The 144,179-nt window shown below is 43.8% G+C and overlaps 2 long non-coding RNA genes across 3 annotated transcripts; both read left to right on the plus strand.

Moving 5' to 3' along the window:
* Window positions 1-10,300: 10,300 nt before the first annotated feature.
* LOC120097858 (uncharacterized) lies at window positions 10,301-95,438 on the plus strand. Of its 2 annotated transcripts, XR_015641184.1 has the most exons (4): window positions 10,301-10,628; window positions 14,755-14,885; window positions 90,726-90,905; window positions 94,096-95,438. It is a non-coding gene; the product is annotated as an uncharacterized LOC120097858 (long non-coding RNA). The 2 variants fall into 2 exon arrangements; XR_015641185.1 differs by lacking the exons at window positions 10,301-10,628; window positions 14,755-14,885 and adding an exon at window positions 79,922-80,410.
* LOC148000049 (uncharacterized) lies at window positions 21,544-25,356 on the plus strand. The gene is made up of 2 exons (XR_015641186.1): window positions 21,544-24,156; window positions 24,876-25,356. It is a non-coding gene; the product is annotated as an uncharacterized LOC148000049 (long non-coding RNA).
* Window positions 95,439-144,179: the final 48,741 nt, after the last annotated feature.

Genomic DNA, 144,179 nt, shown 5'->3' on the forward strand with positions numbered 1-144,179 from the left:
GATTCATACGTATGGTAATTCTCCTGCCTTTGCCTCCAGAGTGCCAAGATCGCAGGTATGCACCACCACACCTGGTCCTCTTGGAAGCTTCAAATATTCTCTCTGCTCCTAATTGCTGGTACATTATAATGCTAATTATTTTCTCACCGCATTTTCTTATAGAGAACACAGGAGCCTTTTCATTTCTCTCTACTCCCGAGAAATCATTCTTCACTGGAAAAATAGTCATTTTGCTTATGTCTTATTTTTTTGTCATCACGTTAGAAAAAAGAAACACGTGGGACTAACGGCTGTGTTTCTAATGAAGCTGTGGAAAGTTTGAACGGAACGCACTGTGAGAACCACACTTCCCCTTCGCGCATCAGGAACACAGGCTTTGCCTGAGAGAAGGCAGAGTCTCATTAATATTTAACAGACAAGACTCTCAGTCTCAATATGCATATTTGAGAGATTAAGACTACCAGATAGTCTATACTGGGAAAAGCTGAACGAAGGTTTCGATTTACTACAGAAAAAGGCTTTCAATGGATTTCTGTACTCTGAGGCAATTTGAAGATGATCTTCATGGTGATGGGCTCAAGTTGTCTTGTAAGTATAAAATTATTACATACCGGTTATTTTCCTATCGTTGTGATAAAAAAAACCCACCCAATATGAAATAATTTAAGAGATTTATTTGACTCACAGTTTGAAGGGATACAGTCCTTTATGGAGAGGAAGGAATGGCAGCAGCTGGCTTCATGTGGTAGGAGTGTGTGGCTTAGAATCTTCACCTCCTCACGTCTTGGTGGAGAAAGAGTGGAAAGGAAGTTGGGCTGGCCTGTAAAGTCTTAAGGCCAGCTTCCAGTGACTCACTTCCTCCAAAGAGGCTCTATTTCCAGAAGGTTCAACAACCTTCCAAAACAGCACCTCCGACTGGGAACCAACTATTCAGACACACGAGACTATGGGGAATATAGCACAACCGAAACACCAGCACATTGGTTAACTTAAGAAGTGGAATGTGGCAGATGGCCCAAGTAAGCAAAAAAACATATTTTGTTCTGTCTGCTTCAGAGTTGAAGGGAAACATGTGGCCTGGTGTAAGCAGTGAGGGGTAAGTAGGAGCCACTAAGCAAATTCTAGGTGCTTCTTTGCACATGACTGGAAGGCAAACCCTGTCGTGAGATGGGGCTTCTTGTGAACACAGAACAATCATCTCAAAGCCATAATGCTATTAAAATACTGAGAAGACAGGAATATACTCTTTTGGTGTTATTGTGAATCTCTCTGTATCCAGTCAGCACCTCTGAGAGATACTATGCATGAGAATAGAACATTGTTATTTGTTTATGCCTCAGTGAGCTGGTTTTCTTTCTTTTAACTGTGGACAAAATAGATAGCTGTTGATAAAGAATTACATAGAATAGAATAGAATAGAATAGAATAGCAATAGAAATGATCATTTGGGGTAAAAAAAAAAAAAAAAAAAAAAAAAAAAACCTCAACATATGAATGAGATTCTGTCCTGCTAAGCCTAGTGTTAACGGAAGATGATTTTGCCACACCCAACCTGGCAACATCATAGCCCTCAGTACAGAACGATATAAAGTGTCAGGGAGGAAGTCCCCTGAGGAAGACATGCTGGGAGCTGCTGCTTGCTGTGCCTATCCAACATCTCAAATGGGTAGGACTCCATGCATCTCCAGGAAGAGATCAAGACTGGAAGCATAGTTCTTACCAAACCACCCTCATCTCTCTGTCTTTGCTGCCTCAATACTGGGGTTTGAATCTAGGGGTGTATGAAGACTCAGAAAGTGCCCTACCACTGAGCTGTATCCCCCACCTTCTGAACCATATCGAACAAGAAGTTCCTGGACAGGTGTGGTGAACTCAATGGCTGAACTACATCTGAGGGCCCAGATTCTGCCCTGTCAGGTATGTCTTTGGCTGAGTCCTTACTGTCATAAAGAGTGTTACAGCTAGATACTACTATCAAAATGGGTACCAGAAGAGTTGCTATATATAATAGGTCAGCTTCGTCCTACTTATGAAAATACTGATCTGTGGGTAATAACACATACCTCTAACCCTGGTATGCAGGAAGCTGAGGCCACAAGTTTGAGGCCACCTTGGGCTACCTAATGATGACTAGACTAGCCAGGGCTACATTTGGAGATCCCACAGAAACAAACAAATAAATATTTTTTTTCCCCTAGAGCTTCTCGCCATCCCTAGAGTTCTCCCAAAGTCTCATTCAGTCTGAACTGAGAAACACGTACACCTAAAACAACCACTCTCAAGGAGAAGAAGATGACCATGGTTGTCTGAATACAAATGTCCTCGCTTCTCCAGCTTTGTCTGCAGTCCTGTTAAACAATCTTAGGATGCTCCCCCTAAAGGGTCTCCTTGGCCCTAAAGGGTATTCATGGGAAATTCTCCTCTGCTCAGGACTTTCTCGAGCCCTTTTCCCCCCCGCCCCACTCCTCTGTCACTATGGCCTGCCAACATGATACAACTTGACTAAAGGGGTTATGGCCTGTGTGCTGACGACATTCTTCTTTCCAAGGGGATCCCTGAGCTTCCCAGATCCATCTCTTGGCTTCGGTGTAATGGTAAATGTCCACTGTCGGTGTGGCTAGATTTCCAATGACCTCTGGTGTGTCTAGAGTAAGGATGTTTCTAGGAAGGTGTAACTGAGGAAGGGTGACCTTTCCTGGATGTGGGTGGTATCATCCCATAGGTCCAGGTCCTGGGTAGAATAAAAGGGAGAAAACCAGATGAGAACCAGTATTCTCTGTGTGCCTCCTGACTTAGGATGCTATAAAACTACCTATCTTACGTTCCTTCTGCCAGGCCTGTCCCACTGTCATAGACTGGAGCCCCGAACCATGAGCCAAGACAAACCTTTCCTTTCTTGTGTTGTTTCGTTGAGAGTTTTGTCATAGCCACGAGAACAGTAATCAATACAAATAGGACCGACAGACAAAGGTATGGACTCACAGCCCAAGCTGAGCTTTGAACTGGCTCTTGCCGACTGGTGGGATCTGAATTTCCATGGAGCTGGAATGAATTTGAGCATAGAAAACAAACAAACAAACAAACAAACAAACAAACAAAAGCTCTTCAGTCCATGGACTGGGGGGGGGGTGGAAGGAGAAAGCTCACTCTCACAAGTTGTTCTCTCTCTCTCTCTCTCTCTCTCTCTCTCTCTCTCTGACTCCAATGATAATTTAAAAGCTTCTGCTTAGTCAGGGGTGGGGGTGGAGTGGACTCTGGCAGGCAACACTGCTGAAGCTCTAGATCATCTGCCCAGATCTTTTCTCAGCCAAACCCTCCCACATCGGCCTCTTCAGTCCTAACTACTACCAGCCAATTCAGCTAATGAGTACCAACTGCAGGGAGCCTACCCATCAGCCATGTTGTCCGTGGTGCTCTCTGCAACCTCATCATTGTTTCTGGGAGGCTTGAAAACAAAATGGCCGACTCATACAGAAGCCGAGGCAGCTGCTGCCCTCACCCCAGGCTGATCTTCAAATGGAGACTTAGCTGGGCTTTGGCTTAATTGAAAGCTACTTAGCTTCTTTGACTGTCTTTGAAACAGATGAAGACATCATGGCTCGAGGTGTGTGTTACCACATCATCTGATGGGAGAGTCGGGGGACGGACCCTTATTGTGGTAAAGGGAGAAGCCCAGAGACCTGCCGACCTGGGCATATACCTTGATACGATGGAGTAAGCTTTCCCTCGGTTCCTCGGTTCCCTAGTCTTAGTTTTGTCTCCTGAAAGTTAAGAGTTAATAATTTTATTATAAATAAAGGCCAAGCTCATTGGTTTCTTCTGCCCCCTCCTGTGAAACTGCCCAGGGCACAGACATCCAATGTGATGACATTGTTCTGTTTATTGACTAAGATCTTTTTGTGGGGCCTCACATTATTTGTGGCTGCAGAAAGATGTACAGCCCTTTATATCAAAGCAATAACATCTACAGTTTTTAAAATGATCACCTACATGAGTTAACATATTGGAAGTGGTAGAATGAGGTTCGAGAGACAACTCTGTGTGCCGATTTGTGCCTATGGAGTTCAGAGGACAACCTCCGATATCGATCCTTGGGTGCCACCCACCTTATTTAGACGGAGTCTCTCATTGGCTTAGAGTTTGCCAGTTGGGCTGGGCCCGCTGGCTAGTAAGCTCCAGGACTCCATCCACCTTTGCCTCCCCAGCGAAGGGACTACAAACATGGAACGCCACTCCTGGATTTCTTAACGTAGGTTCTGGGGCTCAGACTCAGGCCCTTGTGCTCTCGCAGCAAACACTTTGCCCACGGAGCCGTCTTCTTATCCCTTGAGAGATGCCTTAACGGTACACTAAGGGAACTTCAGAATGCTCGCATCACCCCCAGCCTTCAAGTGAATGGATTGTTATTAATAATTCACTGGGTTCCATGTTAACTAAACAGCGAGAGTCAGCTGTCCGCGGTCCTTTGGGAAACGGGGCAGATATAAAGGAAGCAACCAGTGAAAACTGATCCGGCAGCTTTCACCATGGCAACATGGTTTTCTGTAGAAAACTCACATCCACCAGTTCAATACTTCAAAGCGTGTCCTTATTGCACGGAGGACATTGTTGTGTTAGTCTACATCCACATGGGCGCCCTAAAAGAAATCTCATAGCCTTCTATTTAACATTCCGATGAAGCACCAGATAATGTCCATTCATTAGGGACCTGGAGAATTTTAGTATGACCTGACCTCCATCCATTTAAGTGGGATGGGGTCATGATGAAGAAAATCAGAGAGGTTATAAGTACATTGTACAGACTGGTTCTGTGTGTCAAGTTGACGCGAGCTGGAGTTATCACAGAGAAAGGAACCTCCCTTGAGAAAATGCCTCCCTGAGATCCAGCTGTAAGGCATTTTCTCAATCAGTGATCAAGGAGGGGAGGACCCAGCCCATTGTGGGTGGTGTCATCCATGGGCTGGTAGTCCTAGGTTCTATAAGAAAGCAAGCTGAGCAAGCCAGGGGAAACAAGCCAGTAAGCAGCACCCCTCCGTGGCCTCTGCATCAGCTCCTGCTTCCTGACCTGCTTGAGTTCCAGTCCTGACTTCAGTTGGTGATAACAGCAATGTGGAAGTGTAAGCTGAATAAACCCTCTCCTCCCCAACTTGCTTTTCCTGGTCATAATGCTTTGTACAGGAATAGAAACCCTGACTTAAGACACACTGGTACTGGGAGTGAGGGTATTCCTGTGACAGCCTGAGCATGTTTTGGGAGGACTGTGGAAGGACTTTGAACTTTGGGCTCAAAGAGCCATTGGGATGTTAAGAGCTCTGGGGGGTGTTCTGTAGGAGCTTGGAAGACCATGTGGAGAACAGCACAATGATGCAGGCCTGGTTTGTGAAATTTCAGAGGGAAGATTAAAGACTCTTATCAGGGCCGCTGCTGTGGTTAACAAGATACAAAACGACTTAAATGAAACCTTTGCATTACTGGGACGATTGATGCTGGTTAGCTGGAGCTAAGAAATTAGCGGTGATTAAGAAGAGACCAGCATCACTAAAGTGAAATCTTCTGGGATTTGTTTCCTGAGAGCATAGAGAAGCTGTCTTCCAGAGGCAGCCACGGTTGTACCTCGTGCTGCAGCCAGACTTGGTAAGAGTCACCCAGGTGGTACTGGTTTTGAAGGCAGGAAGGGGTCATGAAGAGCAGTTGAGGCTGGGCACTGTGAGAGGCGAGGAGAGGCCATGCAGCCTCAGTGGCAGTTGCAGGCCCAGGACTGAAGGGGTCATGAGGCTTAGCACCATGAAAAGAGGCTATGAGAGGCTGTCTGTGAAAGCGCAGTCCAGTTGCAGCAGAAGAGAGAGTTTTGGAGATGCCAGTGCCATGAGATGACCGCCAAGAACAGCAGCAGCAGTGGAGAACAGGCAGCTGGAGCCTAGAAGACAAGGTGTGTGCTACAAAGGGCAGAGCTGGAGAAGTGACCCAAGCCCTTGGAGGAGCCTAGAAGGTCGTGAGTGGATCCCAGACACTGTAAGGTTAGTTTGATTTTGCTTTTGATTGTGACTGTGCCCTGATGTTTTTCCCTCTTGAGTTAAGAAAACATTTTAGTGGAGCCCACAGTTAAGAGACTTTGAACTGTAAGAAGTCTTTGAATTTCAAAAGAGATTGGATATTTTAAAGGGATTGAAAATTTAATATGTAAGAATCTGTAAAGACTGTGGGACTTTGAAAGTTATTTAGAGCTTGGGGATGACTAAGAAAGTAAGGGTTGAGGCTCAACAGTGATGCATTTGTGTGTCAAGTTGACAAGGAGTCAGTTGTACTGGCTGGTTTGTGTGTTAACTTGACACAAACTAGAGTTATCACAGAGAAAGGATCCTCTCTTGAGGAAATGCCTCCATGAGATCCAGTTATAAGACATTTTCTCCATTAGTAAATTGTGGGTGGTGCCATCCCTGGATTCTATAAGAAAGCAGGCTGAGCAAGCCATGTGGAGCAAGCCAGTAAGCAGCATCCCTCCATGACCTCTGCATCAGCTCCTTCCTCCAAGTTCCTACCCTGGGTGAGATCCAGTCCTGACTTCCTTTGGTGATAAACAGCAATGTGGAAGTGTGAGCTGAGTAAGCCCTTTCCTTCATGCAGGAATACAGACCTTGACTAAAAGACGTATACTAACACTTTATGCATTTAGATCTTCAGGGTTCACCCAGCAGAGGTGAGGATCACTGTTATAGTCCATAACTGTTAGAATGGTTTTTTTTATTTTTATTTTTTGAGGCTTAATTTACTTCCCATTGCTCTGATAACCCCATGACCCAAAGCACCTGGTGGACGAAAGCATTTACTTCATCTCATAGGTTGTAGTCCATTGGGATGAGAAGTCAGAACAGGGACTTGGGGGCAGGAACTGAAACAGTGGCCACTGAGGAACACTGCTTCCTAGCTTGCTTCTCCATGCCTGACGCAGCCTGTTTTGTTATACAGTCCAGATCTACCTGCCCATGGGTGGCATCAGGTACTATGGGCCTTCTCATATCAACCATTAATTAAAGAAATATCCCACATATTTACCTGCAGGCCAATCTTATGGAGATATTTTTTCAGTTGAGGCTCTCCCCTTCCAGGTGACCCAGGCTTGTGACAAACCAACAACAACAAAAGCAAAACCCTAACAAACACACCTTATTCTCCCGTTGCTCATTGAGCACAAAATATTGTCTCCATTTTAATGTCATTAGATAGCCCCATGCAAGCTACAAGTAGAAGTGTTATTAGCATTTCATGAGATATTTGCAGCTCAAAGTGACATAAATCACTTAGTAAATATAGAATGAAGGGGTTCATGCATGAGAAAAATGGCGCACATTGAATCCAGTGTGAATGTAGTTTCCAAACCTATATTTATGCGTCATGCTTTTTTTTTCCCTCAAAGAAAAGCTTGCCCAGGTCCATCTTTAAAGACTGTTTTAAACATCCTGTATCTGGATTAGAGGCTTCCTTGTACAGCAACCTGACTGTAAGGCTTTCTTCGCTGCTGGCGGAAGCCTCTGCAGCATGCTAATTTCTTTCGGTAACATTTACTTTGAGCGGGGACTGGGAGGGGGGGGGGTGGCAAGGACTCCGGAGAGAAGCACGTGACAGCACCAAGTGGAGGGGTCTAGCAGTTGCTCAGGTTACATGACTGCCTGGTCTCTATAAATGGAATTAGTAGAGGAAATTGTTTCTGAATGGACTTGGAGAATCATCCGTTCAGAGCCAGGTTCACCGTCAGCTTCCAGTGAAAGCTGTGTGCAAAATGGAGGGCAAGCAGAGTCTGTGTTTCCGCGCCTGCCTCTAATGATCTGAACGTGATGGAGACAGAAAAACGACCTGTAGTTACTTCTTTAAATGCTACAACACGGGGAGCCTATCTGAGTCTTGGCTATTGCCTTTGCAGTTCATGTCCTCATCACTGTTCTCAAGTGATTTCCTACCCAGCCTCGCTCTGAGGTATGCAGAGGGTGTGGTATCTTAGGTAGTGCAAAGCACAAAGTGGTTTTGAAGTCATGGGTCTGAGCTTCCAGTTTTTGGGAGCCATTTGCCAGCTATTTAATCTGAGTCTCAGTAATGTGTTCCCATCTGAAAAACAGCAACCAAGACGTTAACCTTTTAAGGGAGTTGGGGCATGCAAGCAGGATTGTTTATGGAAAGCATCTCGGTGAAGGAATAGCTCTTGATGCTATGATGTCATTAGTTACTTTATTGTTGTGATAAGATTCCCTGAGAGAGGCATCTTAAGGGGGCAAGCTCCCATCTGTGGGAAAGTCCTGGTTGCTGCTGATGACATTGTATCCACAGTCAGAGAGTGGGGAATGCTGGGGCAGCAAACTTTATTCTGAGGTCACAAGCCTATGGAATGGGGCCACCCATTTTTAGGGTGAATCTTCTCATTTCAACTAACCTGATCAAGGAAACCTCTCAGAGGCATGGCCAAGGGCTAGGGATAATCCCTCTGGGATGTGCCTGAGGCTTGTCTCCTAGGTGATCCAAATCCTGTGAGGTCGACAGTCAACGGTCACTCTCATGGGTAGGTGCTCAACAATGCAGGCAGCATACGGTTTGCAATTTATGTCATCCTCAAAATCTTAAGTGCGGGTACCTCAGGGCTTACTCCACCACATCTGAAACTTGTCGCCATCAGCACGGTTGCTGCCACCTACAATGACTGGGAAAGTGTTATGATGACCCAGCTCTCTCCTAGAGCTATCCAGAAGACTGGATTGAAACCATCATAACCCTTGAGAGGGAAGGCATGCTTTTCCTTTATTAACTCTATAATAGACCAGGTAGATCATTTTTTCTTAATTCCTCCTTCATAGGACTTAGCTGGAATTTTTGCAATGCTGTGTGGGAAATATAATTCAGAGAGAAACTAACATAGTCACCCTCAGCCAAGTTTCAGGTGCCTTTCCAGCCCTACAGAAGGGTTCCAAAGTTCTCTAGGTCCCAGGGTCTGGACTTTGATAGCTCAGAGAAAGACCATTTCCCACAATTCCACATTCAGAACTGACGCTGAGTCCTCTTTAACTGTCCCATTCTTCACACTCCCGAAGGTGACTCTTACTAGAATGAACCATCTCCACCCAGAGGAGCATGTGATGGCACAGTGAAGCAATGGCCCTAACTCTCAGAGGATGGGGAGGAGGTCCTCAGCTCACACTTGTCACAGAGTTACATGGTTCTTTCTGGTGCCTCCTCCAACCCCAGTTTCCAGGTCTTCTGAGATGACACAGAAACTTGCTGGGCCACTGGGCTGTCAAGAGGAGGCTGTTGGGTGATGGAAGTTAGGTCTGGGCCCTAAGATTCATTTTCAAGACCCACTAGTGTCTACCTGAGGTGAACAGGGATGGCTAAAGGGGCTGGGAAGAGGAGAGAGAAAAAAGAAGGGGAGTAGAAAGCAGATTTTCTTTCCACCTCTCTTCCTATTTCATTCATTCATATATATATGTATATATATATACACACACACACACACACATACACTCACATGCATGCATATGTGCATGCATATTTAATACTGCATTCAACTGAATATATGCATTAAGTATTATAATAGAGTATGCATTCAATTAATTATAGGTAGGTACACTATATATATATATACATATATATATGCATATATACATATACATATATATATATATATATATATATATAGTGCCCCTAAGTATATAGGTTTCATTCCATTGAAAAACCTTTTGTTGTTATTTATTTTCAACACTATTTTCTTTCTTCTTCCCCCTTTCCCATCCATCTTTCCAACAGACTCAGGGAATGAGACCTGCTGCTCTGTTCCCTCTTCGCCTCTGACTTGTTTCTCTGTTAACTGTTTAAATAGACAAAGTGGTTGGGATATATTTTATATACTTATTTGGTTTTCGAGGCCTTCCAATCACTTTGTGCAATGTTCAGTGACTTTCTACAGAAAGAGATGGCCCCACACTAGTGAGTAAACCCTGAATCTAGGGGGCTGCCAACAAGGTCACCTGACTGTGGACTGCTGAGCAGCCTCCTGTGGACCCATCCAACCTGGCAGGGGAAGGTCAAGGGGGCTCTTTGTACTAGCAGCTAGAAAAACCGGCAAACACTGGCAGGCATCTGTGGGATGGATTCCTCCAGCGTTAATACAACTTCAATTAAGAGGCTGCATTTTTATCACAAAGTCAAGCACCGCTGGGAAGGACTGTTCGTTTGGCAATGAGGAACTGAAGGTTAAGTGCTTGGAACAAATGCATGGCTTCTTTCCAAGGCAGGCTGGGGAAACAGGCCCCGTCAATGTAGTGCTGTTCTAATGTGTGCCCAAAACTACGTGATGGCTGCTGGGAGAATGTTGAGAGCTTTGCTATGGGAGTTAGGAACATTCCAGTTCCTATCCCAGGATGCATTTGCTCCCGAGGTCTCCTTAGCAACGTCAAGGGGAGATTTCAGACGTTTGGTCAGTGTTCTAAGAGAGATGTAATGAGGAAGATAAACAGTTCCTATTGATAGACATAATCAATTCTAGTTCCCAAGCCTGCACCCCATATGGAGTAGTGAGACAGTGTTTGACTCACGAAGACTATTTTGGTTGGAGTTCTACGTATACTCTAGGGCCAGGATGAAGTTAGGTAAGTTCTGGCTCCAAAGTGGAAGAGTCAAAGGCAACATGTCTTTGCAGTTCTTCCTCTTGGTGTGTAAGAGGGCTTCTCCTGACAGTGGTGAACACAAGCTTGTCTTGACTGAATTTGTCCATCCATTGACCAATGGGAATCTTAGAAATTTGAGGCTGAAATGTTTATTTCTCCAGGTGGAGGAGAATTTTGATATTTTACTTATACCTAACATTAAGTGGGTGATAATTATATGGCAACGTGTAAGCCATTTTACATGTTTTATTTGATTAATTTCCCAAAGCCCTATCATTCAAAATAACTCATTTGAAGTATTATAAAAGACTATTTTGAAAAGATATATTGAAAAACTGCACTGCATACTTTATAATACCAACCTAGGCTAATCAGTATTGAGACAGTCTATCAAAACTGCTAGATTAAAAAAAAGAGAAAAATATCCTTTTTACAGATAAAGGATGTGCAATTTATAAAGGGTATACAATTTGTTAAATTTGGCTATTATACTATTGTAAGATTTTTATAATAAATGACTATTTTATTTCAAAGAAAGGAAAATGTGAGGTATTGATTTTATATCCAGCTAAACTAATTTTCAAACAGAACTAGAACCAAATAGTAACCATATGGGAAGTATGGAAATATTGTTCATATGTTTTTCCTTGGGAATCAGCTTCAGAATGATGGTGGGATAACCAGACGGTTAACCTACAAACTGACAAGAATAGTTTGTTAACATTAAGTTTCTTGTTGTGTAATTAAAATTAGAGTTTAAAGAAGATCATTAGAAGGTAATAAAACACACATGACCAGAAAACATAAGGGGGTTATTAGGAGCAAGAAGGGGACTTATGGGTGGAGGACCAGGAGAAGGGTGAGCAGAGGGAGGTGAACAATATGTGTATCTGACAATGCCACAAGGAAATTCATTAGGTTGATGGGTTAATTAAGGAGCTAGAGTGATAGCTGGTTGGTTAAGAATGCATGTTGTTCTTGCAGAGGATGGATTTAGTTCCCAGAATTCACAGTGGACAGCTCACAACTGCTTGCAATTTCAGCTCCAGGGAACCCAGCACCTTCTTCTGGCTTTCTTAGCACCTCCACTCATGTGTACCACCCCCATCCCACCTTCCCACAGATTCACACATACACATAATTAAAAATGAAACAAATCCTTACAAACCTAATTTAAAACAGAAAGAGGGTAATAACCACCACCAAGAGTAAGTGAGATTTAAGAGGGAGAGAGGACGGTGTATGAAGGACGCGGACTCTGAGGACTTGGGCTTTAGACAACTATCAAGACAAGAGTGAGCCTGGGAATATTTAAAAAAATATTTTCAGTAAGTGAAAAATGTTTTCAGTAATTTTAGAGAGGTTTTAAGTAATGTTTTCAGCAAGGTGGTGATAGCTTTATTTAGCCTCCCTTTCTGAGACTGTTATGCATACCGTGTGGTTAGAACAAATAATTATGGTTTACTAGTTTATTCTGTCAACTTCACTGTATTTAAGAAACAGGATTCTTGGTGCGGAAGGAAGAAGATAGTGATACACTGTAGAAAATTTTTGTTTGAAACTTAGTAACCTCAAATTTAAGTCTGTATAAATTTATATATATATATATATATATATATATATATATATATATATGCTCTACCAATTAAAATGTCTTAAAAACAATGCCCAACCTTGTACTCAGTACCAGAACAGCTAGATGATGGTTTTAAAATAGTACTGAATTCCCCACTGAAGCGCAACAAGGTTTCTTGGAAAAAATGACTGATTTTGAGTCTGGAATAGGAGGTACACCAGACATGTCTGGTACATTTTGTCCTACCCACTATCAGATAGTAAGGAGATTTTCAAAGACAGCACTCATGTCTAAAGGATTTAGGAACCAATTTGAAGTGAGTACTTTAGATAAAATATGAAACTATTTAAGCTTCAGTGAAAATATTTTGCAAGGGATCAAGAACTGAGCACTTAAATGGACTCATTTGTAGGAGAAACTATACCACAAACTAACCAAACAGTAAATGGAGAAGGTGATTGTTAACCATGATTACCAGCTTGATGGGCTTTCGAATCACCACAGAGACAAACTTCCTGGTGCAATCGTGAGGCAGTTCCTAGACTAGGGTAGTAGAGATAAGATCTGTCCTGAAGGTGTGGCTATGAGATTTAGACCCAGACTTAACCAAAAGGAAAAATCTAAAAGAGCATAGCTTTCATCTCTCTCTGCTTCCTGATTGTGCATAGCATTCACGGCTCTCTGCTTCCGGATTGTGGACACATTGTAACCAGCTGCATCCTGTTCCTGATTGTAGACACATTGTAACCAGCTGCCTCCTGTATCAGACCCCATTTCTTCTCTGCTAGGATAGACCTTATCTCTTAGAACTGTAACTTAAACCCTTACTTTCTTAAGCTGCTTTTGTCACAGAAGTGGGACAAGTGACCAACACAAAGGATCCCCCTCTTCTAAAAAGAATTCAAAGTATATAAATAAAGGAGTTACAGAGGCTCTAGAGAGATGGCCCAGCAGTTAAGAGCACTCATTCAGAGAACCCCAGTTTCCTTTCCACCATTTACTTCAGACAGCTCCCAACCTGTAACTTCAGCTCCAGGGGATGCAATGTTTTCTTCTGTCCTCCACCTGCACTCCACACATACAAGACACACAAATTGCTTTTTAAAAAAGTCCTAGAACTTAACACTGCCATTTTGAATCTAAGACTTAGTATAATGGCCATTCTGGCTAGTGTTGTGTCAACTTGACACAGCTCTAGAGTCCTCTGAGAGGAGGAATCTCAACTGATAGATAGCCTCCAGAATACCAGCTGTAGGCAGGATTGGTGTTTTCTTAATTAGCAACTGATGTGGGAGGGCCCAGCCTAGTGTGGTAGTCCCAGGTGTTCTAAGAAAGCAGACTGAGCAAGCCATAAGGAGCAAACCAGTAAGCACCACCCCTCCATGGCCTCCTCATCAGCTCCTGCCTTCAGTCTCCTGCCCTGCTTGAGATCCTGTCCTGACTTCCTTCAATGATGATCAGTGATGGGGAAGTGTAAGCCAAATAAACCCTTTCTTCCCCAACTTGCTGTTACTTGTGTTTCATCAAAGCAGTAAGATCCCTAAGACATTGGCCAAGAAGGTTACAGGAAATTTTACAACACTATTTGTCACTATTTGTTGGAATGACACACTGCAATTCACTGGAAGGATACACTATCACTGACAGTTTTATAAGTGAATCTAATCTGAGATCTTACCCACAAAGTCTAGACTGTGGGAAATATGTTACAGGTCAATGGTCAAAAAGCTTAAAGAAAGAAAAGGAGAGGGAAAGGATAGAGCCTAACACGGAGTTTGTGTTATGACATCTAAAGCACTTCCAGTTTTAAGCTGTAAAAACAGCCTTCCGGTTTCAGAGGGAATAGGCACACTTTCTTGTCTGTGTGTAAAGCAGGCAGATGGTGGAGGGGAGGAGTAGAATGATGACCAGAGTGGGGAATTTTCTACTGCTTCTACCCATAGCTTCCTGGTTAATCTCAGGCAGCACACACAGGCAGAGGGAGAAATTCCATTATTCTAGAGGGTAGCTTCTCTTCCTTCCTCCCTCCTCCTCCTCCTCCTCCTCCTCCTCCTCTTCCTCCTTCTTCTCTCTCTCTCTCTCTTCTCTCTCTCTCTCTCTCTCTCTCTTTTCTCTCTCTCTCTCTCTCTCTCTCTCTCTCTCTCTCTCTCTCTCTCTCTCTCTCTCTCGGCACCATGAAACCCTAAGTGTTCTGTGAAAGAACCAGACCCAAAGTGCCACAAGACTAAAGAGGAGAAGTGACTGCTCTGGGACTGCACAGACCATAGTTATTGGTCAGGGGTGGGGGTTGGGGGATGGGGAGTGCAGGGGAAATTCCTGTGGTGGAAGCATGGCCCAGAGAGCATCGAGACTAAGCAGGTCCTGCTATTGGACAGGAGGGCATACATATTAGTCAGGACAAAAATGGCTTCATCCAAGCCATATTGTGCCTGGTTTATCTTAAGCTAATACCAAAGACTCCGGCACATTCCACACACCAGAGTCCAGTTTTAAAGCGCCACATGCCACCCTAATGCTCTTGTCTATTTATAGGGAGCTGGGAAAGCATTCATGGCAAAGGACCAAGGTCACTCTAGGACAGTCATGGAGGTTATGACTCAAGATGGCTGCAATCACGTTCAGCTGAATCTACATACTAAGGAAGAAAAAGGCTTTTTCTTCTGGTAAGGGCACCAGAAATGAAATCGGTATCCTACTGAAGTGCAGAGTGTAACTTAGTATCTGTTTCTTTTCTCTTGCTTCTTCATGGGGGATCAGCTATGACTGATCCTGGAAAAATGAGGGCAAAATCGCGAATTCTTAGCAAGGGATCAAGAACAGAGGACTCTGGGAGATAGACAACATGGAGAACTCCTGAAGAGCCAGGAGTGAGAAGCCACCCCCCCTCCCCGGCCCCTTCCCCCACCCTCCGTATTGAGCATTCACAGACCTTGCTTGACACAGAGAACCTAAAAGTCTTTTCTGTATTAAACAGCTTCCTGTTGCTGTGACAAAATACCCGAGAGAAACAGCTAAAAAGAAACATTTCTTTTGAGTAAAGCCTATAAAGATTTTAGTCCCTAGTCATTTGCTACTATTATTCCTGGAATTATTCATGAAGAAAATCATTATGGCAGTGAGCCTGTGGTTGAGCAAAGTGGTGAATGCATCTGGGGAGGAGGAATGGAGCATGGAGAGGAGAGAGACAGGAGACAGGGCGTGTGAGGCAGAGAGGGAAAGAGTTCTGGTGAGTTTTGAGTTTTGTTTTTTGTCAGGTTGACACCAGCTAGCGTCATCATCCAGGAAGGGGGAACCTCATGTGAGGAACTGCCTCCATCAGATTGGCCTGTAGGCAAGTTGGTAGGGACGTTTTTCTTGACTAGTGATCAATGTGGGAGGGGCTAGGCAATCGGAAGTGACGTCACTTGGGACAGGTGGTCTTGGCTTATATAAAAAGGCTTGCTGAACCAGTGGCGGGAAGCAAGCTAGTAGCAGCGTTCTTTTGCAGTCTTTGCTGCCACTGCTGCCAGGTTCCTGCCCGCCTAGACTTCCCTCTGCGATAGACGTGTTGTGGAGCCGTAAGTGAAGTACCCTCTCCGCTCCTCACCTTGCCTTTGTTTCTAGTGGTTATCGCAGTGAGAGAAGCCCAACTAGGACACTTACTAGGTCATTATTTATGAGGTGATGCACGTAGTTGGCTTCTGCGTTTAAATCATGTAGATGGCAAGTCAGTAAACTTCCATCAACAATTCCCGTGTGGGTGCTGACTGACCTCGTGCTTCAGAGTACACAATACTCTTGCAGAGGACCCACGTTGGCTCCCGGCGCCCACTCCAATGGTTCCTTGCTGCCTCGAATTCTACCTCTAAGGGAGCCGATACCCTCTTTTGGCCTTCACAGACAGCCATCTGCGTCCACATGCACACACCTGTGCACAGTAATACATGTCATTAAAAAAAATATCACACCTGACATTTTTTTGATGTGGTTTTTCTGTAGAATTTCTTAGGTTGAAAATGAAAATCACTAGTCCTAAGGATAGCAGCGGGGGAATTACCTCCTTAGGATCAAAAATTTCATTCTTGAGCTAGCCGTAGGTGTGTCCTGAAGAGTAATGAAGTGGAGGAGAATCACACCCGTGTGACCTGCTCACTGCAGTCTCGACGTTTGATTCAGAAAAATGGATTATTTGATTTGTCGCGCTAGAAAAAAAAAAAGCATTATTCTGATTTTACAACTTACGCCAATGTTCCATTCCGGATTGAAAATTAAGTGTGGAAAAATTATATATGACACATATATCATGTCTGTAATATAATAATATATAGTATAAGGGAATGGTATGGTGTCTTCTAGGCAGGATGCCATCTCTTTAGCCTGAATCAACCCACAGCGCAAAGGACTTTATTGGCAGGAAAGACATCTATTTGCCAAAGCAGATCATAGAACCAGTGGGAAAGCACTTCTCCAACAAGGAGAAGACACCTGTGCAGCTTTGACTTGTGAAGGGCCAGCCTCCACAAGGCTCGGAGGACATGTCACGTGGTATGGAAATGGCCACCAAAGCTACTATCAAATCCTAAAGGACCACAGTACTAAGTGTTAATGCTGAACCTACAGACCTCTGAAAATGCCCATCTACTGCTGCTGGCCATGTAAACTGGCCTCAGCACTTTGTAAAACAGTGTGTACGTAGTTCCATTTAACAGAAGAAAATTCCGGCATTGGTTAGAATGAATGTCAGATTAATAGCTATTTCCCTGGATGATGAAGATGTTGTAGAAGGTTCTAATGCACTGTAACGTTTTGTCCCTGAAGCTGGATGACAGATACTTGAGCATGTTTGAACTCCACACACGTTTTATTCATTCCCTTGTGTGCGTGATTAAGATCACAGTGAGACCCAAACCTCTTACTGGACCAGAGCCAGCAGCATTCCTTTCCTTTAAAAATTATCGTTTGAGAGTGTAATAGTTACATCACTTTCTTCCTTCTCTTTATTACCCCTTTGATCCATCCTATATACCCCTCAACTGCTCTCATTTAAACATGCACACACACACACACATATGTTTTTTATACATGGAAATATAATCTGCTCAATCTATATAAAGTCACTTGTATGTATGTCTTCAGTGTTGACCATTTGGTATTGGGTAACCAATCTGGCATGCTCTTCCCTGAGGAAGACCGTTTCTCCCACTCTCTGTACTCCTTAGTTGCCTCTAGTTCTTTGTCTTGGCTTGAGGCCTCACCACCTTTCCCCTGATCATGTCAGTGTGTCTTTGGGCATTGTCCCTGTTCAGGTCATGTCTTGGCAGCTGTGTCCATGAGATTTCACGGCTGTAGCTTCTCTGACATATTCTAAGAGACACTGTCTAGCCACTTCCTGTTTCTCTGCCTCTCACAGTCTTTCCAGCCTCTCTTCTGCCAGTGATCCCTGAGCCTTTGGTGCAGGAGTGTACTATATGTAGATAGATCTCCTGGGGTAGGGCTTCATAGCTCTGCACCTTGATTGGTTGTGGTTTTCTAGTCTTATTTGCCTCTATTGAAAAGAGACATTTCTTTGACGAGGGATAAAGACCACACTTCTCTGTGAGTGTAAGGACACGTATTTAAAATGTAGTTGGAGACGGTGCTGGCATAGTAAAATGGTGGTTGTAGGCTCTCCTCAAAGATCACGGATTCACTAAGTATGAGTAGTTTGACTAGCTTTCCAGTACTAGACGTGATTAATCTTCTGTTAACTGGGCCCTACACCCACTTAGAGAGGTTTTGGTATTTGTGCCACTTCTGAATCCTTACAGGTACTGTGTCATGCTGGTCATCACTGTGGTCCACAGTTTATCATAGCTAGGTAGGACTGTTTCCTCCTTTGGAAGTTTACGTGACACCTTTGGGTGCCGTGAAAGCAGTCCTCACGGAAGAGGCTTCTGCATCAGATCCAGCTCAGATCCTCTGGGTGCTATCTTCAGCCACAGGGGTTTACTCTCACTTTTGGGGGGCTTGGGGGGAGCATCCAAGAACAATAGCTTATAATGTTTGTGCATTGTCAGCCTAGATGAGAAAATTTTATTTAAACTATGCATGTATATGAATATACAAACCTACATGTATTATAGATGTGTTTTTAGGGACACAGTTAATATGATTCTTGACTTTACTGTGATCATACCCTCCTCTTGCTTTCTATATTTATCTCCTTCCCCAATTCTTAATTAAGACTCTGATTTTTTTCTCCTTTCTCCCTTCAGATCACGTGCACCCCGCTATTCCCCCATTGCTCCTCCCCCAAGCATTTCCGAATGCATCAAGCACTTGCCTATTATTTATTGAACTTATTATGTTCCCTACACACTGGCTTCATGCCCTCCATATGTGCAGGACTTTTTGCTGTGTACGAGAAAAAGACACATAATCGCTTGAGCTTTTAAATGTCTTTGCCTCTTTCTGTTTTGCATTCGTAGTGCTGAGGAATGAATGCTGGGTAAACGCAGTGCCACTGAGCCACCCCAAGCCGGATTCTGTGAACATCTACATTTAGAAAATTCTCATCTATTCATTATGTAGTGGGTAGAGTGTGAAACGAGAAAAATACAAAACTCGTTTTGTCCTTCAAAGAATTAGAATCTTTCTCAGGATCTGAGGACACAGATAGAGGGTCCACGGAGGCCACTAAATAGATCCTCAGAACCTTAATAACAAGGGCAGTGAGTGTGGGCGCTGGGGAGGTGGCTTAGCAGGTAAAATATTTGCCAAGGAAGCAGGAAGACTGGCCTTTGTATCCCCAACACTCAGGCAAATGCTGACTTAAATGTAGCCCCTATGCACAGGAGGCAGAAGCAGGGGTCTCTAGAGCATGTTTGACTTCCACATTCACCCACATACATGCAAGCATGCGTGTGCACATGAAAAAAATGCACACTCACATGCATGTAAAAATGACATGAAAGCAAATAAAATAGGTGTGTAAATGCAGGACTGCCCAGGGAGCACACTCTCAATAAGAAGCCATGCACGGCAAGCGACATAGCAGTGTGCCTCTGTATTCAGTCAGGCACATTTGTGTATAGTGTCATTAGAGTTTTAAGTCCTCTTGTCGCAGAAGAATGCATAAACACTCAGCAAAGTACTTTCCATTGAAATTCAACAGGCACATAGGCAGTGATGGGTTTCACGGTTATATCTACTCTCAACAGGAAAATACATGCACATCTGTACATGGCTTTCCGACGTGGAGGAGACCAGACTCCCCTGTTTTAGTTTTTACATCTCATTATGTTCTACTCTAGCACATCTCCATTCCAGTCTTGCCCTCTCACCTTGGCACGCTGACGTTCTTTTATCCCCTTCCCCTCGTTTTAGAAACAGAACAGCCCAGGATTATCGACTCAACTGTCGTGTTGAGAAGAATCGGTGGCTGGCATCCAGGAATAGGAGAAATAACACTCGTGGTTTCTGCACTCCCTTCTGGGGCTGGCTGTGGAAGCTGAGCGTAGCTATGGAACCAAAGAACTGTGATGTCTAAACTGTAACACTTTAAATCGGGGCTGTTTTAGATGAACAGGAACACATGTCATCTCGGGTCTGACCACACTGAAATTCACTGGCAAGGCCACCCAAGGGTGGTGGCAGGCCCCGAGACTAGGATGAATGAGGAAAGGGGGCCAACGTATGGGCAGTTATCTGGGGAGAGAGACAGGGGTGAGTTACCGTGACCACTGGCAGGGACAGATGCCTTGGAAAGCTCACAGCATCAGCCAGTCTCTTTGGGCCTCAGTGTTAGCCTTGGAAGGGAGTAACATGAGTGTGTGCTGGGACTTACAGCATGCCTGTTTCTTGAGGCATACGTATGTTGGTGTATATGTGTGGCTGACAGAGATACTCTCAACCAACACCCCTTGCTTCCAGCTCATGGGCTACAACTGCACTGTTTTTGTGCTGGCATTGATTTTCATAGTCAATCCATTGCCCACCTCAACGGAGTGGACTTAAAATTGATCATGCCCTCCAGGGTGTTTCCTGGTGACGTCTTCTCAGTTGATAACAGTTGATGAGGTTGCATGCCTGGGTCACAAGGACCCAGGAGAGCACTGGTTAGAAGCTATGCTTGAGGCAGGGGGACAGTCAGAGGAGAGGGAGACCTTGGGAAGGGGCCGAGAGAAGAGACAACGGTCCATGGGAAAGAGAAAGTCTCCAGGAACTCGGGACTTGCACATCTCTTTATCCCATACCGTGTCATGTCACTCTTTCAGCGTGCACACCGATTCTCTGCCATGTGTCATTCCTGTTGCTGGAGACCGCAAGGAACAAGGCAGACAACAAGCACACACAAGCTGAGACGACATCAGAGAAGGAAGCGTCCCTTATAGTTCAGTTGGAGGCTTGGTTAGTATGCATGGAACATTCACTCTGCATTGGGTGTCGCCTTTTCTCCTGTGAGTGTATCCTAGAGCTGTTGACCCCTCACCCAGAAGTGGTACACCATAAGAGAAATCAATACCCCATCTTATAGACATGGAAAAGGCACAAAAAGAGTAGTCAAGCCAATTTCTAAGTCACACCAGTAAGGGTAGGGTCAAGATTTAAACGCAGACCGCATAATTTTCCACCTTGCTCCCAGAGACAAAATATTATGTAGCTTAGTGATTCTCAACCTGTGGGTTCTGGATGACCCTTTCACGGAGGGTGCATATCATATATTGACATTGCTAATCATAACAGCAGCAAAGTTACAGTTAGGAAATAGAAACGAAATAATTTTATGGCCGTGGGGGTCACTACAACACGAGGAGCTACATTTAAGGGTCATAGTTGTAGGAAGGTTGAGAACAACTGTTGTAGCTCAGGATGACCTCGAACCTCTGGTCCGCCTGCTTGTACCTCTGGAGTACTGGGTTACAGCCTTGCACCACTACGCCCTTTGTGCAGTGGTGGTGATTGAACCCAGAGACTCACAGATGCTAGGTGAGTATGTTACTGACTGAAGTGCATGCCCAGTCACCATGCTACGCCTGATTTCATGTTCTGAACCATCATGCCACTGAAATTCACCTGGCTTGAGGACAATGGGTATAAAATGCTGGAGGTTGTTGAATCTGGCTGGGGTTTGAAACCCGTGTTAAATAAGCTACCCCAGTCAGCCCTCCCTAAGGAAGAGGGGGCATCTGGGCCATAAATAATTAGAAATACTCAAGACATGAAGATCTGAAGACAGAGTTCCCCAGGGAAGATCAAAGATCCTGGGGCAGAAAGGAAGCTGATGGTTTGAGTGTAAGTGGAGTGGTTAGGAGTGTTTGATAAAGGGATCCAAACTTAATCATTTTTTATTTATCTCTGTGTGTTCTCATTTCTCCTGTGCATTCAAATGTGTGAAATGAAGAGGTTGTCATGGAGGGCAGAAGACAACCTCAGGCTTAGGTCACCTTCCATCCCGACACGGGTTTCCTTTTCCTTTGTTCCCTCGGGAGATTTTCTCATATCTAACTCCCATACCTCTGAGGAGTGCTGGGATTAGTTTTGTGCCACCGTTTACCTATCTACACGAGTTCTGAGAATTCAAACTCAGATGTGTGTGCTTGTGTGGCAAGGACGTCCTCAGCTGGGAATACAAGCAGGAAACAGAACTCTGGCTTCCTACCTGGCCCTTCTTTATTTATGTGGGGAGAATGACAGGGCCAACTTTACTATGAAATTCAGAGATCACACAGTGGCAACGAACCCGACTGTCATCATTAGCAACATGTCCACAGTTCTCACAGCTCAGCCGGCTTACCTTTCTGTGTTTGGCACACTTGTGTCACTAGTAATGAACACGCCTGTACCACCGGTTAGCACTTAATTGAGCAGGGACCTCAAAACCAACATATCACACTTGTCATTTAGAGATACGGTATTTATCTTACAAGGTGTCAATTATCCTCATTCTGTAGATAAGGGAACCGAAGGTCTCAGAGACTAAATAGTATCCCCAAGATCAACACTTCTAATGAGGGAGAAACCAATTCTAACCCAGTTTTCCTTTCTAGACCACACTCCCCTTACAAGCTGGGGACCCTGCCCACCCAGGCAGGTAGGGTGCAGTGCCTCCTCCTGATGTGAACTTATCTATACAAACACACTGCTCTAATTTCTTGTCCGAGGCCACAATAAACACAGAAACAGAAAGCAATTTAAAGAGGAAAGAGGTCCGTTTGGTTTCTCCATCCAAGGCACAGTCTAATCCTGAAGGAAGTCAGGGCAGGGATTCAAGCTGGAGCTTGAAGCAGAAACCACAGAGGAATGCTGCAAACTGGTCTACTCTGGCTCCTGACCACTAGCTTTCTTTTACAGCCTAGGACCTTGTACTTAGGCACAGTGCTGCCTGAAGTGAGCCAGGCCCTCTGGTATTAATCAATAATTAAGAAAATTCTCCGTAGATATGTCCTCATACCCATCTGATCTGGGCTAGCCCCAGCCGAAAGCCTTTCTGCTCAGATGAGGCTAGGCTGGGTCAAATTGATAATGAAAGCCAGCTAGGATAAAACACTGTGTCAAATCTCTCCTAGAAGTATGAGGTGGAGCGAGGAGAGCAAGCTGGCCGCCAGACAGTGATGAAAAAAGGAGATGTGGAGAACGTTCCTGCCCTCAGGTGTCTGAACCTTGTGGGTAAAAGCACAGCTTCTTAGTGCTCTTAAGCTGTGCAAACTTGGCCTGAGAGAATCCAGAATAAAGCTGATTGCAAACTTGGTGCGTAACCGAGAAAATAAAGACATCATTTCCTGACTGATTTGGACTAAGAAAAGATGTATTTACTTGCAGTTTATTATGCGGAGTGTGACAGGCACACATTTGTGCTTTTTATTGAATGATGACTTACTCCATACAGGAATCGGTGCAATTTGTAATGCAGATTATGTTTTTAAACAGAATTAAAGAAAAAAAAGAGGGTGCAAATACACTGATGGCTGTCACGTGACCGGCCCGGCACTTCTCAGAAAGTGGCTGGAGCGTGGGCGGTGACGACAAATATATACCCTCGATGCACAAATGTGATTTCTAAAGAATAAGATTCTGGGCAGCTTCCAATTCAGTCAGGCGGATTTAGAAGAAGAAATCCACGGCTAAGAAAAGCCAAGGAGCCGAAAATAGCAGGAATTGGAGCGGATCACTCCCATTAACTGCCGAGGCACCTCTAGACACTGCAAGAAGCAGTCTGGCTAAAACCAGGATGCGCCATGCCGGGGTCCATGATGAGGCTCTGCCAGACTCCTGGAGTCATACACTCAGGCATTACTTAGTGCGTTTAATCAGCAGAGGTGGGACGCTGGGAAAGACGGGGGAAGCGCCGCTCTGCGGCGAAGCCAATCAGAGGAGCACCTGGCTCGAGGCTTATTTTCTCAGTAATGAGTTTTGTGACCTCGGTGGCTTCCAGGCACCCAGCCAGATCTCATCCTGTGATTCATTTGTGCAATTCCTTCAGGGGGCAGACTTGGGTTTTCCACTCCAAGTGGATTTGTGAATTTACGGGCGGGTAGGATTCCGTTTTGTGGTTTTGTTGTTGTTGTTATTTTTTCTTTTCTTTTTCTTCTTCTTTTTCTCCTTTTTCTGGATCTTCAACCACCATATTAATTTCCCCTAATATAATGCACGCATAAAACAGGCTTGTTTCTTTTAGAGGAAGGTGCATCGTGCCAGCTGCTCCCCTGCCCTCCTCTAACGGTTTGGACATCAGAGTTAAGTTCGTCCTGAGATACAGCCACGGAGGGGGGTTCATTCATGCTAACTTGACTTCAGCTGCCCGTGAGTCATATTAACAGCAATGTGTGACTAAAGAGGCAGCCATGCAGAGACTGGAAAATAAGTGGAAACTCTTCTTGTTTCAAACATTTATGTGCCCTGGTGGAAGGCAGAGCTGGTCACAGCATGATTTTCAAATCACCTTACAGTTTTTTCATCATTTAAAACTGGACCCTGGTGAGTTGGCTTAACAGAAATCCTACGTATGTCCAGGGTACTATAGAAGCAACAGTTCATCCCAGATTCGACCCACGGGGGGATCTTTACCATCTGCCTGCTACAAGGCAGGTACGGGTCTTAGGAGCAAACAAGTATCATGTCCCTGTCTACTAAAGAAAGTTCAGCTTGCTAGCTGTGTCTGCTTGCCACAGACCTTGGAAGGCCTGGGAACAGTGTTGAGGGGAGGGGCAGATTGGGGTCTACACTGTAAAGCTATGCATGGGTAATTTGTGTCTTAAAGATTCAAGGCAATGGAGAAGGTTAATAGGCTTGTCAAGTGGGCGGGCTCTAGAGTCACCTAGGAAACAGGCATCTGGGCGTGCCTGTGTGGGATTATCTGGGTCAGGTTAACTGAAGCAGAAAGACTCTTAATGTGGACAGTGGTCCAGGACTGTACAAAACAAATGAGAAAGGTAAGCGCAAGTCTCTCTGGTTCCTGATTTTGGTCTAGGGTATATCTAGGGTGTCTGTGTGTGTGTGTGTGTGTGTGTGTGTGTGTGTGTGTGTGTGTGTGTGTGTCTTGATAATTACTTAATACAGGCAGTACCATCCCTTAGCAGGAGATGCTATGTAAGAAACCTAGCTGAGCCATATCTGTGACTCCCCTGTCATGTTGGGCGATATCCCCTGGACCTGTGAGCTGAAATCTGTTCTTCCTCCTTAACTTGTTTCTGCAGGTATTTTATTATGGCAACAAGGAAAATAACCAGCACAGCATTCATCCAGCACTGTGCTCTAGAGCAGACATACAGAAAGACCGTTTATAGGCAGCCATGACGGTTTATCTTCATTGTCGACATGACTGGATTTAGAGTCACCTAGGAGATTGGTGAAGCATACTCCTGAATGTGCCCCGGAGGGTGTTTCCAGAGAGAGTTAACTGAGGCGGGAAGACCCACCCTGAATGTGGGCAGTTCTATCCCTGGGGCTGGTGCCTGGACTGAATGAAAGAAGAAATGGAGGCAGCCAGCAGAGCTGGATTTCTGTCTCTTCTTCCTACCTAGTGACTTGATGTGATGCTCTGTGCGATGAGAACATCACAGCACAATGAACTCAGTATAGCTGTGAGAAATAAACCCTCCTTTAAGCTGTCCCCGTTGGCGGCATTTGATCACAGTGAAGTAAGGACTAAATAAAGGTCATGGATTTACTGGGTTTTTCATGGGTCTCCTTTTCCATTTCCTAACAAAAAAGGCTTCCAAGTAAAAAAATCAGTGCTCAAGGGATGAGAGTGGAGGTATCTCTGATGTACCAATTGTTCCCTAAAAATGTCCTTTGTGGCCTTGGAAATTGGTATTTTGATGTGGTTATGTCCAACTGTCTTAGTGTAGGGTTTTACTGCTGTGAACAGACACCATGACCAAGGCAACTCTTACAAGGACAACATTGAATTGGGGCTGGCTTACAGGTTCAGAGGTTCAGTCCATCATCATCAAGGCAGAAACATGGTAGTAGTATCCAGGCAGGCATGGTGCAGGAGGAGCTGAGAGTTCTACATCTTCATCTGAAAACTGCTAGGAGAAGACTGGCTTCCAGGGTCTTAAAGCCCACGCCCATAGTAACACACCTATTCCAACGAGGCCACATCTCCTAATTGAGCTACTCTCTGGGCCAAGCATATATAAACCATCACAATGTCTCCGGTAAAATGGAACTTCTAGGAGAAATGAGAGGGGATTCAGTAGACTGAGAAAAGAATATCTCAACCCCTAATGGGAATCTCACCAGCTAGTCCACTAAAATTAGAACAAATAGGTGGAAGAAGGTTGAATTTCTCCTGCCCACTGTCCCTCTTCTCTACACTCCTCCCCCACCCCCTCTCTCTCTTTCTCCTCAAGCTAAGGTATTAATCTCCTCCTAGCCTTGGATGACAGAGTCTAGGTCCTTGAGCTTCCAGATTATATACCATATCTTCAGTTCCCTCTGATCTTGGGCCTTGGAACTCACCTATCCTACCAGTATTTCCCAGTTCTCCTTATTACACTCAGCAATTCTGTTATACTTTTATAATTTCATTAGCCAATCGATCATTGTCACAACCTACCTTATCTATCATCTTCCTCTTCACTCGTCCAGTCAGCTCTGCATTATCGTGAGGTTCACACCCTGGTAGGTAGACATGACATCATTATGTCTGCTTTACACATGCTTTCACCAGGGCTACCCGACTGTAGAAATACCCCAGGTTGTGAAACACTGTGAATGGACAGCGAATACAGCAAGTGTTTCCCCCATTTGATGATCATGTGAGAAGGCAAGACAACCGTTGTTCCTTCTCGTATTCTCTGCTCCATTGCCTCTTTGGGGAGAATGGTTTTAGGAGGGGACTTCACTGTGCTCAATACAGAGAAGGACAGGATCTAGAACATGCACCCCAAGTGAACCTGATTGAGACTATAGACAGGAAGGAATGGAGTTGCTCAGGAAGACGTGTGGATCTTCTCTTACCCACATAGTCATGAGACCTGGCACAGAAATCAACTGACCTAGACATGAGCCCTTATAGTCGCAGGATAAAGTGGGGGCGGGGGAAGCAGTACTACCTACAAACTTAAAATGAAGAAAGTGAGTTCTGATCTGGGCAACACACAAATACAGGTAGGAAGAGAGTGAACCCATGTGTGTGCCACATCTGGGGGAGGAAGAGTGATGCTACCATCAAAACTTCTTTCTGATTTTGCAGGATTAAAGGGTTCCTTGATAGACAGAAGCATGGCAATTAAGACTTTGATAACAGACTGGGCTATATGACCGAGTTCTGCCTGAAGGAGTAGGGGAGTTAGGGAGGTGGGGAGAGAGAGAGACTCTGCCTTCAAGGCCCGTCAGCTCCTGCCTGTCTTTGGGGTAACTATTGCCTGAGTAATGCAACCTTTGCATAAAGACTCTGGACGGCAAGACTTGTGCCAAATAATGGCCTTAGATCTGGCTCTGTCCTTGAGGGAAAGGAATGGAGAAGGAAATGCCAGGTACACAGAATATACTTCTTGTGTTATCTGTCAGAAAAATGCACAAATGTAGCCGCCATCTCATTCTAGGGCTAGATTTTCCTCACACTGACATGGAGTGGAATTGGAGAGGGGAGCCCTAAATTAGAAAGTAACTACACCTCAACAAATAAACGTTTACTCCTGGGCGTACACATACCAACGTGTTAAAGGAATGAGGAAGAGAGAAGGATTAAATGAGAATCCAAACTGCTAAATATGAATTATTGAAGGATGTTGATTAATTAAGGAAAGGCATTAGATGATGGCTTTACTCTTTTTCTGGAACCAAACTGAACACATCTAAAATGCAGTGGAAGATGAAGACTTGGAGACAGCGGCAGATATCAGGTTCCAGAGTTTGGATGCCTGGCAATGTTACTGGGTATTTTAGAGTCTAAGATCAAGCTCTGGTAGCTGTAATGAGCCACTCATCCTCAGTCGATTAGACAAGTCCCAGTGAAAGTAGAGAAAGGTTTATACAGTTTGGCCACACTGAGAAGAGGAACAGATAAAGGGTGCAGCAACCCCCTGTCCATTTTCATGTTACTAGAACGAGGTTTAAGGTTTAAAAGAGAGCGAGAAGTACATATATGTAAGCAATCCTGTTCAAGTTGAGTTCCGGGTCATTACTGACTTATTCTCTCAGTCTAGAGATGAGACCTTTCTCTGGCTGGCACTAGGACTTCATTCATCATTCCTTGTCTTCTTCTTCCTCCTCTCTTCCTCCTCCTTTCCTCCTCTTCTCCTCTCTCCGTCCCATGTGTCTGTCTTCTCTCCATCTCTGATTTTCAGTCTCTATGTATTTTTCTGTCTCTGACTTTGTCTGTCTGTCTCCCTCCCCCTTTCTCTTCTCTCTTCTCTCTTCTCTCTTCTCTTCTTCTCTTCTTCTCCTCTCCTCTTCTCTTCTCTTCTCTTCTCTTCTCTTCTCTCTCTCTCTCTCTCTCTCACACACACACACACACACAAACACACACACACACACACACACACACACTGGAAGTTTGGCAGTATCAATTTGAAGATTTACTAAAAGACTACAGTAATCAATACAGTATGATATTGGCAAATGCATTGACAAATAGATCGATGTAACTGAGTATGTATATCCCAGAAAGAGAACCATGGAATGAAAGGTAATGATCTTTGAAAAGGAGCAAAGGTTAAAGATGGGGTTTTAAGGAGTTGGCGCTCAACAGCCAGGTGGTCCCACACAAAATGTGATTTGAGAATCAGTTTTATGTCCTTTATAAACTTTAATGAAAGTGGGCCACAGACCTAAGCATAAGGCACAAAACTACAAAACTAGAAGACGAAATAGGGGGAAATCCAGATAACTTCAGGTTTAGTGATAACATCGACAACATGGAAAGTATAACCCATGGCCCAGTTATTGATAGGCCCCACATCATCATCAGTACTAAAATTCTACTCCAAGATAGACCCCACGAAGAGAATTAAAGGGAAATCGTGGTGGAAGATGAGATATTTTCAAATGATATATTAAGGAGGATTGTTACCCCAGATATAAGAGAACACTTAAAACTCAAGAAAATGAAGAGTCTACTTGAAAAATGAGTGGGCAGGGGGGAGTAACTATATAAAGATGTGTTCCACATCATATGTCACTAGGGAAATAAAATGATAGGGAGACACTACTACCCACACCAATCAGAACGGCCTAACAAATTTCAGAATACTGACAACAACAAATCTTGGCAGGAACATGGAGCAGAAGAGCTCATCTGCAAAGCTGGTGGCAATACCACATGGTACAGGCAACTTTGGAAGGCAGTTTGTTGGTTTCTCACAAAGCTAAAACACATCGTCATCACACAAGGCAGCGATTACGTGGTGTCCTTCACCCAAGAAGAGTTGAAATTTTATGTCCACACAGTAACTTGAATAGAGCTGTACAGCAGATTCACTCACGATTGCCCCAACCTGGATCAAACTGAGGTATTCTTCATTAGTAGAGTGGACAGACTCTGATAGGTCAAGTCTAGGATGTTATTTAGCACTTCAAAGAAATGAGGCATCAAGGGATGAAAAGACTCTGCTGACTTTCAGCTGCACATTCCTATGGGGAAGAAGCTGGTTTGAAAAGGCTGCGAACTGCATTACTCCAATTTCATGGCATTCTGGGAAGGCGAGACTATGAAAACTGTATGATTGTTGACTTACAGGAGTTTACGGAAGGGGACAATGGACAGGGAGATTGGGGAAGACTTTCAGGATAATGTGATAATGTTGGCCGGCAGCTCGACAGGACCTAGCATCTGGGCATGTTTGCAAGACATTTTGCTGATTAGGCTAATGGAGGAGGGAAGACCCTTCTTAGCGACAGAAGTGCCCATTTGGTGGGCTGGCAACCCAGACTGAATTAAGTAGTAATTGAGCTTACCACCTGGGTTCATCTCTCTCTGCTTCCTGCCTGTGGATATAGTGTAACTCACTGCTTCAAGTTCCTGCCTCCAAGACTTCCTCTGCGTGATGGACTGTAATTCCAAACTATGAGCCAAAATGAGCCCTTCTCCCTTCAGTGGTTTTGGCCAAGCGTCTTGTTGCAGCAAGGAGAAAAGGCAGCTGACACTGATGCTGGAAGAGCTTTTGACACAGTTGCAGGGACTCTGCACCAGGCCTTTACACATTTGGGCAGACTCACAGAAAACACAGCATCAAGTAAATTCCCCAAGGATGTAAAGGATGGACTTGTAGAGATAACTTGTATCAATATAGGCTGGTCAGTGTTAACTCTGCTGAGGAAGTTAGCCATAGGAAGGCTATGCATATGTGGGATGGAGGGCCATATGGGAAATCTCCATAACTTCTCAGTGTTGCTCTAAACTAACAACTGCTCTCAAAAAAAAAAAATCTTTTAAAGTATGCCATCCTTATTTTTTTTTTTAAATTCTGTTTCTAAAGCAGGGTTATAAGTGGAAGATCTCCAGGAGGGAAGCTGCTTAATTCATTCATATCCAGCTGCACTACAGCCTGGGGTGGTTCTTACATTAGCTCACAGTCATCTGGGAGAAGCAGAAAACACTTTAAACATAACAACTAACCTGGTTTCCTGCCCTGTGTCACAGTTCAGTTTCAATCCAGAAGGATTTAGCTTTTCTTTTTTTAAGCATGTGTTCCTATATATGTGTGACTACACATAAGAATTCATGTACACTTGTATACGTGTGCATGTAGAAACCAGAGGATAACCTCGAGTGTCACTTGTTGCCCTGCAGCTCAATGAATAAGCAAGACTGGCTGGCCAGTGAGTGCCAGGGCCTTTCTGACTCCACCTTCTCAGTGCTGGTCTTACAAATGGAATCTGGCTCTTTGGCAAGGGGTCTGGGCATCAAGTTCAATTCCTTGTATTTGCACACTGGGCACTTTACCCACTGAGCCATGCCCTGCATTTTAAGCCGACAGCAACATTACTAAGTATATACGTATGATTTATTTGTGTGTGTGTGTTCATGCGTGCACGCATGTACACGCATTTGTGCCTGCCTGTGTTCCTGCATGCATGCATGTATGTGTGCATGTGTGTGTGCATGTGCATGTGTGTGTATGTGTCTATGTGTACCTTTAAAGGGCCAAGAAGAAAGTATTGGATTGCCTGGAGTTGAAGTTACTGGAAATTGTAAGCTACCTGATATGGGTGTTGGGAATAGAACATGGGTCCCTGGGAATAGCAATAATTATTCTTAACCTAGAGACATCTCTCCAGCCCCAAGTACTGTACTATACACTACAGTGCCAGACACACAGAGCCAGGCCTGAAGCTCTCAGCCATACTGAATGTTATTTCCCTGACCCTTTTATTGCATTCCGGCTTATTTAGTGTGAAGAACCACCAGTCACATGACCTAACGTGAGTCTGTGACTATTGGATGGGCCTTGCAGATTTCATAAAAAGTGGCTCATGCATTGTGGCCACCAGCTACAGGCTAAACCCTCGTAAGGCATCGGGGATGGGGTTACCTGAGTGACCCTCACCTTCACCCTTTGTGACACCTTAGCTCTTGCTGTTTTCCCTCGCTTCAGTTCCAACTCAGAGCTGCTCTTTGAAGAAAAGCAAAATCTCTTTACCTGACAGACTTTGGGGGCTCACTTTCTGATGTTGCAGCTTCCTGTCAAGCCTCAAGAAACTTCTGTGGAGCCTCTCCGTTCCCTTTACAAAGCAACTTGGGTTGAACTAATCCTCGTTTTGCCACAGAAAGAAGGAACTAGGGTTGGGTTTGAAGTCTTTCAGAAGAGGGAAATCCAGAGGGAGAGGTCTTGACCAGAGAAGGCAGGGCATCTGAGATGGAAAGAACAGGGTGGCATGAGGGAAAAGGTTTGTGGGAGACCTGAAGGCAGTGTAGTTGTAGGGAGCCCTCAAGACCTGACTTCGTCCCAAGTCTAACTCTTCTCTCAATCTCTCACTTTCTATACCTGCAAAACTGGGATTTTATTAGCATGTCATAGACCATATAGATAAAAGTAGGACAATGCCCCCAATGTGTCTAGCAGTCATTTCAAAGTCTTGAGTTTGTCAATACCATAATCTGGGTGTGGAGTTCTTGGACAACGACTATGGCCAGTGTGACAACAATCCTGGCATTTCCTTTCCTCTCCCTTCTCACCTCCTATTGCCCTAGAATAGAAACTGAGTTAATGACCTGCTGTGGCAGTTGACGATGAGCAGTTGGCCATCGAGCCAGCCTACGAATGTTGCCATTTAAGAGCAAATGGAGATTCTTATAGTTTGAACGTTCATATTTTCAATAATTCTCATCTTGCAGCACTATTTGAAGTCTGTGGAATGTAGGTCCTGACTGGTGGAGATCTATCAATAGGGAAAAGCTTTTGAAGGTCACCCCAATGTAGTTCTATCCTATACTCTCTGCCTTCTGGTCTGCCATGTGAAGAGCCTCCAACCATGTGTCAGTGCTGCTACAAACTCAGTCACGCCTTTCCAACCATGATGGACTGACTCTCTCTGAGATCCTGCTCTGAAACAAGCTTTCCTTTTTTGCATTGTTTCTATTATATAGCCTGCCCATAGCAACACAGAAATAATGATACAAAGGCTAGACATTCTTTATGGATAATGTGTTACCATTGGACTTTGGCCATCCTGATGGGGGTGAAAGGTATCAATTTGACAGGAGAGTCTGCATGGTAGGTACCTCTCAAAGTATTGTAATTGGAGAGGGATTTAGGCTTGGAAACTGGCACCAGAGCCAAGGCCTCCTTTTATATCTTTGGCTCCAGAACTAGCGATGATTAAGCAGAAGTAGAACCTACAAAGTTTCCAGAATTTTCCATGATCTTAGAGAAAATTAATAGTCAACAGTTGCCCCGACCATGAAACACTGGTCTGTCTTTATATCATTGCCTTCAACCCTGTCTGATTATGGATTCGGCCACCTCCCAAGAACTCTATGCCCCCACCAACCCCACCAAAACAAACCATAAGAACACTTCATTTTTTTTTCAAGTAAAAACAAGTGCTGTATGTGGGAAACCTGCTAGGAGTGTGTCATTTTAAAATGGGTTAGACACTCTTGTATCACATTCTACTGTTTACAACTCTCAGGATGATGTATATATTTGTAAGAGGGGTGTGTCTATGTGTGTGTGTGTGTGTGCATGTGTATGCTTATGTGGGTGTGTATATATAGATATGTTTATAATAGTCAAACATATGCTTATAAATATTCATGAGATGATCATGCATAAACGAATACATTAACTTCTTTAGCCCCACTGGGTCTGTTTATAGCATTCCTTTTCTGTCCCAGTTAGCATGCCCTGGGAGGTTCTTCTCACCGTTTTCCCTTAGTGAACTTCCAAAAAGTGAATGGACTGACTGCGACTGATCAGGGTTACAGGAAAACATTCATTTTCCAGGCTTTAACCAACACCAGTGTGTCATCTCACAATTCTAAAGGTTAGACGTGTGAAAAACCCACATAAATTTTGGAATTTCTTTACACTTCTGTGAAAAATAACACTTAAATTTTAGGTAGGAATGACACTGACTCTGTTCAGTGAGTAATATGAAAGTCTCGCACGCGCGCGCGCGCGCGCGCGTGTGTGTGTGTGTGTATGTGTGTGTGTGCAGGAATGTATATCCACTGTTCACAGTTGGAGGTTAGAGTACAACTTTCAGGTATTAGTCCCTTTCAGGTATTAGTCCTTGCTGCTCCACATTGTTTGAGGCAAGGTCTCTTCATTGCTGCACTAATCAGGCTAGCATATCCCAGGGTCTCTGGAGAGCTTCTTGTCTCTGCTCTGAGCTCCCTTGGGTGCACTGAGATTGTCTTTCCCAGCAAGTATTTCTATCCATTTAGCCATCTCCACAGTCCTAGCTTGAACTTTCTAATAATATAAATTCTTTCAATCATTGAATATGGTATGTTTTCCCCCTTGTCTTTCCTTGTAGGTTTTTTTTTTTTTGTTTGTTTGTTTAGTTCTTTTTGGTTTCTAGGTATTTAGGTATTTACCTCCAACATGGCTGATTTCCATGTCAGCTTCTCAGAAGTAGGGGGCCTTGGCTGTGGAATTGTCCTCTTGCTGTGGGAAGGTCATCCCAAATGTGGGTGGTCAGGTAGTGGCCCAGACAATCTAGTAAAAACTTGACGTCAAAGTGAGCAAAAGGAAAAAAAAAGTATAACATGCTTTTTTTAAAAAAAAAAATCAGACTTTTTTTCTTTACAGATGAAAGGAGTGGAATCTGCCCATGGGGCCGTGTGTTCAGACATCACTGGTCACATACACCACGTGATGAATCAAAACACTGCAAACAGGCCCCAAAGGTGGGAACTCTTAACAGCAGAATATGAAGCCCTAAAAGTACTTTTAAAACAGGTTTTGTTTACATTCTAATTTTGTTAACTTGATTAGGCTGAGAGATGTTTAAGAGATCAGTAAAAAATACCACAGGTTCTGTGTACATAGAAGTTTCTAGAAGACTAACTAAGGGTGAGGAGATCCATCTTGAGCCTGAGCAGCAGCATCCAATAAGCTCTTTTAAAATTATTTCACTCGGGTATTTGTCTTTTTTTTTTCTTGTTTTTTTCTCTTTTTTTTTTTCTTTTTCCATCTTTATTAACTTGAGTATTTCTTATTTACATTTCAATTGTTATTCCCCTTCCGGGTTTCCAGGCCAACATCCCCCTAACCCCTCCCCCTCCCCTTCTATAGGGGCTTCCCCTCCCCATCCTCCCCCCATTACCACCCTCCCCCCAACAATCACGTTCACTGGGGGTTCAGTCTTAGCAGGACCAAGGGCTTCCCCTTCTACTGCTGCTCTTACTAGGCTATTCATTGCTACCTATGGGGTCAGAGTCCAGGGTCAGTCCATGTATAGTCTTTGGGTAGTGGCTTAGTCCCTGGAAGCTCTGGTTGCTTGGCATTGTTGTTCATATGGGGTCTCAAGCCCCTTTAAGCTCTTTCAGTCCTTTCTCTGATTCCTTCAATGGGGATCCCGTTCTCAGTTCAGTGGTTTGCTGCTGGCATTCACCTATGTATTTGCTGTATTCTGGCTGTGTCTCTCAGGAGAGATCTATATCCAGCTCCTGTCGGCCTGCACTTCTTTGCTTCATCTATCTTATCTAATTGGGTGGCTGTATATGTATGGGCCACATGTGGGGCAGGCTCTGAATGGGTGTTCCTTCTGCCTCTGTTCTAAACTTTGCCTCCCTATTCCCTGCCAAGGGTATTCTTGTTCCCCTTTTAAAGAAGGAGTGAAGCATTTGCATTTTGGTCATCCTTCTTGAGCTTCATGTGTTCTGTGCATCTAGGGTAATTCAAGCATTTGGGCTAATATGCACTTATCAATGAGTGCATACCATGTGTGTTCTTCTGTGATTGGGCTACCTCATTCAGGATGATATTTTCCAGTTCCATCCATTTGCCTATGAATTTCATAAAGTCATTGTTTTTGGTAGCTGAGAAATATTCCATTGTGTAGATGTACCACATTTTCTGTATCCATTTCTCTGTTGAAGGGCATCTGGGTTCTTTCCAGCTTCTGGCTATTATAAATAAGGCTGCTATGAACATAGTGGAGCATGTGTCTTTGTTATATGTTGGGGCATCTTTTGGGTATATGCCAAAGAGAGGTATAGCTGGGTCCTCAGGTATTTGTCAAAGCAATAAAAAACAGACGAGGACCAATAGGAGAAAAGTAGATCATCATCTTGATGCCTCCTCAGTTTCATAAAGGAATCACCAAGACCAATGTCTTTAGATCATTCATTCCTGGTTAAGTCATCAACAAATACATAGGAAACACTTACGAAGTTCAAGGGCCTAAATTGGGATTTGGGTATAGTTTTGGCCAAGAGCGATGTAGTACTTAGCTTTGTAAACAAAGTCACCACATGTTGCACTGTGCAATGTGTAATAAGAATTTTTTTTTCACCATTGCCCAGTTACAGTCACATCTTAGTTCTGGGACACTCCCTTCCTTACCATCATCTCCTGTTGGAAGCTCAGGCCTTGGCACAAGCCATGTAGGAAACGCTATGGCAAGCGAGTCATTTTTCTGGAAATGGCCCACTGTTTTACACGGCTGGGATGGGTGAGCTCTGAGATGCATGGACCCCAGAGACTTCATCCCAGGACTGCTTCCAGTAAGTGATATGCCTTTCCTGTCACTGTTACATAGCCTAATGATTCCTGGGCACCAGCCCATCCTATTGGGTAAATTTCCTACGGATCAATATAAAGATATACCATCATATAATAATGCTGTTTAAATGAATTAATGACTTTATAGATTTCCTGATTTGATTAAAATAATTTTAGGGAGAATGTCTAAGGAGATACTTTTAGTTGTTTTGGCAGAAAGATATAATAAAGTTAGAATCAAGAATAGAAATGTGCCTCCTCCTTCATTGAACAATAAATAAAGACTGGATAATAAGAAGTACAATGAACCTTCATAAATTGTAGTAAGAAGGAAAATAGACTTGGGACAGATTTGTGATAACAAACAAATAAACAAACAAACAGACAAAACTAAAAATATTCTAAGTCAGGTAAGAGGATGAGGCCACAGGTGTGCACAATGGTAAAACGAGGTCATGTGAAACTGTTGCTTTGAACTCATAATGAGCTGATAGAATGAACTGCTTTGAACTTACTGTGGACATCCTGTAACTACCTTTTGTGTGACATTTATCTACGATGCAATTTTGTAAAGAACTTTGATTTAAGAAGGAATAAAAAGGCTGGGTGAAAAAAGTGAAGTGTACTGCTCCATCTACCAAATGTATATATCTGTATATGTATATACATATATATGTAGGTATATGTGTATGTATATAAGCATAAATGTACACTTGTGAAATTGATGAAACTGTTGGTTAAACCTGGCCAAGAATGTGTGTGTATTCTTGACTTTCTCTTTATCCTTTTTCTTTTTCTCTATCTCATGAAGAGTTAATGAGCCTCTTGCCTGGCCAGCAAGAGTTCCCTGAGCTAAAGAGTAAAGAGCTCCAGTAATTAAGTTTCTTCTCCTAACTCCCTACTGTATCAGCAGGAATGGATTGTCAGAAGCTTCCAGGCCCCAAAGCAGTAAGCGAAAGCAAATGGGCCAGATGTCATCAGTCTCTCCACCTACTCTGCTCCCACCTCAGTACCTGAATGTTGGGACAGGACCCTGACAAGGCCCCATGGTTCTTTGTTGGGAGAAGACATTTTGCATATCATAAACTTTTGACAAGTAGTGGACATGGGAGAGTAACAGGGACTTACCACATATTTCAGGGGAAAAGGAGAAAAGTTGAACTACTACTATAATAAAAGTTTACAAGACTGGTAAGATTTTTTATTTTACCAATTGTATTACATTAATTTAGTGTGTGTGTGTGTGTGTGTGTGTGTGTGTGTGTACAGACACATAAGGTTCCCTAGAAGTCAAAAGAGGACCTAAAATTCTATAAAAGTTCAAATTACAGATGGTTGTGAGTCAGCAGATGGGGTGCTAGGAACTGAGCTCAGGTTCTCTGGATGAGTAGCAATTGCTCTTAGCTGCTGTCCTCTCAAGCCCTAGAACTGGCTTTTGAGGGAGACATTTTGACAGTGTCTACCATCATTGATTCTGTTGACTGTGGTGTTTCTCAGGGATTAGCTTCAGGGGAGGGAAGGTTGCATTTGGCTTGGTTTTCTGTCTTATATTTCCTTGCAAAAAGTCTGTTTAAAGTTTTGGCTAGAAATTATGAAGATCCATTTCATCAAACCAGTAATTTGGAAATCCCCAATGTAAGCCCACATAAAGTGGTTTTCATTCTTTCTCCTCTGGTGCAAAAGGAGAGTGGTCTCCTGTCCCCTCCTCTTTGCAATAGAGAGTCCTGGTTAGTCATGGTACTCCTTCCTTCTTTCAGGTGACATCCCACCATCTGATAAGTGGGTCCAACATGGACGGTCTTCATAAGTCTCTTAAGTATTATCAAAGCACTACGTCGTGACATGTGACTTGTGCCCAAGTGCATACACACACACACACACACACACACACGCACACACACACATACACAGATGAATAAATACACAAAGATCTGTAACAGAGAATACCTTTATGACCTTGAAAATTCCTTAAAACACCAAAACTTTATGAAAAAAACTTAGACATCCTATGGAAATTTTAAGACCACTGTTAAGAAAATGAATCAGAATTGCACAAACTAAGAGAAAGAATTTCCAGCATTCATGTTTGATAAACATGCATATCTATAATAGAGAAGCCACAGACCATGTTATTAGACATGCTGACTCTGTAAATTAATATTTTACTTTGACAAAACTGGGTACCCATGGTTATATGAAGGTACTTCACCCCAGGGCCTCAAAGAGAAATGCCTAAATAAGGGTGGGCTCTCCAACAACCAAAACCAGGAGACTGTGACACTCTCCTGGTTCCATTTCACCACCAAAAATATGGTTAGTGAAATCCTCTCAGAGAAGTTCTGCACACCAGCTTGGAAAGCTGGGTTATTATGCAATATTAGTTCAGCCAAACCTTCTGATTCGGCAGCTATGGAAAACACTGGAGGAGAGGACGTGTACTCCTGAAGATTTCTGATAATCCTGAGTGTGGGTGTATAATCAGGACTCTAGTTATTTTTATTCAACAGAGGATAATTATAGAATGTCTTGGGAATCAGAGTGTTGGGATATGAAAAGGCAATGTTTGTTCAGTTCCCTTTCTAGGGGAGCTGTACTTACTGCTTACAGGGGCTGTGTGTGTGTGTGTGTGTGTGTGTGTGTGTGTGTGTGTGTGTGTACTTGACTTTCTGCCTTTAAGCTTATAGTTCTCTGGGGATGAAAGGAGGTGCTATGATGAAAGCCAAAAGAAGGGCACTTTAAATTCTATAAATGAAGATTTTAGCTAATCAAGCTTTTTGAGCTGGTAGATGAAATTCTAAGATCTCCGTCAGAGCAGGGGAGAGGGCATACTTCTCAGATCGAAGCTAAAAAAAAAAACAAACAAAAAAAGAAACAAACAAACAAAAAACAAAAACAAAAAACCTTCCCCCAGATCATGTTCCGAGAAGGACTTTGTAATCCTTTAAAACTGATTGTTTTCTGTTTTTTAAAATTTAATTTTTAAATGGCATCTATTGTATGTGTGTGTGTGTGTGTGTGTGTGTGTGTGTGTGTGTGTGTGTGTGGCTGGGCCCAGGTGTGTGCACGTGAGTGCAGGTGCCCTAGGAGTCTAGAAGATGGTCTCTGAGCTGGGGTTACATGCAGTTGTGGGCCACCCAACGTAGGTGCTGAGAACCAAATTTGAGTCCTCTGTAAGAGCAATATGCACTCTAACTACTAAGCCATCTCTCCAGCCCCCTTCTTTATTTTTTTTAAAAAATAATTTTATTTACATAAATGTCGGCAACTTCCTACATGATTATAATGTATTTTTATTTCTCCCAGCCTCTCTTCTCCATCCCACTTCCTTCTTAAACCCCTACTTCTTCCCAAGACATCTCCCTCCTACTTCCACCTCTTCTTTTCAGAACACCCCACAGAACTAATTAGGCTTACTTGTAGTGGGTTGTAACGGGTAATGCATGTGGAGTTATTTTACTGGATTGTGAGCAAATTATCATTGGTTACATGCTGAAGAAAAAGAATGACCCCTCCCCAATAGCCATTAATTGGCTTCTCAGCTAGGGATGGAGGCTCATGGGTCCCTTCCCCATCTATGCTTGAATGTACTTAGATCTTGTACTGGTCTTGCGCTGGTAACCCCTGCCGCCGTGAGTTCAGGAATGCAATGGTCATGGCACGTCCAGCTTGTCAATCACTCACTAAAAGAAGGAATTAATTCTATCTAACCTTCCTATTGGCTCACTTGCAGTACATCAGCCCCAGCCATTTTACCACTTGCTTTTGTTTCTCCAAGTACTTGGACGTACACGTATTTTCTATATTTAGAATTCCCTGCACACTGTTTCTTTCTTAGTAGTTCCTAATCGTGAATATTAATCCAATTTTTCTGCTTTGCGTGATAATGAATACGCTTGTGGAGAACATCTCCGCATTAATATTTTATCCGTTTCAGAATATATTTTTAGAATTGTACCCAGACGTGATATTACTGTGTCACTGGATGTAAGCATTTTCAAAGGTCCCAGTATTCCACTAGACAGGCTTTGCAGCCATGCAGAATCACCACCTTCTGAGCACCTCCCCTCCATGCTTCCCCTGACTCCGACAACACTGGGCTCTCCTGGCTAAGAAGTGTGCACCTAAGTAGGTAAAAGCGAGTATCTCCAAGGATTTATCCTTTAGCATTATTTTGGTGAGCCGTTTTCCAACTGGGGATATTTTTATTTTGTGCTAAGTAAGTGCTTGAAAAGGAAAGATTTTTTTCCCACGGTCACCATTGTCCTCTCTCATCATTCTGAAGATTATTTCTTGTTATGTCTTAGCAGTTCTGCACTGTTGCCACACAACAACCAAGGCTGGTTTGCCACTGCATTCAGAAGTCTCCCAGGAGACTTTGATGTGGCTGTTGCAAAGTACTAAAAGGACGGATCAAAGTCTGTATGTAATTGTTTTCACTGGAAATGTATAGACACCTGGCTCAAAATCTTTTAATAGCAAGGCTTGAATGCCCCTAACATTCTAAAGTCATCCGAATTACCTTTGTCTAGGTCCTGATAGCTGAGACCTGGGCTCCACCCCCTCCTCCTCACACCTCATGATGTTGCCTGCGCATAACTCTCTGAAACTTTTGGCATCTGACTATGCCATTCTTGGAACTATCAAGCATCAGTTTACTCCCTGAAATCCTTATTCTTTTGGGTTTTCAGAGTTCATGAGGAATAAATAATCTGGAGTGAGCGGGACACACCGGTTGATACCCAATTAATGGCAGCTGCTTTCATTCCAGGACTGAAAAGCTGTCCTGGTGCAAATGGTCTCTCAGAGATTCCTGAGGGTAGATGCCCAGCAGTCTGGCTTCTTGTCCCCTTGTCCCCTTCAGGCAGATGGCTGCTTCTGGATGACAGATGGGAGCCCTGCAACTGTTGAGCTGATGATTCCTCAGTTGGATGGTTCTAGAATATGTAATTGGCAAAATGGAATTCAAAGTGAGGGAGCAAAAATCAATAGATGAGATAACGGAAGACGTTATTTACATCCTTCAACTAATGAGAAGGCCTTGGGGAGTCTCGTGAAACAATGAACAATCAGTGACAGGGAGTAGTATCTGTCGGGAAAGAGCCATGGGAAGTGTTTATGGGCTGTTTGCTCGTACCTCTCCATAAGGATCTCCACAGAGGAGGTCCCATTTCATATTTGGAGATGAGACACACGCTGCAAAGGACTCCCTGGAAGGTGGTCACTGCCGACATTGCTGCTGAGTTTGTGGGCTGCTGCTTCTGGAAGGGAGACAGACAAGCACATGCTGTGAGAGGCTCATGGACTGTTCTCTGGAAAATATCTGGAAACTGTTGCAGCAGTTCTGCCCAGAGAGAACAAGTTTGTCTGTGGTGATGTCATCAGCCCCTTGGCATTAGACAATTTATATTGATTCTGTATAGGAATCTAGATAAGGGGCTACAGCCCACAGAAGGAAGGCAGAGGTCCAATAATTGCCCTACATCCTCTGACTTCCTGATAATTCTTACAGAAATAGACTGTGTGAAGGGCAAGGAGTGCAGCCCAGCGTGACAGCACACCCACAGCATGTGTGAGGCCCTGAGTTCACTCTCCAAGATTAAAAAGTAATCTCAAAAAGAAATAGAGGGGTTGAGGAGGTGGCTCCGTAGATCAAGTGCCTGTCATGCAAAAGTAAGTTCAGGTCCTTGGCACCCAGCTGTGCATATCTCTAATCCCAGAGCTGGGGGGTAGGGGAGGGAGGGAACAGGACAAACCCAAGGGCTTGCAGGACAGACAGCCTAGCTCTAGGTTTAGTGAGAGATGCTGTATCCAATGGCCACACACACACACATACACACGTACATACACACACACCACACATATATACACACATGCACAATACACACAGCACACACACTATACACTACACATACACACTACACACACACACCACACACACACACACACACACACACACACACACACACACACACACACACACTCTCATCTCTGTACTAGATGACAGCGGAAACTTGTACTGTGCTGATGATCCAGCTCACAAGAGTGTTGATGTGCTCAAGCTCTTTGACTCACATGAGGGCGATTGTATGTTCTTCCTTGTCATCCCAGACCATATCTGATCTTTGTATTGGCTTTGAGATTCTGTGGCTGTCAGGTGTGCAGCTGGTTCATGCCTTGTTAAGTAGGTAGAGCTCTGTGACTATTCAGGAAAAGACATACCAAGGACTGAATTTTGTTCTTTTTGACTTGAAAGAGGTCAGATTTTGGGAGACTTGAACACCTTGAAATATGGTGATGGAACTACTCTGGTAGTGACTTCTTAGAAGGAAGTGATGCTTGGGAATTAGATGGATGATCGAGAAACTATGAGTGCATGATTCTCTCGACCTGGGTTCCGTGTCCAGCATCCGGGGTGCACAGTTCACAGCACCTGTAATTTCAGCTCCTGGAGATCCGACCCTCTCTTCTGGTCAGCGTAGTCATCTTCATGTAACATGTAGATGCACATGTAACAAATAGATACACATAAAATTAAAACTTAAAATACTTTTCTTAAGAGAAGGAAGCAAGTCTTGCTGGCTGCCTTGCTTCCATTAGAGTACAACCCGAGAAAGAGTTCATGGTAAGCACTTTCCCATTTACTATATGACTGGTACTCTTTGCAATTATTCCGAGTCAATTAAATTCGATTTTGGGGGTTGGATTTATTAATGTTATTAGCACACTTGGCTCTAGTAATGATTACAATTTGCCAAGTGAGCAGTGGGGAATTCACTGTTTAACTTAGAACCATATGATCATTTCTCTCCATTTGTTCCTGAGGTCCCAAGGTTCTAGCTTCATTAAATTACTAGAGCATATCTGTTCACTCATGTTTGCTTTCTCAAAGCAATTAAAAACATTATGGTCTCCTTAAAAAAGTAATCTTACCCAGAAATATGGCATATTTAATTTCAACTCCACTAAAAAGTTTCTGCTTAGATAAAATGCTAGTAAGTAGCATGTGTTAAGAAAGTAGATATTAATATTATGTTCTTTGTACCCACTTTCACACTTATTTATTTTTTAGTTGAGTGTGTGTGTGTGTTTGTGTGTGTGTGTTTGTGTGTGTGTGTATGTGTGTGTGTGTGTCTCCATGAGTTCATGTATACTACGTGTGCACAGGAGCCTACAGAGTTCAGAGGAGGGTATTAGACTCTCTGAAACTATAATTACAGACAGTTGTGGGCCAGCATGTGGGTGCTAGGAACAAACTTTGGACTTCTGGATGAGCAAGCAGTCAGTGCTCTTAATGGCTGAGCTATCCCCTAGCACCTTCCTCTAATGGTGGAAATTCCTTAAGAAATAACTGCAATGTAGATGCAGTGCTCAGAATGCAAATGCTATTCAAATAATAAAATTAAGCATTGTTGATATTACTGAATGACTGGAAGGTGGATGGGTAGATTGATCAACGGATGGTGAATGGGAGAAGGGGGGATGAGAAAGGTAGTTGAACAGACGGATAGATGGATGGATGAATAATGGGTGGATAGATGAATGGGATGAATGGATGGGTAGATGGATGGATTGATGTGGATGTCTTAACATTTTGATTATCTTTGCTGAAATTGGTCCAAAGTTCAGGACTATCATTGAAATACATTGAAGAGTACTCAATGACTATGTTTAGTTTATGGAGCTGCCTGGAAAGCTAGGGAAAATAAATATTTCCATCTGTAATATCTATGATGCTCGCACATAATTCATAAAGTTTTCACACACATAAGATCAGAACTTATAGAAAACCCAATAAAACATTTTTTTTCCTCAGGACAGCAGACATAAAACTTTGAGAACCAAAATAGATTGATTTTGATGAATTTGGGATATGCCTGCAGAATATTGACTGGGCAAGACAAACTGTGTATGTGCTCAACTTGACAAACACTCATTGGAAACTTGCCATGTGCCAGGAAGTATACTCAGCGAAAGTGAATATAGACCTTCAAGTTTTATGTCAACTTAACACAAGCCATAGTCATCTGTGAGGAGGGACTCTCAATTGAGAAAATGTTTCCACAAGACTGGGTTGTAGGAATGCTTTTAGAATACTTTCTTAATCAGTAATTGATGGGAAGGACCCAGCCCATTGTGGGTGGTACCATCCCTGGGCTGGTGGTCCTGAGCTCTATAAGAAAACAGGCTGGGCAAGCTGTGAAGGACAAGCCAGTAAGCATCACCTTCCATGGCCCCTACATCAGCTCCTGCCTCCATGTTCCTACCCTGTTTGAGTTCCTGTCCTGACTGCCTTTGATAGCGAGCAATGGTGTGTGGAAGTGTAAGCAAAGCAAACAAGCAAACCAAACCAAACCCAATCAAAAACCCCTTCCTTCCCAAGATGCTTTGGTCATGGTGTTTCATCACAGCAAAAGTAACCCTGAGGGGTTGGGGATTTAGCTCAGTGGTAGAGCGCTTGCCTAACAAGCGCAAGGCCCTGGGTTCGGTCCCCAGCTCCGAAAAAAAAGAAAAGAAAAAAAAAAGTAACCCTGAACTATCAGAAAAAAAAAAAAAAACCAAAAACCCAAGAGATGACTCAGGATGTAAAGGAACTTGCCAAAAAGCCTGATGACCTGAGTTCGTTTCCATGACTTATGTACTATGGCAGATTCCCTTTCCCTGATTTATGAATAAATACAATAAATCTAAAACAAAATTAAAAAGTTAATATATTCATTTCTGCCTTCTCAGTGATCATGTGATCTCATTGAGAAGGTGCCTTATAAACAGATACTCTTAGTAAATTATACTGAGGTGATATACAGTTGCCTTTAGTGTCACGGGAGAGTGCATTATAATGTTCTTGAAGACAGTGACAGTGACAGCCTTATTCATCTTTATTCCTCAGTGCCTAGCTGAGTTCGTGGGATCCTGCAGGAGTTCACAAAATATCATTAAGTTGATAACCCTTGGTATTGAAATGCTATTTTTTTGGAGAAGTTGATGGTTAGAAAATTAGCAACAATGATATTAATGGTAAAACCTAATACTCATTGAAAGTTTATTGTGTGTTGAGAATACTAATTTATGCCATTTCTCAAAAACTCTTTGGGACACATGAGCTAGAGACATAGGCTTGCTATTTTACTGATGATTAAGTAAAGACACAAATTAGTTTTACATTTGGTCACCATGGAAAACTCAAACTCAACAATGGAAGGAGGTATTTAGATACAGGAATATTGAGAGCCAAGAAAGAATGATGAGAAATTAACATATATAGATATCTACTAAAGAACTTTGGCTTCGTGCTATTGGAAGTCACTGTGTATGTTAAGGTAGTGACATCAGTATTCTTACGGTCTTATTTAGGCCATTTCATGTTCTCGGTGGAAGGTGGGTAGAAGCCACGAGGTTGACATAGATGCACTCTGCAGACTGTAGAAGTGATACAATGGCAAGAGGAATAATGATAAAGGGTGTTAAAGAGGAAAGTGGGAACCAGGCTGAGGAACATGAAAGCTATTCTAATACATATGTATATATGTATATATATTTCTATATAAAATAGAGTTATTCTAATATATTAGAATATATTCTAATATATATGTATATATGCAAGATCATTGGGACATTCTGCAGCACAAGAATGAAGTGACTAAACATACAGTTTAGAAATGTCAATCTATTAGGAAAAAAGGAGAATGTTGAGGAGATTGGAGTTTGGGAAGCTATGTTTAGAAGCCCTCATCACATTGAGGCAGGAGATGAAGGCAATTTATGACTGTGTGGCAGGACCCCAGCTTCAGGCAGCTTCCAGACATGTTGACTGAATGATCATCAGTGAAAACAGAGAGAGGTGGGAAGAGAATGGAACAGAAGCCACCGCAGATCCGTGTTTGTCTCCATAGTCCCTGTTGACTGTGTGCATTCCCACTGACCCTGCTGAGGGTACCAATTTGTATGTTAACTTTTGTGGTTGCCCTACTTAGATTGTTGCCAGGGTTTCGTGATTTTTCAAGCATGGAGAGAGCACCTTAGGCAACGGTAATTCCTAGATACTTCGTAATTTTCTAGAATGTTTTTTAGGAAAAAGTAGAAGAACCCTAGTGACCAACCAGTTTCTTTGATCACGTCTCTACTGGTCCTTATGATACTGGACAGACAAGAAGGTAGATATGAGGTAACCAAGAAAACCTCAGCTGCTTCTGGACAGCTTGTGTCTCCTGATAGTCAGATGACTTCTGTGGCTAAACTTCTCGAAGCTACAGTGAAGTGGTCCCATTACATTAGAAACCAAGGCACTGGGGATATTCCCTAATTGCTGTGTATATATATTAGCAAAGGATCTAAATCCCCAAGAGACTGACTTGGTCACAGTAACAATATCACTTAGATTGATGTCTGGGTGCTTCCCTTTGCTCTGCAGCCCCTGTGGGATTTTCCAGAGGACAACTGGAAGAAATATTCTGAAGATATGATCCATCTTAATTTAGGAAGGAAAAAGAGCCAACTCATCCCAGGAATAAGCTTCTCATCTCACACATTCATTACAAATCTTATTAAAAACAGTAGCGTGTGGGATTGGAACATGGCTCTGTTAGTAGAGTCCTTGCCTTGTAAGCACGAGGACTGGAGTTTGACCCCCAGCAACTAAATAAAAACCCAGATGTGTGGTGTTGTGTTGTTATAATCCTATGATGGGCAGGCCAAGGGGGGGGGAAGCTCTGGAGCTTGTGGGCCAGTCATTCCACCATAATCAGCAAGGAGTCACAGGTCCAAGTGAGTGACCATCTCAAAAAAACCAACATGGTGGGTGCTGAAGGTCAGGCAACTAAAGTTGACCTCTGGCCTGTGAATGCATCTTCATATACATTTTTGCCCTCCCCAGCCCCTCATCTGCATATGTACCACACCCACACAAATAAAAATAACCACGCACAAATATATAAAATTAAACAGTGGCACATACCCCCCTATGCTGCCACTCTCTTTGGGGACAGCCCACTCCCATCTCTCACTAGAGTTGCATCTTGACAAACCTCTCCTTAAATTGTGTCTGTACTGGCTGGTTTTGTGTGTCAAATAGTCACAAGCTGGAGTTGTCACAGAAAAAGGAGCCACAGTTGAGGAAATGCCTCCCTGAGATCCAGCTGTAAGGCATTTTCTCAACTGGTGATCAAGGAGGGAGGGCCCAGCCCATTGTGGGTGGAGCCGTCCCTGGGCTGGTGGTCCTGGGTTCTATAAGAGAGCAAGCTGAGCAAGCCAGGGGAAGCAAGCCAGTAAGTAACATCCTTCCATGGCCTCTGCATCAGCTCCTGCCTCCTGACCTGCTTGAGTTCCAGTCCTGACTTCCTTTGGTGATGAACACTGAGTAAACCCTTTCCTCCCCAACTTGCTTCTTGGTCCTGATGTTTATGCAGGAATAGAAACCCTGACTAAGACAATGTCTGACGATATGAGCAAAAAGACCCTGGTAATGCTTTGCCACAGCTCCTCACAGCTCCATGGTATCAGCACTTGCATCCAGCCCCTTGACTAATAAAGTTGGCAACATGAAGTAAAAGCTTCAGGCACGTGCTGGCATACTTCATAATGCTTTGGCTTTTTGAACAAGTATGGCTTTGAAGATGTTGAAATTTGTCATTTTTCCTCTTCTTGGGTCCCTCAGCTACAGTAGGAACATGCTCTGTGCTGGATGACAAAAGATTTAAGCAGTAGATCTGATAGGACTCTGCTCTCCTAGCCAATTGGCTTACTCACTTTCCTCCTTCATCTGCACATTAATAACCCCTTTTGGTGCTTCCTCCCCCACCCACCCCCACCCCTGCAGCTCCTCTTTTGCAACCCTGTGCATTCTCTCAGGTGCTGTTTACAGCCTACTGCTTCTGTGCAGCCTTCCCTGACAGGCGCCACACCCCCTTGTCAGCAGTCTTTGGTTCTCCTGAACTTATAGAGACGCCTCTCCTCCACTTGAATGCCCTGGTTTTCCAGATGAGAAAATAAAAATTGGTAGGTATGGGGATGGCATGACCCTGAAGCTGGGCTCCTTGCGTTTTACCACATGCCCATGTCTCCGGTAGCTGTCTCTCGGCTATCTGGGCAAAGATGGGCACAGGTCAGCAATACCAATGAATAGCACAGAGCGTGTGCAGAAGCAAACCTGTTCTCTACATGTCCGTTGGCTGGCAGTGGGGTTATGCATCAAAGTTCACTGCTCAGTCTGGCATCTGCCTTCAGTCTGTGTTCTGCTTTTGTGATTCTGGTGGGCAGATTTCTTGTCTAAGCAGTTAGGCCAACATCTTCCTCACAGATATTACTGACTCTGGGTAAGCTTCCAAGCACACACACACACACACACACACACACACACACACACACACACCGAGAAGAACATTTTCCTGTTAGTATATTTTCTGGGCCAGTAAAACCAAAGGGTTCACACCTTTCAGCATCTTTCAATGGTGTAGTTATTCATTTTGATTCTAAGCTAAGAGGAATCATCATTGGCTCATTTTAAAGTGGATCGGCACTCCCTGAACAAATGGGAAACAAAGTGTATGCGTTTCTGCTTTTTGCCACAGTGGTAGAAGATTTGAAAAGTGAAACCCTTTGGCCTAAATGCACTTCAGATCTCAGACACAGCTACTGTGCCCAGATAGGTTTGACTGAGCAGCTCCTCCCTTCATTTAAATCTGTGATAAAGGAAGAGCCCACGGGGGACCACGGAGCAGCATGGGCTTGCAATTTTGCATCATTGTACTTACTGTTTTATTGTACACTTGCAATATGAAGTTGGCTAGCAAACGAAATGGACAATGGAGGGAGGGAGGGAGGGCCAAGAGAGCACATAGTTGATATATCTCATGGATACCTTTTGTGCACTTAATGCTAGATGGGATATGAGGCATTGGAAATAAAGATTTCATTTCCACTCTTGAAAGGCTCATGGGGACACAGCTATTCATAACCCAAACAAGAAGTGCCGAAGATCCAAAATTCAGAGTCCCTGGTGCAGACGTACTGACGATGGGCCACTGAGGCCTACAGAAGAGGATTCGTTTGAGCTGAGGTCTAAAAGAAGGAAACTTTGCCCAGGGAATAGAGCAGTGTAAACAGAAGAAAGAACATGAGAAGACAGAGAGATGAGAAACGTAGAGAACGTTCTAGAACCGACAAGTGATTGTAGACAAAAGGATGTTATGGGGTTGTGAGGAAAATAAGGGGACTTATGTAGAAAGATAGGAGAAACTGCAGTGACTTGAGATTTATTTTTTAAGCACATAGAGTTATTGAAAGATACTTAACAATCAAGAAGGCTGTTGCTACCCAGAAAGTACATGTGTGTATTTGCCCCAGAGAGACTCGTATACTCACTAGACTATTGTTAGCAACATCACTGCTTTTGAGAGAGACCACCTGGGTGACATACAGAGACCTTGGATACGTTTAGGAGCCCATTAAGAGTTGGCCATTTCTCCCTATGGGCTCCACAAACTTAGATTTAATCAACTTTGCTTGGAGAATTTACCAGAGTGAGAAGACACTGAAGGTGCACAGACATTTTATGCCCTTATTATTACTCCCTAAGCCATAACTACTTACACAAAAGTGCAATGTATTGGGCAGGCCTAGAAGTCAGAGGTGTGTTAATGTTCCCGGGAAGGGTGTGTAATGGCTAGGGAAATAGTATGCAGTTTTAGGGAAGGAACTGGAGTGTATGTGCATTTTGGTATCTTTGGGAGCTCTGGAAGGAATCCTTCACAGATACCAAGGGATGACTCTAAAGGGCAGTTGGAGGCATGGGAAACAAGTTCAGCTGGCCTGAGGAAGGGAAGGAAAGACTGACGGAACACAGCTGGGAAGGTGGTGCAGGAATCACAGACGACTCTCATATCCAACGAGATGACTGAACTGTTGTGGCAGGAAGATGCTACTAATGGGTAAAGTACTTGCTGTGCAAGCAGAGGACTCTAAGTTCAGATCCCCAGGACCCGCAGAAGCAAGACATAGCGGCTCATGTCTGTAAATCCCAGGGCTTGGGACCAGGTGCCTACCTCCCTCTTTTACTTTATCTTGAGTTTACTGACACCATCCACTTGAGGACCGTGACCTTGGTTCTGCTCCTGAAACACCCAAGAGCCCCTCTTAGAGCCTTCGCATATGCCATTGCTGCTCATCTGCTAGATCTTTCTATTTGTTGTTTCTTTGGCATGATCCTTGCCATGATCTCTGCTTAACAGCCATCACCCTGGAGAGTTTCTTTTCCTCTTCCGCATGCAAAGGAACTTGTTCTCCTTGACGGTGACACAATCCACTTGATTATCATCACAGACATTTTATCATCCAAATTATGTTGTTTGTGTTTCGAGATGCCTTTAGAGTTCTGAACATCTTCCCATGGACTCTCCATGATACCTGGGGTCCTGTCTACTATTGTGCCTCTGGTGTCTAAGACAACCGATAGAACAAGGTTTCTGCCGAAATCCGTGCTTGCTCAAGGATGTAGTATTTGAACTAGAGAGGAGGGAAGGATAAATGAAGGAGGGAGGGAGGAGGGGAGGCAGAAAGAAAGAAAAGTAAGGAGGAAGAGGTGGGAGATGGAGAGGAAGTAATGTAGAACCAGAGCCTTGGCCTCACTCACACCACAGGAACCAGCAAAGTCTTTCAAGGGAACTGAGAACTAGCTGAGTCATGAAGACCGGGAGAGTCCAAGTTCCTCTAAAAAACATTGGCCATTTGAGCTTGGGGGATCAGAGATGAGTCTGAGTAACATCCAAAATACAGAGCCGCCTCCAGAACAGTGAAACGGGCACGCCTGGGTCTTTATGCTGGGATGTGTAGTCCCTGGCTCCTGCTTCAGCAATCCGTTTGAAACTTAAAGTAAACTATTATCATTATTATCATATGTGTTTGAGTGCAGACACTTGTGTGCTGCAGCGTGTGTGTGAAAGGAAATATTTCGGGAGTCCATTTTCCCCCTTTACCCCATTTTGAGGCAGGGCCTCTCTTGTTTCTGCCTCACTGCCTGCTCCAGGTTAGCTGGCCTGGGAGTTCTTGTCACCGTCTCCTGTTGCCCTGTAGGAGTGCTGGGATGACACATGGGTTCACCTCATCCTGCTTCTTTATGTAGGTAGCAGGGACAGAACTCAGGTTGACAGACTTGTACTGCAAGCACTTTGTCCGCTAAGCCCTCTCGCTGGCCCTTCGGTGATCTTTTGAAGAACTGACCCATAAATGAATGAATGAATGAATGAATGAATGAATGAGTGAAAAACCTACCTCAGCAATGCCTTTTTCCCTTCTCTTTCTTATTCTGGATTCTTCTGCTAAATCCCTATCAATCACAAGCATGCAATTAAAAGGGGTAAATTTCAGTCAAGAGGAAAAAACAAGGAATATTCTATCCTTACCTTTTGTCGATGCCTCCAGGATTCTTGTCTCCCCGGGAGAAAGCTTGGCTCTTGAGTGCTTTATGGTCATCTGTTGTTCAGCTGAACCACTGCTGTGTGCTGTTTGTGAAAGACACTGTCAAGGAGGGTGCCAAGTGGCTGTTGTTTCAGGCCACTCACTAGAGTTAAGTTCTCAGTAGAAGAGAGCTGTAGAAGAGAGCTAAGTTCCTGCTCATTGTTGGGTCTTCTGCATTCAAAAGACTTCTCCAGGTTTTAGTAATTGGCTTTTAGGGATTGTATGCGAAACCCCCCCTACTTCTTCCTTCTATTGTCATACCATCCCCTCCTCTATTCTTCAACACTGGATGGCAAATTTATAATCATTTGGCTGTGCACTGGCACATCAGGCAGACTGACGGCTATGACTGAGCATTGCTCTCATGTTTCCTATGCATATTAGTTATTCCTATCAGCATGTTGGTCTCTTGTCACGGTCACGTGACATTGCTATCGCCATTTTCTCTCTGAGGGCATTCACTTTTTTCTTTCTTTGTGCATGTATTAAAAAAACCAAGGGGGGAAAATCTCAGATATGGTTTCCTGGGAGTCATCCACATGGTGCGGATTTGTTTGTTTGCTTTGGTTATTTATTAAATTTGAGGTACCCTCACTAAACTCAAAGTTGACTGCATAGGTTAGGCTGGCTGGCCAGCAAGACCCAGGAACCCATGTCCCCAGGTCTGGTATCACAAGTGTGTGCCACCACACCCAGCTTTCTTTTTGACACTGATTTCTAGGGATCAAACTCAGGTCCTTCTGACTGGGAGGCCAGCACTTTGCTAACTGACCCGTGTCCGAGCCCTGCCTTTTTTAAGCTTTCTGAACTGATGTTGAGCATCTGAAATCATGACAGAGCTGCTTTACTTGGTAATTATCTAAAAGCCAATTAAAATAGCCAATTATTGCCATTAAAAATAATCATCCTTTATTTTTCTTTTTGCAAAACAAAATAATAAGACGTGTCTAATGTAGGTAGCTCTGGTTGGTCTCAAACTTGCTATTTAGATGAAGACGACTTCACACTTCTGATCTTCTTACCTTCAGCTCCTGAGTGCTGAGTGCCCCCTGGTTGCAAGTATGTGTCAGCTTGCCAGGTTCTCTAATGTCTGTCCTTTAGAACTACCTTTGTTTTATGAAGTTTCCAGAAAAGGCATTAGCCCAAAGCTAAATCCCAACTAATTAATACCTACAGAGGCTGACCACTTTGTTCCTAAAGATACCAACGGGGCCGCCTGGGTTTGTGTGGCTACTCCAGGCATGTTCACTTCTCGTCGGTGATCCAGTTTTGCTGAGATTTATAGAGTGTTTTCTTAGTTCAATTGATTTAACTAAGATTATTAATATTCCTAGTCATGTTTTTTCTAATCAGGGAGGCGAGAGTCGTGGGAGGAATGGTAATTACGAAAAGCCAACATCAGCCACAGGTGCCCTTGTGTCTGAAAGAGAGCGTTCTCTTTCAGGTTCCTCTACGCTGTCCCTCCAGCAGCATCACTGCTGTGCCCGCCTAACGTTTCCTAGCCCCCTTCACGTCCTAGCTTTCATCCGTCACCTTCCCAGTTTCCCGTTGTGGCCTCAGCGGTGTGTATCGCCCATGGAGTGTGTTACCTTACATGGGCTCAGAAAGTGTCCTTGCATATTCTGCCCTGTTGCCTGTGTCCTTTGATCTTGCGCTGGGAGGCAGTGAAATGTACTGATGAGTCCTCGCATAATTAACGTTTATCTTCTAAACATCCCCAAATATTTTTTCAAGATCCCAACCATTTTAATAGAAATCTCTCTAAATATATCACACACCTGACTGCTTCCTTCTAAAAACAAAATGTAATTCTCCCAGAGAGACGGCAGTGCGTGGAGGGAGGAAGGAGTATCTGCCTGCCTTTGTTTGTACTTCAGATTTTCTCTGTGACTCCAAAGCGATACCACATGTTAATTAGGCCGATGTTTGTCCTCCGACTCCTTGTCTTCATGAAGCTTACAATTTTATGGGGTAAGAAAATATGTAAATATGTCAGAGACATGATTAGAGATAAACACCAAGGGAGCCAGTGAACTGTGCGGGTCAAGCATAAGTCGCAACCTTATTTGGTCAGACGGGATGCATAAGAGAAAGGTGAAGAATCCAGAACCCCATCTCTGAGGATGAACACAAGTTTATCTTAAGGATCAGAAGGTGTATGCTGTTCTTGGTAAGGTGCAGAACAATCAAAGGCTTAAAACAACGTGGTGTGTCTGCTTGACAGACCTGTAACTCAAATAACAGTGAGTGGGGAAACTGGTGATGAGAACGAGGCTGGTGAAAAATCCTGGATGGTTATCAGTATGGTGAAGGGGCTATTTCACCAAAATCAATTTCTTACTTGTTTTGGTGTGTCCCTCTGTGTGTGTGTGTGTGTGTGTGTGTGTGTCTGTGTGTGTGTATGTGTTTGTGTGTGTGTCTGTGTATGTGTGTGTGTCTGTGTATGTGTTTGTGTATGTGTGTGTTTGTGTGTGTGTCTGTGTATGTGTTTGTGTATGTGTGTGTTTGTGTGTGTATCTGTGTGTGTGTTTGTGTATGTGTGTTTGTGTTTGTGTGTTTGTGTATGTGTGTGTGTGTCTGTGTATGTGTGTGTGTCTGTGTATGTGTTTGTGTATGTGTGTGTTTGTGTGTGTGTCTGTGTGTGGGTTTGTGTATGTGTGTTTGTGTTTGTGTGTTTGTGTGTGTAGGCCAGAGGACAACCTCAACTGTTGCTCTTTAGCGACCATCTGCCTTGTTTTTGTTTTTATAAATATATATATATGTGGTGTTGGGGAGGGCACATATATACTTTAGCACAGCTTGTGAGAGTTAGTTCTCTTCTTTCATCAAGTGAGATCCAAGATCAAACCCCGGTTGACAGGCTTGGCAGCAATCACCTTTACCCACCGAGCCATCTTGGCGGCCCATCATGCTTTTGGAGGCACTAGCTTTGAACTCACCAAGTAAACTGGGCTGTTCTCCCAGCAAGCTCTAGAGGCCTTCTTGTCTCTGCCCCCTTCATGACGCGTGCTTGCCACCGTGCCAGCATTTGAAAGCATGGGTCCAAGGGAGCAAACTCAGTTCTTTGTGCTCCCAAGGCACGTGCTTTACTGGCTGACCCATGTGCCCTGCTCCTCTCCTCTGATTGATTGTAGGAGGACACTAGAGAACCATAAACATGGAGAGAATGTGCTTGGATCTGGGGCTTAGTAAAATGATTATGCTTCTGGAACGTTCTTGAATCCAACAGCCAGAGATCAAACAACCAGTGAGTGTAGAGATTGCCAACTCCTGGGGAGTCGGACGTGAACAGAGTAGATGCTCGCCTTGCTCTGCCTCCATTAGAACTGGAGATGTCATGGAAGTTAAGCCAAATGGTGGGGATACATTGTGAGAGGTTTTGGCACCTATGATGTAGACAGGACTCTCCATGGATATAGAAGGTGGCTCTGAGGAAAATCCCAGGCTCCCTGTGGGGCAATGACTTAGTGATTGGTGCTGACGAGAGCAGTCCAACAATGACTTGAGAGAAAAATGATCTTATCTACTCATGGGAGCCTTTCCTGGCTGACCAATCTCACTCTTCCTTTGGATAATCACTTCCTTTCCATCTTGCCTCAGTATCCCCCTGAAGACCTCTAACGTTCCTTTTATTGTTAAAGGAAGACATGAATTTACTGATTCTTGTCCTCCGTTGTACTCTGAAATCTCATTTGTCACTGCAAGCTTGGGATAGAACACCTGGACACTTGATGCTTCATGAAACTTTAGTTAAATTACCAGCAAAGCGGGAAGGAAGCGAGGGGGTAAACAAGGAGACGAGAAAGAGCCGACTCAGCAGTTTGACTTAGCGCGCCTTGTACAACAGAGCTGATAGTTCATGTTGGAGCTTGTTAAATTAGGAGTCTCTGTGGGATGTGAGTACATGAAGAGAGACTGGGCATTTAGATGTCTGTCTGGGACAGCATGCATGGTGTGTTTCTGATGCAATTTAGACAGAGTGTTCCCAATGTCAGTTAAGTCAAGGAAGAGTAGAACTTCAGAGGAAGAGATGGTATCATAATGTGGTTGAACAAAATAAGGAGCAGAAAGTCTATTGCACATGGAAGCCATCTTGGCAAAGATAGCTTCAGGATAATGGTAGAATCAAAAGCCAGGTACAGACATTGGGAGGTCCACTGAATATAGTATGTTCCTTCCAGAACCTTCTAGAAAGTAATGCACAGGATAGGGTGGCTACTGAAGGTGATAGGGACCATTAGATGAGACAAATGGTATGTCATGGTCCCAGGGAAGAGGGAAAGGTACAAGTGGCTTGTGTATAGGAATATACTCAGTCACCAGGACAGAGGAGAAAGAGTTAGATGTCATAGGTTCTCGTAGAAAATGGGAAGGAGGACTGGGGAGAAGACTCAGTTAAATGAAGCACTTGCTGCATAGGGATAAGGAGCTGAGATCTGATTCCCAGCAACCTCATAAAAGGGCAGGAGCAGTGGTGCCCACGCACAACTCCAGTGCCAGGTGGACAGATGCAAGAGGATCCCTAGAGCTCGATGGCCAGAAATCTAGACTCATGGATGAAGCTGAGGTTCAGTGAGAGGCTATGTCTCAAAATAATCAGTCAGTCAAACAACCAACCAACCAACTACTCAATCAATGAAGTCTTATAAGTGACTTGGAGTTAGGCGAGAGACTATGCCTCAAAACAAACAAACAAGCAAACAAGGTAGAGAGCAATTGGGAATGAGCGTTAACATAACTCTCTGGCCTCTATACACACATGCACATAAACATGCACACAAAGCTCCTCTTCCTCCAACACACACACACACACACACACACACACACACACACACACACAGAGATACATACATACACACCTGCACGAACATACACACAAACACACACATACAAACACACATACACACACATACACACAAACACACACACAGATACACACATACACACATGCACGAACATACACACAAACACACATACACACAAACACACACACATACACACACACACACACACACACACACACACACACACACACACACACACACACACACAGGCAAAAGGAGATATGGAGGAGTTTGATTGAAACCAACACAGAGGGCCTAAGCCTTCTTGATGCAGTGAAGCACCAGGATACACAAAGCCAAGGACCAAGAGGATGAAAGGAGGAGTCTGACCTCACAGAAGGGCAAGAAGAGCTTGTAGCATCGTGCAGTGAATGAAGGGTGGATGGCTGGGAGCACATGGAAGAGGGACACATAGAGTGCCTAAGAGCCGCTGCCCACACATCTCTCCAGCCTGACTAAGGTTTATTCTTTAATTGCCTTAATTCCCTGCCTGATTCCAGCAATTGTTTTGCCTCTTTGATCTCCCTTCACAACCTGCCACAGGAAGCAATTTATAGCCCCTGTTGCTTCGGGTAGACTGGAAGTGCTCCAGCAGAGTGCTCCTGGAAACTGTCCCTGGGACACAGAAGACACTCACATTTCTGCCCCCGTTCACTGCTTCCCTCCCAGGATCCGGCCAAGAAGCATTAAAATACAGCCCTCGTGCACATCAAAATTGTCCAGCAACTCATTTAAAAATATATTTATGGGGCTGAAGAGATGGGTGAGTAGTTAAGAGTACATGCTGTTCTTTCTGGTGACCTGAGTTCAGTTCAAAGCATCCATACTGGGTGGCTCACAACTCCCTCTGGCTCCAGTTCCAGACAATCCAATACCCTTTCCTGGACTCCACAGATACCTGCACTCATGTGTACACAAAGACACACACACACACACACACACACACACACAAACACACGTATTTAAAATTTTAATTGCATTTATTCTTTGAATGTTTCATACATTTACACAACATATTTTAATACTATCCACCACCCCCCTCCCTCCAACTTCTACTGTCTCCTGTCCTGTCTTCCTCCAAGTTTATGTTTTCTTTTTGTTATTAAGAAAACTTCTGAGTCTAATTAGTTCTGCTAATGTGTGAGGGCACCTGTTGGGGCACCAGTGACTTGACAGTGTTCATATCTGCAAAGGAGATTGTCCCCAAAGGAGAGTGGCCTCTGAGTCCATGGGTAGCCACCAAATGGTAGCTTCTCTGCTAATGGTGGTATCTCCAGGGGGCTTGCTCCCATCCATGCTGGAACCTTGACTGGCTTTATCTTGTGTACATTTCTGCCCCCGTTCACTGCTTCCCTCCCAGGATCTGGCCAAGAAGCATTAAAATACAGCCCTCATGCACATCAAAATTGTCCAGCAACTCATTTAAAAACATATGTATGGGGCTGAAGAGATAGATGGGTAGTTAAGAGTACATGCCACAGCTACTGCTAACCCATGTGTGCAATAGTCATATCCTGTCTAGAAGCCAGCTTCTCAGAGCCTCCCTCTTCCTGACCAACTCTTATATTCTTTCTGCCCCCTCTTCTGCAGTGTTGCCTGAGCTTGGGACGGGGGAGGGTTGGTAAAGATGATTTGTCCACAGCTGAGCATTCTTGGGTCCTTACGCTCTGCATTTTGATCAGCTCAAGTCTATGGGTATGGAGCTAAATATACAGAAGGGAGTTTGACAGCATCAGCAAGGGTCCACTCCTGGGCCTATGATCTCCCGAACCATGGTCTACAAGGCATTGAATTTCTCCTGTGGAGCAGGCCTCTTATCCAATCAGAAATTACTTGGATAAGGCTCCTCTGACTTTCCCTGCTACCCTCAATCATGTGTGGGCTACCCTGGGTTGGTTGATGGAGGATAAGGCATCTTGGGAAGCTATGCTTTCAAGGTCTTTGTTCAGATTGTTGGAGATACTCTGCTCCGCACACTCCTTCTCAGTAGTCAGACTCTCTGTCAACAGCCCCAGCTGCGTAATAAAGTTCCACATGATTGGTTAAAACCAACAGATGGTCTCTCTTGGATCCACAAGTCCATGCTTTGTACATCAAGCTCCCAGCAGAGCCATGCTCACCTGAAGCCTCCATGGTAGACCTCTTCTTCCTTGCTTTTGTTTGCTGCTGCTGATCCCCAGTGTTCCTCAGAACCCTTTGGCTTGTGGTTATGTCCTGATTCCCGCTCTGTCTCTCTCTGATCTTTACTTCCTCGCTGTGGGTGTCAGTCTCCTGTCTTTGCCCGGCCTTTATGTAAGATATATACCAGGTACAGAATTTAGGGCCAACGTTCAGGCATCATGAACTCAGTTTAACTAACTACGTGTAAAACAACCTCATTCTGACCTAAGATTACATTCTGGAAGGACATTGGTGTCAGGAAAGGCCTCATTTAAATCAAGCCCTTGTCTTCATTCCCGCCGTCGATGCCCTGAGATCTAGAGATGGTCCTCTGTTCATCAATCTGAGAGTCACCTTACCATCTGTAGTCTTCACCCCGGTGCAGGGCTTGGCTCCCACTCTGGGATCTTGGGCATCCGTTTTCTTCACAAGGGGATGTAGCTATCTCCATCATGAAGGCGAGATGTGTGGCACCTTCCTCCAAGCACAGCTCTTGCCTAGACTCATAGGAGTGGGGCTTATGGGAATCCCTACCTGCCAGTAGTTCCCATCCCAGCCTCTAGATGGAGAAATAGAGACTTCGTAACTATAAATCCTGAAAATAATTGTCTGGAGTCTTTGTAACAAAGGATTAAGAGCTACGGGCAATTATCGACCGTCGAAAGACAGACACTCTGCCTCCTCCAGGGACCTGCCATGGACAGGTTATCCAGTCCCAAATGGTCTTGCGCTCTCGTGCGCTCTCTCTCTCTCTCTCTCTCTCTCTCTCTCTCTCTCTCTCTCTCTCTCTCATACACACACACACTCAACAGACTCAGAATTTACATATACACATGTGTGTGTGTGCACACGTGTAACAGTGACACTTAATAAGAAGAGGTCCCAGGTCTGAGGGAGGATGGGGAAGACATAGGAAGAGTTTGGAGGATGGAGAGGGAGGGCTGGAAACAAAGTGAGTGCAGCACCCAGGCGTGAAATTCTCAAAAGAGAAAACAAACAAAATCCTCCCTGGAAAAAAAGAGGAAGAAAAAGAGAGCTATCCTGCAACCATCGATCCCTAGATTCCTGAATTTCATTAAAACGAAACCTTACAATCATTGCTATGGAGGGGTGGGGGTGGGGTGTGCAGGGCATCTGTGTTTGTTGGTGAAAGTATTTGACTTCTGTGAAGCGGGAGACAGTTTGTAATAATCCCTGTTTTGCTATGCTACCTAGAGCCATTTGCCAGCGCTTTAGCCCTGGGCTGTAATCTTTCCTTTTCCTGATTCTCATTTTTTTTTCTTTTCTTTTTTTTCAGAGCTGGGGACCTAACCCAGGGCCTTGCACTTGCTAGGCAAGCGCTCTACCACTGAGCTAAATCCCCAACCCCCCTGATTCTCATTTTTAGTTTTCAGTGCTCCCCTTGCCTCACTGACTGGAGAGGCAGGTCTTCAAGCTGGTGGTGGCTTGTCCCTTCTCTCCTTTGTTCAGTCACAGGAGGAGGCCCTGTCTGCAGTTTACAAACAAACCCATTTGTCCTTTCACCAGCCTGTGGATTAGACCCTGAATGATCTCCTAAGGCTTGTGTTGAAACCTTAATCCCCAAGCCAGGGCATTATTGGGGGTGGGGCCTACTTAATTTGCAGGCGTTCCCTTGAAGTGTGTGTGTGGGGGGGAGGGGATATTGGGATCCTGGCCCTTTATCCTCTCTCTTTTCCTCTTCCTGTCACCAGGAGGCAAACAATCCTCCTCTCCATGCTTCTACCATAATGCACTGTGTGAGCATGAACTTAAGACCGAAACCAAGAGCCCAAACAAACCTTTCCCTCTTTTAAGTTGATTATCTCAGGTGTTTTGTTACAGCAACAGAAATCTGACTTACAGGATCAGCAGCCCAGTGTTGTGTGTAAGAACTTTGTCACTGAGAACTTTGGAACCCCCGCTCTTGTTTCTTGTTCTCACAAGGAGGGCGTGAGAACAGGTAAGGTAGTCCTACCACCTACCTCTTCAGTAACTTTCTTTTCTTTTTTTCTCTTTCATTCTTTTTTTTCCATCTTTATTAAATTGAGTATTTCTTATGTACATTTCGATTGTTATTCCCTTTCCCAGTTTCCAGGCCAACATCCCCCTAGCCCCTCCCCCTCCCCTTCTCTATGGGTATTCCCCTCCCCATCCTCTCCCCATCCTCCCCCCATCACCGCCCTCCCGCAACAATCACATTCACTGGGGGTTCAGTCTTGGCAGGACCCAGGGCTTCCCCTTCCACTGGTGCTCTTACTAGGATATTCATTGCTACCTATGAGGTCAGAGTCCAGGGTCAGTCCATGTATAGTCTTTGGGTAGTGGCTTAGTCCCTGGAAGCTCTGGTTGCTTGGCATTGTTGTACATATGGGGTCTCGAGCCCCTTCAAGCTCTTCCAGTCCTTTCTCTGATTCCTTCAACGGGGGTCCTATTCTCAGTTCAGTGGTTTGCTGCTGGCATTTGCCTCTGTATTTGCTGTATTCTGGCTGTGTCTCTCAGGAGCGATCTACATCCGGTTCCTGTCGGTCTGCACTTCTTTGCTTCATCCATCTTGTCTAATTGGGTGGCTGTATATGTATGGGCCACATGTGGGGCAGGCTCTGAATGGGTGTTCCTTCAGTCTCTGTTCTAAACTTTGCCTCCCTATTCCCTCCCAAGGGTATTCTTGTTCCCCTTTTAAAGAAGGAGTGAAGCCTTCGCATTAACCTTCTGGAGTGGGTCTCCCTACCCCTCCATCATAACATAAAGCAATTTCCCTCCTTCTGTGGAGAGCACACACTAGAAAACAGGAGGCGGATCCAGAGAACTGAGGTGGACACCAGACATACAAGCAGGACTATTTACGGACCGACAGACCCCAGGAGGGAAGTGTAAACAGATCTGTTTATTCAACAAAGGGATTGTTTTTCCGCATTTCTACTTTATTCGTCAACGCTCAAAGGAGCATTTTTGTCAGTCCTCGTTTTCCTATCCTCCCCCCAATTTGTGTTCTACAATGCCTCTGTTTCTCTAACCATTGATTTCCCTCTCTAATCCGCCCTAGCGCCCTCTCTCCCTCTGCTGGGATATTTATGATCAAGTAGCTCGTATGCTGTTGGCCACGCATCAATTTACCTTTGAACACTTTCTATTTCCTTTGCGGCTCTCTCTTCAATAGCTTTATCCTGCTTCACTTCCCCGGCATTTGCTCCATTCTTCCAAAATTAGCTCCACTAAAATATAATGTCTCTAGTTTCCCCTTCTGCTGTGGCTTCCATCCTCCCTGGTGTAAACACGACTATTAATAGACAATCTCATTGCTGTGGCTAACTACGTCTGTGGCTAGACGCCACGGCTTCCTCTTCGCCTGGCTATGCCCTTGGTCCGAAACCCTGGCAAATACAGACGGTCTTGCTTGCCTTGCGCTAATGGTCAGCACGGAGAGCTGGCCTGTTTGATGGGCATAGCTATTGCATGAGGTTTCACTGCTTGCAGAACGTCCTGGTTTGTTGCACAGCACAGGGCATCCAGCTAACTCCTCCTCCTTTTCCTGGCGCTCTCAGCTCTGCTGAAGCCGCCATGACAAGCGCATCTTGCAGTTAAAACACAAATTCCCTTTGGACCAGTAAAAAAAACGAAGGCACGGAGGAAGTTCACCAGCTGATGTTTATTTGGCCTTTTTTTTTTTTTTTCCAATGTGCTGCGTTTTCTGATGACTACAGCACTCACGTGGACCTCGCACATGCCTCCTTTCAGCCCTTTCAAGATGCTCGCCCTGCAGATGCTTGCCCCGTTCTCCGTCTCCACTGTCCTCAGGATGTTTTGTCCAGCGTTGAATTGAGAGTCTAATTTGATGGACGGGATTGAGAGTGTTTGCTGTCTCTGCTTCCAACCTTCTGGGAGAGTGGAAAAACACTCACCTTCCCCAGCATTCGCTGTGCTACAGCTGCCAAATTACCTAAGAGGATCTAACAGCCCGTCGGCTTCTAAGGTGGCAGCATGCTGCTTATTTATTTATTTTTACAGAAATTATGCATTGTGGCGTCTGTTTCTGTCTAGAGCAAGTTCCTTGTAATAAGAGTGATGATGATTTGCTTTTCCTTAGCCCCTGTTCATTCAAGAACCCTTGAAGTGCTTTAGACTTCCATTGCTTCTGTGGAAACACATAGCCAGCCAGGCAAGGACGGATCCGGTTAGAACATTTGTGTGGCCAGTTCTTGGTAGGCCAAGTCTCAACAGAAAGGAAGGCTGGACTTCTCCTGGCCAGAGCCTTCATCATTTCCCATCGCCCTCCCTCTACACACTTGTTACCTCTGCTAAGCCCCAGCCTTCCTGGCGATCTGTGAGGGGCTGCCTCATCCTCTCCAATCTACTCTCCAACTCTCGATGTTTCCGCTACTTGGCCCAGGCTCTAAGAAAGACCTTGTTGAAATCCTTTGAAGTCCCTGAAGCACTGGGCAGAGGCATCAGAAGCCCTGCTGTTTCCCTGGTCCTATCTTGTCCTCACTGGTATGATTTTGAGTATTTGTAGTTAGACAAGCAGGAAGATAAAGAGAAGAAAGACAACAGCTTCTCCATGGGCCTTTCTTCTCTTACACATCAGTTCTGTAGCCCCACCTTATGCTTATCCCTCAGAATAAGAACACTAAACAGGACAAACTGAGGAATACATTGATTCGTTCCTCCCCATGGGTTTCCACTTGTGTGCAGGGCACACATGTACAGTTGGATCATGGGTAAGATGGAGACACGTTGCCAGCCCTTGTCAAACTCATTTATGTCTAACAGGAAGATGCTGCGGGAGTAACCCATCCTGGACCTTGTAGACAAAAGTACCAAGTGCTATGTAAACAACAGATGCTCTTGGAAGACTTGAGAGATGTTAGGACTGTGTCTAGAGAAAGAAGAAGATCAGATCGTAAAGGAGGCATTGCATCGGCCCAAGGGCAGAGTGAAGTAGAAGTCGTTTAAGAGGGAAAGGATCCAGCAGGGATCAGGTGACATTTCCTGCCAGCAGGTCTCAATCGTGGATGAAAAGTTCTACATTGGTCAAAATGCGAAGGATGACCCCTAAGCAAGAACGGTCATCCATTGGACAGATGGCTGATCTGCACCTTCTGCATTTGAGGCAAGGCTGGCTGGCCACTTGGCTCCATATACCCCCCTACCTCCACGTCCACAGCACTGAGGTTGCAGGCACGCACACCACACCCGGCTTTGTACATAGGGGCTGGGGCTCTGAACTCAGGTTCCTTTGTTTGCACAGCGAGCTCTTTACCAAGCCCCAAGCAAGGCACCATTAATTCAAAGACGTGAGGTTTTTAATTAGAATATTAAAACAAATCCATAAAATCCAAGCGTATTACTTGGCAGCAGAAGAAAGCTTAACTCTGAATAGCTCAGACATTGGCCCTGACCTGATAAATATCTTCTTGCCTCTGTTAGCACAGCTCTCTGAGAAGCCAGACCATCACAGGGAGGTCATTCAACATGGGATCCGAATTAGGTTAGGACTTCCAATGGCGTAGGGTCTGACAGCTAGCTGGTCATCATGTCCCTTGCTTGAAGGGGATGGGGTATCCTTCCCTTGAGTCCTTAGAACATCTTCATCTGAACTCAGTGTTTATATAATTCCTACCTATTTTTTTTTCAATATGCCTTTTCTTTTTATACCAGTCTTTATTTTTTTTTTCACATCCTGTCATAGATATCTCAAATATTTGTGCACACAGATAAAGGACCACTGTCACCATTTGCGATTTCTTTATAGCAATAGCCTCCTTCCAAGTTTAATAGGCGTACAGAGCCTGACACTTTTTGTAGCAGAAGAGCCAATCTCAAGTACCCTTCGGCCTTCATTATACCTTGCATTGTTATTTAGAAGTTAACCAGCCGGAAGCTCACTGCAGAGCAGCCTCCGAACATGGTCATTTTATTTCTCCATCACAAATGCATCCTTTCCCAAAGGTTATGATGAGTAATTTCAGTTTTCATGCAGTAGATGCTAAACGCACAGTGCTTGCTGGGATGAAGCCATTCCGTGCAGGGGTAAAAGGGGGCCAAGCCAAGGAATGATAGCAGTCCTTTCTCTTCCCGCCTTGTTCTCTCTCTTATTTCTTCCCCAGATTTCACTACACTCAACTTTAGGTTCATGTGACAATTCCCACCAATATAGCAAATCAAAGCCGGTCTGAACAGAAAGCAGCATACGGGCAGAAAGACGGATGGGACAATATTCTCCCTCCGTGTCTTCTATGCTTCAGTACGGTTCAGGTTTTCTTCCTGATGCCGTGAAAAAGCAATTTAGGGAAGAAAGGGTTTACTTTGGCTCCCAGAGAGAGAGAGAGAGAGAGAGAGAGAGAGAGAGAGAGAGAGAGAGAGAGATCCATCGGAGTGGAGATGACATGGCAATAGCCAGGGAATCATGATGGCAGGGACAGGAAGAGGACTGATTGTTTTACATCCCAACAGGAAGTAGAGAAAGAAAATACCAGGGGCCAGGCTACAAAACCTCAAAACCCTTCCTTCATGAAGTACTTCCCCCTCCAAGGCTCTGTTTCCCAAATGTTCCATAATGAGGGCCACCAGCTTGGAAACAACTATTGAAACATACAAGCTTACCTGAGTATTTCATAGTCAAACCATGGCGGTCTGTAGCCAATATCCATCTTTCATTACTGTTTCTCATTTTGTCTTTCTTGTGTCCTCTGCTTCCAATAGCGTCTCAGTGTCCTTTTGACTCCTTCTTGACTTACCTCCTCTCAGTTTATCTTCTCTTTTCTTTCTTCCCTATTTAGAGATGAGGGCAGAGAGGCACACGTGTGTGTGTACATGGGTGTGCAGGTGTGCAAATTGAGACAGAATAGACTTGCATGTACCGAGAGCCAGGGAGAAAGCCATCTGCCCATCACCCGGGAAGTAGGTTTCTAGAAGGGGGATAGGATTAGTGGGAACCTCACCTAGAATTCCATCCTTCTCTCTCTGTTATTTCCTTTTTTTCTAGATAGATCTCCCCCCTGTGTCTGGCTCTTTTTCTTTCAGGAAGGAACCCAGGGTAGGATGCCATCAGTGTGTGCCTTTACACCCCTCTTCCACGTATTCCAAGATCTAAGGAGACAGAAGCCAGCTCTGGACTTAGGTCAAATTCCCTAAAGCTCTATATCATCTCGCTTCAGCAAAGCTTTCCCTTGGCTTAACTTCACAAATAGGAAGAACATTAGGACCCAAGTCCTCTTCCATAACTGTAGAAAGGGATAACAGAGAGAAGATTCCACAGTGGCCTTTGAGTGACTGACTCTGGTTTCACGTAATTTTGGTAACAAAATTGTTTTTATTTGAACAAGTAAACAGACAGACACTTGTTAAAGATAGTCAAGCTTCTTAAGGTAAATAATAAGTAAAACAGCCAATCATAGCAACACTTGTGTGCATCATGCTTTGCTTCTGGTTGTATAAAAGATCTCCAAGTAGCCTTTGTGATCAAGGACCCGGACTTCCCATGCCTCTACTCTAGCACATTGTCCAAGTACATTATCGCAGCACCCCGGTGTTCAGACATAAATGCTAAAAGCAGGAAGAAAAGGAAATCTCTAGTTTAAAATAACAACAGGCTGGCAGTTGGAGTGTTGGGGTAAGAGGGACAGGAAGAATCACCTGCTTCTGAGACACCCTTTCCATTGTTGTGCTTGCATTGAGAATGCCCATGCTGACACGGCATTACCATTACCACTCTAACCTTGCTTTTAGCTTCCTCTGTTCTCCAACACAGCTCAGCTCCCCTCGAAGATGTCCTCAGGCTCCCGTTTTCACTGCTTGACAACAGTCCAAAGGTATTGCCTGCAGTCTGAGCCACATCCTCAACAATGTTCAAGCCGGTCTCATGATGTGCGTTAAGCTCACCCTCCTCCCACCTTCCATCACTAAGGGTCTTCTGTACAGCCATGCAGACTAAACGGCCAAGGTGGAAGATACATTTTGTTGTAGCGATCCTGCCCACTTGAAAGGGTGAGATCCAATATCCTGGCAGTGTTGTGCTATGACAAGGTGTGTAAATACAGGGTAAATGCCGGCAAAATGTACCAGCTGGATCTATGTATCACAATAGATTAATAGATGGATAATAGGTAGGTAGATAGTAAATAGTTGATTGATATATATATATGATAGTTGACAGACAAATAGATACAGAGAATAGCTATTCAGACAGGTTAGATAGATGATAGATACATAGATGGATAGATAGATAGAGATACATACATGCATGAACACATACATACATCTATACATACTTATCCAGGAAGATGGTTAGTGTTGTCTTATGTTTAGCTTAGATAGATTTATTTACCATGTCACTGGCCAACTTAATTTAAATATTAGCAAGAAGGTAAAATGTTCTGCCAAAGGGACTATACGACTACTTTTTAACCCACTGCTATTCTTGAGATGAACAGAGACTCCTCGTTTGAATCACAGGGAGACTGCAAATCCACGCTTCTGGAACTGTCAGTGAGGGAGTTTGTAATCTACTTCCTACCAAAAAGATACCTTTTGTGGTCATCCAGTTTTAAGTCCATTTTGCCAAGGCACAGTGGGGCTCCAGTGGGGAAGGATGGCAGGGTATGAAGGCAGGTTGCAGAAGGTCGTGAGCTGACCCGGGTTGCAGAGCCTGTGAACAGCTCAGGATGCCTGAGGCTGGAGATGGCATTTGTCTTAGTTAGGGTTTTACTGCTGTGAACAGACACCATGACCAAGGAATTCTTTTTTTTTCTTTTTTTTTTTTTTTTGGTTCTTTTTTTTTCGGAGCTGGGGACCGAACCCAGGGCCTTGCGCTTCCAAGGAATTCTTATAAGGACAACATTTAATTGGGGCTGGCTTACAGGTTCAGAGGTTCAGTCCATTATCATCAGGGCAGGAATAAGACAGCATCCAGGCAGGCATGGTGCAGGAGAAGCTAAGAGTTCAACATCTCATCTGAAGGCTGCTAGCAGAAAACTGGCTTCCAGGCAGCTAGGATGAGGGTCTTAAAGCCCGTGCCCACAGTGACACACCTACTCCAACAGGGCCACACCCACTCCAACAAGGTCACACCTCATTATACTGCCATTCCCTGGGCCAAGCATGTACAAACCATCACAGCGTGTCCCAGTCAACAGCTCTTTGAATGACCCTAAACTATAGTGCTCCCCTTCCCTGACCTGACCATGAATTAGCTAGACTTGCCAGAATAAATAAATAAGGTTATCCACTATTCTACACCTTCCTTTCCTAAAGTAGAAACAAGTCACCTTTAACTAGATCTTGCTTATTTTTCTTCCATTTTATCATCCATCCATCCTTCCTTCCTTCCTTTCTTTCTTCTCTCTCTTTCTTTCTTCCTTCCTTCCTTCCTTTCTTTCTTTTTTCTGTTGTTGTGGTAGTAGTTATAATATATATATATATATATATAAAATATATGTATACACACACATACACACACACACACACACACACACACACACACACACACACGAGTTGAAAGCCCTTTCTTTCAAGTCCAGATGTCACCAGAGTGTATAAGAAAGAAGGCTGGGTAGGTAAATAACTTAAGAGCAAATCACTTGCTGCACAGGTGTGAGGACACATAAAGTCAGGCATGGTGGTGTGCACTTGAAATCTCAGCCCTGGGGATGGAGAGAGAGGCAGGGAGATCCCTGGAGCTTACTGACCAGCCAGCCTCACCTAGTGTTTGAGCTCCATAACCTCCCCCCAAAACAAACAAAAGCAGGCAGCTCCTGAGAAAGGACACCTAAAGCCTTCATCCATGCACATGTGTGTGAATGCAACACACACACACACACACACACTCGCACATACATGGGCACACACTCATATACATACATGAAAGAGAGAACGAGAAAGAAAGAAAGAAAGATAGACAGACAGACAGATAGATAGATAGACAGATAGATAGATAGATAGATAGCAAAATAAGCAATCTACCTGGTCTCCATCACCCACTCCACTCTGGTTCATAATTCTATTCTCCATTTTCTTGGACATTGGAAAAGAAAGAACAAAGCAAGTCATATTTTTTCGTAGTCATGTCTGTTTAGGCCAAGCATCAGAAGTGTTTTAAGGAGGAGAGATATGTGTTTACACCTTAAGTTGCAGAAAAAGCAATATTACTTCGGTCTTGTTACATCAATTACTCCAGAGCTTTCTGAAGTTGGCACAGAATTCTGCATGCCCTCAGAAAGAGCTGAGGTGGCAGAATCATTATTTAAAACCTATACGATTCACTTTTTTTTCCCCTCCCCGCAAATAAAAAAAACAAACATAATCCCTTCTAAAATCCAGTTTGGACTATTGCAATAGCAAACACATTCCTTTATTATTTCTGGCACTTTCTTCATGTTCAGGACTTCTTGGGCCATTCAGGCAGTCCCAGCCTTCACAATGAAATTTATCCCTGAGATAAAGGAAATAAACAGACCCAGTACCTCAGGCTAACATGATTTTCTGAGTTCTGGAAGGCGGCTGCCTTTTTTCTTTTTTCTTTCTTTTTTCTTTTTTTTTTTTTTTTACCCCCAGCCTGATAAGTTTCCAAGGCGAAATGATTTATCTCTGTCCAGTTTTTCTTGGGATATTCACTGGGCAGAAAGTGGATTAAAGAAGAAGTTGAGAATGGCCTGAAATAGAAAGGGAGTGTGCTGTAGGGGCAAACTGAAAAAGACGGTGGCCTAACCTGATTACTGTATATCTTCCAAAGAGGGCAGAAATCAAATTACACTGGAGAAGAAGAAAGTGAAAAGGGGAGGAAATTGCAATATTTTGGTCGAAGGGAGATTGCATTGTAGGGTTAATAGAATTTAGATGGCAACATCATTTTAAAAACTAGATTGACTCGTGCCCGTAATTCCTGAATACACTCTTTGCCGGCAAATTTGTGTTTGTGCTCCTCTGACATGACACAGGAGGGGGAAAAAATTCGCAAATGATAATTGCCTAGTGCCAGCAACACACAATTCTCTTTCAGAAGAGAACAGGGGCAAGAACTGTTGCCAAGGCGAGCCCCGAGGCTGGGAGGAGCGGAAGCTATCTGAAGCCCCGCCCACCCTTTGTCGGGTCTCTCCCGAGCAGATGCTCAGCACCTGGCGAAGCTTTGTCCCAAGCCGGGCTGGCAGGCAGTGCCCAGCTGGGACCCAGCTCCTCCGCCAAAAATTCCCTATTCACTAAGGCTGGGCGAATACAGTTATTCAGGGTTCTCCGGGGGATGTGTCATTGAGGCTCTCAGTCTCAAGATACAAGACCTATATAGGGATACGAGAGACTTGGAGAATCCAAGCAAGAGAAAGGAGTGTGCACCTTCACTGTGCTTGACTTCGGAACCCCAGAACTGCAGGACTGTCACGATGGGTGGGAAGGAAGGAGTGGAGTTAGGTCTGTCACTGATGAACTGCTCCTATCTGAGGGGCCTCATCACGAGAACAGCAGACAGTGTTTATTGCAAATCAACCAAGCCCTGGGTAAGATACTTCACTCACTTCCCATAATGCCATGGGTCAACTAGTCCAGTGAGGGTGACTACCTATCTCAGAATAGGTATAGAACTAGAGATGGTTATCCATTTGGGACATGAGCTACTGTCTGGTCCAAACACTATGGCCAGTTGGCAGGTGAAGACGTTCAAGCTGAAGACCTGGGTTCAGATGGCAACCTCCCACCTCTGTGACCTATGTAAAGCCATGTGTCTGTCATCCTCATCCTATGGCAAGATGCCTTGTGAGCTAAGGGAATCCTTACACGCTTAGGGCCTGTCTGCCTGACTTACTCAGGATTAGCTACAAACAATTAAGTGAGGTATGCCATGGCAAACTTGTGCACATGCATGGACACAGACACACACACACACACACACACACACAAACACACACACATGCATACACAGACATACACAGAGGTACACATACATGCACACACAGACATACACACAGACATACACACGCACATACACAGACACATGCATACACAGAGATACACACACGTACACACACACACATGCATATACAGACATACACAGAGATACACATACATGCACACACAGACATACATACAGACACACATACACAGATGCACACACACACACATGCATACACAGACATACACAGAGATACACACACATGCACACACACATGCACATACAGACATACATAGAGATACACACACATGCACACACAGACATACACACAGACATACATCACACAGACACAGATACACACACAGACACATACACAGATACACACATAGACACAGACACACACACAGATACACACAGACACAGAGATACACACACATGTACACACACATGCATATACAGACATACACAGAGATACACATACATGCACACACAGACATACACACATACACACATACACAGACACACACACGCACACACACAGACACATGCATACACAGAGATATACACACATGTACACACACAGACACACACATAGACACATGTATACACAGACATATACAGAGATACACACACATGTACACACATCACACAGACACAGATACACACACAGATACACACATACACAGATACACACATAGACACAGACACACATACAGATACACACAGACACACACAGATGTACACATACAAACTCAGACACACACACACACAGCTTCACATTTTCTTCATCAGTTCATTCACTGGTGTGTATCTTGATTATCTTTGGCATTTGTGATGGCATGTATATGCTTGGCCAGGGAGAGGCACTATTAGGAGGTGTGGCCTTGTAGTGGGTGTGACCTTGGTAGAGTAGGGGTGGCCTTGTTGGAGTAGGCGTGCCACTGTGGGTGTGGGCTATAAGACCCTCATCCTAGCTGCCTGCCAGTCTTCTAGCAGCCTTCAGATGAAGATGTAGAACTCTCAGCTCCTCCTGTACCAGGCCTGCCTGGATGCTGCCATGTTCCCACCTTGATGATAATGGACTGAACCTGTGACCTGTAAGCCAGCCCCAAATATATGTTGTCCTTATAAGAGTTGCCTTGGTCATGGTGTCAGCTCACGGCAGTAAAACCTAAAGACAGCATGGCAAATAGTGACCACTGCTTTCAAGGCCACTCTTGTTTTAAATTAATTAATTAATGTTTACTTATTTGCTTCACATCCTGCTCACCGTCCACCCCTGTCATTCCTTCCCACAATCCTTTCCCCTCCCTCTCCCCTTCTTTTCTGAGCAGGTGGGGGCCCCCTGGGTATCCTCCCATCCCAGCACTTCAGGTCTCTGTGCTTCTCTCCCACTGAAGCCAAACAAGGCAGCCCAGCTAGAAGAACACATCCCCTCTGCAGGCAATAGCTTTTGGGATAGCCCTGCTCCAGCTGTTTGGGACCTACACGATAACCAGGCTGCACATCTGGTACATATACGCAGGGAGACCTACGTCCAGCCTTTGTACGTTCTTTGGTTGGTGGTTCAGTCTCTGAGAGCCCCAAGGTTCCAGGTTAGTTGACTCTGTTGGTCTTTTGGTAGAGTCCTGTCCCTTTAGGGGCCTGCAATCTCTCCTCATAGTCTTCCATAAAGAGTCCCCAGGCGCCATCCACTGTTTGTCTGTGTGTGTCGGCATCTATCTGAGTCAGCTTCTGGGTAGAGCCTCTCAGAGGACAATCAAGGCCCACTCTTAATACTCTGGGTGTGTGGAGACCATTGCTCCTGGCCTCTGAATACTCCTTATGGCAGTTTGAATGTGAAGTGTCCCCCCACATGGTCACGTGTTTGCACACTTGATCCCTGTCCTGATGGTGCTATCTGGGGAGGCTATGGAATCTTCTGGACATGGAGCCTAGGTAGACAGAGCAGAGCTGTAGGAGTGGCACTGGAGGTTTATACATCCAACCTTGACTCTAGTCTGGAGTCTCTGCTCTCTGACCACTGAGATGTAGGCTAACCACCTCGAGTTCCTATTGTCCAAGTCCATGAGCTAAAATTAAGCTCTCTTCTCTTTGGTTGCTTCTCTCCAGGGGTGTCTCAAGAGTGAGAAAATGACTAAAATAGTCCCCTGTGTCTGTCATACTCTACCAATCTAATCTCCTAGTGATAGGTATTTGCTCACTACCAGCTCCCCATCCCTACAGTCAACACACTGTCCACCTCTGGGTCTCTGGGAGAGGAGCTCAGTTATATCAAGGTGAAGGACTTCTCTTCATCAAAGACAGACATAGACAGTGTCAACTGGGGACAAGGGTGAACCAGCAAGTGTCCAAGAGCAAAAATACCATAGGAGGTTTTTCTGGTCAATTAAAAACCCAGAAAAACCTCAAAGAAATCGGGAAGTGGATATAAGTCTGATTTTTATGAGAATCGAACTGTTCCCAACTAGCGAGCCCATGGAGAGATCTGCAGACTCCTCCATTACGTGGGGAAATGCATTTTAAAGCAGTGATGAACTAACACTTTGTGTCTCCTTAGAATGGGATCAGAATGTGGTTACAGATTTATAGACACTGAACTGCTCTTAGGCTGGCAGAGGGAAGGACTGCAGTCCAGGAAGATGGCTTAGCAGTGCTCAGTCAAATTAAATGCACATTGTTCTCCTGACCTGGAAATTCTACCCTTGCCCCAATACTTTTATAGTCTGGGGTTTTGTTTGCTCTTAACACAAAAATTTCTTCTAGCTGAGATTTATTTGCAGAGGATAAGACTTTAGCAATGCTTGCTCTCTCCAAAAACGTCTGACCAGTTGATATCCGGCCCCACCTTCCACCCACTGTCCCCTCTGCTCCACTAGCATCACAGAGATTCTGGGGTCTGTTTCCAGTGTCACTTGGAATGGTCAACCAGTGTCCCATTTGGAGAACGTTTAATTCTTTCTGGGCACTGCGCTTTCCTGTCAAGAGTCATGAACTAACTGCAGACCCAGAGGGAAAAAACAGTCATAAAAACAGAGAGGGTCATTCTCTCTGGTATTTATAAATTCTTGGAGGTGGGGGGGTATTGGTTTTGGTTCAGTGGCTGTTTGTCTTAATGGAGTTCTTTTTGTGTTCCACAACTCCTGACCTCCTGGTACCATATCCTTATTTCTTCTTATTGTTATTTCTCCTTATTGAACTCAGGGGCCGGATTTTAAAAATTCCCTCTCCCTCTCCCTCTCCCTCTCCCTCTCCCTCTCCCTCTCCCTCTCCCTCTCCCTCTCCCTCTCCCTCTCCCTCTCCCTCTCCCTCTCCCTCTCCCTCTCCCTCTATTTCTCTTTATTTTCCACCCCTTTCTGAACTTCTCCTTCTCTCTCCTTGTGTATTTCTCTCATTGTCTTTCTCTCTCACCAAATGCCCCATGAATCCTGTTTCAAAACAACACAGTAAAGTGTGGAAACCAGAAGACTCCCTCCAGAGACTCACAAAGCAGATCTTTCTCTCAGCCCAAATCCAGAACAAGAGTGGGAAAACAGATCCTCTATTTCATAACTGCAGCCCGGTGGCTCAATTCTTAAGTCTTTGCTTCCCGTTCAGGTTCAGTTCAGGTTCCTGCCAGCAACCCGAATCATGACGCCTGCACTTCAAGGGTTAACTGCCCGAGGAGCTGCCAGACACCTGAAAGCTTTCACATTAGGGAGAACAAGTCATATTCCAAGCTGCAAGGAAGCACATCTGCTGGAAGGGTGTCAGTCACTTTGGTTGAGAAGACCCAGACAGCACCTGAAAGCTGTCAATCATCTCCCATGAAAGTAGAAAAAAGAAACGTTTAACTTATGAATTGCCAATACCGCCTAGAGTCATTTAAAAAGAATTTCTTTAACGTAAAAAAAAAAATTATCTCACAGATCAGGCCGCTGCTTTTCCATGAAACTGTTTGGAGCATCGCTACCTGTCAGATTGAAGAAACATTTAAATAGGTGGACGAAAATATAAAAAAAGACCTGGTCTGATATCTGTTGGATATAAAGTTCCCCATCAGTTTAGAAGATAGCAAATGCTAAAGTAGAAAAGGGACCTGCTGGACAAAGCTGGCATCTAACTTGTGCCAGGCAATATGGAATCCAGGAGACACATGGGACACTAAAAATTTAACTGCAAATAACCAAAACATTAGTTTTAGACACAGGATCCGCACCTCAAGTGCTCAGTGGTCACAGGTAAGTCAGTGGCTTTCATTAGGAACAGCACAGACACCAAAGGATCCCACCGACACCAAAAGTTTAACTTGGCAAAGCATGACTTAGAGTATGGCCATGGACCTACAGCCCAGGCCTTTCTGGGGGGTGAGGTAACCTTCATGATTATGTGCTCTGTGTAAAGCATAGGGTCTCGTGCTCAGAAGGACTCCACATTTGACCTAGTAGTTTGTTGTCTTGAAATTATTAACAACTATTTAACAAGAGGTGCCGAGATTTCATTTTTATGCCCATTATATATCATTATACAATCAGTATTATTTTTATCATATTTTATTGTCGTGTATAGGTGTGCATGTGTGTGTAGGCCAGAGGTTGACATTATGCATCTTTCTCAGTTGATTGCCACCTTATTATTGAGGGTGTCTGTCTCCTGAGCCCATAGATCACTGACTTGGGTGGTCGGACCACCATCTTGCTTTAGACTTTCTCCCAGGTAGGACTGGAGACCAGTGGATAAGCCTATATTGGCTTTTGTTGTTGTTGTTGTTATTGTTGTTGTTGTTGTTGTTGTTGTTGTTGTTGTTGATGATGATGATGATGATGATGATGATGATGATGATGATGATGTTGATGGCTCTAGAGGCTGGCATGGCAAGAACTTTATTCATTAAGCCACCAACTCAGGCCCACAACCAGTCCTGTTTGAAAGCTTTCTCTAAACAGAGAAATGGGGACTACCCTGCAGCCCCCATTTATCAGAACCTAAAGTACCAGAACCCCAGCTCCACCTCACTGTCATTAAAATAGTATCTAGAAGAGTAATATTCTATTACTTTAAATCTGTAGATCTCTCTCTTCAAACCCATTAAATCTAAAATTTCAGAGTCAAATGTATAACAAAGATTAAAACAACAATGCACATTAGGTCTCTCTCTGTCTCTTTGTCTGTCTTTGTCAGTGTGTCTGTCTCTACTTATTTCTCTCTCTCTCTCTGACTGTCTCTTTGTCTTTGTCTGTCTTCATCCGTCTGTCTATCTCTCTCACACACACAACACCTGTAATCAACAGACCGTGGTAATACATGCATACTTTGGATTAAGGTTTATATAAGAGACTTAACACCTGTAACCTAGAACCCTAGCTAGAGATTGTGTATAAACTCTAATCCTCAACCCACACTGCAACCTGTAAATCCAAGCTTTCTTGAAATTAGCCAACAAATGGGAACCATGGCAACCATTAGTTTTTGTTTTGTATGAGGGAGTTGCCAGCCCATGATGTTAGCCTCCACTGAGAAGCGTCCACTTTGTGCTGTAATTTCACTACATGACCTCATTTCATTATAGGCTGAAGAGTAGGCACTGGCAGTCAATCACGTCTTACCCATGAGCGACTGAAGGCTCAACATGGGTACTTCACTTACCCAAGCAGAGAGAGCACTTGAGTTCCCTTTCAGGGCTAGAGTAAGTAGGATAAAACGAGGCACTTGTGTTGGGTGTCAAATTGAAGACATCAGCTCAAAATCTAGTACTCGAGGTAAAAGATATAAATTCAATATTCCAGAAAGACAAAATTAAGATAGTGATGTTCATGATGAGTGAATATGAAACATGAAATATAAAGTTATATGAAATAGAGGGTTTTGTCATGGGTTGGACCGTGTATTATTGCCCAGCAGGAGTCATCCTGTCCCAATAGCCCATGGTGCCTGATTGTCATAGGGGTATTGGGTTTCCAGCCAGGCTGATGAGGATGGATGACAGCATTTAGATATATTGGGCAACACAGCCTTTTATACTGTCCAGGCTTCTGGCTTTCTTTGCTTCCTTGGAAATGGGGAGAGACGTCTTGACAAGTCTATATATTGTGTGTGTGTCTTGATTTCCCTGTGGTTTAGCTTGCAACTGCCCAAGTTTCACAAGCCTGCCGCTACCTACACCAGTGCTTTTCAGGCAACCCACCATCTTAGAACTGTCTGCCTCCGTGACCATCTCTGGGATCATTGGAACGAGGCCTGATGGTCTGACATGACTGTTGTTGCAAAAGTGACTGGTTCGTTCTACTGTGCAACTTAGCTCAATGGTGGTGGTCCCGTGTCTGCCCTGGAGGCTCACAGGATGCTAGCACATAGACGAGTTCAATCAAAGCAGACAGAGGATAGGTGAGCCTGAATCTTCTCACACAGGGGGAAATAAGAATTGCAGAGTTCTAGAGTGAGGTGCTACGTCAGGAATTAGAACATCCAAGTCCAACGGACCTTCATTAGATTGAGGATTACACTGATGAGAATAATAAACCCCTACTTATTAAACAGGAATGGTAGAGTGGGAGCAAAGGTTCCTGGGCTTTTCCCAGAGTGGCCATTACACAACACATTTTCATAGACCATTCTCATAAAAAGAAAAAAAAAAAGAGGCTGGAGAGATGGCTCAGCAGTTAGGAGCACTGGCTGTACTTCCAAAGGACTCTTGGCCCGATTCCCTTCACATGCCTTACAGTTCGCAACCATCTAGCTGTAAATCTACCCTGCTCTGGCCTCCACTGGCATCACTCACACATGTGGTGTGCAGATATAAATGCACGCAAGACACCCACACACATAAAAACAAACAAACAAAAGAGATGCCTACGGAAACCAAAGCCGGGAGGTGTCCTCGGACCATAAGAATTGTCAGAAAAGGTTTCTCAAGCCAGAGGACTCAAGCTAAACTTGGTTAACGTGCACCTCAGTTCATAAAGTAGGGATATAAGGCCAAATATTTCACTGGAGACACAGGATGTTTTATTTGAAAGATGATTGAACATTCTTTCAACATGGAGAGATTTCACATGAGATTATACTGCTGGTAAGACAGGGGTTATTTGGCAGCACATCTGGGCTCCTTATTATTTTTTTAAAATAATATCACCTTTATTTGTTTGTTTGTTTGTGGGGGGCATGTATGTATGTGGGCGGACATGTGCCATGGCATTTGTGAGGAAGTCAAACGACAACTCTCTGGAGTTAGCTATCTCCTTCTACCAAGTGGGTTCCAGGAATCGAACTCAGATCATCAGCCTTGGCCACAAGCACCTGTGTGGACCCAGCCCCTCACCAGCCCAGATCTGTGCTCTTGATTATAAAAATCCCCCAGAACTGCTGACTACTGGACGGGCATTTTTTTTTTTTTTTTTTTTTTTTTTTTGCAGAAGGGCAAAAATGCCGCATACAGATAAGCACCGGAGAAGCTGGAAAAGTTAAACGGGCAGTTTAGCTCTTTAAAGGAAGAAGTCGCTTAGCTGTTCTCCCAGAACGCTAGGAGAAAAGATCGTAGTTTACCACATGCAGACCATTCGGTATCTGTTGTTTCAGGCTTTACCCATAGTCCCTAGAGTTCATGTTTTGCTATGCCAGACCCATTTCCCCCTAAATCTTGAGCGTTGCTTCCAGGGCATAAAAGTCATTCTTATGAGTGATGTTGCTTGTGCTTTACAACAGCCTAAGTGGCTTCTGTGTTATCGTAGGGCCAGTTCAATCCTGACACCCATGAGCATTATGTAAAACTCAGTGATTCTCCCTAGACCCTGAATCTTGGGCACCATCTCTGAGTCAACGATACCCATCTTTGAGAAAGAAGCCAGATGCACTTTGTAAAGAATCTCAATTTGCCTTAAATTTGTTGTACACTTAGGACTGGGTTAATTGTCATCAGAACCCTCTCCTCTCCCCAAATTGTGCAGTGCTTAAATAAATGAACTGAAGTGAGACTCTCAAAGCTTGAGCCAGTGGTGGATACTGAGTCGCACTGAACTGGGTTTCATTCTTGTCTTACTCTTGGATTATTTCAGGGACTCCCCTGCCTCCACAGGCTTTAATTCTCCTTTTGACTTCATAACCTCTACTCTTTCCACCTGTACTCACTACTCTAGGCTGGCCAATGTGACTAAAAGCTGAAAATTAAAATTAGCAGCATTGGAATGCCAGAGTCTTCCTTGCTGTCTATTTCACTCACCTGTGTTAACTATTCAGCCCTGGTGGGGTTGAGCTCACAGACCCTGGTGTTTTTGTCATTGGAACAAAATGTGCCACACGTACATTTGGGGCAAAGGAGTTGCCCAGGCTGGGAGATGAGATAGTTTTTCGCAGGGGTGGTCCAAGAAGGGTATATCACCAGGAGCCCAAGTCGACAAGTGAGGTGGCTCTGGGGGCTAAGGTTCTTGTTACCAAGCCTGATGACCCAAGTTTAATTATTGGACTCACTGCAGGGCTAAGAGAACCAACTCTTATCTTCTGATCTTCATAAGCACGCTACTGAGCGTGTGTGTGTGTGTGTGTGTGTGTGTGTGTGTGTGTGTGTGTGAATACTCACACGGATACATACACATACACACACAGTCACAGGCACATACACAGACACAGACAGAGACACACACAGGCACACACACAGACACATAGGCACACAGATATACAGGCACACTTAAAGACTCACACAGACACACAGAGACACATACACAGATACACACAGAGACACACACAGGTGCGCACACAGACATCCTTAACGACACACACAGACACAGACTCACAGACACAGAGACACACGTAAAGATACACAGATCACACAGACACAGACATACAGACACACAGGCACACTTAAAGACTCAGACAGACACAGACATACAGACACATAAAAACACATACACAGACCCAAACACAGACAGACACACTTAAAGACACACACACAAACACACACACACACAGACATACACAGGCACACATGCAGATACACCTACACACACAGACACACACAGAGACACAACACACACACAGAGACACACAGGCACACACACAGACACACTTAAAGACACATAGAGACCCACACAGGGACATAGAGATACAGACACAGCCACACACACACACACATGCACACACACAGAGAAACATATACACTCACACACAGATACACACATTCACACACACAAGCACAAAGAGACACACACGGGTACACAGATATACAGACACACACAGGTAGACAGACAGCAGACAAGCAGGCAGGCAGGCAGGCAGACAGACAGACAGACAGACAGACAGACACACACACACACACATACACACACACACACACCAGACTGAACTGTTTTCCCAGCTCAGGCCTACTTTACAGGCAACCCAATATTCCTCAGACTTGATCCTTTTCCCTTGAAATCCCTTTTGCACGCATCAGGAATTCTTTCCCTCTCCTGCCTGCTTTGGGCTATTCTCCTATCCAAAGATGGCCTTCCACCGGACAGTTCTCTAAAGTTCCTTTGTCCCTCTGGGCTCAGCTTCCTGAGTTACCTACTTTGCCTCCTAGGAAGTTCCTACGCAATCAACTCAGTAGAGAAGCCGTGTGTTCTTCTGACTTCCTCGGCCTGAAGGATAAGCTCCTTACATTTGTATGTTTATATCTCATCTAAATCTTCCTGCGGCGCAGCCGAGGATGGACACAAACCTGTCTTACAGCCTTCAAGAGCAGTCTTCAAAGCCGGGGAGCACTTCCCAATCACAGCCACTAGAGGTCGCTCATCCACACAGTCTTGCCCGGTTCAGGTTCCCAGCTGCACAGGGAGATTACTAGACAAGCTGGAAGTAGGGCAGGCTCTTTATTTCTTTTTCTCTCCAACACAGCCTCAGGCCATCAGAGCTTCTGAAGTCAGGGTCCCTGCCGTGCAAGCTGCAGAATGAAAACACTGCAAATCACAAAGGTCACTGCATCCACTCTGCGAATCCACTGCTCACCTGAAATCTTCTGCTTCACCAGCAAGAGCCCAGTTAAGGTTCTGAATATTTTTTTCCCAGCTCTAGTTTCCCAGAAGTGGGAGGGGGAACATGTGACCACTGAGTGCATTGTATGTACGCAATTACAGATTATGCCTCAGATCGGTGATGTATGGAGAAAGATTTCCACGAACAAGCCGCTTCTCTGATCCTCGGGGACTTTCTGAGCTGGGCACTGTACTAAAAACAGCACTGGCTTTTGCAAATGGGCCAAGCTTAAGGTAGAGGCAGCAATCAGATCCTACTTGAGAGACTTCATGAGCCCACAGCAGCCCTATGAAACAGTAAGTTAGGGGATCGGACAAATGCGGCAGGCGGGTGGGAAGAGAAGAAATCGTAGATAATGTGCGCCCTGCATGGCTGAGAGCCTAGCATGGTGTCATGTGGGCATTTTGGGGCAGAATGCGGATGGGAGTTGACAGTGACTGATTCAAGTGGCTGTGTCAGTTATAAACATTCAGGGGTGTGTGCAGATGCTGGGAAGCAAGCTAGCACAGTGTGGATGAGTTGAGATTCTGGCTGCCAACCCTCTAAAAGCAAGCTCGCACATGCCATCAGCAGTTTCTAAAGTAGCATTTAGACCTACTGGCAAACTTCAAAGGCAAGACACCATGATCAAAAGGCTATATTCAGGAGCATGTGCAGCTGGACTCCTGATGATCTGACATCGATTAGTCATGACTTAAACCCTCTGAACCTCAGTTTACTCACATAGAAAATGGGACGGATAGACCCCACCTCACAGGTGTGGATAGACACAAAGTACTTGGACTAGTGCCTGGTACAGGTCCGGAGTATGGTCACATGTTACCAGGTTTGAAATGTGTCATCGGGACATCATTGAGTCAACTTGTGTACACGCACCTACACAAGCAAAGCATCAAAAACCATTTTCCAAACGGTCTTCTTGGTCTGGCATAAGGAGTTGGCGGGACACCAGGGAGCAGAGTTGGACTGTCTTTGCCCTCTCTCTGTTCCTGCAGGGTGCATATTGACACACTGGAAGGCCATGCTGGGAGGTCCTGGGGTCCTCACCATGCCACCATGCCATCATGCCAGGTGGCAAAAGGGCCTCGATTTACAGCCCTGTATCAACACTGCTTTTAAAGAAGACTCTTGCCTTGTCTAAAAGCTTTAAAGTGATCACCAATTCTATCTCCCTACGGATGGGACTGCTTTCCGGGTCTCCATTTCCAGAACAGGGAGATACTATCCATACTAAAGATCTTATTCTACAAGTAGCTCCCTCCGGCAGTCAGCTTCCACAGAGTATCTAAGAGCCATCAGCCCTGGGAGACCCACTGCTTGTTCTGACATCGAGTAACAAAATAACACTCCTTGATTAGCTCAAACCACCTGGAACCTCAACCTTGTGGGCGGGTCCAGCAAATGGTCCCCATTGTCTTGCTGCTTGGATACATTGTAGTTCTGTCTGGTCTTTGATCCAGGCCATTGGAGGTTCCTCCAAATCTTACCCAGCCTCATCTAGGTAGTTTTTAGTTTTTGGAAATAGAAGTTCAGAGAGTGCGGGTTGGCTTTTAACTCCCCATGTCGCCAAGGATGACGCTACACTTCTGGTCCTTTTGTCTCTGTCTCCCAAGTGCTAGGATTCCATTGCCACCTTCTAGCGACTTCCACAAATCAGATCCTTAAGCAGCTTCGATCCCCTTGTACACATTTTTCAAGACCGTAGCTGCGAGCTGGGGCATGCTTGATTGGAGAGCAATAACCGCCATCGATTTTTCACCTCCATAGTCCTTAATCACTTAAAATTTCATTTCCAGGTCAATTACTCCATGTGACCTCTTGCTAGTCACATCAGCAGTGGATTTTTTTTTATATTTAGGGTCCAGGATGAACAAAGCATGAGCTTAAATCAAGCACCAGAGAACGATGCTATCAACACATACTGTAAGCATAAACACAGGGTGAAAAGGTCCACTGAAGAGTAATACACCATGTTTACAGTAAGCTCCCCCAACCCCAATATGATAAACCAGGCTGATCAGTTTTAACTATCTGCTTAAACCTAGGATCACCTGGGAAGAGGGTCTTAATGAGGAATTATCTAGACCAGCCTGTGGCCATATCTGTAGGGGATTTGTTTTCGATTATTAACAGAGGTGGGAAGGTCCGCCCTGAACACCAGTTGGGACCATTTCATAGGCTTAGCACTGAACTGATGAGTAGTGAAAAAAAAGCTGTCTGGGCACAATTAAGCAGGTAGCCTGTGTGGGTGAGATCCAGTCTGTCTTCAGCTGTGGCTGTGATGTGGTTAGCTGTGTGAGTTCCTGTCATGACTTCCCTGAAATGACAGACATCATCATTATCAAGTACTGTGTATGTATATAGTTTTTAGGGTGAACCTTTACATAAGGGCCAGATTGGTGGTTTAGTTCACATAACCATGGTCACAAATACATGGTCTATTTTACTATGACATTAATGTCATGAAGCTCCAAGAGTTTCCCGATTTCAATACAGTCTCAGAGGTCCCCCACTGTGTATATACTTCTTCATTGGTTGAAACAACGCTGTTTTGATGACACCTGTACCCTGTCTTACTATTACCGCTGTGCTTTGGTTCTGTCACTGGTTTACCCTGGGGAATTCAGCACCGATGAGTGACATTCCTTGTGCATCCTTAGGTTACTGTCACCTGTCCGGGGGGGTGAGAAAAATAAGAACCTTCCTGAGTTTCACAAGAAGATGAATAATTTTCTAAAAGCATATCACAATTTCCCTACACCGTGATTATAAGATACATAGACCATTTCCCCCTCCAAGTGTTATCTGATTTCTCTGTCATCTAACTGACTGGTGCTTGATAAAATGGGCACGTTAGGTTTTAGTCATAAGTGCAGCATTTCGGGAAGGAAGGAGGAGGAGGGGGGACCACCCCACTTCTGTAGGCAAGGGAAAACAATGAAATATTAAGAAGTTAACAGGAAAGCCATCTCATTTTATATTGTTAAACTGCCACCATGAAGTCTGGAATTTTTCGCTAAGAAGTCAGCGAGTGAGTCTTGGGTGAGGTATGAGGTGGGATGTGGGGTGGATGTGGCAGAGAGTGCGACAGAGGGCGCCACCTCATCTGCCCTCCTGCCTTCTCTTCCTTCGGAACTCCTTCCTCTACTGATCTTGTCTTTCCCCTCAGCCCCCTTTGAACCACCCCAACTTCTTTCATAAGATGTCCTTACATGCATGCAAAGTTTTCTATTTGTTAATCCAAGTTGTCACGTTTTACTTAAGTTTTTTTTTTTTGTTTTTCTATCAATTTTTATTTTATGTGTATGGGTGTTTTGCCTATGTGTGTATCTGTGCAGCATGTGATTGGTGCCCTTGAAAGACAAAAGAGGACACAGGGTCACCTGGCACTGGAGTTACAGATACGTGTGAGCTGTCACGTGGGTGTTGAGAATTGAAACCAGTTCCTCTGCCAGGCCAGTCAGAGTTCTTAACCCCTGAGCCATCCCTACAGCCTCTCTACTTAAGAGTTTAAAGTGAATCAAATGGCTTTACAGCTCCTCTGGTCTTCTCTGCAGAGTCCTTCCTCTGCCCCTGCTCCGCCTACCAAAGAAATCAAGGGTAGTTTTGATTTACCTCTGACTATCTAGGCTAGATAAATGATCCCTAGTGGAAAAAAAAAATAGTAGCCTGTCCAAGAAACATAATGCAGAATGTGTAGAATTCAAGAAATGTTGACTTGATAAAACTCATTTACAAATCTACTTCTTTATCCTGTCTCTTATGCTAGAAATTATTAACGATCTCTTTTCTGATATTGTTCTCTTTTGTTAAACATAGGTTCTTTTCTCATGGAAGGTTATCTGAATAAGTTCCCCTCTCCTCTACTTCTCCCAGCTCCTGCTCCCCTCCCCTCCCATTGGGTCCACCCCCTTTCTGTCTCTCTTTAGAGAAGAACAGGGTCCTAGGAGATACCAACAAAAGTGTCAAAATAAAATACACTAAGGGAAAACAAAAACTTAATACATCAGAGTTGGACAAGTCAAATGGAGAGAAAAATAAAAGATCCCCAGGAGAAGGCACACGAACCAGAGACATACTCATTCATACATTCAGGAGTCTCCTTAAAAATTCTAGATTGAAAGCTATAATTAGAAGCAGAGGACCTGGTGCAGACCTCCGTAGGCCCTGTGATTGCTGCTTCAGTGCTTGTGAGCTCATGCAAAGTTGGCTCAGTTTTTTCAGAGAACCCTGTTCTTCTGGTGTCCTCCCTTCACTCTGGCTGTTATATTCTTTCTGCCTCCTCTTCAGCAGGGTTGCCTGAGCTCTGAGGGGAGGGGTTTGACGGAGACATCTTGTTTAGAGCTGAGTCAGTCTCTCTCTCTCTCTCTCTCTCTCTCTCTCTCACTCACTCTCCCTCTCTCTCCCTCTCTCTCCCTTTCTCCCTCTCCCTCCCTCCCTCCCTCTCTCTCCCTCTCTGCCTCCCTCCCTCCCTCTCTCTCCCTTTCTCCCTCTCTCCCTTTCTCTCTCTCCCTCTCTCCCTCCCCCCTCTCCATCTCTCTCTGCCTCCCTCCCTCCCTCTCTCTCCCTCTCTCCCTTTCTCCCTCTCTCTCTCTCTCTCTCCCTCTCTCCCTCCCTGCTCTGTCTCTCTGGATCTCATTCTCTCTTCCCTCCTTCCTTTATGCCTCTCCTCCCACCCCATTTGCATCCCTGTCCCTCCTCTAGTCTGAGATGTGACCATTTTACTCTGACACATGCTACCATCCCAGTGTGTCACCATCAGGCAGTGTTCCACGACTGAGCCCAAGGTCTCTCACTCTGCATAATGTCTGGCTGTGGGTCTCTGTATTTGCTCCCATCTGCTTCAGGAGGAAGCCTCTCCTCTCCGATGATGACTGAGCCAGGCACTGATCTTCGAGGATGGGAGTATGTCATGAGGATTCATTTTATTGGTTTTTCTGTTTTGTTTTTGTTTGTTTCAGAGCAGCAGTATTTGATTTCACCCCAGGTCTCTGGAATGTCTAGACTGCTTCTTGGCCACCCGGGCAGAGTCAGGTACAAGTCCCATCTCATGGAGTGGGTCTCGAGTCAAATCGGACGTTGGTTGGTTGCTCCCACCATGTCTGTGCCACTGTTGCCCTAGCTTTCCTGCAGGCAGGATAGATTGTAGCTCAAAGCCTTTGTGGTTGTGTTGATGTATCTTTTCCCCTTTTGATAATATGTGTGCTATCTTCCCATGCCTTAGACACTGGAACATGGAAGTGAAGGCTCTACGTAGACACCGCTCTACGTAGGCACCGGCTCAGTCTCTTTACGTTCAACGATTTGTGTGGGTTTGTCTGAAGCAATGGGACCTCACTTGCTGTCAGTTTGTAAACAAACGACCTATTGTCTTGGCTAGAGTAAGGATCTCATTAAGCATAAGTGATTTGGGGAAAGTAAAATAAACACTGGGCTAGAGAATATATCAGACACAAAATATAGAGCACGCAGAAGTTTCTGGAGCAAGGGCAGTACCCAGCTGTAAACAACGGTGTGTCTGCCATCTTACTTTCCTTTGGCCGGGACCACACCAGGAGGCTGTTTCACAAAAGTGGCCTGTAGGAGAGGAGGGAAGCGTGATGATCTTCAAAGAACATCTGGCGCTATCATTTGAATTGCGATTGTCCCTCTACAGCCCACGAATTAAAAGTTTGTTCGCCAGGTAGTGCTGTTGGGAGGTAGAGAGAACCTCAGATGGTCCCGTCTTATGGGAGGGTCTTAGGTCCTTGGGCTTGCCCTTGGAGCTGATTGGATGGTAGGATCTCATTCTTTCTTTACCCCTTTCCTCCCACCCCATTTGTGTCCCTGTTCCTCCTCTAGTCTGAGATGTGACCTTTTACTCTGGCACATGCTACCATCCCAGTGTGTCACCATCAGTCAGTAATCTACAACTGAGCACATATAAGCACCGTGTGTTTGAGCCTCCGAACCTGTGGATTCAATAAACCCATTTCATTTCCTCTTTATGAATTGTCTCAGGTATTTTGTTATAGAAACAGAATTCTGACTATTTTAGGCAAACTAGATTTTGATTTCTTATCTTTTGTTAGTTTAATTGTTCTTACCTGATACGTCATAATGCTCCTGAAAGGGTTTTTAGATCTTTCTTCTGTTTGTGCTCAAACTAGAGACACTCCCAAGAGCTAGTCTCTCTGCAGCCATCGTGGTTACTTCTTGTTTCTGGATCCATGAGCCTGATTTGAACAGCAGCAATGAATCAAAAGTCAACTCGTGGATGGGCTAGTAGGGCTTAGAATTCTAGCCTTTTCTATAATGTGCTTGGATTTTATTTTTCACGATGATAAAATAATGTCCCATGCATTTTAGTTCGAGTGTTTAACTCCACGGAGGGGTGACATAGGTTTTTGGGATATGCATCTCCAGATGCTTAGACCTTGGCTTCAGAGATTCCCATCCAGTCTATAAAGGGTGGGGAAAGAACAAGATGTCATTGGTTTGTCAAGATTTGTGTTTGCATATTTGTTTTTCTTTTAAAGTCCTGTCATTGAACTCGACAAAACACAGCCTGATGCAAGGTAAGTTTTCAAATATAAACTGAAGAATTTAGGTCATGAAGGGATGGGAGCCTCCATCTGATGACTGGATGGAGCTCACACAGCACATTTCATCTTGGCACACCGCTCAGCACTCCTGTGAACTTTCTTACTTATGTATTTTTTACTCCTCTAAATCACAGCCTCTGAGCTCACCAATGCTGTCAGGCCATGAAGCTAAAGTTCCCGATGTCGCAGACACAGGAGGCCACTGAGCGACCCCTTTACCATGGAATATATAGACACCCCAAGTTCCAGGCGTTGTGGCTGCCCAACAGATCCTGGGTGACAAACCATCTCTCGTTGAGAACTGTTGATCAGAGTGTATCTAAACGCTCAGGACAGGAGTATCAGTAACCAGAAGAGACTTGGGTTCTGCCCTCGGGAGGCATGAGGTCTTTATTTAGAAATGAATCTGGGCATGAGATGAGTGAAATGAAGTCATTAAGTCCGTCATTAAGAATGACAGATTCTCCCTCAGAACAACAGAGATTCCCCCAGACGTGTGATTTAGTCTCTGCTGAGTCACAGCCATTGTGTTTGGGACGTGTCCTGCTATGATAACCACACACCAGAGGGAATATGGGAAGGCTTTGGTGCATTTGAGCATTCAATGAATGTTTACCATTATCGATACTTATTATCGTTACTAATAGTATCTTACTGTATATTATCTAACAGTGATATATTATCTAGCTATACATTATCTAATAACTAGTATTATCATAAAGTACTCAGCGCATATGGCTTTCAAAACTTTTAAAAAAGTAGCTTAGTTATATTTGATTCATTCGTTTGTTTATTTTATGAATATGGAGCTGCATGCATGAGATAGCATGTGGAGCTGCATGTATGGGACAGCATGTGTGTGGGTCAGAGGACAAGTTTTGGGGAGTCACTTTCTTCCACCATATGGGGCCAAGGATGGAATCTGGGTGGCAAGGATTGGCGAAATTCCCTTTATCTTGGAGCAGTCTTGGTAGAACTCGGTGTTATTAAAATGGTAACCCATGGACTAGGGAAATAAATGGCTTAGTCAGGTGAGAGCTGTGTGTGCAAGCATGAGGATTTGAGTTTGGTCCCCAACCCAGCACCTGTGTAGCAAGCTGGGCATGGTGACACGTACCTCAGGTCAGTACCAGTCAAGTGGAGACACTGGGATCTCTGGGGCTAAGCTCATTGGCTAACCAGCTGAGAGGAATGAGGTGACTCCAGCTCTTATAAGAGACTGTACCTCAAAAAGGAAAGTGGAGTGGATTGGGGAGATGGCTTAGTACAGTGCTGTGACAGCCCCAAGGCCCTGAATTCGTATCCCAGTTACACACACACACACACACACACACACAGACAGACAGACACATACACACAGACACACACACACACACACAGACACACACACACAGACACACACACACAGACACACACACAGACACACACACACACAGACACACACACACAGACACACACACACACACACAGACACAGACACACACACACACACACACACACACACACACACACAACCCAGAATGGCAGCATGCATCTGTAATCCCAAAGCCAAGAAGGCAGAGACAGGAAGATCTCTGGAGATGTGATGGCTAGCCATTCTAGTTCAAACTGGCAAGATAGAGGCTCAGCAAACCCTGGTCTCAAAACCTGGGGTAGAGAGAGGGATCAAGGAAGACACAAGACATTGACTTCTGACTTCTACTTACACATATGTACGCGTAAACACGGGGGTAGAGTCAAAAGTTAATATTAACTTATAATGACCATAAAAACCTTTAAGACCTTTCTCATTATCGTTGTAATGATCTCAAACTTTAGTTTTCTCCTGTTTTGTTTCACTTTAGTTCTTTGAGACAGTACCTCACTATAAAGATCCAGGGTGGCCTCAGACTTGAGATCTGACCCTTCTGCTCTGTTCTCTGAAGACTGATTGAAAGTGCGTCCCCATCCTACCCATTAGGCTTTATCCTCTTCTATAAATGAGAAAGCATGTTTGGAGAACCGTAGCCCCCGACTGATTCTAGTCGATTCCAACTTTTAATACCTCCTCCATATTATCTGCTAGGAAACTGTAGAATTGGCAGGACAAATACCACAGAGTGAGAAATCCACAGGGGTATGGGTGGGTTCCACTGTGGACATCTGTCTTTTCCTTTCCAGACACAACTCCTCCTAGCCCACCATGTTACACTTTTAGAACATGAAAATCAAAACCTAACTGGCACATTTGCTTTTCTTCTACAACAATCTGGTGCTCACACAAAGCCGAGCATCCTGCCCTAACCTCTGCGGGAAGAGCTTGCCTGACAGAGGTGTTAGATACCGAGAGCCAACTCCGCTTCTTGTGCACTCTACACACAGTTGGGTGAGATTCAAAGCAGAGGATTTTCAGTGCTTCAGATGCAACCTTTTCCAAGAAAACCTTTGGCATGCGATAGCTGTGTCACGGATCATTTCGAAGAACCCCGTTCGAACCATGTTGTCATCTGGGCGTGAGGCAGAGAACGGGAGAGATATTTACTGGGCCACACAGCCAAGAGCTCTTTGTGGCTTCGGCATACACAGTTGATCAGGAAAGGCCTCTGTCTGCCAGAGCTGAAGCCTCGGGACTGAGTGTTGCCAGAGGCAGGTGACAGAGAAGCAATCACGGCTGTTTGTGGGCTGAAAATTAGAAATAACTAAATAAAGGGCTTGTCTGGGCTCCATAAAGATGGGACAGAAGTTAGATTTGTTCTGCATGTTGCATCCGAATTTTGGGAAATATTGACATTTACCGTCTAAGAATCCTAGTTGTGCAGACACTCTTCACTGACCCTCTTTGGGTCACACCACCTCCCTGCCATTCCAAGCCTGGTGAATATTCACAGCTTGTGAAACGTTAACAGTGAGGGTTTAAAAGGCACATTAACTTTATTCTAGAAGGTGTACCTACGGCATGGGTAATGTCACACGATGAAGCAAAGACCCCCAAAGAGCTAGTCCTACTCATAAACAGCCAGATTGCAGTGTAAGAGGCCAATACCAGAGCTCATTCTCAAAGGCGGAAATATGACAATGGGTTTCCTTTTAGAAGGGGGCCAGGACCTTTTCCACTTGTAAGAGAAGCACCAGTTTCTTATTTAGGACTGCTAAGAAGAGAAGACATAGACAAAAAAAAACTTAAATGTGCATTTTGGGAATCAAGTGAGTAAAAATATCATGTGAATCTTTTAATTTAGGAAGCCCTGGAGAAGATCCTTATTAATATAGAATTCGCTAGATAATAAAACAGTGCACATGAATTAAAAAATGCTATTCACAATGTATAGTCTCCATGCGTCTAGCAGCCATTCAGCTGAAGCATATGTAAACCTCTGTGCATACATATACATTCACTTACATGTATACACACACATATATATTCACAGATGTATTTACATAATATACACTTGAACATATATGTGCACATGTGCACATATGTAGATATAGAGAGATGTATTTACATAATATATACATGCACCTAAACATGTGTACACTCCTACACACATAAACACAGGCACACACATATATACAGATGTATTTATGCATGGAGCCATATTGGATTTGGGCCTAGCCGCTTTTTGAACTGCATGGCTCAAAGTGACTAGGTGACTCTGGGCTGTTTGGCCACAGAGACTCACCCCTAAGATGACTGCCTTAAGTCTTAAGAGTGTTGGATAAAGCCTCTCCCATGAATTTACAGCACAGGAAGATAACATTCAAGGGATGCCTCAGCTCCCTTAGCAGATACCTGTTACCTCCTGAATCAACACCCGGTGTACCTCCTGAATCAACACCCGGTGTCTCCACCGCCTGACCTCATTGTCTACCGCCTGACCTCTTTGCCTCCAGCTATCACTACCTATATCCGCACCTCCCCCTCCTCTGTGTTTCACAAAGGACACTTCCCCTACCTGAAAGCCTTAAAAGCTGTAATGTTCACCCCAATAAACGAGACCTTGACAACAGAATCTTGCTTGGTCTCCTTCTTCTCTCGCCCCCCATTTAGGCCCAAGGGTAGCGCCCCTTCGGGACCCTGAATAACTGGGTCCCCGCTGGCGGGGACAAGTGGCGCCCGAACACAGGGACCCCGAAGCAAGGCCGACTACAGGACGACGGAGATAAGAGAGCTGCAGTGGGAATCAAGGACTCTTCAGGCCGCATAGCTCGTGCATCACTGGAGAGGGAGGTAAGGTCTGGAGAGGGAGGTAAGGACCGGTCGAATAATTGTCGTCTAATTGCCGTGGGGAAGGTATGGATTTAGGAGGCTTGTTTCATAGGAGAGATCAAGCGCTCACTCAGGGAGAGAGGATTAAGAGTTAAGAAAAAGGATTTAATCAAGTTTTTTTGTTTTATTGATGAAAGGTATCCCTGGTTAATTTTAAGCAGTGTGGGGCTAGCTTAAGTAAAACTTGTAATAAAAAAGGGACAAGGTAATGGTAAAGTGTTTTTGCATATGCGTTCTTTTAGAGTTATATTTTAGTCTTTGGATCCTGACTAGAGATAGTTTACACCCTAGACATGAGAGAGAATGGGTTTGGGAAAAACAGTCCTCCCGGAATCTCCACGGATGCTTTGGAGAAAGAGAAACTTTTTAGAGCTCTCCTAGGAACAGAGGGAAGGCAGGAGATGTCCTGCCTCTCTGCTGGCTCCTATTGGAGAAATGCTTATTTCTGGTTCTGGGTTCTATAGGTAGGATATGTGGGTCCCTTCGGGTGGGACACCATCTAGTTTTTTCCCTCTTTATCTATTGCCTGTCCTTGGTACACCAAGCTATCCATGTCTGTCAGTTTATGTCTGTGATTTTTGTTTCTCATTGTTTAAATGTTTTATGTTTCGTGTTCAAAAGAAAAAATGGTAAAAACTTTTATCTGCAGTCGTTCACACCTTGACTTGGTTTTAACTCATTTCAAGAAGAGAACAATAAATAAAAAACAGTTTCAATTGGCTTTTGGAGCCTACATCTGTAGCTAGAAGCCTAAGTCTGCTGGACATGTATAGCCACTTCAATTTTATTTCTGATTGGTTTTAAATGTATAAATATGCTCTACACGCCTTGGTTATGTACTATTGGCTTTTAAGTTATTAGATATGGTTAAAAAGGTGTAACATTGGTAACAGAAAGTTGGCTTAAAATTGTAATTTAGATGAAGTCATTCTAGATAACATGTGACATGGGCCTGGTTGCCTTGTCACTGTCTGGCCTTAGCCTTAGATTGTAAGATCAAAAGCCTCTCCCTGTAATTTATGGCACAAGAAGTTTACATTCATGGAATGTTTTCAGCCTCAACAAGACCCTTCTGGGTCTCCAACAAGGTTTGACCCCTGCTGAGCCCTGCCCTTGCAAGTGGAAGCTTTTTGTTCCCAACTGGCTGTCTGGCCAGGTACTTCTCACCAGAGTCAGAATTAGGCTGGCCTTCCTGGTTATTTCCCTAATTTATTCAGGCCCTTTGTTACCAAAGTCTCAGCCAGGGTTCCCCACTGTGCTTCGCAGATACCTGCTAAGTGCTGTACTTTAGATATATAGTTTGGTCCATAAAGAAACCAGAGGCCTTTTCCTCTTCTGGCTTGACACGAAAAAAAAAAAAAAAGAAAAAAGAAAAAAAATCAAACAGGTAGAGATTGTTACAAGACTTACGAAAGATTGATGAGGTTTTAGAACTTGTGAGAGCATTACAGCCAGTTTGCTTACTCCAACTGCCATTTCAAGATAGATTTAGAGGACTGATTTTATACAATTTGTTTACGTCCTGGCCATTGTGAGTTTTCATTTCGTGAGCTTGCTTATAATTTTAGAGAGCCCATAAAGTGATATCATTAAAAATTTTACAAAAGAATGGCTAATAGCCTTATATTATGTAATTTTGTCGCTTCTTCAATGTAAGAAGTTAGAACCTTAAATCTCTCAGTATATATGGAAATTTTTACTACAAACCTTTGCTCTCAAAATGAGCTTTAATATTTGGGGAGTAGCTGTTGCACTACTCCAGAAAAGAATATTTGAAGCTAATTTTAAGCTTCTAAGGATATGTTAATTGGCTAACTACCTCACCTTACCAGAGGACTTAAGCCTTTGTTATCCTCATTGGAGATAAAGCTTCAGTTGTGTTAATACAGAATTATAGACTAGAGTCATGGAAGTATTTTAAAAAAGAAACCTGGTAAAACATATCTTATTCCAAACAACAATTAAATTGGTTATTACAAAATACTGATATTTGGCCTATCACATATACAAATCTCAGGCAAAATTGATAATTTTACTCTTTGCATGCTTTTGTATTTCCTATAAATTTGTGCATGCAACCCATAGGAAATGAGCTTACTATATTTATAGGTGGTTCATCTAATGAAAAGGCTACATGTATGATTGGATCACTTGTTTATTCTCTTCAGTTTCCCCTGCTTTAGCACAGATTATTAAATTACGTGCTGTAGCCACTGTTTAAAAAAAAATCAAGCTTTTAAGTCATATACTGATAGCCAATGTATGGCTTATGGTTTACAGTTGATTAAAAAGTTTCCCTTTTTAGATACTACTAGCCCTCAAATTATACAATTACTTAATGCTATATTAGAGGCAGGTTTTCTACTTAAAATCAAAGTGATTTCAGTGTGAATTGTCTGACAACTCACTGTCCTTTCAGTGCTCTGGCTCAGACAACTAAACAAAACCATAGACCCAGCTCTTTGAAAATGGTAATGGAGTTGATAACACACCCTCTTGAAAAGAGGAAGACTCCATTTGCTTACTTTCAACTCCCAGCTTCACCCTGCCGGCTCAGGGATTTCTAGTGACTAAATCTGGACAATATTTATAGGATTTGGCATCTCTAATTAATGCTTATGTTTAGGTAAATAAAGCTGGTGAAGGGCTGGAGAGATGGCTCAGTGGTTAAGAGCACTAAGTACTGTTCCTTTATAGGCCATTTAAGAACTCAAACTGGATTGCCTAGACCCCTTAGCAAGGGAGGACAATGATACCAGGCAGATTATAGGCCTTAAATAGGAATAGTTAGTCAAAAAAATCTCATTCTTTATATATCCAAAACAATAATGCTAGAGATAATAATTTGGTATAAAAGTCAATTTATAAATACAAGTGCTCAGTGTCCTCAATTTAATCCTCAAGGACTTATCTTAATAAATAATATTTTAACAATATTTTAATAAATAAAAAGGGGAGTTATCCCTGTATGCTAAAATATGCTCCTTTTATTTCAATTTTAAAATTTGGATGCCAAGAAACACTCTGAGTTTATGGCACCCTACAACTAAGCATACTTCTGCCTAGGTGAAATAGAAAGATCCACATATTGGCATGATCCTGTTCAGATATTTTATATGGGGAAGAGAGAATCTTTGTGTTTTTTCTACAGGATGCTACAGGAGTGTGCCAGCTGCCCGAGTGTCTGGTGAGACATGCTGATCCTGGGAGCATAAAGATTCAGCTCTCATGGTTCGGGTCCCTGGAGTCATTCCTGTGTCCTTGGAGGAATATGGAGGATTCCCACTCATCTTTTGTCATCACAGAAATTTTGGCGTTGCTACAGTCAGTGTTACCACTGCGTGTTCCCGTCCCACCACGGCCTATGCTCAGACCCTCTGTGCACTGCTGCTTGCTGCAGAAGACTGGACTCCAGCTGTTACCCCTGCCCCCCTCATTCCCCTGGTGACTCTTGCTGCCTTAACTGGTGCTATTGTTAGGCAAGCACAGTGGGTGAACTTTCTGGAGTAGTTGCTAACAATTGGGAATTCTAAATTTTATTACAGGAGAGGCTTGACTAGGCCCTTGGTAGTATGGCCATAACAGCTGAGGAGAACCAGATGAGGTGCCCACTACTTATCGGGAGAGGCTCAATTTCCACAATCTCTTATATTAATGCCATCTGGCCCCTACTCTTTCGCTCCTGGGCTCAAATAAGAGGAATGAGAAGATGACCTGATGTAGCTATCCTCAGCGACGGGCAACTTCCTCTGACCCTTGACCAATCTAAGACAGGAACCTTGGGGGCGACAAGGTGATCCTATGACGGATAAGGCTGGGGTTTGAGAGGTCGATCCTAAGACAGAGGTGGCTACACCCCGTTTAAATGTACGGGCCGGTCAAATGCTCCTCGGCCCAGTTTCTCCCCCAATAAACACACACGTATAGCCCAGAATGGTGTGTTACAACATAAGTTCATTCCTAGCCATTGGGGTGCAGTCCTAACTGCAAGAGTGGCTCACCATGGCCGAGCTGGGTACTCTGTGAGGCATGTCTGATCTCTCTCAGACCACTACTTCCGCCTAATGGTCTTTTATAAAAGAAAAATGGGGGAGATGCATGGAGCCATATTGGATTTGGGCCTAGCCGCTTTTTGAACTGCATGGCTCAAAGTGACTAGGTGACTCTGGGCTGTTTGGCCACAGAGACTCACCCCTAAGATGACTGCCTTAAGTCTTAAGAGTGTTGGATAAAAGCCTCTCCCATGAATTTACAGCACAAGAAGATAACATTCAAGGGATGCCTCAGCTCCCTTAGCAGATACCTGTTACCTCCTGAATCAACACCCGGTGACCGCCTGACCTCATCGTCTACCGCCTGACCTCTTTGCCTCCAGCTATCACTACCTATATCCGCACCTCCCCCTCCTCTGTGTTTCACAAAGGACACTCCCCCTACCTGAAAGCCTTAAAAGCTGTAACGTTCACCCCAATAAACGAGACCTTGACAACAGAATCTCGCTTGGTCTCCTTCTTCTCTCGCCCCCCATTTAGGCCCAAGGGTAGCGCCCCTTCGGGACCCTGAATAACTGGGTCCCCGCTGGCGGGGACATATTTATATAATATATACATGTACATATACATGTGCACATTCCTACACATATAAACACAGACATACACACACATATATACATATATATATACAGATTTATTTACACAATATATACATGCACATATACATGTGCCCATATATATACACATAAACACACACACACACACACACACACACACACACACACACACACACCTTTGTTCTTAGGCTCAATGAGGCAGAAGGGAAGTGACAAGGTTGGAGGTCTCTATCTCTATCAGGAGGTTAAACCCCTGTATGCACGTACAGAAAGAAGTCACCAGAGGTTTCTAGAACTCCCCATGGTTGCCTCTGCCCATCAGGGTTGTCTGGAAGAAGGCCTGTTTCCATTACAGTCTCACGATCATTTTAGATTAATCAGATTATCTCTTTTTTTTTTTTTTTTTTTTTTTTTTTGCTAAGACAATGCAAACTCCGAATGCTTTCTAGTTTTAAAGAAGCTTTTGCTCTATTTAGCTGCTCTGTGTGCTGGGGTGTGCCGGGACTGTGGCAGCAGTGTGGAGGTAGCCTGCCCTTGTAGAGCTCTTCTGCCAGCCAGATGCTTCCCTTTTGTTGAGCCTTCTCACATGCTTCCCCTCAGCCCCTGTCTGCTCACAAGGGGTGCATTCGGGTGATTGGTTCTTTTTATAAGAAACCACAAAACGGGACAAAACGGCATACTAGTTTTTAAGTAACTATAAATTTTTCATTAAAAGAAACAGAGTCAGGAAGTGGTAGGACAATTTTTAAGTACTAAAAATAAACTTCAACCCTCAGCTCAGAATCCTGCAGTCAGCAAAAGAAAGAGGGGGCTGGACGGGGCATAAAACAGAAATGAAGGTATCCTCAGAAGGAGGAATTCGAAAGAATTTTATTTTTCTTTAATTTTTTTATGGAATATATTTTGGTCATTTTTTTCCTCTCCTGCATATCCTCCTAGTAAGCCCCTATTGCTGAAGACACCACATACTTATATCATTGGACATGGAGAAATCAAGCTGGTGCTCAACTAGAAGCTTCTTCCCTACGACTAGCACTTACAGAAGAAATCATACACTAGAGGGGAAAAATAACTAAAGTTTCACCCAGTTACGAATGCTGCAAGATGCGACAGTAACCTGCCTGCAAGATATACCTGTGCATTAGTGGTAACAGCGTTATTGGAGTATCCAGACGCCACTTCCCTCCTTCCTTCCCTCCTTCTTTCCCTCTTTCCTTCCTTCCTTCCTTCCCTCCTTCTCTCCTCCCTTCCTTCCCTCCTTCTTTCTTTCCTTCCTCCCTTCCTTCCTTCTCTCTTCCCTTCCTTCCCTCCTTTCTTCCTTCTTTCCTTCCTTCCTTCTCCCTTCCTTCCATGCCTCCTTCCCTCCTTCCTTCCTTCCTTATTCACTTTACCTCCCACTCACTTCCTCCCCTCCTAGTCACTCCCTCCCACAACCCTTTCCCTTATCTCCTCCTTCCCTTTTCCTCTGAAAGGTAGGGGGTCCCCCTGGGTATCCCCGACCCTGGCACATCAAGTCTCTGCAGGGCTAGGCACTTCCTCTCCCGTTGAAGCCAGACAAGGCAGCCCAGCTAGAAGAACATATCCCACAGACAGGCAGCAGTATTGGGGATGGCTCCCATTCCAGTTATTCGGGACCCTCATGAAGACCAAGTTGCACATCTGTTACATATGTGCAGGGAGGCCTAGGTCCAGCCTGTGTATGCTCTTTGGTTGGTGGTTCAGTCTTTGAGAGGCCCAAAGGTCCAGGCTAGTTGACTTTGTTGGTCTTCCTGTGGAGTTCCTATCCTCTTCAGGCCCAAAACCTCCCCCCACCCCCCATCCCACTCTTCCATAAGAGTCCCCAAGCTCTGTCCACTGTTTGGCTGTGGGTGTTTGCATCCATTTGAATTAGCTGCAACCAGTTACCTTTTAAAATTGGATTTAAGACCCACTCCAAACATGGTACTTTTAATGGGGCCAAGAGCCTGAGACGAGATAGGTCATGGGCTCTAGGGGGGAAAAAACTACTAAAATTATTCTGCCAAGTAAACATAGCAAAAAATGGCCCTCATCACCACATTACTATATGCACTGCTTAGCTCCTTGCTCAGCCCTCGTCAGAGAAGCTCCTACTTATAGCAGATAGCAGTTTACACAGAGACCTACAAATAGACGGAGAGGGAAGGACCCTGGACCACTCAGTCCTAAGTGAGACGCCTGTATCACATCTCTCTCCTCAAAGCTCAGGAATCTATGCAGAAGCAGAGGTGGGAAGACTGTAAGAGTCAGAAATGGCCGACAATTCTAAGCAGTGTTTGCTAGATACAATAGAATTGATGCACATCTGAAGTCACAGAGACTATGACAACAGACATAAGATCGGCTCAAACTCAAACCAGATAAAACCCCATGGAAAAGTGGGAATGAACATTCACTCGTCTCTAACCAATAAGCTATTTGTAATTAATAGATGATGGGAAAAAGAAAATCTTTGGAACAATACTGGGTGGATCAACCTCACCCCAGGGCAGGTCACATGATATGGGACAGTCGGCAACACAAAATACCCATGAGTGCTTTTGTTTTGCTTTGTCATTGTTGTTGTTGTTGGTGGTGGTGGTAGTGGTGGTATGTGTGTGTCTGTGTGTGTGTGTGTCTGTATGTGTGTGTATATGTGTGTGTGTTTGTGTGTGTGTTTGTGTGTGTATGTATGTGTGTGCATGTGTGTATGTGTGTGTATGTGTGTATGTGCATGTATGTGTGTATGTGTGTGTATATGTGTGTATGTGTGTGTATGTGTGTGTAATGTGTGTGTGTGTGTGTGTGTGTGTGTGTGTGTTTTCATTTTGTTTCGTGCTTTATTTTAAGACAGAAAGAATATGATATTGGATAGGTAGGTAGGGAGAATCTGAGAGGAACCGAGATAGAAAAAATAGTGAGAATGGAATGAAACGAATATAAATACAGAGATAATACCCCAAGTTAACACCATATGCTATAAAATAAAACCCTCACTATCAGGAATGAGTTGCATGTTTTTAAGTCATTGGCTAAATGGTCCCCCAAAGACCCCTCAACCATCACAGACTGCAACCAGTGCTACTGGTTGTTTCCACAGTCTGATGGTAAGGCCCCACTGCAAAGGGTGCTGTTAGCTAATGTACCAGCTCCACTCATGGATGGTAAAACAGACAGAGGGAAATGTTCGCAACACGAAACTGGAAGCCTCAGGAATGAAAGAGGAAGCATAGAAACGGCAGGCAGGCAGGGGAACATAGTTGACGATTAACTTCCTTTTCCAGAGGAGGAGAGCCTTGGACTGCTAGGTTCACAGGCACTTAATCCAACAGTGGAAATCTGCAAGATAGGCAGGCAGAAAAGCCGGTTTCTCACCAAGAAAAGCAGGTGCTTTGGAAGAACAAAGAAATCAGAGACTGCTGGCAGTGGATGGCACAGTGACAGAACGCTGAGGGATGAAGAGACCTGCCCGCTCCTGATTTCTTGCCTCCAGCTTCCCTTTCTCTCTGGAGCATTCAAAGGTGCTGTACCCATTCAGGAAAGGTGCCACCCCCTCCCCATCTTTTACCCTCACACGTGACAATACTCTCTGGAAATGCCACCTGTGGATAGATTATAATTTCAAACCATATGAACATAATAGAACCTGTCCTGCTCTCTTCTGTTGCTGTGACAAACATCCTGATGCCAAGTGGCATCGGGGAAGGAAGTCGTTATCTAGTTCACAGCTCCAGGTCGCAGTCCATTACTGTGGGGAATCCCAGGTAGGATATGAAGCAGCTGCCACATCACACCGGAGCTGAGAGAAAGGCAAACGCCTATGCTACCGGCGTGCTTAAGTTCATGTCCCACCTCCTTTCTTTTGTGCGGGTCAGGGTCCAGCCCATAAAATGGTACCGTACACATTCCCAGTGGACCTTCTTACATCAATCAACCAGCAAGGCAACCTCTCGCAGTCATGCTCACACACCAACCCGACCTGCATAGCTCCTCAACTAAGCTTCTCTTCCCAGACAGTTCTAGGTTCTAGCGAGATGACATTTAAAGCCAATTGTCACAGAACAGGACAGTGCTGACGGGAGATGGCAAAGGATTCTATGTAGTGATAAAAAGGCTGCATCCCGTCAGAAGTGGTAAATGTTGGTCCAGAGTTTATACTATTAGCGTTCAGCTCTTATTATTATTCAGAGCAACTGCTGAAGACTTAAGTATGCAAAAAGAGGAACACAATGTAAGATACAATAGAATGGCAACGGCATACACAACATTCAAATAACCCAAAGGAAGGGAACCTGGAGAGAGCAGGGAGATAGAGCAGAAAGAAAACAAACAGAACCGAAGTGCAATAACATCGGAACTGTTCTCAAAAGTAAATCGACACATAAGCCAATTGAAAAGGAGAGATGAGTAGACTAAAAAGGGGGGACCGAACTATGCTGGCTTCAAAACTCAAAGTCAAAATATAAGATCTATGCATGCAGACCGTCACTAAGGGAATGCTGAACCCGGAGGAGGCAAAGACTGCTTAGGAGGAAAGACACAGTTATTATGGAAAGAGAAGAGACTTGCAAACTATCCGAGTGAGAGCGAGGGAACAGCACTTCAGAGGGAAACAGACAGGCCCTCAGCAGAGACCTCAGAACACGCCACGGGTTGATGGACCTGGGAGACAGAATCAACCAGTGCTGGATGAGGAAAAGCCCTGCAGTAATGTGAAAATGAAAAAAAAAAAAATAAAAGAACAGAAACATTTGGAACATCTGCCCTTAGCTTTTGTTATATATCTGGGTAGTTAACATGAATGTCCAGGGCTGGTGGGCTATATAGACCAATAGAAAGGTTCGAAAGAAAAAGAAAGAAAGAAAGGAAGGAAGGAAGGAAGGAAGGAAGGAAGGAAGAAAGGAAGGAAGGAAAAAGGAAAGGAAAGGAAAGAAAAGAAAGAACAAAAGAAAACAAGGAAGCAAGAAGAAAGAAAGGAAGAACAAAAACGTACCGGGAAAGAGGAAGGAACTAAGGAATGAAGGAAGGAGGGAAGGAAGGATGTTGGGGAGTGTGATGTGTCTAACACATGTGCCATATAAGCACAAGGACCCCCAGACTGGCGTGGTGTGCCCAGGTGAAATCAATCCCCAGTGCTCAGGAGGTAGAGACGGGATCTCTGAGCAAGCTGGCTAGCTAGACAAACCAATTCAGCCAGCTCTGGGTTCAAGTGAGAGACGCTGCCTCAATATGAAAGGAGGAGACAGAGAATGGCACCTGAGGTCAACCTCTGGCCTCCACATACAAGTGCACATGCCCCTGCAGCCATGTGTGCTCACACACAGGCAAACACACAAACACCCCTCACATACACAGGGGGATAAAGGAGGGGGCCGGTGAGGAAGTCTGTTAGAACTCTTCCTACAAGAACCTTGTACACAAGCTACAGGCATCGTTCAGTTATTTCATTAAAACCCAACTGCCCTTACATAAGTCATTTCTCTGAGTTTTTCTCCTTGTCTGTAAAATGAGGTGAGCTTCCCCTCCCCCCACACTCTTTCTCCAGCATAACTAGACTTTACCTATGTTTTTTTTTTTTTCCAACTCTGATTTTTCTCAGAGTTTTTTATTTTCTGGCCAATTTTTTTCCCAGGCAGACATTTTCAAATAATTTCTGGAGCCAAATTATCTTCCACCTTTCTATTTAGCTCGGGGGGGGGGGATTAAAGACAAGACAGGGTGTAACCCCTGCTTTGTGTCACTCAGTCAAAAGACTATTGTCTGGAAATCTCCTCTCAGATACAAATATCTTGAAACAAAGACCAAAACCAATATGGAAATTTTTTAAAAGGAGAGAGAGGGAGAGGGAAGAGAACATGTTCCAACCACCCATCTTGCATTTTTTTTTTCCTGCTAAAATCATTTCTACCCGTTAGGTAGACAGCAGCGTAGACCATATTTAACCAAATACTATTCATGCATAACGAGAAACATGGATGCATTGCTTAGGAAAGTTACATGCTATAAACAAAACCTGACAAACTGTTCTGACTTTGATAGTGCAAGAAGAAACAGAATAAATTAGACGCTAGCCACATTCTTCTCAGCTTTCTGATGGGCTTTGTCCAAACAGTTCAGGCAATTGCAAAATATTAGTCAAGCCATGTTCACGCATTCTTCCATTGTGATTTCAGTTTAAGAATGTTTGTTGAATATTTACTTTATTGTTCTAGCTGTAGACCTTGGGGGGACACAAGACGGAAGAGAGAGAGATTTTCTTGTTAACAGAAATTTCTCACTAGACTCAGTATAAACTACAGTAAAGAATGTATGAATGTGTTATTTATGTCTTTCGCATGTGAATCAGCGTACATGTTTATGTGTGCATGTGCGTGCATGTGCATGTGTGCATGTGCATATGTGCATGTGCATATATGTATGTGCACATGTACCCATGGAGGAGAGACAGAGATGTCAAGTATCTCGGCTCCTCTACTTTTGACACAGTCTCTCACTAAACTGGGAGCTCATCAATTCAGCTTATCTGGCTTGCCACAAAGGCCCAGAGATTTTCCTGTTTTTGCCTCCCCAGCACTGGGATTACAAGAGCATGTCACTTGGCCCAGGTTTTATGTGGATGACAGGAATTTGAATTCTTGTTCTCACTTGCACAGAAAGCACGGCCCTGACCCAGCTCGTGTCTCTTTTACCAGAGCATAGCCGAGAGCTGTGTGTAGGATACGCCTCATCTCAATGACCAGGAGATAGAAGAAAGGATCGCAAAGCTACTCTTTTCTAACCGTTACTGAAAGAATGGCTTTCTAAATAGAAATGGGCTCCACAGAGTCTATTCTCTTCTGAGTATGTATATGTCAAGAAAATGGGTATTTTAAATTGTTTATATGTCTTTCTTATAGACAGACATCCTCTCCTCGACAAGGTTGATGAAAAATTTTAGGCGAACTCCGTTGCTAGGAGTTCAAGAGTGCTGCTAAGTCTTGGTATCAATCACACGGGGATCATATGATTAAAAATGAATATTGATTCCGGGAGTCTGAGGAAGGGCTTGAGATTTGCCTTAAAAAACAAACAAAACAGAAAACAAACAAAAAAGCTTGCATTGACCCCTTGAGTAAGAAGAGAAAGCATGAGGTACCAAGTGGAATTGGGGTTAGGCTCTAGCTGGATAAAGTTATAATGATCAGAAGGACAGCAAGACAGAGTGACAAAGATAGCATCTCAAATAGAAAATGGATCCAGAGATTAAAAGGAGGCGGCATGTGTAGACACAGCGCTTAAAAGTACTTCTCTGGGCCCTACAACTAGTTGCTGATGGTTTTGTTTGAACTGGGGTTGGGGGTCCAGGGCTCCTGTTTTAAAACCTTCTGGGGTTTTCATAAATTAGTGCTATAATTTCCCGAGGGAAAGAAGCCAAGGACTGAAAGGTGAATCCGGCATGATCTCACCACTGTGTGCAATCTCATAGAAGCTGAGGAGGAGAAGGCTGGTTTCCAGAGCTCCGGAAGAGAAAGCAGAGGGAGGAGGGAGAATGGTACACAGCCGCCAGGCTACAGATGGACTGGAAGAATCCATTCTCGAGTTCTATTAAGGCATAGGGCGATTGTAGTTAATAGCATTAGCATCGTATAGGCTACTCCAGGATAGATGGGCGAGCCTGCTTCAAACACTTTCACCGCGAAGAAGCCACACATGGGGGAAGCAATGAACAGGTTCCTTCCGCTGTTTGAATTATTACACAGTATTTTCACATATGAAAACACCACACTGTTTCCCCGTACATATGTACTGTGAATGTGTATCTCTAGAAAACAGCCACAATAAGACAGCATCCACTATATATCCATGGGTTGGAGGGAGGACAACCCTAGCCAAGGTAGGGGTTGGTTCCCTGCTTTGTGAATGAGTCCCACTGTTTTGCTCCATGTACAGAATTGTATTATTTCTTGGAGTTACCACCCAAGGGTGGTATAACGGTTCCTGAACTCTAAGAAGAGGACTTTGGGGGAAGACATGAGGCCCAGGGCTCAGGAAATTCCAGAAGACACTGTCTAGAACCTGCCAGAACCTGTTGGAGGTAACAAGTGACTTGGGGGAGCCCGATTCAACTTTGATGCTACCACGCACTGAGATTGGGGTTGCCCGGATTCTGTCTTCTCTGACCCTGCTTGGTAAAACACACACACACACACACACACACACACACACACACACACACACACACACACACTTTGTTGCCTAGTCTGATTTGACTACATTTATTTTAAAATAATATCCGAGACTCTCCGCTGACTGCTTCTTCCTTCTTCAGACTGGCTCACGAATGAGCATCTAGGAAGAGAGGCTGTTCAAAACCTAAATAAAACTCGCATTCCCGAGTTGGCCCGAGGTCCTTCAGCTCTTTTCCTCACTGCACTGACTAGTGGGGGGAGTGTTTAGAAGAGCAGCTTTTTGAGGGGACCAAAGCAAAATCTCTTAACTTTCATGAGAAGTCTCTTCCAACTGAAGGGTGGGTGTGCTCACTGGCCTCCTGGGGGAGAGGTAGGGTGTGAACCTTCAGGAAACAATGGGGAAGCTGCCCCTGCTGTGAGCTAAGGAGACTCCTGGTCTGGAGTTATTGCTGTGAGTTGCAAGGAAGGAAGTTTTAGAAGTCTCTAGATGCCTGGAGCTCTTTCAGGAATGAGCAGGACAAGTTCTTGCTTCTTGTATTTTTTTTTCCCCTCTGAGTGAAAATCTTTTTTTTTTTCATTTATTTATTTATTTTATGTATAGCATTCTGCCTGCATATGTGACTGCAGGCCAGAAGAGGGCACCAGATCTCATTACAGATGGTTGTGAGCCACCACGTGGTTGCTGGGAATTGAACTCAGGACCTCTGGAAGAGCAGTCAGTGCTCTTAACCACTGAGCCATCTCTCCAGCCCTGAAAATCTTGTAATACATTTGCACTGTTGTCTTCAAGCCATCTCCTTTGGAGAAACCGACTGACATTCTTTCAAGGCAGTTCCTGTAACATTTCCCTTCCTCCCACTCTACACGTTAGTCCAAAGAGCAAAGGCCAAAGTAAGATCAGCAAGAATCGTCAGAGATTTGCACACAGAAAGAAGATGCCCAGGAAGGAGCACCTGGGGCTCTGAGTTGTAGCTGTGACAGTCAGAGCTGTGTGACCTTAACGGGGGGCTGGGGGGGTAGCTTAACGTCTCTTGCATTTCTACTCCTGGAGGTTGTGTGAGATGATTTCATTTTTAAAAGATGCCTTTATTTCCATTTATGTGTATAGTTTTGCCTGTACATATGTACATGCACTACATGTGTACAGTGCTGACGGATGCCATAGAAGGGCACTGGATGCCTGGAACTGGGGTTACATGTGGTTGTGGGCTGCCACATGGGTACTCAGAATGGAGCCAGGGCCCTCTGCAAGAGCAGAAACTGCTCTCAACCACGGAACCGTTGCTCTGACCACCCCCTCCCTTTTTGTTCCATCTATAAACAGCAGAGACTCTATAGCTCAGATCTCCTTCAGAATCCCCAGACTGATTTGGGAGTTTAAAACTCATTTGTAAGAGGCGTGTCCTGGGGTTGGGGATTTGGCTCAGTGGCAGAGCGCTTGCCTAGGAAGCGCAAGGCCCTGGGTTCGATCCCCAGCTCCGAAAAAAGAACCAAAAAAAAAAAAAAAAAAGAGGCGTGTCCTATCCCCGCCTATTGTCAGGATTCACCCAATGAGGTCACGGCTGCCTGGATGATTGACAGGAATGAAGAAATCAACCCCGAAGTTGATTCATCCCATGGTATTGATTTCTAATCCTCAGTTCCGCAGATTGTGGTTGCAAATCCACTCTCAAGCCATTTTTCTCCTCTCTTGATTCTCTAGTTTTATCTGAGACCCTCTTTTACATGACACTCCAGGGTGACTCTTTAATCAGTCCCAGACCAGGGGATTCTTCACAGAAACATAAAGTCCCATCATCTAATGATAGAACAGTGATTATCACAGGATGTAGACTCTGCCATGTTCTAATGAAAACATTTAAGAATTTAAGACATACAAACCACAAAACCACACACGGAAAAGGAATGTGTCATTTGTGTCGTTGCCTGAGGAAGTGTTGGTAAGGTCCCATGGCTGGTAGAAATGAAACCAACACCATGGCCCTAAATGCCGCTTCTCTATCAGGAGGAGAAGCCGGGTGCCTGGGATTCCAGAGAGCCAAGGGGCAGGAAATTTGATCATTTGATCTCACAGGACAGTTTGAAGGCGTCCAGGTCCAGAGGACTGAGTCAGGTTTCAGGAAGTAGGAAGGAGAGAGGGCTTCAAACTGCAAGAAAGAGATGTTGAGAGAGATAATGGGCAGTTCTATCAGAATGAACACAAAACTACAAGGAGGCTCTTTGATGACTCTGTAGCCCAGAAGAGAAAGAGGAGAAGGAGGAGGAAGAGGGAGAGGCATAATAATAGTAATAATGGTAATAAATAATGACAATCATAGAGAAGAAGAAAGAAGAAGAAAAAGATGAAGAGGAGGAGGAGGGCAAGAAGAGGGAGGGGAGAGAGGAGGAGGGGGGAGGAAGGAGAGGGGGAAGGAGGAGAAGGAGGGAGAGGATGAGGAAGAGGAGGAGGATGAGGAAGAGGAAGAGGAGGAGAAGGAGGAAGAGGAGGAAGAAGAGGGGGAGGAGGAAGAAGGGGGAGGAGGAAGAGGAGGAAGAGGAAGAGGAGGAGAAGGAGGAAGAGGAGGAAGAAGAGGGGGAGGAGGAGGAAGGGGAGGAGGAAGAGGAGGAAGAGGAAGATGAGGAGAAGGAGGAAGAGGAGGAAGAAGAGGGGGAGGAGGAAGAGGAGGAGAAGGAGGAAGAGGAGGAAGAAGAGGGGGAGGAGGAGGAAGGGGGAGGAGGAGGAAGGGGAAGGAGGAAGAGGAGGAAAGGAGGAGGAGGAAGAAGAGGAGGAGGAAGAGGAGGAGGAGGAGAAAATGGGTGGTGAGGCTCCTGGCCTGAGCTTTTCTTCATCCTACACAATGCCAATAAGTTTGCATGTGATGCTCTGAGACTTTACTACTCAGAATCATAAAAGAGCTGGGCACCATTCCCAGAACATTGCTAACTTTTCTTCTTCTTTCTTTGGTCCACATATTATAATTGTATGGGTTTGTTTTTTTTTTTCCTCAAAGCCATTTTCAACTCAAGAAATGGAAAGAATCTGCAGTCCACATGTTACCCAGGGCTAGACCCAGTTTTCTCCCAACAGTGTCCTGCTGGTAAATGGCTCTACAGGAGCAACAGGGGTGTGCCGGGAAACTAAAAATGGCCTGCCTCAGTCCGAGAGGAATGAATGATGACCCTACAGGTGGACTGGGCTTCCTTTCTGCTCAGGATGTTTTGACCAAGCGTGGATCCAGGCCCTGTACCTCTCTTGCTCTTACCAAGGAATTGCAGTAGAATATTTGCTGTCAGCTAAGTCAGCTGTCAGCTTTCTTTCTGTGTACCCCAAAAGTTGAAGGGACCATTCTCATCACCACCTCGTCCCTTCCATCTCTATACTCCTATAAGCTGCACCCAGTGTTTGCATCCTGGGTAGCATCTTTTCCTTCTTTAATTAGCAGTGTGAATCCCTCGGCACTTGTCTGGGCTGACATAAGGCTTTGCAATCCTTTCTCATGGCTCTTCCCTCTGTCGGGCCCACAAATTCCATGCTCTCCGATTCCTCGGAATTGTTTAGCATCCTCTGCTGGCAGCACCTACCCAGCTCTGTGCTTGGAGCCACCCACAGGGCAAAGCCAGAAAGGGAAAAACAGACACCTGGGAAATTTCATTTCTTGCAAGTCACTTCACCAAGTTGCGGTTTCCCTCCACAGTCTGCAGGCTTTGACCTAGTTTTCAGATTTCTCTCCAGTGTAGCATCCCTTTATCTTAGAGGGAAACAGGTCACCCTCATTTAACCTCTCCTCAGGGTCCCTGCTCTAAGCCTTTAAGCAAACATCCCCGCCCACACCTTTCTAGGAACATCCATCTCTCCCCCTTGCTTCCTGACCATCTTGTTTCCTTCCTCCCTTGCCTTGCTAAAACCCTTGAAAATGTACTTACCACACAAGCTTAGTCTCCATAGCTGGTGCCCGCTACCTTTCATATGGATTTGGACTCTAGACTCCAGACAGATACAATGATCAAAGTCGCTGGTTCCTTAAAAATTAAGCCAAAGACATTGACACTTGAAAAGATGACCTATCAGACAATTGATTTTTCCAATTGCCTTTTGCTTATTATCTTATCAGTCTACCCTTGGAGGAGCTGCAAGCCTAGCTTGGAAGAGGTCTACTCTTCAGGCAACTAAAATCAAGATAATGCCCGGCGTTCTGAACTGAAGGGATGGGGAAGAGAGGTTTTGTGTGCTAGCAGCTGAGGAGCGGAGAGAACATAAGAGGAGAATCCCACAGTTCTGCTTCTGAACCTACTGTGTGCAAGGTCTAACCCGCACAGCGAAGGCTGTAAAAGCTGAAATTCTAAACAGTCAGCCATCTTGCAGTTAATCCTGAAGGTACATGTGTGAGGCATCCCACTTAAACCACCACCCACAGAGGCCAGAAGAGCTTTCTGGGAGCCCTTAGCTTAGACGATCACTTCATAAATTAAAAGGAACCCCAACATTTCCCAGAGGCTTATATAATGATGTTCACAATGTCTCAGACAGAGTCTTGGCTGCACTGCCTACACCACGAGCAGACCAATTTCTAAGGAAAAGGACAGCTGTACGTGTCATTTAGAGATGACCCAAATGTTAAAATCCTCAGGCAGAGGCATTAAACAGCCAGTCTCACCATGGTCCGTGAGGCACAGCTAAACAGCCATGCGGAGGGCGGAAGGTAATGAGGTCTCTGCAGAGAGGCAGAACGCCTAGAAGGAACACGCTGGGAACGGTAGAACCAGTAACGCTTTCGAAACCTGACTCCTGAAATTTGAAAAACTACTGGATAAGTCCACAAGAAGACATGAAATGACGAAGGGGAAAAAGGAGTATCAATTTAAAGACAGGTCAATAGAAATGATCCAACCTGAGGGCCAGAGATAAGAACAAAAGGAAGACGAAGCCTCTGGGACCCCAGAAGACCATCACGTGCTCTAACATCCACGTCACTGGAATTTCACCAAGGGATGATGAGAAGCAGATTGGAGCTGAAAACTTCCACAGTTGAAAGAAGATGCAATGTTAGCTACATTTTTTTTTTTAATTTTATGTGCATGTGCGTATGCATGGGCTTGTGATTGCCCATGCAGAGTACCCATGTAGGTGAGAAGCTAGCTTATCGGAGTGAAATCTCTCCCACTATGTGGGTCTTGCGTACGGAACGGTCTTCACAGTTGGCAGCAGGGGCTTCTGCCCACTGAGCTATCTTGTCAGCTCTGAAAGAGACAAATTAAGATTAAAGTAACTTGGGGTTGGGGACTTAGCTCAGTGGTAGAGCGCTTGCCTAGCAAGCGCAAGGCCCTGAGTTCGGTCCCCAGCTCCAAAAAAAAAAGAAAAGAAAAAAAAAAAAGAATAAAGTAACTTTACAAGTCATTGCAATTCAGTGAATGCCATAGGGTTAAGCACAAAGGAAACCACATTGGATATATAATAATTAAAGGGCTATAAATCAAAGGTTAAAATAAGATATACCTATATTATATTATATCTATTTATATCTGTCTATTTCTCTATATTACTTTACTATGCATAATATATAGTTACACATATACATTGATAAATTAGATAGATAGATAGATAGATAGATAGCACCGGTGACCTAGAGCCTTCTAGGGAAAAATGACACATTGCATATATTACAGATGGGGGGACTAATGTGCCAATGGGTTGTGACAGCTTTATTAGAAGCCTTGGCCGTCAGGAGACAGTGAATTAATGTCTTATGTGTTGAAAGCCCAAGGACTTTTCAGAGCTAATATCTAAGAGACAGCTTAGCATGGAGGCAGCTTAGAGAAATACGGCTCAGGACCAGGAAGTAAGACAGAGATGTGGAGGTTAGAAGTGAGTTCAGAGAGAAAAGGTTCCCTGCTTGCTAATGGAGGGTTGGCTGGCACTCTGTCTGTCAGGCTGACAGATCTGAAAGGGCAAGCAAGTACCCCGCGTATGCACACTCAGAGGCTGAGAGACCATACTGAAATGGCAGTATCTTGGGAGTGTCAGACCTGACTAGACACAAGCTCACCCTCAAACGTGTTCACAAGGTCTCCCCCTTCCTTCACACAACTCTTTTGGCCTCTGTCCCCTGCTCTCCTGATTCAATACGATGAATTTCTACTTAACTCAGTGACCTGGTTCATATGCTACATCACTCACTCTATAGAAAAGAATGTATTGGGTGCCTCCAATGTACCCAGGAGCTGGCCCTGCCCATAAAGCTCTCCAAGATCTCCCTACGGGAAGCACTGAAAGCCATGTACCCACTGAATCTTTAGATCCATTTGTTAAACTTGTTTGATTGCATTCATTGGCCACATACCTGTGCACTCTACATTACCTGAGGCTATGGGCTACGACTCATCTTTGGCTTACAAGCAGGGTCTAGTAAGGTCACTTAAAGGCGTTAATTTGGGGGCTGGTGAGTTATCTTGGCCAGGAAAGGGTGGTGGCCTGAGTTATGTTCCTGGAACAGACATGGTAGTAAAAGAAAACAATTCCCAAGAGTTGTCCTGGTCTCCCCCTATGTACCGAGGAGTGCATATGCCCTAGCCCCTCAATCCCACACAGTTAATAAATGTCATAGAAAGTGTAAAGGCACTCATTGTTTTAGAACAACTAAGGAACAAAAAAAGGGAGAGACTTCCGCTCTCTCTAAATATATTAGAATACTACCAATCAGAAAGAGTAATGTGAATTGTTTCTAATTTAAAAAACATCACTAAAACAATTCTTAACTCTAATTATCAAATGATAAAAAATCCAAAAATAAACACACTGATATTTTCTAGTATTTTTAATGTGTTTTTGCTCTTAACAACCAAAGAATGCTTTTTAATTTTTTTGTTGTTTTTAACCTGTAGGTGTGTGTGTGTGTGTGTGTGTGTGTGTGTGTGTGTGTGTGTGTGTGCGTGTGCGTGCCCTGTAGGTCCTTTGTTATATTAAGGCTTCCAATTTTTATAGTGTTCCTAAGTATGTGAACAAGTGGCTCTCTATATCTTGAGCCTTTTCTTGGACCCTTTTATCAGCCACAGAATATGTAATGAGGAGAACTCAGGATTGAGGGCTTGGCACAAGGGAGAGTGCTACCTAACACTCCTGAAAACCTCCGGTTTGAGCCCCAGCAGACACAGAAAGCCCAAGCCCCTATTTTACAAAGTAAAACACTAAGAGGTTAAGAGCCTGTCCGTAAGACCACACTAATTGAATTCAACTAGAATCCAGACCATCCAGATTGTCTGAGGTCCACACTTCCCTTAGTTTGGTATCGTGAGGTACAGACTAAAGTACAGCAGCACCGGGAGACTGTAAGACCAAAGTCCAGCAGAGTAAGCCTGGGTGCTGGCCGACATCTCCCAGAAGATTAAGCAGCTCTTCTGAAACTTGGCTTGTCACTCAGCCAGCTCTTCCTGCGCGCCCGTGGCTGGGTGCTCCAGCCACTCCTCCCTTACCATCCACTTATTCTATTCAGAGTTTATAAACCCATCGCATAAAAGACCTAAGAGTTCAGAGGGAGCTGGTTATGAAACAAGGGGGGAAGCGGAGTTGGACCGAAAAGTGCATGTCTGATCTCAAGCTCTATCAAAAACCAAGACAAGAACAAGGCAAAATGCCTTAGTACCTTCAGTGCTTCAGTGTCGTCGCTTGAAAATGATGTCGGAAAGTTTAGTCACCATGGATACAGAGGTAGGATACAAACCAACTGGGTACTAAGTGAAACCTTCTAGGCTCCAGTAGCAACGCGACTGGGGGGTGGGGGCAGGAAGGGGGTATGAAGAGCTTTAAGCATAAAAGAAAAAAAACCTAAAGAGACAATCTTTAAGAAGTTGATATTTTTTTTTCTTAGTCATCCCCAAAGAAAGAGGGCCAAGGTTGATACCGTCAGTGCTTAACTCAGAATAGATGAAAGGTTCGAAGAAGAAGGAGAAGAAGACAGCTCTGTTGGGGGCGAAGTCTGGAAATAACCAACCACTGATGTTCAAAAGTCATGAGGTCATCATTCATCTTTATAAAAGAGACAGAGGAACAAAGACAAACGAGGCAAGAGTTCGCTTTTACATAACAGCTGCGCGAGGGAACGAAACAGCTCTCCTTCCTCGGGCTCCAGGCCCGAGCGCAAAATGGAAAGCTTTGGGCCGGCCTGTGAAATGAATGCCGTTTCTGGTTTCAACAAATGCTCGGAGACACCATGAAAGTCCTTTTGATAGAGATATAAAGTTTTACTCGTCATTTTCTCCCAAATTCTTTATTTAAAAAGTTTCCCAAATCCTGCAGTCTAGTCGGTGCATTGACCTAAGATCAGCCACCAAGCAAGCAAGCTGCCACTTTGAAAGTCTGGCTCTAATTTTACTGCCCCGAGCCTCATTTATTTCTGAGACAGCATCTCGGTTTTTATACCTAGGGCTGGCTTTGAACTCAAAACGATGTTTCTGCTCTGCCCCCATCCTTTTACTGGAATTATACGTGTAAGTTACCATTGTGGCTTAGCTTAGACTTCAGTGTTTATTGAACTCTGTATAAGGCACTGCATTATTTGAACAAGAATCAATGGTCCCTGCCCTTTTCCTTGTACTCAACCATGATTGCCTTCTTACTGTTCTGTTACATCTGCCCGCGAGTATATATGGATATATCGTTAAGTGAAAAGAAAATTTCTGAGTCTGGAGGTTATAGGTCACGAGTTTACAGAATCACCTGTGGCAAGGATAAAGTCTCCTCAAAAACCCTAAGTTACCTAAAACTTTATGCAAAAGTTAAAGTGTACACCATTGCATACAGATATTTGATATTGATACAAAGTTTCCCCCTCAAAGTTTCCTAATAAAATGAAGCTCCAAGGTTTGAGAGATCTTCAGGGGTTAAGAACACTTGTTACTCTTCCAGAGCACCTGACTCCAGTTCCCAGCGCACACATCAGCTGGATCACAACTGTCTTTAACTTCAGCTGCAGGGAACAGAGCACCATCTTCTGTTCCCCTCAGGCACCTGTGCACATGTGGTACACACTCACATACACATGTACACAGGTATACACATGCACATGTGTACACATACACGCACACAAACACACACACATATACACACAAACACACACATACATACACACACACAAACACATACACACACATACACATACATGCACACACATACATGCACACAAACACATACACACATATACACACACAAACACATACACATACAAACACACACAAACACATACACACATATACACACATATACACACATACACACAAACACATACATACACACACATACACACATATACATACACATACATACACACACATACACACACAAACACACACACACACACACACACACACACACACACACGAGACATAAATCCTTAAAAATGACACCCTCCAGTATAGTAAAACATTAAGAAAAACCCACAATACTTTCCATCTCCTCTTCTGGCTATTTTAGGACCAAATTATTTGTTGTGTTTTCTCTTTTGAATTATTCAAACCAGTTATGCACTTTGTGAAAGCATAATACTACTAAGAAAAATGTCATATTTTTTATTAACTTGTGGGTTTTTCTGGGGCAGCAGCACCGTTTAACTATTCTTATTCTCAAAGGAAAAATCAGAAGGGGAGACTTTTCTTCTGAGGTTTCAACTGTAGCTTATGGTGAATGGGGAAAATAGCATCTCACTTAGGTCTGCCTGGCTGTTTATGAGTGGAGAATAGTTTCAGTTATTCTGTCTGTATAACCAGGAATTTGTGGCAAAAAAAAAAACCCCAACCCCAATATGATTTTTGTTTTTCAATAAATGTGAGGTTTACCATCCGTTTAGGAAATTTCCCAGGTCATGTTTTCACAGAGGTTCTAAAGTCCTCTATAGAAAGCTGCCCCCTTCAGCATTCTGGATAACCCTAAAGGAATGGAAGCAAGTTAAATACTTCTTGGCGTGTGCTTCCTCAATTTGCCTGCTCCTGTGATAAAACACTCTTACGAAAAGGAACTGGAGAAGGAAAAGATTTACTTGTCTTATGCTTATTTCCAAGCCAAAATCTACCACTGGGGGATGTCAAGGCCAAGATGAAGCAGAAACCATGAAGGCCTCCCTGGCCTCCTCCCGGGCTCATGGTCAGCTGATTTTCTTACCAGAGCCCAGGACCACCTTGCCAGGAATGGCATTTTCCACAGTGGGCTGGGCTCTCCCATGTTAATCAGCAGCAAGACAGTTCTCTGCAGACATGGCTACAGGCAAATCTGTTCCAGGCCGTTCCCTCCATGGAGCTTTTACCTCACTCATCACCGGAGTATCTCACGTTGACGGCCAAAGCTAACTTGGAGAACAGGGAAACAGTGTAAGACATTTGAGATATCTAAATCATGTAATTTCAAGCTTATCAGGTTTGTTGAAAATATCAGGTAACAGCTGTCCAGGGTGCTCTCGCTTGTGTCAAGCTGACCAAGATTCTACCATTTATGTGTGCGCTGGGGTAGAAGTTTCTGGATGCAAACACCAAGAATTAGCAATAGCATCAACAACGTGTATTTAGCGATGGGTTTGTGGGAGAGGGGAGACTTCAACATACCAGTCAAATTTTCTTATTCCTGGTATTTCTATATCATCTGAATAAAGAAAATAGACATCTTCCCTACCTCCCTCAATCCTCACAATGCCACGCCCCCTTTGAGATCCTATATTGTTATGATTCTGAGTCTTGGCCTCGATGTGTGAGTTTTCACGGGTCTGACGTGAGATGCCTGTGGAGAGAGGACAACATCAAAGACCGTGCCTAGCTGTAGTAGTTACCACTGACGGCTGTGGCACATGGAACCATCTCCACTGTTAGGAAGATGAGCATCCTGGACCATTGTGGAGACAGGAGCTGCTGTGTGGCGGTGGCATAGTGGAGGTGACATAGGCAGTCAGCTCACTGAGAGGACCAGCATTCCAGGTGCCCAACTTATTCAGTGAACTTGGTCTGTGCAAGACATAGCTAGTTGCACCATTACTCCTCATCCATTCTCTCCTTCTTTCTGATAATGCAACTCATTGTGTGTCTAGTGAAAAACCCTCTTTGGCTGGAGAAATAGCTCAGTCGTTAAGAGTGCTCACTGTTCTTCCATAGGATCTTAGTTCAATTCCCCAAACTCATTACATGGCTTACAACTTCCAGACTGTAACTCTAGATCCATCCAGGAGATTTCATATCCTTTTCTGGACTCCGTAGGCACTCACACATAATCGTGACCATTATATGTGTATCATACATACATATTACACATACACATGTGTACACACACACACAACAAAATAAATAAATATTAAAAACAAAGAAAACCCTTTTCCTAGGCTTTCTTGATATTGATGTGGCTGGGCAATTTTTTGTTGACTAGTAGATTGAACGCAAGTCTTTGGGTGATGTTTTCTGAAAATCGTTCTTTGTAGGGTAGAAGAAGGATTCAGGGACCATCTTTGCTATCTTGTATCTTTAGACCTTAGTCTTCCAGTTGCCTGGAACCATAAGGGGTAGAAGAGTCATCTTGTACACTGTGACCCTCATGCTGGCATCTCAGAATAGGACATTAAGAAGAATGCAGGCCCTTGATGATCTCATAGGGTAGCTTTAGAAATTCTAGATGGATTTCCCCCTCTGGAAAGTCTCTCACATGAGACAGTGGTCCTTGCTTCGCTGAACCGCCATAGTCAGACCTCTATGGTCAAAGACAATCCTGACGAGTTCAGAGTCTTCCAAACTTAGCTCCAGATAGAGTAAATGAAGAGCTTTCAAGGTTCTGGATGAGGGGCTAAGATCCTGCAGAATAAGAGGGTGCATCAAATGAGCCTTAAAACTTCAGGAGACTCTGGGAGATGACATAGATTAAACTGAGGTTGCAAGGAAGCATGTCTCGCTGCCCAGGACATACTGGAAACTACTGGTCTATGCCGGAGGATTCTGTAAGAAAAAGGACAAGTCAGAGTTGCTTTTGGCTCTCTCTAAAATTGGAAGAAAGGTTAGTTCTCACTCCTCCCAGGATAGGTGACTTCTGGATCCTCAGTCTGTAAGGTTAACGCTGGTTCCCAGTACTCTTCATGGTCACGAGAAATAAGTCGTACACCTACTTTCATTATTATCATCTTCTCTGATCAGACTCAATCACATTTCATGCTGACTGTCATCCAGCTGCCCACTGTGTCTATCGCTGGGTGACTTAGCAAACTTCTGCATCCAAGAGTGGAGACCAAAGAGGGGAGAACCCAGCCTCTACCACCATGTTCCCTGAATGACCCAGCCTCTTCTTACTTCCATCACTTTTATTAATTATTTCGTAAAGACGTTCCAAGTTAAGGCAAGGTAAGATAAAACCTAATTAACTCTTAACAAGAAGTTTCTTTTTATTTTTTTCACACTTGCTGGGAACGATGTATTGCCTGTTAGTAAGTAGTATAAGTAATTATCGTGAAACCAGTGTATTTTAGGCAACCCCACTGAAATGGCGTAAACAACATTTCCTGTGTCAAAAGCAGAGATCCAAGTCTGTTTTAGAATGGTCCCTCATCTCCATCTCTTATAATTCCTACCAATAACTTGTCTTTTTATATACGCTGGCATCCGTGTGGAAGACAGCATCCCACATTGACCAAGTCTCCATCTGGTGACAGACGGGGAAACAGGAACGTAGACTATCACTTTATGCAGATGGATTTCTATTAATACAAGCAAGTGACCCTGAAAGAGAAATCGGCTATCTCCAGCATAACTTGCAGGAGAGAGTTCTGCATTTCCTGAAAACAGGTTATTTCTAAATGCACAGTGCCGCCTTTCAAGCACTGCCCGAGCATTTTATCCTTCTAAGAGCTATTTTTTTTTTAAATCCCAAAGAAGCCTGTGGTTCTGTCTCTTTACTTGGAAGGAAGGATGGGACCATGGGGTAACAGTGAGAGTGACAGGTGTCTTGTAGGAAGGAACCCCAAGTTGTTTTGGTCACTGTTGTAGATCCTGCATGGTAGAGGTACACTGTGGGTGGGAGAGGGATGAACGTGAAGGGAAGTAGTTTGATCCATTGTGTCTGTCTGTCTTGCTTTTCTCCATGAAAACAAGCAACGTTAAATACAATCAAGAGCACACATCCAGTAAATTAGTACTTTTAAAACGTATCCAAGTGACCTCTTATTATGGTTTGAGTATGAAATATCTCCATAAATTCATATTTTTTTTGGTTCTTTTTTTCGGAGCTGGGGACCGAACCCAGGGCCTTGTGCTTCCTAGGTAAGCGCTCTACCACTGAGCTAAATCCCCAGCCCCCATAAATTCATATTTTACATTCTTGGTTCACCATGTATTTATGGAGGTTCTGAGAGCTTTAGAAGGAGGGGGGGAATAAGTCCCTGAATGTGGGTTCGTAGAGACCTATTACTGCTGCCTGGTCTCTCCCTGTCTCACCATGCTTCCTGGTTGGCAATGAAGTAAACAGCCTTCCTCTGCCACACAGTTCTTCCACTATGTTCTTACCCAAGCACAATGACTGGAGCCTCTGAACCTGGGCACCAGCCTCTTTCTTTCATTAAGTCCCTTTGCCACAGTGGTGTGAAAAGTGGGTGAAGCATCCCCTGGTGGTCACTAGTAAGGTCTTAAGGGATAACTTAAAGTGATGACTTCATTAGCTTCGGTGACCAATCATGGCTGAACATAACCAGGAGGATTTCAATGGTGCTGTGGAGAGGCTCATCAGAGAATGATTCCTGAGGACAAACAACCGACTGGTCCTTCAATAGAGACAGGAGTATGGTATATCCATGTAACAATAAACTACCCTATGGGAGCCAGTAGGGATGAGTCGGCGTGTATGCAGGCCCACAGGCATGCACACGCACACTAGCACACAGATCGCCTCCCCATAACACAATGCATGCTTCTTGATATAGTTCTAGAAAGTGTCAAACAAATCAAATATAAATTGTTCTGGATAGCTTTTTGTCAACACAAGCTAGAGTTATTTGGGAAGAGGGGCTTTCTTTGAATTGAGAAAATGCTTCCATTGAATTGTCCCTATAGGCAAGCCTGTGGTAGTATCCTCTTGTTTAATGATTGATGTTAAAACTTGCTGTGGGCAGTTTCTATGTTGTATAAGAAAGCAGGTTGAGAAATCCATGAGGAACAAACCAGTAAGCTATGTTCCGCCATGGCTTCTGCTTCAGATTCCTGCCTTGAGTTCCTGTCCTGATTTCCTTCGATTATGGACTAGAATGTGAAAGCGAAAGATGATATTAACCCTTTTTATCCTGAGCCCCATGATGCTGTATCACAACAGAAACTTCACTGAGATAACATCATACTATATAACCCAGCTTCTTAATATTCATTTTTATAGCACTCAGGACTACTGAACAAGATATTAAGACATACTTGTCAACAGAGAAATACAATTTTTTTTATTATACCCATCATGATAGAATGATTGGGTATGGTTTTAAACAGAAAAAGGAAATAAAAAGTTGAGGTTATAAAATCCTTCTCAGAATAAACTATCCTTTAGAAAATCCCATTTCTAAATGGGTCAATGAGGTGTTAGTACTCAGAGACTACTCATATCTAGTTCTCATTTCTACTCTACTAATAGAGCTTTTATTTACTTCTTATTGTGTGTGTGTGTGTGTGTGTGTGTGTGTGTGTGTGTGTGTGTGTGTGAGTAGGGGAGTTGAATGTGTTCTGGTACATGCATAGAGGCCCAAGAACAACTTGTGGGAAACAGTCCTCTCCTTCCATCATGTAGGTCTTGAATGCCGCTCAGATCATCAACCTTGGCAGCAAGCACTGTTACCCACTAAGCCACCTCACCAGCCACTGCAATGTTTTAACTGCTTATTCAGTTTTGCAAAAATCACTATGACAGGGCCATACAGGCGTGCGGTGTGCTTTGATCATATCTACCCTGCTCAGTTACTCTTTCTTATCTTCCCTTCTATCTCAGTTCCAACCCCAAGTCTCTGAAAACCTCTCTTTTTTAATTCCATGTCTCTTTCTCTCCTATGAGAGACATGAGAGAAAACATGAGACATCTCCCCAACATATTGAAATAGAATAGTCATGGCAAAATGTTCAGTGCTTTTATCATAAAATTTGGTGGTTTGGGGGCGTTTTTATTTCTTTACAGATTTGGGTATGACTATGATTTTTCATTCCCTAATTGTGTGACCATTATCAAATATTCTCCACTGCTTTGCACATTCACCCTCTGCTGCTGAGAAATCACCAACCTTCTCCCTCCCTCCCTCCCCCCTCTCTCCCCCACCCCCTCTGTGTCTCTGTGTGTGCCTGTCTCTGTCTCTATATCTCTGTCTCTTCTCTGCGTGTATATATGTAGATTTGCCTAAAATGGATTTTTATTGAATATGAAATCATACAAAATATCGACTTTGTGACTGGCTGCCCATTTTAGCATAGTTTGTGAAGGCTGTAGCCTCTGTTGCTTGCTTCATAAAGTACCTTGGACCTTCTTGTAGGTCATGAATGGGACAACACACGTTGCATTTGTGCTTTTGTTGCTGCTCACCCTTACCCCTCTACCTTTTGGCTATTATATATAATCTTCTATAAACACAGAGGTATGGTTTTACATTGATTTGTCTGTGTAGGTGCCCATGAAGAACAGAAGACAGATTCAGATCCCCTGATACTGGAGTTTTAGGGGGCTATGAGCTTCCTGACAGCGCTGGGAGTTAAGCACAGGTCCTCTGAAAGAGCAGTACATGCTCTCAACCACAGACCTATCTCCCCAGCCCCACATTTATGTATATGTTTTATCCGGATGCAATCTTTTGGATTTCTTGGTTGCATACTCGGTGTTGTTGGATCATACATAGCTCTGTGGTAACTCATGTTCATAGCAGCCTTAATTATAATAGCCAGAACCTGGAAAGAACCCAGATGCCCCTCAAGAGAGTGATGGATACAGAAAATGTGGTACATCTACACAATGGAATATTACTCATTAAAAACAATGACTGAATGAAATTCTTGGGCAAATGGATAGAACTAGAAAATATCAACCCGAGTGAAGTAACCCAGTCACAAAGGAACCCACAGGGTATGCACTCACTGATAAGAGGATATTAGCCCAAAATCTGGGATTACCCAAGATACAATTTATAGACCACTTGAAGCTCAAGAAGAAGAAAGACCAAAATGTGGATGTTTCAGTCCTTCTTAAAAGGGGAACAAAATACTCACAGGAGGAAGTACGGAGACAAAGTTGGAGCAGAGACTGAAGGAAAAGCCCTCCAGACACTGCCACACATGGGGATCCATCCCACATGCAGTCACCAAACCCAGATAATATTACAGATGTCAAGAAGTGCATGCTGACAGGAGCCTGATATAGCTGTCACCTGAGAAGCTCTACCAGAGCATGACAAATACAGAGGTAGATGCTTACGGCCAACCATTGAACTGAGAAGGGGGTCCCCAATAGAGGAGTTAGAGAAAGGACTGAAGGAGCTGAAGGGCTTTGCAACCCAATAGGAAGAACAACAATATCAATCAACCAGACCCTCCCCCCCGCCCCGAGCTCCCAGGGACTAAACACCAAGCAAAGAGTAGACATGGAATACATATGTAGCAGAGGATGGCCTTGTTGGGCATCACTGGGAGGAGAGGCCCTTGGTCCTGTGAAGGCTCAATGCCCCAGTGTAGGGGAATATCAGGGTGGGGAGGTGGGAGGGAGTGGGTGGGTGGGTGAGGGAGCACCCTCATAGAAGTGAGGCGGGGAAGGGGGAAGGGATAGGGGGTTTGTAGAGGGAAAACTGGGAAAGGGGATAACATTTGAAATGTAAATAAAGAAAATATCCAATGAAAGAAATGAAAAAAGAAACTGAATTGAAGAGAGTACCAAAGTATTCTCCCAAAGTGCAGTGTCACGATACAGTCCCACCAGAAGAACATTAGGATTTGCTGTTGTTTTGCTTTGGGTTCTGAGGTGGGATCTCACTCTGCAGTTCATGTGGGCTTCCAGCTTGCCATAGTGGCCAAGGGTGATGTGGAGTGTGGAGAGAACGCTTCTGCCCCCTACATAGGGGTTGCAGGCATGCACCGTCCTAGAGGCCTCTAACATGTCTGCCTCTTCTTCAAATTTGTTACTTGGGGCTAACTTCAGTTCTTCTTATGAGTATGAAATGGCATCTTATCACAGTTTCAATTTGCACTTCCCCATTAACTAATAAAGAACTGTTTTTCATGGGTTCATCTGCCTGTATACCTTCCTTGGACAACTTCGAACTCAGAACGTGTGCCCATTTGTCTTATTATTGAGTTGTAAGAGCTTTTTATGTATTTTAGACTCATGTTCCTTCTATCACATCATATACATATCACATGATATGATATAAGGAATATGAATCATATACATAATGCATATATTGAATACAATGTATAACATATAGTGTAATATATTACCCATTCTGTCAATTGGTTCTTTTTTTTACTTTCTTGACTGTATGTTTGAAACATAAAATTATGTAAATTTTACTAATTCCAAATATACACATTTGCATTTGAATGGCATCTCAGATAGCCCACACTGGCTTTGAGCTAACCGTGTAGCCGAGGATGAGGATGGCTTTGAATTCTGCTCCTCCTGTCTTCCCCTCCTATGCACTAGGATTACAGGCATGAGCCACTACGTTCTGTTTTCAGGGGTACTAAGGTTGGAACCCAGGGCTTCATTCACATGAAGCAAATCATCTTCTACCAACTAAGCCACACCCCAGTCTTTAAGTTCTTCTTTTGTAGTTTGAAAATCACGTCTGACAAACTGACGGCCTCTCCTGAGATCACCAATATGGATGCTTCTGCTCTCTTTAAAAACTTTAATTATTAGGGTTTGTTTTTTTTTTTGCTACTAAAGTTCATTTTGAGTGAAAAGTATGCATGATGCGGGACCCAACTTCCCTCGTGTGCTATCGTAGAGAGAAAACATTGGAGTTAACCGTGGCCTTTTCCTCTTGAATGACCTCGATGTCCCATTTGAACGTCAGCTGAGCATAAATGTGAAGGTTGATTCTAGATTCTCGTCCTGTGCCACTGATTCTAATGCCCAACTTCTCGTCAACACTTTGTACCTTAATTCTCGTCTCTTTATATAAAGTTTGTGCTTCTTTCTTGAGGTGGTTTTGGCTGCTGTGGGTCCTTTGAGTTACCATACAAATTTTAGGGGTTAAAAAAATGGTAGTTGTTACTCCATCAGAGCTCCCATTACATCTGTATAGCATTTCCCAACCTTCCTAATGCTGCTTCCCTTTAATACAGTTCCTCAGGTTGTGGTGACCTCCCCGACCATAAAATGATTTTCAATGCTACTTTGTAACTGTAATTTTGTTACCTGTTATGAATCATAATGTAAATATCTGTGATTTCCAGTTACCTTAGGCAACCCCTGTGAGAAGAGTCCTTGACGTCCCAAAGGGGTCATGAGCCACAGGTTGAGAACCACTGCATTTGTAGATAAGTCGGGGAATATGGCCACCCCGACAGTGCTGGGTATCCAGAAGCTGAGGGTATCTTCCTTCAACTGAGCCTCTTTGCTTCTTTCCACGATGTTCTGTAGCTTTCAATAAGTTTCTTTTATTATATTTATTTATCAGTACTTTATTATTTTAGATGCTATGGAAAATGGATCCAAGCTGAGTTTTATCTTTCTCTAAAATCGCGATTATTTTTACAACAAAGACATAATGCCCTCATAACTAGAAAACAAGAAGCAGTAATCACTTTAGGTTTGTGAAGATCTGCAAATCCCAGACCTTCATTTTCTGAGAATGTTTTTCTAAAATGTTTGAATCTGATCTCAGTTTGACTCTAACACTTGTGTAACCACTAATGAAGTTGAAGATACTGGCCTCATTCTCGGCTCGAGTTTAGCACATCTTAAAGTTAGAAAGGACAAATTTTGCTATGCAAAATGTCTCAGGATTTTAAGGATACGGGCTTAATAAAAGCGATGTTTTATTGGAAGTTTGCTCAATAAATTTTTGCCTCATAACCTTGAGGCTATAAAACGGATCTGAATAAAGACACTTCTGTACCCATGGATTATGAAGATATGAGAGTTTGTCTTCAGAGGAAAGGGAAAACCACATTCTTGCTTGTGAACACGGGTGTCCCAAGACAAAGGACAGCTGAATCAGAGGCCCAGGCCTGCCACCTCCCCTTAGACAGTAACTTACCTTTCCTTTCTAGGCTTGAACATTCCCCATCTTAATTACCTCTGACGACTCAACCGTCAAGCTCCTTGCAGATTTCCACTGCAGACCTCATCCCAATACTTCCGATTGCCATGGAAATCTGCTCTATGGAGAAGTGTTTGTCCGATTAATGACTGGTTTTAAGTCCAATAGAACTTGCTGATGTTAGTGTCTGGGCCCATTTATTGCTATTAGCGAACTGAGACCTGTTTGGCTCTGGCAGATCCAAATAGACATTTCTAACAGATCGAAAAGAGCCTCCAGCCATAGAACTAGTCTCCCTGGTCTGGTGAGACAGCTCAGCAGGTAAAAGTGCTTGCAAGCCAAACCTGAGCACAGGAGTTTGGTTCCTGGTACCCACGTGGTGGAACCAGTGTGGACTAACTTCCACACACTGTCTTCTGACCTCTGCACAAAACCATTGTAAGCTCCGTCAAGCTTTTGAACACACGAACACATGAACATGAACGTGCGTGCACACACACACACACACACACACACACACACACCACAACATACACACAGAGTAGATAAAACAAGAATGCATCATTTAAAAATTTAAGAGAAAACGGTAGTCCCCTAGGGAATGCCAATCTTGCTAAAAATAAAAGCTTCTGGAAAGAAAAATTATAGCTCCTCCTCCACTCCCACAAGGCAAACAAGAGCCCAGGTACAACAAATACTTAGATGAGCTCTTGGAAAACGTACTGCTTTTATAACTCAGACCTGTCAGTTCTTATCTGAAGAAGGTACATAGGGCTCAAAATGCATTATGGGTAGTGTGTAGTGTATGTGTATGTGTGCACATGTGTGTCTGTGTCTGTGTGTGATATGTGTGTCTCTCTGCGTGTGGTATGTGTGTGTCTCTCTGTGTGTGGTATGTATGTGTCCCTGTGTATGTATGTGTGTAGCTGTGTGTGTGTGTGTGTGTGTGTGTCTGTGGGTATGTGTGTGCCTGTGTGTATGTGTGACTGTGCATATCGGTGTATGTCTGTGTCTCTCTGTGTGTATGTGTGTATCTGTATGTGTATGTGTGTCTCTCTGTGTGTTATTCCTACCATCATCTTTGATTTCATGTATACATTGAGAAGGAAGTCTATGAGAACTTACAACCAAAATGTGCTAGTGCTTATGTATATCCTGTGACTTTTATTTTGATTAGACTATGTGGTCAGAGTCCCAGGGAATCAACATAATTCACAGTGCTGTCAGAACCCATGTAACCAATTCCAGCATTTAAAACAAAACCCAGAAATACCACTCTTGGGAATATACCCAAAAGATGCCACACCATGCTATAGGGGCACATGTTCCACTATGTTCATAGCAGCCTTATTTGTGACAGCCAGAAGCTCGAAGCAACCCAGATGTCCCGTGACAGAAGAATGGACACAATGGGATGCTTACTACTCAGCTATTAAGATGAGGACATTCTGAGTTTTGCAGGCAAATGGGTGGAACTAGAAAATATCATCCTGAGTGAAGTAACTCAAACCCAAAAGAACATGCATGGTATGTTCTCACTAATAGCCAAAACAAACAAACAAACAAACAAAAGTACAGAATACCCCAGATACAGTCCACAGAACTCAAAAAGGTCAACAAGCTGAAGGGCCCAAGTGAGGACCCCTCAGTCCCCCTTAGGAGGAAGAAGAAAGTCACCATAAAGGGGGAGGGAGGTATAGGGGGATGGGGTGGAGGGAAAGGGGAACATGATCTGGTATTGGGAGGAGGAAAAGGACTGAAGCCCAGAGGACCAGCAGAAAGAATGGAAACAGGCGACCTCGGGAGGAAGGAGGTTGGGAGGACTCTCTAGAATGTACCAAAGACCTGGGAAGTGAGAGACTCTCAGGACTCAAAGCAGCAGAGGGAACCTTAAATGAAATGCCCTACAGTGGGGAGAGGGAACTTGTTGAGCTCACCTTCAGCAGAAAGACAGGGCATCAAGTGATGGATGGAGTTGCTATCCTACAGTCAAAACTCTGGCCCATAAGTCTTCCTGTCTGAAAGAAGTGCAGGGATGGAAATGGAGAAGAGCCTGAGGAAAAGGAGGTCGAGCAACAGGCCCAAAGTGGGATCCAGCTCAAGGGGAGGCTCCACAACCTAACACCATTACTGAGGCTATGGGGTGCTCACAAAAAGGGACCTATCATGACTGCTCTCCAAAAGACCTAACAAGCAGCTGAAAGAGTCAGATGCAGATATGTGCACCAACCAATGGACAGAAGATGCTGACCCCGTGGTTGAGTTAGGGAAAAACTGGAGGAAGTTGAGGAGGAGGGCAAACCTGAGGACCAGCAGTCTCAATTAACCTGGAGCCCTGAGATCTCTCAGAACTGGATCACCCACCAGGCAGCATACACCAGCTGAGATGAGGTCTCCAGCACACATACAGCAGAGGACTCTCGGGTCTGGGCTCAGTCAGAGAAGATGCACCTAACCCTCAAGAGAGTGAAGGCCCCAGGAAGTTTAGCAGACTGGTGGGGTGGGGGGTGTGGGTGGGAGGTGGAGACATCCTCGTGGAGACAGGGTTGGGGGGCAGGGAAGAGGTATGGGATGTGGAACAGTCAGAGTGGACCGAAGGGGAATAAAAGCTGGAGTGTAAAAGTAAATAAAAATATTAAAAAAAAAAAGAAAAAAGAAAAAGAAAAACAAAACCCTGGAAAAACAAATCCCTTTTTTCTAAACCTCAACTTTAAAATTCTCACACAATAAAATGCTATTGTGCCTTCTTGTATTGTTGTGCATTGTTGTGCAAAACAGAAAGAACTTAGCTAAGATGTCAGCAACCCCAGAAGATATTGCCTGGGTACCACTCTTTGTAAAGGATACTGTATTGCCTTACACGAATGAGAATCTGACCAGCACGTTGAAGCCCTTTGAGGAATGCTAACTTCACATCAAGTAATGCTAAGCTCACCTCTCCTGGACGGAATCTGAGTCAAAGAGACACTATGCAGAAGAGGTCTAAGACTTCCGAGTGCCTTCACGAGATCAAGCCAAAGGTGGATCTCTCATCTTGAAGGCAATCTGAGCAAGATGACGGAGATTCACAGAGGTGAGTACTTGAGCAATGGTGTTTTCATCAGCAGAAAGTCTGAGGCAAATGGTTCATCTGCTCATCCCCCCCCCCCCCGAAGCACCACCAGACCCCCTTAGCCAATCTCCTTCTCAGCAGTCAGTGCAAAAAGCCTAGGTCTCCATCTGCTGTGTTTCCTTTGCAAGCCTGCCGTTCCTCATGTGTCCCTGATGGACCCCATGACTCCTTTTGTGAGAGCGTCTGTGGGCTGAGTAATTCAGGCCTCACTAGCCACAGATCAACAACAAGCAAGCCATTCTGAAGTCAAGGTTTGAGGGAGAAATATTACCTTTATTATTTTATTTACCACTATAGAGTATCTAAGTACGTACCACACAGTGAGGGTAATAGACCATCTCTTCCATAAACTAGGCCAAGCCAGAGCACTCTTGACTCCCAATGTTTTTATGACTCTGACATCACCCATTTACTGCAGCCCAGCGCTTCAGCAAATGCTTCTTTTCCAAATACTTGGCTTGTCTTATGTTCAAGCTGCAAGGCAAGGGAATCCCAGTGAAAGCAGGAGCTGTGGCTACCTGGAATGCTGCTGTTGTTAGAGGGTCAGCTTGTGGAATATCAGGTAACACAATACAATTCTTTCTGATAATCAAGAGGTAACCCTCTCTCACTGCTCGGTATCTCGTCAGGATCTTGCTGGTCTGTCGTGTTACAGAAAGCATACCTACTGATGGGCACACACACATTCCTTTCATGTGTGGAAACACTTTCGACAGTTTTCAGCATATGTTAGCTTACTGAGCACTCGTAGGCAAATTGACTGACAGGCTTGGCAATGGTTCTGTTAAAATTTTATCTGCAGAAAATAAGATTAGCGGTGGTTTCTCCTCCTTGGTCATTTTGTAATGAATGTCTGCGTATATCGGTGAGTGCGTTACCGTGATGGCTCCGTGATGAGATTTCGGGTGGCTTTGGTGTCAATTTTATTTATATCACTAATTAAGGGTGGCATTACTGATTACTGAGCAAGCTTCACTACTCTTCTTATGTTGTAATATCACGCGTAATATCCTGGCTGGCCTGCAACTTGCTATTTTAGACAAGGCTTGCCTCAGATTGACAGAGATCTGACTGCTTCTGCCTCCCAGAGGCTAATTACCCTTGGGAGCCATGCGTTACCATGGCCAGCCTTTGAAATGAATGACTAAAATAGATTTAGAGATCATGAGCCTCCCCTTAAAATACCCTGATCACAGAAGCACTTGCTTGCTTACCATTTTAAAATGTTAATGGGGTGAATAAATGAATCCCTCTCCCCCCAAATGAAGTTATCTTTAAAGCTTAACATGAAGTGAGAATGTAGACTTTAAACTGTGGCTTTTATTTAATCAATTTATAATATATGTGCGTGCCTTCAAAATCCCTTTTACGCTCTAAGTGTATGAATAAAATTTAAAGATAAGATTCTCGCTACACCATTGCAGCAAATATAGAAAAAGTGAATGTGCGTATTGACAGTGTTAAAATATACCATAGATACATGGAAACATTGGCTTTGTTTTGCAATCAAATTGAAGGGAATGCTCCAACAGTTCCATCTCAAGATCAGTTCGACAAAAGACTTCTTCAAACAGAATCATCTAATTCCACACAGAATAGAAGATGTTGGAGATTCTGAGTTAAGGGGGAAGGGTTGGAGCCCAGTGGCTGACTAGCACAGCTGAGGATACAGGTGAAGCCCTCAGTACTGGCTTTTAAAAGAGATAAATGAAGAAGAAAAAACAATTACCAGGTAAGGAAACTATGTAGCTAGAGATGATCCCAAGACTTGAAATTTGCTCTGATGAGACCTACTTCAATCAACATAACCTAAAACTATAGGGAAGTGTGAGGACTGTTGTCTTTGGGTAAATGGTCCATCCTATATATTATAGACTGTTAACAGCATAAAGTAAGGGCAGACAGACATGATTCACAATATAGGCACCTGGATCATATACACCTCAGGCACAAGAAGTTTAGCTTCCGTCAGGGCTGGAGAGAAAGAGGGGAAACTATAATCACCTTCAACATGATTTCCGCCAAAAGGGGAGCAGAAGTGTGAATCAGTTAACAGAAAATAAAAGGAGCATGTCGTAAAAATAATAATCAGATAACTAAATACTGGAAATTTTTGATAAAAATAGATGTGCCAGATTTTCTTGACAATTCATGAATTCCTTCTCTTTATTTTTAAATCTCTCATAATCTTTTAACATTTGTGAATCCCAGTTTTGACTCTGGATAAAAAAAAAAAAAAACCTAACCCATCACAAGCATCTGCTCTATCATAGAAAGCTGAGAAAGTTCCAGAAATAAGCCAGAACTACTGTAGTCCTATCAGATCTGGGTGGCCCCCAATTTAGCGATCTTGACAGTTTTGAGGAACACCGTCACAATTTTCTGTGTGTCATTTTTTTCCTGGTCTTTTCTGGGGGGATTTTATTGAGATAGTTGTGGGTTTGTGTGTCGCCATAAGAAAGGACCCGGAAAGATGCCTGAGACCCATTCCCACAGCTGATAACAAAATCCGGCTGCCTTGGTGTTTTATAAAGGAAAGTGGTTTATTTGGGCTCACGCCGACGTCAGGTAGAAAGACCTTACCTGAAGATGGCTTTCTTGCTCGCAGAGGCAGGAGGCAAATCACAATCTGTAAAGGGGAGGAGGAGGAGAGTATGAGAAACCTCATCAAACCAGCTCTTTTTCTTTTCTTTTTTTAAAAAAATTATATTCTTCAATCATTTTTTTTTACAGTCCAGTTGTTATCCCCCTTCGGCTCTGCCCTCTGACTGTTCCTCACCCCATTTCTCCTCCCTCAGCTCCAAGAGGACATCATCATCCCCAACCCCTTCCTCACCAAACTTCCCCATTCCCTGGGGCCTCAAGTCTCTCAAGGGTTACGTGCGTCTTCTCTCACTGTGGTCGGACCCCTGGCACTCCTCGGTTGTACATGTGTTGGGGGCCTCATATCAGCCGGTGTATGGCTCAGTGTCTGAGTGTTCTTGGGAGATCCAGGTTAGTTAAGACTGCTGGTTCTCCTCACTTCTTCCAGCTTTTTCCTAATTCATCTACAGGGCTCCCTGGCTTCTGTTCTTCGGTTGGGTGTTTCTGTATCTGACTCTTTCCGCTGCTTGTTGGGCCTCTGGGAGGGCAGCCAAGCTAGGCTTGTGTCTGTAAACTCACCATAGCATCAGTAATAGGGTCAGGTCACTCTCAACCTACTAACCCTTTAATCCACGAATCACACAAACGTATTAATCCATTCACGAGGACAGAATCTGAGTCACCTCTAATGGAGCAAGCTAGTCCTGCCGTGTCATATCTTATTGTAATCGTACATTGTACTGGTGATTGTCACTGTCACTGAAGAGGTCTGGACACAGTGAGTTAAAATAAACAACCCCTCCTTTTAAGTTCTTGTTTTGGGTGTTTGGTCACAGTGAGGCAACAGTCAGAAGCCACTCTACATCCTTTCAGGGGTCTACGTTGGCTTTCTTTTCAACATGACCTAAGAGAAAATTCTTGGGACTTTCACCAGCATGACTCACCTAGACCAAAAAGGTCCCCTTGTTGTGCACTAGAATTTTCATGGTTTATTCGTTCACTCAAAAAACATTTATAGTTGGTTACTGAGTCCTTAAAGTAATTTCTTAAGATCCTGGGTATGGTAGAAAAACAAACAAACATGGTCTCTGCTCTCAGGAGACTTAGACTCCACTAGACAGCTAATGTGGGCTGACCACAAAACTGCTGGGATTCAGTAAATACAATTTACTCTGTCCTTAAGAAGTTCAAAGCAGTTTCCTCACTTGCCTTTCCAAGTAAATGTCTTCAATCTGCCCCTCTGGAGATCTATCTGAAGAAAGATTGGAATATATATATATATATATATGCATATATATATATATATATATATATAGTTCAGATAGGAACACTGATGTGGTCCTCAAACGTCAACAGGGGATTTATGTAGCAAAGTGATAACCAAGTCATCCAAGGTGTTATCTTCAAGGCCACCCTGGACACTTTACCTTGGCCCTTAATGGTTATATTTGAGGAAGGACTCTAGTTACATAGGAGTTCTCAGCAAAAGCTCCATGGTAGACTTACATATCTGGGAGAAGGTGAAGAATGGGAAATTTATCCCCCCCCACCGTGTGTGTGTGTGTGTGTGTGTGTGTGTGTGTGTGTATTGATGTGTGTATGCACATGTATATGTATACATATGTTTTTGTGCTTGGGTGGCATAGATGACGTGTGGAGGTCAGAGGACAGACTTTGACGTTGGTGCTCACCTGCCTTGTTTCAGACATGGTCTCTTATTGTTAGCCAGTGTGTACCCTAGGCTAGGCAGACCAAGATTTAATGGATTCTCCAACCAATTGTTGCCTCCTACCCCTCCCCCCACCCCCATAGGAACACTGGGATTACGGACAAGCACTGTGGCACCCAGCTTTATGTGGCTACTGGGGATTAGAACTCAGATTCTCAGGCTCGTATAGTAAGTACTTTACCCCCAAATGACCGCAGTGATTTATACCATACATCAAAATGAATAATCTGAGGGAAACGTGCTATCTGGCTAGTAAGTATTGATTGATAGGAACTATTGTCACTACAGGCAGGCTCTCAGATTCAAGTAAACTTTTAGAGTCAGGCTGACTCATTCTAAATCCTGGAATATATTTTGCAGCTTATTCATTGAAAACTTCCCTTTTATAAAAATGATTCTTCTGTTTAGACTATCCTTAAGTTATTTTATGGTGGGGAGTGTCAAATTGTTCTAAAACTCCACAGACTCATGGGGCAAGTTTTGAATGATGAAAGGATTGTTCTTTTTAAATCAGTGTCTCTCTCTGTGTCTCTCTCTGTCTCTGTCTCTCTCTCCCCCTTCCTGTCTTTTTTTTCTTCCTCCTCCTCTTCTTCCTCCTTCCTTCTTCCTCTTCCTCCTCCTCTTCTTCCTTTTTGTAAAATCTGGCTTTGTATACATACCCACTTATTGACTGCTGTGCACAATTAGAATAGCCCTCTTTGGGCTAGCATACAAGTCAGGATACTAAATTTGTACAACAGAATGTAGGCTTTGCCACCTGTGTGCCTGTTATCGCAAGCATATGGTGCTCTCTTTAATCAACAACACAAAATATAGGCATCTCAGGCACTCCCTGGAGACTACAGGCCTGCCTCCCATCTAGTGCTTGGCAAACAGTAACTTACAGCATCTGATATTTGAAGGAGAAATTATAATACAAACTTAACTCCTCATTCCTTTAGGTACCTAAGTTAAATGTTTTTTTTCCTTCACTGTAAATATTTCAAAAACAAGGTATCTCCATGAGCCTCTTTGCAGAAGCTCTTGTGCTGAGATGCACTACCACAGAGGCAGATATGCACTCGCCTGTGGGCTGTTTGGACATCGCTTGCAATTAAATACTTGATAATTGATCATCTTTAAAATCATGCGAAAGTAGAGAAAACTAGAAGGGCCTTGAATACCCAAAAAAGATTAGGGAGCCACTTTATAACCCTCAAATTTCTTATCTCTGAACATTTTTTAGTGAGAAATGAATTTCTAATTATTCAGACCCTCTTATTTTGACCAATAGTAATCCTACTAGTTATTGTCTTGTTTACCTTATGAAGTAGATAATCTGTATCACCCATTCTATGCTTAACACTGTGCTAAACACACACACACACACACACACACACACACACACAGATAGGCGAACTACAACTCTTGTTCTCAAAGAGCAAGGAACCAATAAGGAAGTTATGCAAGCCACATACAACATTTTTAATTGTACAGTAGCCACAGTCAACAAAATCAAAGTCAATAGGTAAGTGGGTTTTGTGTATATTTTACTTTATTCATTATATAAAAAGTATTAGCTGAGCTCTCCAAACTCTTTACAGTGTCACTTGCCTTTTCCTTCTAGATTTAAAAGTCACCTGTTGTTGATTTTGTGAAAGCTATAAAATATGGCTCAATTCTGAATTTAGCAGAATTTCGGGACTATTTTTTTTTTTGAGACAGTCTTCCTTTCTCATTGCCCCACCCCCAGCCATTTCTAAGAGCTCGGGTGTCCTTTTATTATTTCTCATTCTCCATCTGATCTATTGATCTAGCACAGTACTGCAGGGCTTATTTAATAATTTCTTACATTAATATATTTGGTAGAGACAGGATTTTCAATATTTTCTTCTCCAAAAGAGCTTCATCATTCTTGATCTTTGTCATGTCTGTATAAAGTTAGTTGATTCTTTTTCCTCTGAAAAAGACAGTAGGATAGGATAGACAAGTAGTCTAAACTTACAGCTATGATGATGATGATGGTGGTGGTGGTGGTAATGGTGATAATGAGGAAGATGAAGAGGAGGAGGAGGAGGAAGAGGAACTTCTGTGTATATTATAGGTGTCTTAGGGTTATTATTTTTATGATGAAACACCATGACAAAAAACAAGTTGTAGAGGAAAATATATTTATGTGGCTTCCACATCATAGTCCATCACTGAAGGAAATCAGATCAGGAACTCAAACAGGGTAGGAACAAGGAGGCAGGGGCGAATGCAGAGGCTATGGAGGGAGCTGTTTACTGGCTTGCTGCTCAAGGCTTCCTCAGTCTGCTTTCTTATAGAACCCAGGACCATCAGTCCAGGAATGATACACCTGCAATGGTCTAGGCCCTCCCCTACCAGTCATTAATTAAGGAAAGGCCCTGCAGTCTGATCTAACGGAGTTTTCTCAATTGAAGCTTTTCTTTTTTTCTTTTCAGAAGACTCTAGCTTATGTCAAGTTGACATAAAGTTAGGCAACACAGAGGTTGTATACGTGCCAGAGTGTGAATGGAATTCAGAGGGCAACTGTACAGTCACCTCTCTCCTTCCATTTTTATGTGGATGATGGGCATCAAACTCAGGTTATATGACTTGTACAGAAGTTTCCTGATTAACCACTTTGCCAACCCAGTCTTCAGATGTTTAGCTGGTGTTATGTTGCTTTCTAGATCATTATAAAGAAAATTGAAATATTCTAAAATTTATTTTAGTTTTAGTTTTGTGTGTGTGTGTGTGTGTGTGTGTGTGTGTGTGTGTGTGTGTTGGTGTGTATGTATATGCTCATATATTCCCTTGAATCTGAAGTTACAGGTAGTTAACAACAGCCTGACATGGTGCTGAAAACTGAACCCAGGTCCTCTACAAGAGCAGTATCCATTATTAACCATTGAGCCATCTCTCTTGCCTTGGAAATTGACATTTTATAATATATAGCTATTATCTCTATACATTATAAAATTTCACATCTTAAAGACCTTATATTTTAACTTTTCCACGTTTTTAAAAATACATTCCTAAATCTAGAAATAACATTCTTCTGACGTCATAATGAGTAGCATTTTTAAAAATTCCATTATTGGTTCATAGCCTATATGACAAAATACAATCGTTTTCTTAATCTAATATTATTTATAACTTCAGTAATTATCCATAGGTCTTCTGTATAACTGCAGAATTAGTTATGACATCTGCAAACAAATAACAGTTTCCCCTTCCTAAGGATATAGCACTTTTGGGGTTGGGGATTTAGCTCAGTGGTAGAGCACTTGCCTAGCAAGCTCAAGGCCCTGGGTTCGGTCCCCAGCTCCGAAAAAAAAAAAAGAAAAAAAAACCAAACAGGATATAGCACTTTTTTCTTACTAACTGATCAAGATTTGTTGTTTTGTTCATCATCATCACCATCATCATCATCCTTTCTTCCATACCCCCTTTCACTATGTTTTTCTATATCTTTATGTATTATGCTTCCTAACAACCGTGTTCCTTTCTATGGAGTTTTAGGCCATTTACATTTAGTGTTAACACTCAAGGACTTGAGTTTGGGTTAAAGTTTACTTTTGCATTATGTTTTTTCCCTATTTGTCTCAAATCATCTGCATCTTAATTTCTTTTCCCTTGTTACATTTTGATTGGTTGACCCCACTTTAATATTCTTTTTCATTATATTACTTCTTAGGATTTAAACTATTTCCCTAGAAATCACATTAAGAACTTACTGTATACAGTAGTCAAATGTTACATAATTACCACACTTTTCTTGAAGAAGCACAAGAATCTTGACACTTCAGCTTCACTATCCTCTCCCCAAGGTGTTATTTCACATTACTTTTATGTCTGTATGTGCTCATGGGTGAAGCTGCCACAAAGCAAAGCTCACAGCAATTTGTTGTGTATCACCAATGACCCGAGAGCTGAAGTGTGTTTTATCTTTAAGCTTACTTCCCATAGCTTTGCGTTTTTGCCTTCTTGTGGTCTTGATTTAAAGTTTTGTTGATCTGTTAGTTGATTTTCAATGTCTTGAAATTGTTTTCTAGTGGATGAATAAGATACAATTTGAAAGGTCATTTATCAATCTAAAATTAGCCTAAGTTTAACATGATATAATTACTTAACATGACAAGACCTGCAGCTGGAAAGAGGACTTGGTGGTTAAAAGCATTGACTGCTGTTGCAGAAGATCCAGGTTTTGTTCCTGTACTCACAATAGACAGATCATACCCACCTAGAATTCCAGCTTCGAAGAATCCGATATACTCTGGCATCCTTGGGTACCTACACATACATAGTACACACTAGCTAATGCAAATGCACACAAATACACCTAGATGACAGGGTCTTGGACAAAGGCAGTGACAGTGTTAAATGACAAAAAAAATATACAAAAAAACTTTAAAAAGGACTAACTTGGGTCTCTGAGATCATATGAAAGGTGGGGGTTAGGCGGCGTGTCTTTTATAATAATATAAACCTTAAATATTTCTGGGAACTGAGTGCCAAGGAAATTTTATCTCCATCTCTTAATTTCTGTGCTTCTTAAAAATAATAATTTGTCCCTCCTGTGCATACCAATGGCACAAATCAATGCTTGATTTAGCTTCGCTTTTGCATTTTAATTGGCAACATTATGTTCCCAAACAACACCTAATACGGCTTATATAGTTCTAAGTTAATGCTTCACATGACTTCTAATGTTTAAACAGTCCGACTTATTTTTAAAAACAAATAAGAAAAGTAGCAAATAATAATTTTGAAGATTGATCTGTTGACATAATTCAGACACGAGTCTCAAATATCCGTTGTTAGGTAGCACATTTTAGTAACTTGTTCAAACAAACTTCACACGAGGTTAAAAACAGACGCAAGAAGCTGAAGGAGCGAGGTTGCGATTTTGTGTTTTAATTTCCATTTTTTATCCCAGCTCCACAACCACCCTCCCGAGAGTTCTGCCCAATGAGCAGAACTGGCGAAATGATCACATCCATATGTCTTGATTTTACCAGAGCACTTTTAAAGAGTAGGTTCAGAAGGCCGTACGTGATTTTTGTTTAACTATTCTGGTTTTTTTCTTTCATGACAATAACAATCGCTCTCTTACACCTCTGTTTTATAGACCTGCATGTTCAACTCTTTCTAATCTATCATCTTCCAGTATTGTGCTTCGATAGTATGATATGTGGTTCTCGTGGTGGAAAACTGAATGTGAAACCAGTTGACAACTTTAAAAGATGGCGTCATCAATAGTCTCATGGCTATTGATTTTCAGAAAATCAGGTCTATAGTTAAAGCCAGTTGGCCTCTGCCAGACTCTTTATAGTAAGAGCATTCTAACCACAGTCAAGCCCTCAGACTTCCCGCTATTTGGAACCTTGAGATTTATAGACTTTTATTATGATAAACTTCCTGGTCTCTGATACCTTGCTCCAGCAGCGAAAATAGGAAACATGGGCACATGATTGTGTTAAAATGGCTCAAAATGGAGATGCAGAATTGAACACTTACTCTTTTGGACAATTTTGTTTGTTTGTTTGTTTCTGTTAAAGCTTGAAGTTGATTTCTTTTTGTTTTCTTTTCTTTTTTTTTTTTTTGGATGTTTTTATTTCTGAGAACCTCATACAATACGTTTCATGATACTGCCTTGTTACTTTCGTGCACTCATCCAGCACCACATCTTAGCCTTTAGCTCCCCTATATAAAACGTCAAGTAAATCATCCTTGTGCAAACACACTTGTAGGCTGAACCATCTCTCCCCGGACTCCTTAGCTACCATCCTGTTGTGTTCTAGATTTTCATTCTGCCCTTTAAAGCCCAGCTCTGTGGCACCAGCAGTCTGCGTCACTCTCCTCTCATTGTACCCACTCTCAAGTCAGGTTCTGAGATTCCAAAGTAATTTGGTTTGATGTGGGGTTTCCCCCCTCCCTTGGTGGGTCATTTTAACCTGTAACTCTATCGTATTTGATATTTAAATTTGTCCTTGTTCAATTGGATTGGCGCTGTGTCCTATTTATTCTCCCTTTTCCCTTTATTGCCAGGATGTGTTTACTCTCTTAAATCTAATTTTTCTCTTTATTTACATATTTATGTTCTTTATGATCCTCTCTGAGAGGTTTGCTCAAATTCCCATTCCAAATTTGCTTTTCCAAATTTATCCTTTATTACGTCTTTTAGTTCTATCAGTGAGCAATATCATTTTCAAAAGGTAGTAATTCAATTCCACAAATGTTTATGAAGCAGTTATCAAATGTTAGTTACTATATGTGGGCTGGTCATAGAGTGAGAAACAAATCTGCCGATTCAAAAGTTTACAACCTGCCAACTTATGAATAGGTGTCTAGAAAACAAAACCAATGCTTTCTAAGCCAAGAAGTTTTAAAGTAGAGAAGAAAAAACACCTTTATCACTACTACTTTAATTTCTAAACCAGAAATTCATTTAATGAGATTAGCAAATTAATTTGAAAATATTGTTAGTGATTCTATATTCAAAACCAACAAATTTCCTATTCATATTGACCCCCACTCTCGAGCGAATCCTTGATTGACATTGGCTGAGTGATTCTTATATATCTCAGATCCCATTGTGGACAGGACAGAAAGTTTGGTTTTGGAAAACAAATAAATATATGTCATCTCATTACAACTTTGAGATAAAATAAGACTGATCTTTAAAAATAACATCAGGCGTTGTTCAGCTACTGGCATAGCCTCTGTGAGGAATCCACACACTTCCCTTTTCACCTGGTTTAAAAAAATAATAATCTTCTAACCAAGGTCAAATAGAAGACTTTTCACATCTCAAATCCAGTAATAGAAAGGAAAACGGCAGGGCAAGGGCCAGTATTTCACAGTTTTGACTCAAAATGTATAAACAGCGAGTATAAGGGAGCGATGTGAAAGAGCTGGTATTTGACAAAACCAGCAGGAGCCTAGATCCGATTTTCCTCGCGTTGTAGAGTAGGCAACGCTGGCTTCTGGAGAAGGAAGTCAGAAGATGGGGCTGTTGTGTTGGTTCTGTACGGAATCCCGCTCAGCTCAATGGCAGGGTTGATGGTGGGAGGGGCAAGACAAGGACAGGAAAGCCAGCAGGAGGCATGGGTACCGGGCCCCTGTTTGCTACAGGCATGAAGCAAGCTTCCACAGAGCACGGTGTGTAGGCACGTCCCAGTGCTGCGGAAAGTCTGTCTTGTGGTTGACTGCTTTCCGGAAGTGTCTATCTCAACTATTCCTGCCCATTGGGCCTGGTGCTCCGTGGTTCCGAGAATGAGGTACAGCACATAGTTCCACTGGCCACCATCTTGAAAGCCTACATCTTGCCAAGGAGTGTATTTGACCTTAGTGGGGTATACCTTTCACAAAATGAAGGGTGTTTTTTTTTTTTTCTTTATATAGGTGGGTTATAGAAACATAGGATTGATTTAACTGATTCAGCTCTTTATAGGCTGTTGGACATGGTGGCACACACCTATAATCCCAGCGCTAGGAAGTCGGGAGGAGGGGGGATCAGGAGTTCGAGATCTGTAAGTGCATAGTAAGTTTTAGGCCAGCCTGGACTAAATAAGGCTGTGTCTCTATTCTCATCAGTTGTGTGGTAACTGGGCAGTTGGATACCATAAAACCGAGTAGCTCAAGCTCCCTATGTATAATAGATGTTTTTCTTCTAAAAAATAATATCAAAAGAAAATTTTCATCTTAAGAGTCTCTTAGCCCAGTGTGAGGATGTAGACCTCCATAGACCTTCGTTGAATGAATAAGTTTTTAGTTACGTTTTTTACCTACTATGCTAAAAATCTTCTTGTATGATTCCAGTTGACCCCTATGAGACAGTTCTTATTTTTTCATATTGCGTTTTATCCATTCCTACTAAGGTCAGAGAAAAGAGACTGAAATGATTCTCCGGCAAATTCGTACACAGCATCTACCATGCCCATGGACCACTGAACCATAAGATGATCTTAGCCTTCCTTGTAAGAGTCTGCAGTCTTACAAGGAAATTACATATATGTCTTCAGAATGACTGATCTATAACATGGAATCAACATGCAATCGACATGTTTCAAGTGTATATGAGGGATATCAGTGCCTAATGTTGTTTAGTGCTATGACTAAATTGACTTTACCGATCCTCACTCCTCACTGGTCGAAAGTGACAGATTCCCCCCAGGGCTCCACTTGCTAAGTATTTCCAGAAAAGCCAGGGACGGTCCTGACATGATGCTTTTGTTGTCTCCTCCTATCATATCTGTCTCTTTTGTTCACCTGTTCCAAGCCCTTCCTAAAGTTAACTAACCCTTTTTGGCCCACGAGGACCCCACTTGGCGTCCATGTCAATTAAACTTTGACTGTGTTAGGTCAGGGGACGTGAGTGGACCACAGAGACAAAGGAGAATGAGTCTTTATTCCTCCTCCTCCTCTCCCCGGCCCTGAAGCTGTACTAACAGCCACAGACTCTCCATCTCAGCCTTTTAAACAAATGGTCTCCCCCATGTAGCCCAGGTTGGCTCACTCCATAATTCAAGATGCCTTTGAACTCATTGGAATCCTTCCGCTTCAGTTTCCTAAGTGGTATGAGCCACTGTACTTGGCTTGCATTCTATTTTTTTTTTCTCAGAGTCTCTCTGGGTAGCCCTGCATCCTTGTAGCCCAGGCTAGCCTTAGACTTAACAATGATCCTCCTGCCTCTGCCTTGTTAATGCTAGGATCATAGAGATGGGCCACCACGCACAGCTATTTTTTATTGGATATTTTCTTTATTTACATTTCAGATGTTATCCCCTTTCCCGGTGCCCCCCGCCCTGGAAACTTCTCCCATCTCATCCCCCTCCCCCTGCTTCTATGAGGGTGCTCCCCCACCCACCCACTCCGCCTCCCCATCCTGGCATTCCCCTACACTGGGGAATCAAACCTTCACAGGACCAAGGGCCTCTCCTCCCATTGATGACCAACAAGGCCGTCCTGTGCTACATATGAAGCTGGAGCTGTGGGTCACTCCATGTGTACTCTTTGGTTGGTGGTTTAGTCCCTGGGAGCTCTGGTTGGTTGGTATTGTTGTTCTTCCTATAGGGTTGCAAAGCCCTTCAGCTCCTTCAGTCCTTTCTCTAACTCCTCCATTGGCCTCTGTATTTGTCATGCTCTCTTAGAGCCTCTCAGGAGACAGCTATATCAGGCTCCTGTCAGCATGCACTTCTTAGCATCTTCTATAGTGTCTGGTTTTGATGACTGTATGCGGGATAGATCCCCCAGGTAGGGCCATCTCTGGATGGCCTTTCCTTCAGTTTCTGCTCCACACTTTGTCTCCATGTTTTCTCCTGTGAGTAGTTTGTTCCCCGTTCTAAGAAGGACTGAAGCACCCACACTTTGACCTTCCTTCTTCTTGAGTGTCATGTGATTTGTAAACTGTATCTTGGGTATTCCAAGCTTTGGGGCTAATATCCACATAACAGTGGGTGCATATCATGTGTGTATTTCTGTGATTGTGTTACCTCACTCATGATATTTTCTAGTTCCATCCATTTGCTTATGAATCTCATGCAGTCATTGTTTTTAATAGCTGAGTAGATCTCCATTATGTAGATGTACCACATTTTCTGAATCCATTCCTCTGTTGAAGGACATCTGGGTTCTTTCCAGCTTCTGGCTATTATAAATAAGGCTGCTAAGAACAGAGTGGAGCACGTGTCCTTGTTATATGTTGCAGCATCTTTCCCAAGACCCACTACTCAGGCTCGGTAACTTAATTCAGGTCTTGCTCTTTGTGATTAATTTTATGTGTCAATTCTAAAAGACTGCAGCTACTTAGGCATTTAGCCAGTCATTACTTTGATTCAACTTCAAGCACTAATCACAGGGTCCCAGCCTGTGAGATTTTTCTTGGTAAGATTTATTTACATTTCAATTAGTGACTTATGGGTAAGCCTACAAAGTAGAGACTGTCTTAAGAATATAGGGCAGAGGTTGGGGATTTGGCTCAGTGGTAGAGTGCTTGCCTAGGAAGCGCAAGGCCCTGGGTTCGGTCCCCAACCCCGAAAAAAAGAAAAGAAAAAAAAGGAATATAGGGCAGAAAATAATTGATATATATCTATATCTATATCTATATCTATATATCACAGAGGAGGGAGGGGAGGGGAAGGGAAGGAGAGGGGTAAGGGGAGGGGGATCGATGGAGAGATGGAGTCAGAAACGGAGACAAAGAGTAAAAAGAGAGAGACACAGAGAGAAGCAGAGAGAGACAGAGACAGGCAGGCAGAGACAGAGAGATTGACTCAGAAATTCACAAAGGTAGTGATGGACATCTGAAACGTGCAGAGAAAAAGGTGGACATGCATAGAAAGCTGGGCTGAATCCCATTCCAGCTGTGTGGCTTCTCAACAGGGAAACAAGTTACAGATGAAACCTTCAAAAAGCAAGCATGTAGCCCCGGTGAAATGAGACGGGCAATCGTATCTAACCCTGGGGGCAACCTTAGAGATCTCACAAGCTTCAAAACATTTCCAGTCATACCATATGACTTAGAGGGCAAGGGCCGCTGACCAGCTCCAAAAAGTGCCCATTGTTTGAAAGTTTGCTACTTGAGGACCTGAGAATGGGAAACAATCACAAGACAGGGAATTCAAATTTAACCTGCCACACCCCTGGGCTGAGAGAGAGCACAGGGAGGCTTTGAGGAAGGTTGAGGAGGTAGACTGACAAGCAGAGGTGGGGAAGTTTCTGCACAGGCCGTGACGTGCAGAGGGACCAGCCAATCCCACGATATGCAGGGGGAAGGGCCAATCCCGTGACAGTAGGGGGAAGGGCCAATCTCCTGACAAGCAGAGGGAAGGGCCAATCCGATGACGTGAAGGAGGATGAGCCAATCCCACGCGTGCAGAGGAAGGGTCAATCCCTTGCTCAGTTGCCAAGAGCAGATCTCAGCAACAGAGCTGTACCGGGGAGCCCCATAGTCCTGAGAAGTGAGGGAGGAAGAAAGCCAGCTCTGACTTACGGAGCCCGAGCCGTAAACCCAGCACCTCTAATTGCCAGCTCGAGTCCCCTGACTGCATCCATCAGCAGGTTGGCTAGTACTTAGGTCTTGAAAGTATGAAGACAGGCTCTCCACCTGCATACAACCCGGGTCATGATTGCTTCTCATACTCCTAATGCACTTGGAAAACACCCCCAACCAAGCTAGGGATTAGCCATTCCAGCGGGTGACAGAGGAAGATGAACCTACCCAGCCTATAAACTACATAACTAAGGGTAACCAGCAATGGTTCCTGGTGTGACACGACAGGAAAGGGCTGAAGTGAGGCTAGCTGGGCGTCACACACGTCCGGCTAACGGCACAGGAAAGACGTCAAAAGCTGGCAAGTTCAAGCACTCCGCTATCCTCCTCCAGTGCGCGCATTGAAGGTTTAAGAGAGAAGCTACCTCAACATTTCATCTAATTTCCCCTCTTATGCTTACCCACTGTTAATTTTTTAGCAGTATATTTTAGTGTATAATGTTTAAAAATCATGCTTTATTTTTTTATTCTCCTTTCTACAGTCAGTCCTCTAATTCTGTTTACACATTTCATCACTGAGTAATTTTTATATGTTTTTCCCTTTCTTGCCTCTGGGTTGTCTCCTCCTGTCCTTCTCTTTCCCTTCCATATGTTTGGTGGTATTTTGACTTTATCTTACCAGAATGGATTTGTTTTTAACTTTTCACAAAAACAATTTCACGGTTTTTTAAAATTTTTTATTTTTTTTCTATTTCATTTTGCTTTTGAATGTCATCGTTTTTGGGGGGGAAAATCTCTTTTCTTGTTTTAAAAATACATTTTCTAATCTCTTGTAATTCCTTCCCCACTAGCGCAGGCTCTATGCCCCGTCACTCTCTTTAACCTTCTTTCTCTCTCCATCATTTTCTCTGTCTCGTCTCTCCATCTCATTCATTTAGGGTTTTCCTGTTGACCCTACAACATTTTAAATTTCGCATTCTGCCTATTTTATGGCCAATTGTGGCTTTGATTGGTAGGCTGTGATCAATTCTGTGTGTATTTCTACATCATCTGTGCCTTGCAGAGCTGGCTGTCCCGGCATTTGCTTCATCTTCACTAAATGGTGCTTGGCACTGAGTAGGTTGCTAAGTAAAAGATCCCCGAATCAAACCAGAAGAGATATTCAAGCAGCAGACATGTGCATCGCATTGTGGAAACACGAGCGCTAGGAAAAGATGAGGCTGGGTGAGTCCTTCCCACAATCAAAACCCTTCCCCTACCGCATTCAAGGTCAGTAAAACCCCGGATCGAGATTTCAAAGGTTTCCTAGTAAAAATGATCGACGACCTCAAAGAGGATACAGAATGACATTTGTGATTCAGATGCTGGAGAGGAAAGTCAGCAACACCGAGGGCAATGCCCGCAAGGTGGAAAAAAATGTTGGCAAGGTAGAAGACAGTTTCAGCGAAGGAACCTGAGTTTGAAGAAAGGAAAGAAATGTTGGAAGCGAAATGCTCAACAAACCAAACAAGGCACAAGTTAGGAAGCATCACCAGTGACATAACCAGGCAGAGGAATTAATGTCAGGGACAGAGGACAAGTCAGAGAAACACTGTACTCAAATCCCACTGGGTCTGACATATATGCAGACATGGACACACTTACACATACACATGTGCCTGTGTTCATCCTTCAGCCTTTTAGACCCTGACATGACAATAGCTTCCCACTGTTGGCAGCCTGCAAGCTGATCCCCTTGATTCTTGAGGCTCCATTAAGACATCTGTAAAATAACCCCTCAATAAAGTTTCCACAGGCTCCATTTGTGTGTGCCATCTACTTTCTGCAGGAAGCCTTGAGGACACAGTTGCTCCCAGACATCTTCACTGTGCCAGTTGGGAGGACACTCTGACTTCCAAGGTACCTGAAGACTCACTTCTGGATGGCTAGGGTCCACAGCCCGCCACCAGTATCGTCCATCTCCCTCGACCTAGTGAAGGGTAGGATTGACTGGATGACGAAGGTGGCTAGCTCTTACAACACGATGACCGTGTTTTATGGTATAAGAGAAATGACAGATGTATTTTCATTCCATATATGTTTATTTTACTTAAAATACTGAACAGGGTGAACATGGCAATTTCACACCCAAGGTCCCAGAACTTGGGAGAATGAGACAGGGGGATTTCCATGAATTCAAAGCCACCTTGAACTTCAGAGTGAGGAGGCCAGGCTGGGTTAGAGAGTAAGAAACCATTTTAAAGATAAATAGATAAGTGAGAGAGCAAAGTAAAAATCAAAATAAATGTAGCCAGAAGACAGATTACTCGGGACTGACTGCCCAACATTTTAATCTTTTGTGAACATCAATAAGATGGTAAGATACAAGATAATAAAGTGTAGGTAGGAAAAAAAAATCCTCTTTTTCAGTTTTAGTTGCAACATGTATGAAGCAGACGACATTCCAGCCATTTCAATGGTGATATTCTTAATGTAAAATGTTTTAGTTCCAAACAACCAGATTTCACGCTTTCAACGCACTTTCTCTTAAGTCACAGCTGTTTATATAGAAAGAGCAGGATACTCGGCCCCATAGGGCGATGCTTTTGTCCTATTTATTTTATATCTGAAACTCCGACTTTGCTGGTTCCTAAGGCACTAGAAACATTTATTACACGGATGAAAGAAAGAATGAATACGTGGAATGAACCTTAGGACACAACCGTTTACACCGAGAGAAGGTCAGAGGTAACCAAGGCCCCTTGGGTGACACAGAAGGAAAAGCCACCTGGTTGGTCCCTCTCTCCTCTCTGGGAGGCTCTGCCCCTCTGTTCTTTCCAGGCTGTTTCCTGTCAATTACGTGGTAGGCTCCTTTTAA

The sequence above is a fragment of the Rattus norvegicus genome, chromosome 17, assembly GCF_021556685.1.
Source record: "Rattus norvegicus strain SHRSP/BbbUtx chromosome 17, alternate assembly SHRSP_T2T, whole genome shotgun sequence".
Lineage (NCBI taxonomy): Eukaryota > Metazoa > Chordata > Mammalia > Rodentia > Muridae > Rattus > Rattus norvegicus.